Here is a 116,781-nt window from a genome sequence, read left to right on the forward strand (position 1 = left end):
AGTACTAAAGCCTATGCTCGTATTTTATTTTTTTATTTTAGTTCTGCATTTAATACAGTGCAGATACATTTGCTTTTAGAGAAGTTGCACAGCATGGGTGTTGGTACTCTTAATTAAATGGTTTCTTAAGTAATGGAACTTAGCAGGTCAGGGTCAATGGGACACTTTCTGAGATCAGATATAGTAATACAGGAGTGCCACAAGGTTGTGTTTCATCGCCTGTACTTTTTTCTTTGTATACAAATGATTGCAGGAGCACATATAATAATAATTATATCATTAAATATGCTGATGACTCTGTCATTCTAAGTCTCTTACATAAAGACATGGACTTAACATCTTACCACAGGGAAATAAATAGATATTTTCATCCAGTGGTGTGACAAGAACTGTCTTGTTTTAAATGTTAAAAAGACACAGGAAATGGTCCTTGACCTAAGAAGTGTATCTGAACATAAGCCTGTGATCATTAAAGACACAATGATAGAGCAAGTGACATCTTACAGATACCGTGGGTGTTATATGGATAGTGCTCTTTGCTGGAAGACACACGTTGATAGTCTGTGTACACGATTACAACAGAGACTCTATTTTTTAAGAAGGCTGAGACTGTATGGGGTGGGTAGCAATATCTTGCTTGTTTTTTACCGAGCCACGCTTGAAAGTCTCATTCGCTACGGAATCACAGTCTGGTTTGGAAATTTGTCTGTTCAACTAATATCTCATATCACAAAACAGCCATTAAAATCATTGGATTAAAACAATATGAGACTATACAGACTTTATATGAACAAGCAGTGATGAGAAGGGCAATAAGTATTAGCACTGATCCCAATCACCCTCTTTTTAGAGAATACCAGCCGCTGCCATCAGGAAAGAGACTGAGAGTGCCTGTGTGTAAAACTAATAGACTGAAGCTATCATTTGTTCCTGCCTCGATAAAAGTGTTGAATTCTAACAACGCACCTATAGCACTTTATATAGCACCTATAGCACAAAAACACACTTTACTGTGTTTTTGTATTTATATTACACATTGTTGTATTTTAATGTTTGCTCTTAATTGTCTTATTTTATGTTTGGTTTATTATTGTATGCATTACAACATTGTAGCACTTTGCCCGAGACAAATTTCATTTCGGGGACAAATAAAGTTTATCGTTTATATTTACCAATTCCTCTAAGTGGTTGATTGAAATGTATGATACAGACACATCAGATGAGCTGACCAGTTTCCAGAATGTTTTCAACCAGATAGGGCTCTTCGTAGTCAGTCTTACCTACTTGAACAGCTGCCTGAATCCCTTCTTGTACGTGTTCATGTGTGAAGAGTTTCAGAAAAAGCTCAAGCAATCTTTGGTGATGGCGTTCGAGAGAGCGTTCGCAGAGGAACAACTGGCTATCCTCTTGCAACATTCCCAATCGCAACGCAAATCTCATTCCCAGAGTGGAACGGGACCAAAGCTGACCCAGTCTTTGACACTTGAGGGTTAAACATTCATAATGCCACATGTGCATTTCAATTAAATAGCATATACAAAAAAGGAAAAGCACATGCAATTTAGCATAGAAGCTGTGTAGACAAAACATTAACAGTGTGTTTTTATTCTTTTTTTTTTTTAATTGTGAGATGGAAGCTGATGTGCCAAGCATTAGAAATTACAGATATACTGTGCCATAAATATAGAAGTAGCTGGAATGCATGCCTCATTCATTTGCATTGATGTCAAGAAATAGGTAATTGTATTGTGTATTTGTATCTCATTTTCACGAATCTCTGGTTTTATAATGAACTAAAATGTGTTTTTTTTGTTTTTGCTTGGCAACAAATCCCATATAAATGAAAGAAAATGCTAACTAAAATGTGATTTTTTTGTTTTTGCTTGGCAACAAATCCCATATAAATGAAAGAAAATGCTAACTAAAATGTGATTTTTTTTTCTTTGTAAGAAAAGCAACTACTTTATAAAAATAATTGAGTATTTCTATTTATTTTGTGTGTGTGCAGACATATTTTATAGATTGTCCAGACAACAAGAAAAATTAAGTATGATATAATTCATATTAGTAAGAAAAACTGTGGTTCTGTGGTAGAATGACAGCAGATTCAATGAATTACATTTTAAATATCCGCTAGCAATTCTCCGTATTGCTACTGAAATATCAAGATGAACAATAACACATACTTGTCTTTGTGCCTCTAGCCGTTAATGTTTGCGTTGTACTTCATATTGCCATCCAATGACAGTATCAAAACTCAAGAATATTAGTGTGGCAGGAAAGACTCTGCTATAGGTAGCCTACTATGGAGTCAAAACAATGCCGCAGTAAGCAATTGCAACAGAGTTGAAGTATTGTTAAAGAATATAAAGTTTTGCAAACGACAATGAATGTATTGAGAAAAAAAAAATAATGTGCTTTTTGTAAACAAAAATAAAGAATTGCAAAAGAGAATGAAGTATTGCAAGAAGAAAATAAGTGCAAAATATAAATGAAACAGAGCAAAAGCAATGATTTTGCAATACATATTTAACATGACCATATCTAATTGTTATAATTATATATATATAATTATTTGCAACGCTGCTTTTATTTAGTGTTTCAGTCAAGTTTGAGCTTGCAATACGGTTTTCCCCTTTGCGCTTCACGTTTCTGCGCGTCTCACTTTGTGGCACTGTTTTGACATGGGGGTGGAGTCAAGGGACGGGGGCACGCCTCCCTGGAAGTGACGTCATCGGCCTGAGACGCAGATCACAACTGATCCAGGCACTGTCATTGAGCAGAGGCATGGGGGTGGATCATTTCTTTTATTCACTAAGTTTAAAACACGCATGGTTTCATTTTATTAACAAATGTATGTGTATTAGCTGCATTTGCTCAAGTTAAAGAAGTTGTTAATATGAACATCTGCTGTTTATTTATCTCAATGTGCACACTTGTATAGCATTAAAATGTGTATTGTTTCATTTGGTTAACTAAATGTGCTTGTTTAAAATCTCTTCACCTGTGGGAGGACGCCAGCGCACAGCGTTCTGTGTTTACATTAGTTCAGAGTTACTGCTAATTTTAATGTAAAAGAATGCAATTAACTTAATAAACTATACATCATTAAAAAGGTCTAAGACTCATATCGATATCGACTTCGTTTTTCATTTACATAACTCCTGGCGTAAATTAAGAAATGACTCACTGGAAGATTAAAAAAACGAAGCTCGAGTCTTTTTGGTTTTAGTTTTGTTTTTTAATTTTGGATCTGTTTTTAGTTGTAATATAACAAATTGATTGCTTCTGTTGTCCTCATTTGTAAGTCGCTTTGTATAAAAGCATCTGCTAAATGACTATAATAATAAATAATATCTCCAATAAAGTCTTTAATTTGATCATATTTATAAAAGAAAGATATTTGACATTTGTTGTCTTTTTTTTTTATGACATTTTTTTTTTTTATGACATTTGTTTGTCATAACTTGTCATCATAACATCCAGTGAGCGTATGACGTTTGACATAATCGGGCGACATTTCACCGCTAATATTTTTATTTTTTTGTTTTGTTTTGCTATCACTTATATTATGGCAATTTGTGTTATAGCAACAGTGTATAACGTTACATTTATTTGTGGCGGCTTGTCACAATATCAAAACTGACCGCTACAAATAGATTTTCCAAAAGGCTTATACTTCGTTGAATAAAATGCTGCGCGGGTGTTTTTATATGAATGTATCTTTTAAAAGAACCGTCCGTTTTCTTCAGAAAAGCTTTGATGTCAATTTTCATTTGGTCTTTCCTGTAATGGCTGATAAAGTAGGCTTATTTGATTACAGTCGTTACCGGGGAAACAGCTATATATCACGCTTCAACAGCGCCTCCTGCTGGCAGAGAATCAACTTGCATTTGCTAGTCTGCGGGAAACGCTCTCGGTTACTCACGTAACCTCGGTTCCCCGAAATGAGGGAACGAGACATTGCTTTGGGAAATACATTTTCCTCGAATATTACTGAAGCCTTATTGAATCACGCCAGTGAAACTGGCCAATGGCTTTCAAGCGCGCGAAATATGAGGGGGCTCGTCACTATATAAAGCAGCGCTTGTACGTCATCCATTCAGAATCTTTGACTAAAGCAACTAAGCATTGTAAGATCCTGAGCTCGGTGACACGGCAATAAGAGCAATGTCTCGTTCCCTCATTTCGGGGAACCGAGGTTACGTGAGTAACCGAGAGCGTTCCCCTTCAATTCGGTCACTCAACATTGCTTTGGGAACGTATAAAATCCCGCCGTGTCACAGCGATGGAGCCAAGCTCGACTAAGTATGTCAAGTTTCACATTCGGAGCCGTAATGACAACGGCAATGATATTGGCGCTCTTAGTAAACACAGCTCAGGTCTACAGGACCTAGTCGAAACCATGTACAGTCAGGGGCGCGGCAGCTAGACGATGCCGCGTCACATCAGGGGCGGAGTTAACTCCGGTGAAACAAAGAATGTGAAATGGCGGCGGCTTCGGCGCTTTCACAAATAGATTAGTTGAAATTGTTTAATTTCAATGAAATCATGTTATAATGCACAGCCGTACCGGTATGATGGTGACCAAGTCCTAGAAGACGTGGTGAACTATATCATAATACTGTGATAAACTGATAGGGACAGCATTGAATTGGTGGTGCGTCTATACAGGGTGTATACGACCTAGTCGAAACCATTGGTACACATCTCAGATCATGGCTGAGTAAGCGCGTGCGCTGCTCGCACTGACAGCACATGCGAGGCAAGCGACGACACATCTAGGTTATAAAACCTCGCGAAAGTGCTGGGTGACGACCAGCCTGCCGCCGTACAAATGTCCTGAATAGATATGCCATTTGCCCAGGATGATGCGAGGCCACGGGTTGAGTGGGCACGAACCCCTATCGGACATTCCACACCTTTAGAGCTGTAAGCCAAAGCAATTGCGTCGACGATCCAGTGTGACAGCCTTTGCTTGGACACAGGCAGTCCTTTTGTACGTCCACCGAAACATACGAATAGCTGCTCCGAGAGTCTGAACTGTCTAGAGCGCTCGATATAAGTACGCACCGCTCGTACAGGGCACAGCAGTGTATTAAGCGGCTCTGTCCCGGTTGGTGTTTCGGGGCGGAAAGCAGATAGTGATATGACCTGCGCTTTAAATGGAGTCGAAAGCACTTTAGGCACATAACCTTTTCTAGGCTTCAAGGTGAGCCTGCAATCACCTGGCCCGAATTCAATACACGAGTCGTCAATTGAAAGCGCTTGTAGGTCTCCAACTCGCTTAACAGAGGCCAGCGCGAGCAGGAGCGCTGTCTTGAGAGAGAGCGCTCGCAAGCTCGCTGATTGTATGGGCTCGAACGGGTGTCCCGTGAGAGCGTCAAGCACTAGCGCCAAGTCCCAAGTGGGTAGAGTAGAAGGGCGAGGAGGGTTCAGCCTTCTTGCTCCTTTTAAAGACCGTATGATCAGGTCATTTCTGCCCAGCAAACATTGAGACGTGTAAAGACCGTTGAAAAGACGTCCCTTCGTCACGTCCCGTTATGGTTGAAAAATAGTTCCGAAATGAAAGTTGAACCGACGTCTTTGACGTCTTCTGGCCGTGAAATGCACGTCTTTTCTGGACGTCCACGGACGTCTAAATAGGTCATCTTCTGGATGTTTATAATATGTACTGCTGCATAATTTACGTGTGTACATTAATATATAAAATAAACACATACCATATTGTCTAACATCGTGAAATGCATTATGTCTCGAGGTTTACACATTTGCTGAACTTGACTAAGGTTCCAAAAAGGTCCAAAAGCGGTCCAGTCCGACCTGGACGTCTATAAAATGTTTTCCCCACGTGTACTTTACAACCAATAACACATTATTTGTGAGCTTAAATATTTTACTTTACCACAAGATACCATGAACTTAACATTTTTGAATAATATCTTCCAGTTATTAAACATTCAAACAAGACACAAGTATTGCAATTTAGTTAAATCTGCGGTAATTGTGTTTTCAGTATTTTTAAATTAATGTGTAGTTTTTAATCAAACAACATAAAAACACAGGATATAAGTATAAACACACCATTCTTTTCCAAAAAAAATCTATTTTATTTTTGTGCTCCACAACATAATTGCATATTTTGTGTGTGTATGTATATTTATTTATAAATTATAACAATAAACAGGTTAAACACTGATTCAGTAACTTTGCCATTGGGTTTACCACCATTTACTTCTTATAACCCCCACCCCCAGCTCTTCCTGGAGCATGTTTCAAGTGTTCCGCCATTGCTACGTAAATTTCCAAGTCAGTAGCATTTGGGCTCCACCTCTTCACAGCATCTGAGGGAAGAGAATATGAATGTAAAAAGCAAGAAGTTAAACAAGCACTCATTTAGAAAGTGTTTTTGTTAATCAAACTAATTGTACAATGCAGTCGAACAAGACTTCAAAATTCAAAATGAAGACTTAATTCATGACACAGGATGTTGATTTCATACATGTCCACATATGAGTAAACTGGGACTAAAAACATGTTTATTATGCGTTTGGACATTTCTGATAAAAATAGGTATTTTAAATAAATAAGACACAAGGAACATACAATGTGTGTCACAAATTACCTTGTATTATATTATATAAAGGTGTAGCCTTGAATGCCTTCTTTTCCAGCTGGCCACCACCCCTCATGTTGAATTTTGCCATTAAGGCATTTGACATGATTCTGAGAAATAAACAATTCAGGATTTACTTCATAATATTAAAATGCATTGCAAATTAGCAGTACTGTGCAGCTTGCCAGTTGCATGCAGTGTATGCAGTGTTAAAACATACACTTTCACAACCACTAGTCTATCATGTAATAAGTGCTCTGTCCCTATCCAAAGTTGTGACACGTAATGACTCATTAATTTCTTACACTAACATTATGGTTTTTATATCTTGTTTAAAGTCCTACGAACAGCCTGATTTAGCACAGACATTAAAACTTCAACACAAAAACTGGCAATTATATAAGTAGATATAATGTGTGACAGAATTATAGTATTATCAAAGGTTGAGGTCATTATTGTAGCTACTGTTATTATTGTAATTTTTTCTGAAATATGACAGCTAAACACACAAACACTGCTAGGTAAATACATACCTGTTCATGACTTTGTTTACACAGTCTCTGACTGACATTCCGCCAACTCTGGACAGTTGCTGAACCTAAAAGTGACACCACAATCAAAAGAAATGTAATATGATATTTAAATAACACTTAACTGTGTGTGCACGTACATATGCATTTATGTATATCTGGAAATATACCCAAAATCCTCATCACATTTTAAACTTACACAGATCCACTTCTTTTGGTCATCTTTCATGCACTCTTCAAAGGATTTCAGGTCACTTTCAGACTCTAGTCTCGTAAACGATGATGACGACTTTCCAGGGTCAAGAATGGCAGCAAGTTGCTGAAGTTCCTCTTTTAGGTCAAACAGCAGGCTAAACACTTTCCTTTGGAATCCTGATAGAGAAATCATTACATTAACATGTATTTTACACATATCTGGACACTTGAGTACTTAAAGCACAAAATTTTATATGAGACTTGCAGTCACACTGCGTCTCCACTTTATTTGATAGTCAGAGGACATGTTTAGCAAATCTAAAATGACAAAATACTTTTAAAGCACTTATTGTAGTCAGCCATGTTCTAATTAATTTACAGATTTCAGTGAATTATTCTTCAGATTCTACAGTTTTAACATTGCAGTGCCTTTCATTTCATTTATTTTCAGAAATAAACTGTCAGATTGCTACATCTGAGTAGCACTTTTTATTTTAATCTTTAAACATGTTTAATTAACCAATGTGCTCTTATGTGCTGCATGTCTTTGATATCAAAGTACATATCCATTTAACTACTGTTTTTTTCCTTTTATGCAAATTTTAGTTTTTACTGAATCAATTTACCACCAAGAGGTTTGCTTAAGCAAAGTAATCCCACATTTTTCTCAAGAAGTTATCCTAATAATAAAGAAATATATATATATATATATATATATATATACGTGTGTGTGTGTGTGTACTATACTGAATATATAATTTTTTATGTATCTCATAACACAAACACACTTTAACATTCTGTGAAAATATTCGAAAGGTGGTTACTTCAATTTTTAAGTTCCATAAACGTTTTATTTTGCCACAGATGAGTTTGTTTTTAGGGTTAAAAAAGGCCCTAGCATTAAACATTACCTTTTAGCATACTAGCTAACTTCAGCCAAACTTAATTTAACTTGACAGTGTGCTTATACTTGCTTTTGGATTTTTGTTCCGAGTAAAACAAGTAAAAATACAATACATTAATAAAATACCTCAAAATGTACTTACCCACCAGTAAATTTTTAATGATTCGTAAACTCTCCTCGTGTTGTAGAAATACGTTATCGCTCACTCATCTTCTTCTGGTGTTTTTGGCGGTTTTACAAACCAGCATAAAAAGATGCATTACCGCCACCTACTGATCTGGAATGTAGAGTATACAAAATGTCATATCGCGAGATTATCTGCTATAGGGATATCATATCGCGAGATTTGTTACAACATCTTGGCAGCAGTTTTTGCATCCAGCTCAGACTTTAAATTGTGACTTTATGAATAACGTATGAATAACTTATGAATATAGCCTATATATATTTAATAATTATATAAACAAAATAATGAAATCATATTGTAATGTATGGGAAACTGGTGGAATAATGAGTAAATGCAGTGATTTCACAATTACTTAACTACAGGGGCACTTTGTGAATAGAATTTGACATAAAACAAGATGTAAAACAAACTGAAGTTTTTTTTTTAATAAAGATTTCCGTGCTGGTTTGTATGGGTCTTACTAAACGTTTAAAGGACGTCAGTGGACGACTATTAACAACCTCTTAAGAAACTACTTGGGCACTTGAATAAATTACTGTAGTATGTGAATGTGAATGTGAATGTGTAAGCACAATGGCTTTTGCATATTTCATAAGGATTTTAAAGAGGTTGACGATGGACTATAAATGCACGTGTAGAAGACGTCACCTGCTGGACGTCCTTTCACAACTGAATCACAACAGGGTATATTTTGAACTACACGCAGCTAAAAGTCAAAGTAACAACTTTACATGCAACCACAGAGAATTGTAAACATGTACAAACGTATTTGAATGCATTTTTAAGAAATATTTTTTGTTACAATTTTTTGCATATTTTGTCGTCCTACCGCGACTATTTTTGGCCAGGGACAGGACGTCGCCGTCGGACCAATGTTTGCTGGGTGCCGATCGGGCGATTTTCGATGTGCGCGTGAAAGGCTGTTATAGCGGCCACATACACTTTCAATGTGGATGGCATACGACCGCTATCAAATCGCTCTTGAAGGAAGACAAGGATTATTGATATTGGGCAGCTGATTGGGTCTTCGCCCCGCGATACGCACCAACTTGAAAAAACTCTCCATTTATGTGCGTATATAGAGACGCCTTGTGGAGGGAGCCCTAGCCTCAGATATAGTGTTCAGCACGCGCTGAGGAAGCGCATCTGTTACTGGCAAGCTCCGTCGAGTGGCCAGACATGAAGGCTCCATGACTCCGGATTTGGGTGCCAAATCGTCCCTTGTGCTTGAGAGAGAAGGTCCCTCTTCAGTGGGATAGTCCACGGGGGGGCTACCAGCATCTCCACCAGCTCTGGGAACCACGGCTGATTGGGCCATTTCGGTGCCACTAGCAGAACAGATTCCTTTTCCTCTCTGATTTTGCAAAGCACGCGAGGCAGAAGTTTCACTGGAGGAAAGGCATACTTGCGTACTTTCGGCCAGCTGTGAGCTAGTGCATCCACTCCCAGGGGAGAGTGTGTCAGTGAATAAAACAGCGGGCAGTGAGTGTTCTCCGCTGATGCGAAGAGATCCACCTCCGCCCTGCCGAATACACTCCAAATCATTTTGACTGTCAAAGGGTGTAATCTCCACTCCCCGTGGATTATCCCGCCCCTCGACAGTAAATCCGCGCCGTAGTTCAGGCGTCCGGGGACATGTACTGCCCGGATGGAGAGGAGGTGTCCATCTGCCCACAGAAGGAGGTCTCTCGCCAGTTGCAGCAGTGGTCGTGAGTTCACACCGCCTTGGTGATTTATAAACGCTACCACTGTCATGCTGTCCGTCCTGATGAGAATGTGACGGTGAAGAATGTCTGGGAGAAAGCACTCGAGCGCTAGGTGTACAGCACGGAGCTCCAGACAGTTTATGTGCCATGACTTCTCCGTTTCTGACCACGTCCCGAAGGCTGGTCTGCCATCGCATACGGCTCCCCAACCCGTTCTCGATGCATCTGTCGTGACATTCTTTCTCCTGATCACTTGGCCAATACGAACACCCCGGCGATATAGAGTCATATCGCGCCAAGGGTTCAGCGTATGCAAACAGTCGCGCGTCACTTTGATGCGCAAGGTGCCCGTGCGCCATGCGTTCTGTGGCACCCGGCTCTTTAACCAGAGCTGAAGCGGACGCATATGTAGGAGCCCTAGATTGCACACTGTCGAGGCGGCAGCCATCTGGCCGAGCGTCCTCTGAAAGCATTTCAGCGGGGGAGAACGCCCTAGTTTGAAGACTGCGAGAGAACTGATCAGTTTTCGTGAGCGCTCCTCCGACAGACGCGCTCGCATTTTGATTGAGTTCAGCTCTACTCCTAAAAAGGAGATGTTCTGGCTCGGTACTAGCATGCTCTTTTGCATATTTACAGTCAGTCCTAAGCTCTGAACGTGAGCGAGGAGTCTGAGTTTGAGTTTGTCGCTGAGCAGCGCGCTCTCTGACTAGCCAGTCGTCGAGATAGCTTAGGATGCGCATTCCGCTCTGCTTCAGAGGAGAGAGAGCAGCATTCATGCATTTCGTAAACGTACGAGGGGCCAGACATAAGCCAAAGGGCAGGACCGTGAATTGGTACGCTATCCCTTCGAATGGAAATCTCAGGAAGCGCCTGTGACGGGGGGCTACCTGAATGTGAAAATAAGCATCCTTTAAATCCACGGAGATACACCAATCTCCCGTTCTGATATGTGAGAGGATTTGTCTCAGCGTAATCATTTTGAACGAGCGCTTTGAAAGCGCGCGATTCAGCGGTCTCAGGTCCAAGATTGGGCGGAGCCCGCCGTCTTTCTTTGGCACCAGAAAATAACGACTGTAGAAGCCGCTCTCGCGGTCTGTGAGGGGGACTGCCTCTACAGCGCGCTTTGCGAGAAGGTTGTGAATTTCCTCTCGCAGAACTGAGACATTCTGCTCCCGTACAGTGGACATTAACACACCGTTGAAACGGGGCGGTCTGCGGAAGAACTGAAGCGTGTAGCCGTTCTTGATTGATTTCATAACCCACTCTGATACCCCTGGCAGTGCCTGCCACGCTTCTGTGAACTGTGACAGCGGGCGAGGCGGACTGCACACCGTGAGGGATAACTCGCCGTTGGGGGGCGGGGAGTTTAATACCACACGAGTGTGAGAGTGAGTGATGGGGGAGAGGGGAGTGAGAGGAGGAAAATTGCCCTGATATTGAGGTGATTTTTGTATTTTTTGACTTTATTGCACTGCACTGTGGAACAGTCAAAACACAAACATGACAATCGTTCTTGCCGCCCGCCACAGGCAAGGGGGCGTGGTGAACACACACAGCGGAGCGAGCAGACTTTCTCAGTGGCTCGTCTTCGGCGCTGAGTGTAGCTTTCCTCCTCCGAGAGACAACATCAGGAACGCGGCTTTAATTCCGTAGCCGGTGGCCTGCTGTTTCTGTCAGGACGGGGTCTCTGGCCCTTCGAGCCCTGGCGGCGCTTCGGCCAAGGTTGTCTCGGCCTCACCGCCGGCTCATGCTCGCGCCGAACCGCAGTAGGAGGGGCGAACGGTCTTCCCGCGCGCTGCGCTGAGGATGAGCGGGAACGCGCAGGAGGGATCGCGCCAGCGCGCTTTGGTAAGAAGTGGCTAACTGTGCGTTCACACCGCCGGCGGCGAGAGCGTCAAAGCGGCCGGAAGTCATTCATTTTCAATGAGAGCCGGCGGCGAGCTCCGGCGAGAGCGGCGCGGCGAGTCTTGGGCGGTGAGAGCGTCGAGGAGAGTTGAAATCAGGTCAACTTTATGGTAATGAGCTATGACGCGGTTGGGCGGCAACCAATCGGAATGTAGAAGTCCTCCGCTTGAGAGGGTTCCAGAGAACGCAATTCTGTAAACTTTGGTTCCGACCACATTAGTTCCCATGCAAAATGGAAGAGAGATTAGTTATTGCTGTGGCGGGTTTCCCGATAATATTTGACGTGTCCCTGTTTGTGTACAGGGAGATAAATAAATAAAAATTATAGGGTACATTTTCCCGCTACAACGTTTGTTTTTCAGCGGGAATGCAATTTATTTGCTCAAAACAACACCGATTTGACCAATTACATTAAGGCTACACTTCAATCTGGACAGTTTGTAATGTAGGCTGCACACAAATTAATGTTAATTAAAGACCAAGGCTAGTAAATGTCTCCTATAATGTTGAAATTAGACTAGCACTTAACCATGAACACAAATCCACACCACACAAATGGCTTTTCATTGGCTCAACCTACTTGTTTCTTTTGCGGCTCCTTTAAATACAAGACGAGCATACGATCTACGTCAGAGCGTCAGCGCGTCCACGAATCTTTTCTACAGCGTCTCAGTCAGGGCGGCCAGGGCGAATTTTGACGCTCTCGACGCCGGCGGTGTGAACGCACAGTAATGGCCTTCGATTGCTTCTGCGCTTCAACGAAGCGCTCCGTGAACGTCTCCACCGCCGCTCCAAAGAGACCTGAGGGATTCACGGGAGCGTCCAGGAGAGCCGTCTTCTCTGACTCTTTCAACTCGGTCAGAGTCAGCCACAGGTGACGATCCAGCGCCACAAGGTTCCCCATATTGCGGCCGATCGCTCGAGCTGTCACCTTCGTCGCTCTGAGGGCCAGATCTGTGGCGCGTCGGAGCTCTTTGAAGACTTCAGGGTCCGGACTCCGGGCCACCTTCATCCAGGGACCCACGACTTCGCTATCTCGTCGTGCACCTCCGGGAAAAAGGGGCCGGGTCTCCGCGGGGTGTCCTTTCGGCCGCGGTCCGACTGGAGGAACCGCTCGTCCAGACGGCTTCTGGCCGGCTCGGTAGGAGGCGCCCACTCCAGACCGAGCTCATCAACCGCCTTGGTCAGGACGCGTAGGAGCTCAACATCACTGTGATGGAGGTCCCCAGCGTCACTGCCGGGCGCAGTGTAATCCAGTGGGCTGTTGCACCACTCCTCTCTCGCAGACGCTGCCACCGAGATGGCATCATCCTCCTCCATGGCTCCGAAAGACACCACATCTTGCGCGCTGGGGGAGGGGCGGAGATCAGCGGCCATGAAGCGCACTGGGAGGGGACCTGCAGCAGGGGGGTGAAAAGCGTGTGGGCACTGAGCCGGCACGGTCTCGTCACCCGACCCGGACAGATCCGCATTAGAAACTCGCGGCACTTTACTCCTTGGCTCAGAGGAAGAGCGCGGCAGAGCTAGTTGGGCGAGTTCGTCGCCTTGGACGATGGCCACACGGAGCCTGAGAGTCCGGAGACTCATATCTCCGCAGTGGGGGCAGTCCGACCCCCCAAGCGCCGCCTCTGCGTGGGCGCGACCCAGGCAGAAGACGCACGATTCGTGGCCATCAGAGGGTTCGATTGGCTCTACACAGGAGAGGCAATCGCGAGAGGTCATCATTGTTCGTCCGAAGCTCACTTACCGGAACACAGCAGGGGAAGAAGGCGTGTCCGCTGCAGCGTGTAGATCACGGTGAGTGGTAGATTCTTTGACAGGCTTCTTGCTGAAGGAAAAAATTCTGAATGGATGACGTACAAGCGCTGCTTTATATAGTGACGAGCCCCCTCATATTTCGCGCGCTTGAACGCCATTGGCCAGTTTCACTGGCGTGATTCAATAAGGCTTCAGTAATATTCGAGGAAAATGTATTTCCCAAAGCAATGTTGAGTGACCGAATTGAAGGGGAACACTGGTGTCTGTCAGCAAACATAAACAAAAAAGCATGCTTCAGAACTGTTTTGAGAAGGTACTTAAGTTTTGAGCCATGTATTATTACTATGAATTAGGCTACTACTACTACTATTACTATCTTGTGCCCTGCAATAACCATTTACGCAAACTCTCTTTTGATATAAAGGGAAAAAAAGAGAAAATCGGCCCAAAAAATCAGCATCATATATCGGCCATAGGCTGCCCTGATTTCTAAATGTCGGCATTGGCCAGAGAAAAAACATTATAGGTCGGTAATTGTTTTGCCACTTTTGCACTTGTTATTAAAGTATTTTGAATGCAAAGGAAACCTTTTTTTTAAAATGAGTGTTTTGTTATGTATGTTTATTAAAAACACGTTTTGCTTGTCTTGCCTCCATATTGACATGAAAAAATATTTAAAAACGTGTATTATAGCAGTAAATTTAAACTGGAGAAAGTTTTGAAGCGCTATATGTGCTTGATGGTTAAGGGACCGTCTGACAATTCCACCGACTGAGTAAAAACATCCGATGTATTTTTAATTAAAATTACTTTTAAAATAACACATTGTCAAACTGTAAAGCTTGTATTACATATATATGTGATTTACAGTGATTTTTTTTTCCAATACATCCTTTGTACACAATTATTTAAATAATAAATGTAGCCTAAGTCCAATTTTTCATGTAAACTTCTTGTGTGCTGTACGTACAGTAAGGGGAATATTACAAGTATTGTCGAAGGCGAGATATTGGCACAATATATTCCAATATATTCAGTCAGTGTGCCTACTAGGCAAATCTCCAGATGCAGGTAACATTGTGGCTTTATGCATTAAAACTATGAGGCGCTACATAGGATTTAAATCAAACTTCGCTTATCAATACATACATAAAATACATGCATATACACCTATAAAATACTCTCACATATATATATATTTTGAACATCCAATAGTGTGTGTGTAATATATATATATATATTATATTTGAAATACACGTGCACACTAATATGAAATACATACCAATACATAGCCTATGTTAGTAATGAATGCATATACACTTATGAATAACTTGCGTATACATATAAACTTGACGCATACATACACCTATAGACACTCGCTAATACATATAAACATGATCCATGCATATACACCCACAACAACACACGCACATACATAAACTCAATGTGTGCATACACACCCATAAAACACTCGCGCAAACATACACAATAAAATTCACAAACGTATACAATTCAGATAAGAAAGACGCATGCTTTAGTTGTGTATATATGTATATGCAAGTGATTTCATATGTGGATGTGCTTGAACTTTTCAGTGTAAACGGAAGGCATTTCAGTGTAAAAGGAAGCAGCGGCACTTCCGGCATGACACTTGAAAATGCTTAATGTGGCTTAATGCATTAAAACAGTGTTTTTAAAAGACCAAACTCAAACACATTATTAATAAAGCATATGATGTATAGACAAGCAGATGAGTCCAGAATAAGAACGTAACGCGTTTAATTACGCATAAAGCGTTTTCCTCCCATAAACGCTTAACCTGGCTTAATGCGTTAAGACAGTGTTTTTAAAATGCCAAACTCAGTAAACACATTATTAATAAAATGCAACTATGTACAGTATAGTATGATTTATTAATAATGTGTTCATTGAGTTTGGCGGTTTTGGGGAAAAGTGCCGGGACATTTTAAAACACTGTGGCTTATTGCATTAAATCAGTGTTTAAAAAAAAAAAAAAAACGCAATAAACACGTTATTAATAAACCATGCTATACTGTGCATAGTTTGTTTAGTTAATAATGTGTATATGGGCGTCGGAACCATTGTATGTTGGTGGTACAGGACCCACCCACTTTGAAGACCAATGATATTGGCCCCACCCACTTTTGCGTCTCTAATTCAGTGAATATGTCTGTGCACTTTTAGTAAATTACCTACTAAACTCTCAAATTTTCATAAACAAGCCCTAGAATCCTGGAAGATTGCCTTTAAACATAATTTCTCCCCGCACTCGTGTATATTTGGAACAATGAAAATATATTGTCTGGTAACAAATCACTTTTTTTCATTGAATGGGTGAGTCAAAATATTTTTTTTGTTTCAGATTTATTTAATGCTCAGGGAGACCTTCTTTCTTTTCCTGATTTTGTGTCTTTAAAATGTGCAACAATCTCACTAAGAGATTATAATAAAGTGATTAAAAGTATCCCTGTTAGTTTAAAAACTTTGTTTAAAGCACATTTATGTTATGGCTGTGTAAACAACCATTTTCCTACACTTGCATTTAATGGAGTTTATGTATTAGATAAAAAATGCAATAACGTCTTTATCAGAAATGTCCTATCTTCAACTCCAGGATGCCCCTCTAAAGCACAGTCTAAATGGAGGATCTGTTATCCGGACTCTGACTTAAATAATTTATGGACCTCTCCTCATAGATTTATTATTCCAAGTAAAATTAAAGAACTCCATTTTAAAATTGTTCACAGATACTACCCTTGTAATTTATTCTTAAATAGGTTTTTTGAGAATATAGCTTCATTGTGTTCATTTTGTAATACTGATGAAGAATCTATTCTACATCTATTTTGTCATTGCCCATTCTCTAAATCTTTTTGGTCAGAAGTTACCGTGTTAATTTCTCTCTGTTGTAACAAAACAATCGCAATTACAGAAGCTATCATCTTCCTGTCAGATTTTCACTCTAAAAACTCCATTCTTGAACATACTATATTATTGCTTTGTCTTCTGGGTAAATTTCACATTCATAAAGCCAGATCTATTCAATGTAAACCTAATTTTAGAATGTTTTCTTCTGATGTAAAAGCTCTTTTTACTTCTGTTAAGAATGTGTCCAAACCTTTGAATTCCAAAGCTTCTAAAACATTTAACATTCTTGAATCCGTTGTAAGATATATGTAATTATTATTATTATTAATTCTTTTTTTTTTTTTGTATTTATTTATTTTTTATTATTATTTATTTATTTTTTTATTTTTTTTTATTTTTTTTGTAGTTCTTATGATGATATTCCATGCTGATTTATGTTGCCCTTATTTCGACATGTGATATTGTACGTATCCCCCTTGTTACATTTCGCATATTGTAATGTAATATGTTTTGATTTGCATAAAAAAAAATAAAAATAAAAATGTCTGTGCACTTTTCAGAGCGCCGTCAGTCAAATCCATTCCACATGACCAATGCGCTAATAAATTAAACTTCATTTAGCTACAGCCTTGCATTCCACACTGCTGCTTCCTCAAATATATTGCACTTTGCTCATTCAGAGTCCACATGTGAAACTTTGTGTTTTCATTAGTTACTAGCTCCTGCTGCACTCCCGAGACACAGCAAAGTAAAGCATCTGAGCGTACCTGCTGCTCAGATACACCTCCTACCCGATACTTTATTTAAACTTTAATTATTTCCTCTATTTTAAAAAGTTTTAAAAATGCGAAATTATTTTCAGATAAAAATGAGACAAATAATTACATAATAATGTAGTCCTGATTTAAGCAAATGAATAAAAATAAATAAATAAATAAATAATTCCATCCAGGTAACAGCTGCAGAACTGTCAAAAAAGACTAATAATAATTAATAATAATAATCAATTGTAAAATAATAATATCAATGTGTTCTGTTGCAAGTTTACATAGCCTACTTGAGCATGTTTCTCATGGTTTATTGAGAAAACTGATTGAGTTTACTGATTGTGTCCTTGTTTTTTTTGGGGTGGGGGTGGGAGGGTAATGAATGGATGTCCCTTATTTTGCCTCACTAAAGGTGGCAACCCTTCATGTTGCCATTATCATACTGGGTATCATTGGAAATGGGCTTGTCATATTTGTGTCTGGTTATAAAATGAAGCCGTCAGTCAACTCCTTTTGGTTTCTCAATTTGGCGATTGCAGACATCATCTTCATCGTTTCTCCAGTCCTACACATCATCCCTTACTTTGGAGGACACCACATCAGTGACTTCATTTGCAGGGTTCTCTGCTTTGTGTTGAGGCTAAATATGTTTGCCTTTTTATTTTTCTTTGACCGTTATCAGTTTGGACCGATGACTGTGCACATGATTGATTGTGTGGATTAAAAATAAAAGAACTCTAGCCAAAGCCAAGATCATCTGTATATGCTTGTGTGGATTTTATCCATTTGTGGCAATCTTCCTTTTGCCTTAATAACCCTTGAGGTTAATTTGAACAGAAAGCTCCTGAAGCTTCTGGTCATATTTGCATCCCCTTTGTAATCATTGCATCTTCATATATAGCTATTGCATATTGGGCTTTTTGGGTCATTGCTGTAATCCTGACTTTTTTGTATGCTGGCTTCCATTGCACGTTTCTCAATGTTGTTTAAGAATAAGTGATTTGAAAGTGTTTCATTAGTATTTTTAGCCAGAGCAGCAATAGCTGGATGCCTGATTATGATGAACAGCTGTCGGAACCCCATTCTCTATATGTTCATGTGAGGAATATAAATAAGCAAAGGGTTAAACAGTCCCTGCTGCTGGTGCTGGAAACGGCGTTCACTTAAGATCAACTGACCTCCAGTCAAAAAGATGCAGCTTCTCCACACCTAACAGATGTCAGGACAAAACAAGACTTTAAGATAATCTGAATTTGCCTTGCAACATACTGCTTATAATTCACCTTTGTTCATTTTGCCTGAACTTTATTCAAAATAAAAATGTCAAAAAGCTTGAACAGGATCCTTTGGTGTTAAAGTGTGGCTTGGAATTACATGCATTTAATAAATACTCACTGCATTTAACCATAAATGTTTCTCACTGGATGTGCAGTTCCACCATGTGTTGTATGCAAAAAGGTAGATGCTAGACAAATATTGAGTGTTGCAAGTTGAAAAGGGCCGAGAGCTATCATAAAGAATTCATTAATGCAGTTTTATTGAATAAACACATCAAATTAATTTTCAGTACTGTAAGATTTATTTGAAGTTCTCGTAACTTTGTATTTAAAGAGAAAAATAAAGACATTACAAAATCATTTAGTTTAACTCTCAATTCAAAATTTTGGTTTAATTATTTCACTCTCTGTAGGCTTCATGCCTGGACATCTTTGTTTAACCGCCTTCACAGAATTTCTTCAGATGCACTAGTGATGTATGTGAACTAACGTTCATACATTTCCTTAAGGATTTTTATGCTCTCGCTGTATCTCAGCTGGTTCTTACTGGAAGCCTCCTTCCACCTATAACATAAAAAAAATTCTAAACAGCATATATGTGATTTCATTTGTAAATATCCCTCTCCCCCTGTAAATGTAGTAGAAATGATAAAATGACGAGAATACTTCTGTCTAATTTTCTTCCAGCGTTTGATGTGATTGAAGATAAGAGGTGAGGTGCCTGCTGCAGCATCTACAGACTGAGAAACAAAAAGAACTTGCAAGAACTAATTGGATACATCCACATGAAGCACATAATTTACCAACATTAGTATTGCAAACTTAATTTAAAAGATGACAAGACCAATTCAGTCTGCAAACAGGTTTACCCATCCAGTTTGCGTAAATGCAGATCTTTAAAGAAAGATTAGTGCTTCCTGTAGACTGTGTGGCACAGCAGTTGCCACGGCTCACCTGGCTCTCTGTAGTTTTTTCTACAGGTGGAATTCTGAGATTGACAGGTTCACCAGCTGAACCTGCTGGACAGGAAACAGGTGGAGGAAGCCTGTACACGTTCTGTCCTTTGCCATTCAGCATGTCAGTCATCTGAAAGAGTAAGAATTAAAGAGTGGTTTCCCCCAATTGTAAAGCTTGTTTTGGCATAAATCACTCGTTTTATATATATACTTTTTTTGTTTGTTTGTTTTTCAAGAGAAGCCAAGGTCATTTCTCAGTGGTCTTAGGCAAATTCAAAGGAAAGAGATTAATTTCTCTCTCCACTGGGTCACTGAATTCAGATGGTAAAATGTAGCCGGATGTAGCAGTATTATTAACAGCAACAACTGATAACAGCTTTACTATTAAAGTTACTGGAGAGTTATATAATATTTTATACTACAGTGCCAAAACACAAGTTTTTATTCTTCTTTTGATTCAAGGTCAAACTACGACTAGAGAAAAATGAGGTGAGCCAACTACACCTTAAATGAGCATTTATACATTTAAAAAAGTTTTATAAAATCTTTTCTAAAAATCTTTTATGTTAATACGTTTTTTTATGGTTTTACTTTGGTTTACTATGTTTTTTTTTTAATAACTTGGTCTATAGTGCAACAAGTATGGGAATAAACATTAAAATAAACAAATATGTAAAGGGTTCTTGACATAACTATCTGTTTACATCAGGGGTCCCATATTGACTTTTCATTTTCAAGTCATTTGATCCAATGAGAATTCATAAAAAAATATTTTATAGATCATTATTAGTATTATTTTGTAATTATTAAATGACTATTCCAAGTTTGGGAAAAATTCCCTGGTATTTCTAGGACTGTGGGAACTCTGTGGAGTTCCATGTAATGCCAGACTTATATAACCAGCAGTTCATCCACCAACAAAAACAGTCCCACTTCCACAATATTGTAAACATTTTAAATAAACAAAATTTTAGTGCACAATGTATATGCTCTAATAAAATAGAACAGTGGGCCTACTGAGTTCCACATTAAGTACGTTACTGGAAGCATGTTTTTTTTTTGTGTCATTCAATTGTCATTATTTGTGGCAAATGGCAATAAAAGAGAGATTTTAGCTTGTATTTAACCTGGAACTCATCCATCTTGGAAAATCAACATTATTTCCAAGTGCAGTTATATAGACTGCAAAACAACTGTGTTATTCTGAGTAGTTCAATGATCTGAAGGGGATGAGTATTTCAAATTATTGCAAAGCGAATGCTGGGTGTGACCTCGTCCTCCCCAGAGCTGTGAGGGGGGCTGGGCGCTGTACTCTCTCTCATAGATGGGTTGTTTCTCATCCACGCTCGACAAATGGGATAGAGTGGTGTAGTGGTGCTGAACTGAGCCAAGTCCACACTGCGGTCAAATAACTTGATAATATAAGCATCTGATGGAGAAGACAAGATGTGGAGCATGTAAGAAAACAGGAAATGGGTCTTACGAGATCAAGACAGAAAAACAAAAACCCTTCCATTTAATTCTCTAAACCTTGGCTTGAAATAAAACTCCCTCAACCACCACATTGTTGACTGATATGAAAACCCAATGGTGTTTCTCAGAAATTATAAAACATTTGACTTATCTTTAATATACTAAATTGCCTATATACATTGGGAGAATTCAAATTCTGCACTTATTGACATTCATTTCAAATTGACCTTTTTTCAACCTACACACCGTCACTATTTGCTCCTTCAGTGGTCTTACTTTGTTTGTGCTGGTTGGTTTCCGCCAGACTATCATCCATCTCTTTACGCTTCTTCCTTCTGTGTTGTGGGAATCGTGAAGATGGTCTGTGAAAGGCAAAAGGGGTCTGTTAAAGCAAACTCTACCAAACCATTAAGGAATGAATATTGGCTGTTCTGTTAATATCACTATTGTAAATATTTACAAGCACACTTCGAATGTTGAAGAACCCTAAGAAGTGTACACACAGCTGGGCAGTAAGGCTAGTTGACATTGAATATTTATGATATATTTACAATGGTTTTTCAGATTTGGATAAATTTAGCATTACATCACTTGCTCACCAATGGATGCTCTGCAGTAAATGGGTACCGTCAGAACACATCACAATAATCCACACGACTCCAGTCCATCAGTTAAAGTCATGTGAAGTGAAAAGCTGTGCATTTATAATAAACAAATCCACCATTTAGACGTTTTAACTATAAAGCGTCACTTCTGGCCAAAATATCTATTAATCCATTATAAATACAAGAGAATCCATCAAAATCTACCAGAATATTTGTCTAGTGTTGATTTGTGCATAGTTCCCACCTGATTCAGACTTTTCTCTGGAGAAAACAATATTACGGGTAGAGAACTTTTTGGAGTTAAAAAAAAAAGATGACGAATTTGTTTCTTACAAAAACGCAGCATTTCATGTCACGAGACGATAATTAATGGGTTGTGCCTATTACTTGTGGTGCTTTTATCAGCTGTTTGGACTCTCACTCTGACGGCACCCACTCACTCCATTGGATCCATTGTTGAGCAAGTGGCGTAATAAAAAATTTCCAAAATTTCTCCAAATTTGTTCTGATGAAGAAACAAACACGTCTACATCTTGGGTGGCCTGAGGGTGAGTAAATTTTCAGCAACTGTTTATTTGTGGGTAAACTATTCCTTTAAAGTAAAGGTCAGATAAAATTCTGCTTGCCTTTTCCCTGCAGAAGAAGGTGACAAATCCCTGTATAAAAGAAAGGAATAAAACATTTAATGTGCATTACATATGACTGTTAAATAAATCTTTAACCATTTTACATCTTAAAGGGGTCATATGAAGCAATTTCCCGTTTTCCTTTCTCTTTGGAGTGTTACAAGCTGATTGTGTGCATAGATGAGATCCCTGATGTTGCAAAGACTAAAGTCTCAAAACCAAAGAGATATTCTTTATCAAAGTTAAGACTCTGCCACGCCCCCCTAAAACGGCTCATTCAAACACACCCCCACATGTCTACGTCACGATGTGGATATATTTGCGTAATGCCACCCAAATGTTCATGCAAAGATGAGGGCTTGGTTTCAGTAACCACAGTAGTGTTGAAGCAGCTATGTCAGGAGATGCTGTGTGTTTCTAGGAGAAAGCAAAAGCACTTTATTTGGCCTTCCGAAAGCAGATGCATTTAGGAATCATTAAGATTATTTACAACAGAACAACAACGCATTTTAAACCAACGACCGTTTCGTGAACCTAGGAGAGGAGGTAATTCTGACTTTGCTATGACAATCTGGAGCTTCTGACTGTATGTTTTGTTATTAGTTTAAGTATTTGCTATTGACTGTTCAAATGCGGAGTTTTGAGCGGTGTGTGTGTGTGTAAATGTGTGTGTGTGTGTGTGTGTGTGAGGGAGAGAGACAGGGTCACATCTTTCTTAATCGCGGCTTGTGTGCAAACACATACAAGCTTTCATCACTGTGTCTGTCACACGACTCACGGACATTATTACATTTTTCTTTACATTTATTTTGAAAGATGAAGTTCGCGATTATGGAAAGGGACATTACATTTCCGACGAGTGCTTGCGGTGCTCTGACAATCACAATGCACTGTGCCAGTTGGCCAATCAGAGCAGACTGCACTTGTCGGAAGGAGGGACTTTGTAGAAAACGACACGTTTGAGAGAGGCGGGGCATAGAGGACCTATAATAATGTACAGTATTTGAAAAATAATTGAACATTAAAGCATGTCAACATATTCTGTTACAACAAATACACAAAATAATGATCTTTAAAAAAAGCATCATATGACCCCTTTAAACACCTTTTTGGTCAAGAGAAGAAAATGTTTATATCAGTCAAACAAAAACAATGTATGTGCATACTTGCTCAAAGAGTCTGCCACTATTTTCCCAGAATCCTCTTCATTCTGCTCTCTGCAGGAAAAGGAAGAAAGAGCACAATGGATTATACAAATGCCAATTTTCCCCAAACAACTACTCTCTACTTTATAAAAGTTATGCATTGCCAGTATTCCTTTCCTGAATTGTTACAATTCCGGATACTCTGAAAGGTTTCCAGGAAACAAATTAAAGCATTACTGTTGATGATCACTGATTTGATTTCCCTTTAAAAAAAAAGAAAACAAGAGAAACAAGAGAAGCAAGAGAGTATTTCCACAAACATAATTATAGCAGTAAACAACCTCAGACCATCAGGTTGGCAATTATTCAGACAGCTGAAATGTAAATGGATTCTAACAAGAAAGCCATTAATCAACACTAAATATTGTTCTGAGCTCAGTGGGAACCAAATCTCTGGGATGCCATAAATGGCCTTTATTTACAGAGAATCCAGTTGCTCAGATTTCTTAATAACTTCCTGTTGTCCTAGATATCTGGTTCTCCAATTCTGTGGAAAATTAAAAAAACACAAGGTTCCAAATACTTTAGGGATGCAGGTGGCGGACGTGACATTCGTGTTTTCTCAGGATACAGAACGGGAGTAAAATATGTTATTGATAGGCGATTCTTTGCCAAGTTAAATTATATTGGCTATATAAAATTATATTTTTAACATTAGAAAATGTTAAAAATATAATTTTATTAAAATAGATTACACAAGTTTTATATTTAAACTGTAAAGTCAATTCGGTTTTACTTCTATAGTGCTTTTCACAATACAAAGCAGCATTACAAAAATGTAAATTTTAATAATATCTCCATGTCTTATAGTCACATTTGGAAGAGTAGAGCTGGGTGATAATTAACATTTTGTGACAATATAAAACAAGTGAGTGTACAGTATGTATGCGAGTAAAGTCAGCTGTGCAATAATATAGGTTACATTTCGTGACAATATGTCGAAGCAGGGGTGTGCGATATATATTGTCTGCGATAATATCGTAATTGTTGTTTTAGCGATATATAATTTGACATTATCGAGTATTTTACAAAAACCAAACTAAACGCCTACGGAGTGCACGCTTACATTAAGTGATGAAGTCCAGACTAGAGCACGTGCACATTTAGAGTATTCACTGCATGATTCAGTCTAATAAAATGCACTAAGAATGATCACAAAATTCTATAATTTCATATAGTTAAGATCACATGAAGAGTGCTGATTTTTCTTCAAAAATAAGCATGATTATAAATGTGATTTTGATTTTATACAACAGATACGTTTTAGACTTTGCTAACAAAAAAAAAAAAAATTACTCCAAACAGCCACAGCACTGTTTTGTGTCTCTGAGCAACATGACGGTGTTTCGTTTCTGAATGAATGAACCATTTAAATGATTCGGTTCAGTAGCAATGACTTATTAACAGTGACTTGGTGACACCTACTGGCGATTTTAATTTCACATTCAAAGTATCTTTTCATTTTAAAATAATTGCAAATATCAGTATTCAATGTATTATGTTTAAAATATCACAACATTATACATTAGTAACTGCAGGTTAAAGCATTCCATGTCCCTCTGAGCTGCATTAAACAGTGTGTAAATACATCTAAAAGCCACTTCAGATGCAACTTCTGCAAAGATTCATTTTGTTGATACTGGTTTCATTTGTTTGGTAACAGGCTAAATGTCTTATTCTAATTGACTGATAAAATGTAACAATTTGACTCAAAAGATGCACACTTTTAGAAAAAATTGCTTTATTAAAGGTAAAAAAAAGTATGGGAAGTCGTGGCCTAATGGTTAGAGAGTCAGACTCCAAAGGTTGCGGGTTCGAGTCTCGGGCCGGCGGGGATTGTAGGTGGGGGGGAGTGAATGTCCAGCGCTCTCTCCGCCCTCAATACCACGACTGAGGTGCCCTTGAGCAAGGCACCGAACTGCTTCCCAGGCGCCGCAGCATAAATGGCTGCCCACTGCTCCAGGTGTGTGTGAGTGTGTGTGGGTGCACTTTGGATGGGTTAAATGCAGAGCACAAATTCCGAGTATGGTCACCATACTTGGCCATATGTCACTTCACTTTCACTTAAAATTGCCCATAAAAGGCTATGAAAAGATGTGAACTGACCACACAGAGTATGAAGTATATCAAAAACTGCAGCTGTCCACGGTAGTCAGATATCAGCACAGTAACACACTCAGCAAAATATTGTCTGATTATCGTTATCGAAAAATCCAAAAAAAATTGAGAAATGTTGAAGTGAATCGCTGTCACTACCATTGTATACCATACATTAATTTTGTTCTGACGAACTGTTATGTTACATCTTGCAGCACTTTCACTTTTAGTGACAAATTTTTGCAGTAAGATATTACACTGAGACACTCTTCTAAAGTGGACCCATCACTAATGAGCTTTAATTGCATCAATTTGTAGCTTCACTGTTACCATCTGAAGCTTTTAAAGCTCAAGGCACATTAATGCACTAACCTCTCATTGTCACTCCTCTCAACAAGACCTTGCAATACTGCATCAAGGCGGTTTCGAGCCCCAGCATCTAGAAAAGAAACTTTTTTTTTACCACACAAAACACTCCACATACAAAAATAGAAATGTAAAAAGAAGCTTATGTTTGTAACCTCACCTGTTTTCTCAGTCTTGATTTTACAGTGAAGCATTGTACCTCCTGTTTTGTTTCCTGTAATTTTATTCAGATGAGGATTTAGTGATGTGTTAATTACTATGTGACTAATATAAAAGAAACCGGTTACACAAAATTAATGTAAAATTAAGTTAATTTGTTGCAGTTTGATATACTTTATAAGGGTGTGAGTGTGTATACACACACTGCATTTACAATTCTAATTACTACTACATCCATCCACACTACTATTACTAGTGTGTGTTTATATACAGTTTTTTCCCCCAAGTTTTGTTATATTGCAGCCTTATGTTAAGCTGCTTTAAATTACCCCATAATGAAAAGCAAAAACAGAACTGTCAAAACTTTGTAAATTTATAAAATAATCTGAAATAAGTACATTGCATAAGTATTTAAACCCTTAAGGCAGTACTTAGCTGAAGCACCTTTACAGCCTCAAGTATTTTTGTGAATGATGCGACAAGCTTTGCACATCATAATTTGGCCATTCTTCACCTCACCTCTTCACGTCTCAAGCTCTGTCAGGTTGGATGGGGGCAGACACACATTTTCAGGTTCCTCCAGAAATATTTGATTGGGTTCAAGCCCAGGCTCTGGCTAGGCAACTCAAGGACATTCACAGAGTTGTCTATAAGCCACTCTTGCTGTGTGATTAGGGGTCATTGTCCTGTTGGATGGTGAACCTTCTGCCCAGTCTGAGGTTCTGAATTCTCTGGGTTTTCATTAAGGCTATCTATACATTTTGGTCCATTGAGCTTTTCTTCTACTCTGATGTGTCCCTCAGTCCCTGCCACTGAAAAACAGCCCTGCGGCATGAGGCTGCTACCAGCACACTTTACTTTTGGGATGGTACTCTGCAGGTGATGAGAAGTGCCTGCTTTCCTTCAAACATGATGCTTGGAATTGAGGTTCCCCAGACCAGAGAATCTTATTTCTCACAGTCTGAGCTTTTTTTTTCAAATTCCAAGTGTGTTTCATGTGTCTTCACTGATGAGAGGATTGAGTTTGGACACACCGGCATAAAGCACAAATTGGTGAAGTGATGCAGCGATGTTTGTCCTTCTGTAGGTTTCTCCTATCTCCACATATGTTCATGGAGCTCAACTAGCGTGTCAGCTTCTTGGTCACCACTCTAACCAAAGCCATTCTCCATCAATTGCTCAGTTTGGCCAGGAGGCCAGTTCTAGAAAGAGTCCTGGTTGTTCCAAATGTCTTCCATTATGGATAATGGAGGCTACATGTTTCTATGAACCTTCAATGCAACAGATTTTTTTTCTGAACTCTTCCCCAGATTTATGGTTTGCAGTCCTGTCTCTGAACTCTACAGGCAGTTTGTTTTTTGTTTTTTTACCTCAGGGCTTGGTCTTTGCTCTAATATGCATTTTCAGCTGTTAAACCTTTTAAGACACGTTAAGACGTGTGCCTTTCCAAATCATACCCATTCAATTGAATTTGTCACAGGTTAGCTTCACTCAAAGTGTGGTAACATTTACAAGCAAAATGAATACTCCTGAGATAAATTTCAACTGTCCCAGAAAAGTGTATGAATACTTATGCAATGGAATAATTTTTTATCTTTAATAAATTTGCAAAAATGTTAAAAACCTGTGATTTGCTTTGTCATTATGATGTTTGTAGTGTAACGTAACGTTAGATTGTTGTGGGAAAAAAAACAAAACAATTTAAAGCAGTTTAACATAAGGCTGCAACATAATAAATCGTGAAAAAATGAAGGGGTTTGAATACTACATATATATATTCGGAAAATCAGTACAAACGTTTGCAAAAGAGAAACATGATATTATTATTTTGCTAATCAGCTACAATGATATAACGTCAGGCAGCTGACGTTAGCTAGCTAGAAAACCACTTAAATTCCTGATTAAGGTATTTAAACTCTTCGCCGAATCCCTTAACCATACCACAAAACTTTAAATAACATCATTTGGGAACGTAAAAATACTTCATAAATACAAAACAACACACTATTCACCTTCCAATCCTTAGCTGAGAGACTGACGACGAGCCGCTTCTGTTACAATCCGACATTCCTCTTCCGCGCGCAATGAGATTCCCGGCTCGTCATTGGCTGCAGCAAATGAGAGCCCAGCGCTCTTATTGGTTAAAATTGCTGTCGATCACAAAATACGAAACCCTATTGGTTGGTCAACAGTCTTCGACAACAATGTAAACAACAGTTCTCGGACTACAAATCCCATACAACACAGTCACACAATTCGAAAAGTAAGCGGAAATCTTTTTTTGAGAAACATCAAACTATACAACATGTTTGCAATGAGTTTATGGTTATATTCGGATCTAGTTTGTTTTTGAGAGTTTAAATAGCGTATAGCTTGTTAAATAGTGAGCTAAAAGACCGTTTAATCCCATAGTAACGTAATGAAGCGACGGTTAAGATACTCTCATGCAACACAGGAACACTGTCATTCGGAGCATAATGCAGTTTCGTTAAACTGTCGTGTCTTTATTTAGACATTCATGGATGCTACAGTATAATTAAGCAGAATTATTTTTTATTTACTTTGTTTTTATTAAGCAGAACAGGTTTATACGAACACTATGAGATCAAGGTGGGTTGGATGTCAAATCCTGTCAGATTAAACTTGTTTACATTGTGTTTACACTATGTCACTTTTCTTAGCGGCGCAGCTGTTTTCACAAGACAAAATCCATTTCCTCCGGATCCCCCTTTGTCCAGGAGCCACTACAGTCCATCTAGAGCCAGAAAAATCCCAAAGCCACAAAAAAGATTGGTGAGAGAACTGCCTTTTGTGTGACTCTTTTCTGGTTTGCCTTGGATAAATTCTACATTTCCCGCACGATGTTTACATAACAAATAGATTTTAGAGAACAAAAACTGCAACGTAGGAAGTATTCCTACTTGAAACATTCGCCATTGCGTAGTGCATTTTATTCTCTACAGTATGCACTGCCCACTATTTAGTAAACTAGTGTCTAGTCTAGCTCTTATTGGAACTGCCTTGACAAATGATTGGTGTATCAATGCAATTATAACTTGCAAGTGCTGAGATGAGAAAAACAAAGTTTGAACTTGCATAAACTCATGGTGATGTTGTTTTTTGGATTGCACATTGCAGGCCTTGAGTCATGTCCGGTTTACTGAGCCACCCAGTCCTTCAGATCCTCCTACTCCGGCATTACCTTTGATGACGGAGGACCAGATCTTCCATGAAAGATCACGTAGTGTCCTGCTCTGTCCTCCTTCTGCTGAATGCCAGCTGAGCTACTCCGAGTCTTGGCCTTCTACTGACCTGAGTTGCTCTACAGACAACATTAACACTTCGGCCTGCTCTGAAGCTCAGATACAAGCGATGAGAAACATGGTTGCACCAACAATAATTGAGGCAAAGGAACCCTCAGTTCTTGCAAAGTAAGGGAAATCATTGTGCTCTAATGGCAATATCACTTGATTATAAATAAACCTTTGATACAAACCAACAGAATGTTTTAAAATTGGAAAACAAGGCGTATCTGAACTACTCACCCCATGAAGCAACAATGGTATGATATCCAACTATTGGCTATATTTAGAGATATACTGCTAGTTTCACAGACAGGGTTTAGCCTAAACCAGGATTAGGCCATAGTTCAATTAGGACATTTAAGTCATTTTTTATAAACATGCCTTAGAAAAAATCTTTACTGGTGTGCATCTTAAGACAAAACAAAGGCACTGATGTGTTTTAAGATCAGTCAGTGCAAGTTTCTTTTAGTTGAAACAGCTCAGATTTGCATTTTAGTCTAGGACTAGGTTTAGGCCTTGTCTGTGAAACCGGGGGATAAATTACTGTTTAAATGTTTCAGGTTAGTGAGTTTTTTTAAAGGAAGTTATTACTTTTATTTAGCAAGGATGCATTCAATTGACTAAAAATGATGGAAAAGACATTTATAATGTTACAAGATGTTTATATTTGAAACAAATGCTGTTCTTTTGAACGTTCTGTTTGCAACATTGATAAAAAATATGAAATGTCTCCTAAGCAGCAAATCAGCATATTAAAATTTTTTCTGAAGGATCTTGTGACACTGAAGACTTGAGTAATTATGCTATAAATTAGCTTCAAAATAAATTACATATTGAAATTTCAAATAGAAAACAATTATTTTCAATTCTAATCATATTACTGTTTTTAATGTATTTTAAATAAGTACATTAAAATATATTAAAGATCTTGGTCATGGTAGGTCTGTTGTAAAAACATTTTTACATCTGGAAGTGCACTTTTATAATAGAGTAATTTCACTCACCATTTGCTACGCAGTGAACCATTCATTTCAAATATAAACGGTATCTTCCTTTCTTTTTAAAGGAAAGCTGAAGTAATGTTGGCACATGTGGTGACACATTATTCTCAGACGAGCATACCCGGGGTGTTTAATGCAAACGTTATGTTTACCTTGAAAGGGTATGTTGTTGCTTGTTAATTTTTTGACATCCTTTTGCAATTAAATCCTTCAAGGTACATTGAACGCTTCCGTTTCGGAAAGCCACAGAGTCGAGAAGAAAGACGCCTTCAGGCAACTGATGCAGAAGATGACCAGCCGTTTTGGTGGATGTCCACATCCCCTCCATCCAGTTCAACACCAACACACCCATCAGAGAAATATATCAGAGGTGTGCTTTGAAGAATTCATCTGTTATTAATAATACGTTTTCGGTGGGTTGATAATGTAAATTATTTCAGTGCACAAATCTCACTCTTCCTTTGTACTTGGAGTCTTACTTATGCATATCCTGTTTATAGCACCACTTGACCTCATGAACGATGGCCCCCCCAGCACCCAGAGCCCAATCTCAAGGCCACTGCATGAGGAAACCACACTGTCTCCAGCTAGACACATGCTTGACCTTAGTATGCTGGTGAGTTTTGCATAAATTGAACAACTGATTTGCCTAGAAGAGCTGAAGGCATTTTGACCATATGTTAAAGAGGATGACAAATATTGTACAGTTTGTTATATTGCTGTAGGGCTTTTATATGTTGCAGATGCAGCTGAATTTTGTTCATGACATAAAAAAATAAAAGAAGACAGTATATTTTCACAAGTTGCCAGATGCTGTACTGTAGCATTGTGGATGACTGTCGCTGTCTAGTGGTAGTTTCTGGAAAATCTTCCACCATGAGGTTCTTTATTTAGAGAAGAAGTTTATATACACACTACCTTTAAAAGTTTGAGGTCAGTAAGGTTTATTTATTTTGCACCAAATCAACATATTAGAATAATCTCTGAAGGATCATGTGACACTGAAGTAATAGCTACTGAAAACTCAGCTTAGCATCACAGGAATAAATTACATTTTAAAATATCTTAAGCTGTTATTTTAAACTAACAATATTTCACAATATTGCTGTTTTCACTGTATTTATTTCACAGCATCGGTGGGCATAAGCAACTTCTTTCAAAAAAAAAAAAAAAAATCTAACTTTCACCCCAAACATTTGTATATCACTTTATAAATGGATAAATTCACTAAATGAATTGTTAATTTTATTTGACCCTATTTTATCATGTTACTATGTTGCACAGATCAGCTGGGGCAATATTGTAATGCTTTGCTTAACTTTCTGTCTTATATGTTAATGAAAACGGCTCTAAAATACCTCAGCATTAAAGGAATAGTTCACCCAAAAATGAAAATTTTGTCATTTACTCACCCTCATGTCGTTCCAAACTTATACAGTGAGTAAATGATGACAATTTTCATTTTTGGGTGAACTATCCCTTTAAAGGAAGAAGAACTCTGAATATAATCAGATCACTGTTGAGCATCAAATGTTATGTATTTATAAATTTCGCACAACAGAGAGCTGTTATGCAACCCTTGGCCCAGATTCCCTCTTTTGAATTGCAGGATGCCACTCGTGGTTCTCTCCTCAGGATGATTTAATGTGCCTGATGGAAAATATCTCAGTCTGTCCTTAAACGTCAGTGCCTGGTCATAAAGCGCTGCATGTATACAGTGACTGTTATTGCTAGTGACAGTATTATTGTTGTTGATAAATCTCATGGATGTCCACCACACATTTCCTTTCTAGACATTATCTGAATCATCCCACTGTGCTCAGGAAGAACCAGAGATACTGCAGCTACAGGAGCGAGCCAGCCGTTTACTGCAGAGGAGGTGAGAGATACTGTAAACTCACACTCACTCAAGACGGGGACGGGTGGGGGTCTGAATACCAGGACTGAATGTTCAAGTGTGAAAGTCTATATGGGAGTTTCACAATCAAACAAGATTTAGTACTTTTATTCAGCAAGGACCTTAAATTGATTAAAAGTGACAGAAAAGACATTTACAGTGTTTAAAAAAACATTTATATTTCAAATGAATGCTGTTCTTTTAAAAAAAAAATAATAATTTTCCACAAAAATATTGAGCAGCACAATTATTTTCAACATTAATAATAAGAATAATACGAAATATTTAATGCACAGCAAATCGACATATTAGAATGATTTACTAAAGTAATGATTACTAGAGTAATGTTGCTGAAAATTCAGCTTTGAATCGCAGGAATAAGTGTCATTTCAAAATACAGTAAAACACTTATTTTAAATTGTAGTAATATTTTACAAAATTACTGTTTTTACTGTATTTTTCATCAAATAAATGCAACTTTGGCAACAATTATATTATATTTAGTGCTGTCAAACGATTAATCGCATCCAAAATAAAAGATTTTGTTTACATAATATATGTGTGTATGTACTGTGTATATTTATTATGTGTATATACACACACATGCATGTATATATTTAGGAAAAATGTTATGTTTATATATTAAATATATTTATATATAATAGAAATGATATACTGTATGTGTGTGTATTTATATATGCATAATATATAAATACCTCCGCCAGCTAAGGAAGTTCAACCTGCCTCAGGAGCTGCTGAAACAGTTCTACTCTGCAATCATCGAGTCTGTCCTATGTTCTTCTATAACTGTTTGGTTTGGTTCAGCTACCAAAACAGACATCAGAAGACTACAACGGACAGTTAGGACTGCTGAGAGAATTATCGGTGCCCCTCTGCCCAGCCTCCAAGAGCTTTACACCTCCAGAGTGAGGAAAAGGGCTAAGAAAGTCACTCTGGACCCCTCACACCCAGCTCACTCTCTCTTTGTACTGTTGCCCTCTGGCCGGCGCTACAGATCACTGAGCACCAGAACAGCCAGACACAAGAACAGTTTTTTCCCCCAGGCCGTATCCCACCTGAACAACACATAACACACCCCGGTACTGTACATCTGTAAATAACCCATCAAACCTTCATCTGTACATAGGACACATGCACATTCACAGTTCTGTCTATGGTCATGTCTCTTTTCTGTATATTTTTATTTTTATTACTATTGTTATCCTTAATTATTGTATATTCTCTTCATTAGTGTTCTTTATCACCTTAATTATATGTTGTCTGCACTATGTTGTACTTTCTGTACTGGAAGCTCATAACACCAAGACAAATTCCTTGTGTGTGCAAACACACTTGGCAATAAAGTCCTTTCTGATTCTGATTCTGATTCTGATTCTGATTCTGATAATAAATATACACAGTACACACACACACATACTACGTAAGCAAACTTTTATTTTGGAATGCGATTAATCGTTTGACAGCACTATTTATATTATATATTATCATGTTCTCAAACAATTAACTTGTGTACATATTAATCAAAATAAATTTATTTTTAATAAATTCAATTTTATTTTATGTTTTTTTTTTTTTATTATTATTTTTAAATAGTTTAATTATTTTTATTGGTTGCTTTATAAAAAAGTTCAAACTCCTAACTTAATAATTAATCTTAGAAGGAATTTAAGTCACTTTATAACATGGTTAAATTCCTGATTGTTTAATAAAGGTTCCTAGGTGTTGATGAATTTTCTTTAACTTCATGGTTTGTGACTGCATTATGACTGCATATTCCATCTTGGGATTTCATTAGGTTTGAACAGTTTAGATGATTTGTATGTGTTTTCAGTGAGCATTCGCTCAGCAGTGGCTCAGTGCTTATCAGCTCTGAGGGTCTGGGCTCCTCTGATCTCTCCTCCCCCGTAAGCACGGATGTGCCGGTCCAAAGACCACTCGTGTCCACCTTAATGAGCTCAACCAACAGTAAGTAACAGCTGTAACACAGAAACATCATCTTGTTACCTGCCACACACACACACAATTTATCTCTTACTGAACATGTTTGTGTTTCGGATTTTAAAAACACACCCTTATCAGATTAAAATACACCCACACCTCTAACCACAAATGCAGTGAAAAGCAGAAATGGTTGTGTAAACGCACTCAGTTCACTAAAAACAAACAGAAACGGATATAAGTGTCATTTTGGTGTGCTAGGTATATTTATATTAGTGCAATAAAAGTGCATGAGAGCATTGTTTTGTTTGTTTCTGTCTCTTTAAGTGATTGTAGAGCCCAGTCTCTGTGAGGGAACGTCTTTTCCTCCTCCTGCGGTTTGTTCAGAGAGGTCAGGTGTCCGCCGTGAAGATGACATCCTGTTTCAGTGGCGACTAAGGAGGAAGATGGAACAGGCCAGACAATGGAGTCAGGAGGCCCCTTCCCACAATTCTGTTCTCCATATACCTCTATCACCAAACCAGGTGAACCAACACCACAGAACATATCAGGATATCTCTTTTTCAGTCATTTGTACCCAACAGTTAAATCTTTCAGAATATATATCAACATAGCCTATTCCTGTGATGGCAAATCTGAATTTTCAGCATCATTACTCCAGTCGTCAGTGTCGCATGATCCTTCAGAAATCATTGTAATATACTGATTTGCTGCTCGGGAAGCATTTCTTATAATTAACAGTGTTGAAAAAGTTGTGATGTTTTATATTTTGCAGAAACTGTGGTACATTGTAAGGATTATTAATTAAAAGTTTAAAATATTTATTTTAAATATAAATCTTTTGTCACTTTTGATCAGTTTTATGTGTCCTTGCTAAATAAAAGTATTAATTTATTTAATAAAACCTTACTGGCTCCAAACATTTAAACTATAATACAATAAATTCTATAGGTGGCATTTTTAATTATTAATATCTTTTAAAAATATTGTGCATAATGTCATTCATTCTGAAAATATTGAAAATAAGTGTTTTTTAAAATTATATCCATCAGATGAATTTGTGCCATAATGATATTTAATCAACAATAAAACATGGAAATAGTTTTAAATGTTGATTACTTGTATTACTGTCATAAATGCATTGTTATAAAGTTAGTTGTGTATTTTACATTTAACATAGTTTTATTTCTCCTGAACTGGACACAATTAGAAAGTGACTAGATTTTCACTTTTACTTTATGCAAAGAAAATCGTATGCTAACATTTCTAATCTAATCTTCTTCTTTTGTTTGCTTTCAGAAGGCACACTGTAGCACTTTAAACAGCACGTCTCATCAGAGAGCAAACCTCTCATTCACACCGGTCACCCTCGCTAGCCTCGATTCTCCAGTCCCTGAGTCTGCTCTCCCAGTTTCAAGCCCCAGCGTCTCCAGACTCCAGCCCGATGAGCAACCAGACCCCGATATCCAACCCAAACCCCTTCCGCAGCAGAGAATGTCCTCCAGGAAATCTGTCACACCGAGTCTGGAAACCCCTTCTGCCCAACCACAACATCACAAGCCAATCAGAACACAAGTCAGCATCCCAGACACCACAGCAGATCACCGCAGAACGCAGACGTCCTCTTCTCCATCTCTGCAGACTTCTGATAGCACAGAGGAGCGGTGGCCAGCCCCTTACCACAAGAGAGACAAAGAAAAGACTCAAAATGAGAGACATGAGAAGAAGATTGCACCTTCAAGCCGAAAGAAAAAATCTGAAAGGTAATTTGTTTTGCATAATTGTCCAAATCAGACTGTGACCAAACCAGGCAAAACATGACAGATGTTTAATGACAAGTAATTGTAATATTAATGTTTTAATATTAAACATTTGCACATTCTTTTCTTCATGTCCGTGTAGAGATGGTGATGAGCGAGGCAGCAGTGCAGTGAGGGTCAGGCATGCTAGGGGTCATGAAGGGGTCAGTTGCAAACCGGAGGAGCCGAGTGGAAAAAGCAGGTGGCAGGAAGAGGGTCAAAGTTCGGCACGAGGAGGACAGTCTGGAAATCGAGCTCCACCACCTTCACCTATACATAATGCTCTGGGACAGGTTTGTGAGTTTGTTTTATGATGCACTATAAGTGTCTGAAGCTGTTGAACCCTAAGCTATTAATTTAATTAAATTATTAATCATTTAAAATGGCACCTATATTATTATATTATATGAATATGTTATATCGCTTTAAGAAATCAATGCTTTTATTCAGCAATGACGCATTAAATTGATCAAAAGTGACAGAAAAGGCTTCTACATTCCAACATTTTTTTATTACAAATAAATTAAATGACAAACAAACCATTATTTTTAAACTTCCCATTCATTAAATTCTGTTTCATGGTTTTCACAAAAATATTAAGCAACACAACTGCTTCCAACATTGATAATAATAAGACATGTTTCTTGAGCAGCAAATTGGCATATTAGAATGATTTCTGAGAGGTCATGTGACACTGAAGAGTGTTCAGCTTTGCATCACAGGAATAAATTATATTTTAAAATATATTCAAATAAAAACAGGAATTTTAAAATGTAATATTTCACGATATTGCTGTTGTCAGTGTATTGATCAAATAAATGCAGCCTTAAGACTTGTAAAAACATTGAAAAGTTTTACAATGCTTTATTTCGTTTCTACTTGTGAATCAAAACGGAAGAAAGTAAACACCATCCTTGACATTGACAGGTTGTCTCTGAGGTGCTTTTTGCTGGGACAGATTCTCCAAGCCAGTGCAAGACTCCAAGTTCTTCAGATTCCCCAGTATATACACCACCTCCACCACCACAGTCCCCTGTTGCCTCTTGTTCCGGTGTACAGCAACCCTTGGAGGTCATAGGTCAACTCATGCAGGATGCAGACGGTAGGAAGGCCTCATGCATTCCCTTTAAACTAGCCGTAAAACTGCACGATGTGTGTTTAACAGGTCACGCAAGGGTGGAGTGTTTTAGCCTGAACCTGTTATAAATAGCAGGATTGACCCTTCGGAGTGTGCTTAGAACAACAGATTCAACCCTTTAAAAATAGACTACTGTTAAAAAGTTTGGGTTTGGTTTGGAATGTTTTTATAATTAGTCTCTTATGCTTACTAAGGGGCTGCATTTATGTGGTCAGTAAAAACAGTATTATTGTGAAATATTATTACAATTTTAATAACTTTTCTATTTGAATAAAATGTAAAATATAATTTGTTTCTGTGATGTCAAAGTTGAATTCTGAATTCCTGATTTTTGATTAATAGAATGTTCAGAAGAATATTTATTTGTAATAAAAAATGTAACAATGTAAAAATCTTTACTGTCTCTTCTGGTCAATTTAATGCAGTGTTGCATTAAAAAAATGATATTTTAAATGCAAAATTAATTTATTTAAAAAACAGCAACAAAAAAAACTACTTTCTGACCACAAACTTTTGAAGGGTAGTCTATGTAAATAAGGTAAGAAGTTTTTCTTTATTTTTTCCCCACTTATCCTGATATCACAATCTTAAATACAGACTCAGATGGGCAGGAGTTTGAAGACGATCCTTTGTTGCAAGTCCTCAGACAGCAGAGGAAATGGGTGAAGGAACAACTTTGGTGAGAATATCTATATTTTATCTGTTAACGACATATAAGTTTTTGCTTGATCAGTTTTTAATTTTTTTATTTTCCAGTGAGGTTGATAAGATGCTCCAGCAGCTCTGACGCACCGGTTTATCAGTGATGCAATATGTTTCACGTTATCATGGTTTTTTTTAATTATTGTTTTATATTGTGGATTCGAACGTATTTCTAAATAAAGACCTTTGCAAATAAACAAGGGTGGTACATTATATTTATTGATATTCAAACTGTACATCACACAAATATTAGAACTAAATTAACACTTACATAATTATTTTATTTTTTAAAAATTTTGTACAATCTCAACATAGCCTATCAAGATTAACTGACCAGTCCGTGACTTTTTGTTTGAATAAGCAGGCCATCTCTGAATGGTTCCCATACTAAATGTGGGTTTTTGGGTTTGGATGTGGAGAGACCCTGCTAACTTGAGGACAAATTTGTTGCTCTTACCGGCTGTGTGCTAAACCGACAGCAAGTGTGAAGAAAATGTGATACGATCTTGTTGGCTTGAAATCAAGGATGTTTGGAATTGGCATTTGAGATGAGCAGTCCACCGCCACAAGGGGGAGTGAGAGGAAGCAAGTCTGTTTTGGTCTTTACCATTGCATTAGGTGAGAAACCCAGAAGATGGGAGCTTTAAGTGTCTTGCATTAACACATTAAGAACTAAAACAGTGAAAAAAATCCAAACATGAGTGTGGAGGAAACTGCGTGTGTGTGCACATCATGGTCCGGTGTGATTTAATATTCTGGAATTGTCTCCTTGTGTCAGAGGTGCTGAGATTACTAGCATGCCTTCCGGTGACATGGCTGATTCCAGTGCCGTGACGTCCACTCCGTTCGGGATCCGGTATCGCCTGTTAAACTGACGAGTCACCAGTCCTGAACCATCCTAGGATTGAACACACATGTATAATGCTCTTAAACGTCATATCTCAGATATCCATTATAAAGTGTTTTATAGCAGGTTTAACATCTGATAGTCCTAATGCATGTTAATACAGAAGTCAGAGTTAGAAAAGAAAAGAAAAAAGCCACTGGGTATCTTACCTTTTTTTGTTCATGTTTTCCCTCGACCACAACATAATCTCCAACCACTTTTACCAGCAGCTCCTCGGGACTGAAGTGTTTCACATCAACCTGCACAGTGAATCCCTTCTGATCACAGGTCACCTGTAGAGAAAGTGAATTTAATTAATTGCCAGAACACAATCCATTTCTAACTCTACTACAGAGAAAATTAAAGATTTCATTATTTATTTATTTTATAGTAGGCCTATATATATATTTTTTTAAATTCTAGATCTAAAATTATGATTTTATTTATTAAAAATAGCTTTATTTTTTCATTATTACCACTAGTTCTTTTGCACTTGCTACTATATAATTCTTTATATCATGCAATTATAATATATATATATTATTACCTTAAATGGAGTTCAGGAAGAGCAACATACATTTAATATAGGCTAAATTTATTTTGATAAATTCACTGTAAAAGTCGAAATATGAGAACTAAGATAGACTTTTCGTAATTAAATTTCATAAAATAATAATAAAATTTTAGTTTTATTTATAATTAATATATTCTATAGGCTAGTGTTTCATACAGTGACAAGTTGCCACAGAGAATGTTTATAATAACACGTATTACTCCACCTGTGCTGCTCCGGTGTGCTCAGAAACCGGGATTAGAAGTTCGGTCGGGGTCCATGAAGAAGATTCGATTTTCCCATTCCACCGAGGGAATACCGGTGGGAGAACCCTTTCCCATGGGATACCGCTCACCGGAAGAGAAGGAGGCAAGTCGAAGTCCATTCTTCTGGGATGAATGTGAAAAAATAACCACCGAATAGACTAATACTGCTTCAGAAAATTCGGAGTGAATGACTAGTTGGTTATATTGAAGTGTCTGTCCTGTTACCCAACAGAAAGCAGGAAAACTGTTGCTCTCCAGGTTAGTAGGCGGTTTAAATAGCTTGAGGAAAACACCGCCCCTTTACATGAGATCTTTCAAACAAATGCCATAAATAAGTGGATTGATGGTGCTGTCAGAGATCTCGGAGATGGTTAATAATGGAGCACGATGCCAAAAGTGTTAGTAAAGCTGCATTGGTTGTTGTTGAATGCCAGTGACAGGAAAGGGGATTCAACCCCTCCTTTTATTCCCATGATGAAAGCATCCCTTTATGTAATAATTCAATGGGGGGCCATTCAAATGGCCCCTATCCCTGTCACCGCTGTTTTATATTAAGCCAAGAGTGACATTCAGAAACCGAATGTGCTACTATTCAATGTCAAAGGGTCGTTATGTGTAATATGGAGTGGCTATAAATAAATTGGAAAGTGCAAACTGCTCTAGTCATATTTATCCACATGACACAGCACGTGCGGACATTGAAAGCAAATTAAGTAGCCTATTCTTTTTTCTTTTGCCAGATTACTATATGTATATATATATATGTGTGTGTGTGTGTGTGTGTGTGTGCTGTCTAAAGATTAATCGCATCCAAAATAAAAGTTTGTTTACATAATGTGTGTGCTGTGTATATTTATTATTGTATTATATGTATAGTCTATATATAAACACAAATATACTGTATATATTTTGAAAATATTTACATGTAAATACATGCATATAATTTATATTATATTATATAAAAATATATTTAATAGATAAAACACATTTTTCCTAAATATATTCATGCATGTGTGTGTATTGTAAAATATAAAACAAAAACTTATTTTGGATGCGATTAATCGTGATTAATCCTTTGACAACACACACATATACAAATAAACAAACAATGCATTTGCTTGAGGAGTAACCATAGCAGCACGGTGGGAACCTCATGGGGAACCTGCTTACTCGCGTTCCTCTACAAGGTTCTGTTTCGGATTGTACCAGGGGCGTAGCCATCATTTCAAAAGTGGGGGGGACGGAATGTCTAGTGTTATACCTGTTTTTTTTGTTGTTGTTTTTTTTTTCAGTTAACCCTTGTCTAATTGACAGGTTTTATTTTTAATCATACCTTTTTGCTTAATATGCTTTATGATTATATTATTATATATGATTATAAAATAGAAGGAAAGAAAGATAGAAAAAAGAAAAAGAAAGAAATACAACAGCTTGTCACTGGGACAGTACCATTAAAAGCACATCTTTGTACCTTATTTACCCCAAAAAGTTTCATAGTTGTACATTACGGTACATATTGGTACTCTAATGTACTAATGTGCACCTTTTTGAGTATAAGTTACAAAGATGTGCTTATAAGGGTACTATTGTTTACATATTTCAGATTGTATTTTGTGAGTGTTGTATAGAGTACATGGCACACAGTAATGGATACTTGCACATTCACATACTTCTTTATTCTGTTCTGTTCTGTTATACATTCGTCTGATTAGTCTATGTTAAAAGAAATATCTTATCATAGACAATGCTGTAAATAATCTTACCTCTGAAGCCTCACTGAAACTTTCTGCCTCATTCACTCTCAACTCTGAATGCACTTCTTCTGCCTCTGTCTACAGCAAATAAAGTAGTGTTTGAAACATGTACATACAGGGAATAGTGACATACAGAAGAAAATAACACATTAAGTACACTGCTGGACAATAACCAATCATTTATATCCTAGATTATTTTTTAACACTTTAGAATGGGGAACACATATTCACTATTAACTATGACTTTTACTTCAATACACTCTTCGTTTACTGCTTATTAATAGCTTGTAAGGTAGTCGTTGTAGTTGTTAAGTTTAGGATTATGGGATGCAGAATATGGTCATGCAGAATACAGAATTAATATGTGCTTAAGTGCTAATAAACAACCAATATGCAAGCTAATAATTACCTACTGTAGTTAAAAATGATAGCTGAGAAGTTGTTCATCATACTAATGTTATTTTTTATTTTTCTATATTTGACTAATTATGTGTTTTCTATGATTGGTCCATATATAATCCTACAAACGATCGTGTATTAATAGATTTTATACAATGTAAAAACAGCCAGGTGTTAAAAGCCACTCTATCAGTTCTTCTCAGCTGTGAAGTGTGTTTTCTTGCGTGTCGTCATGATTCTGCTCTAACAAACCTAGGCTGACTGTTTCTTGTTCATTCTTGACAACACATAAAAACGTAAAATGAGTGCACTAATGACAGAGCACCCCTAAATGAAGATCGGTCCTGTATCAGATCAGTGCTTGCATACTTGATTGAAATACATCATGTATAGAATTGGCAGTTAAACATGTCACAATGCTGCAAACGCTGTAAAATCTCAGTTCAACATTATCTTTATTCTTATTTGAAGGGTTCTGATAACATACATACGTGTTAAAATAAAAGACGTTACAAAAGAGTTACGGAAAAAATACACTGAAAATAAATAAGTGCATGTTTGTCCAGGCAGCTTTTTTTTCTCCATATAATGAACATCAAAACTTGCTATTTATTCAACAAGAGCAATAGGCAGTCACTCAACATTGTGCAACACTATTCGGATCCCACATGACAACTTACGCTGCTTGACTTCTTCGTAAAAAGGGAGTGAAGAGTTTCTTGCCGCTTTGAACTCATCTCGACCTCTGAATGATGGAGACAGCGCGGGACCGCGGGCGCGAGTCTGGGCATGTCGCGACGTCACAAACTGAGTGACTGATTGCCATGGAAACGTAAACGTCATGTATAAATTATCTTGTCTCTTTGAATTTTAAATCATTCTGCATTTATATACATTGCTCCATTAAAACCTCAACATGTCGAGAACACAACTGTCCAATGAAAAAGTGCGGGGGACGAATTTACTTTTTATAAAAAGTGGGGGGGACATGTCCCCCGCGTCCCCCGCGTAATCTACGCCCCTGGATTGTACAGCAATAAAAGAGAAGTATCGATTGTTATATCGTTCACTTTATTGGACATTTTATTTAGCAAATATATCACCAAAAAAAATTATTTTAGATATTTTTTTTAAATGCCGTTTGTCTGATAATGGTGCCAAGACAATTTGGTCACGCGGCGACAAATTCTTGAGAAAAAAATATTTAAAAGATGTAGAAAATCGTAGAGGTTTTGACTCAAATTTATATAACGTTAGTTCCTGGCATATAGGCCTATCCCTTGTGAAAACTGGTTCATCTTTGGCTTATTGTCTGCTGCTTGTTGCAAGAGAAGTAATTTTTTTTTCGCATATGCACCCGCACAAGCTACATGGTAGGGTTTTTATTGAAATGAAACATGCAATTATATTGTATTTAATATTATCTTTATTAATTTAACATGAGAATCATGTCTGTGTCAGAATCTGAAATTGTAGTATTTTGCAATATTGTGCAGGCACACCCGCTGCCAGTCATTGGCATTTTCTATCTTAGTGTTAATGAGAAATGTGGTTGGCAGGCATTAAGAAATGCATGATGCCATATCGCTTTTGGTCTGTTTATCAAGTAACATGTTTAATGCTATTGCATAATATGAAACCAAGACCATAAACAGTCCCGAGCTAATGATGGAAATAGATTTGGGCCTGATACAGTACAGGAGATGTCTTCCAGTAAGAAGGTGGCAAAATCTACACATTCTGACGTGTCTGTTCGAAGGTTTTAAATCAGGGAAATATCCTGTCAAAGGAATGATGGGATTCGTAATGACGTTTTTATATCACACCAAACACATTGTCCTATACCACTGACCTCCAACAACAGAATAATTCAAAACTCATGTCTAAAGACATCTAACGTAGCTAAGCTCAGAAAATACAGGTATCCTCTGGCCTTTGGATTTAAATCATGACCAATGTATTGGCAGAACTGCAAGTCATTGGGGCTGAGGATATCATGTCCTTCTGCTGTTGCCATCCGCTGGGAACAGAAGCAGAACTTTCTGTCCATGCACTGGCTATAGTCGACTAAAAACAGCACCCATGAAGATCCACGAGGAGCTTAGCGTGCGCTCAAAAGTTGGATCGAATTTCATAATAGGCGCCTGTAAGGGTTTACACATGAGACAGAGGCTTCATGCGTCGATATTACAGAGTCTGGTATGCAGCAGCTTTAAAATGATTGCAAGCTGTTGATTAGTAAGCAACAGAACAAGGGAACTCGTCAATCATGTGGATTTTTCTAGAACCCTGTTGACTTTTCGATGCTTTTGTTTTCCATTCACAACAAGCTCTAAAAATAGTGACAAATGAACATGGATTACGCTCTTAGTTTAGAAAATATACATTTGTATAAAAGTATGCATCTGTATTTTTTTTTTCGCACAGATTTCTTACTGTGACGTACATTTTTTAAGTTCAAATATCCATGTAGTTTCTGAATTAATGGGGTACTGAAAGCTGCATGCACGATAATCATAATATTATAATGTCACAACCCAGGACATAGACAAGGTAAAAATTGACACATTTTTTTTTCCTTCCAGTTATATTCCTATATGTTGCATCTACAAAAATAAGTACATTAAGTAAAAATGTATTTTTGCTTGCCAAAAATTTCACTTTTCTATTATTCAAATAAATAGACATGATGATAAACATAAACAAATCATAAACATATTAATATATATATTTTTAACAGTTAAAATGCACAAAATCTCCATTTTCTATTACACCACTGGACTAAATAAATATATAGATATAAATAAATATAAAAGTCAACTTTTTTAATATATATATTTAAAATAATTATATTTATTGAAATAATAAATTTCCATATGTTTCTGTATTTCACAGTTCATGATAAAGACAATGGCACAGCAGAACATTTTCTGATTTTATTTTAAATTGTGCAAAACACAATTTTATATTTATGGACAAATATGTGGATTTTACTGTCCATCCAAATGATTTATAGCAGAAAAAAATGAATGGCCTTTTTCTTTGAGAACAATAATATTACATGTCATATCAACAGCCAAAATACAATTCAAAGACTTTATTTTGATTGGACCTGCCTGGTCCGGAGATCATTTTTGTAATATTCTTTTCAATGCATTGACAGAGGTCAGAGTTAATAATATGAATGTGTGATCTCAAATATAACATAATAAACATCTCAGCTAAAACTAAAGAAAGAAGGAACAGGAAATAAGTAGTAGTGCTGGAAATGAACGCTTGCGCTTTAGCATGGTGCATCCGTGTCCATATTATCTCACTCAGTCAACAAATGATTTCATCAATTCTCAAAATACCACAACTCCCAGACAGATCCAGTTTATCTTCTACACCACGACACTGGTAAAATTAGCCAAGGAGCATCTTATCGATGAGAGGAGAAAAATAGCGAGAATAAAAAAACAAATTGGTATTGTAATGCAGCAGATGTGATCAGGCTGTGCCGAGGGGAATGGTGAAGGAGAGGTAATCTCCCACCTCACCCCACCGTGCTCTGAAATGCTGGAATATGGTGATCCACGTCGTCAGCACGGCCACCCACACTATGAGCCCCAGAGCCGACTTCTTTAAATCTGTGGAGGCCAGAAGAAACATCCTAGACGTCACAAACTGTAACTAACATACATCACGGACAGCACAGTGAACTGTTAAACCTATGAAGTCTATTGTGTCATATTTGATATGCAAATTTCTAAGTTATGAGCATGATCAAAACTTAAAAGATGAAAAACCTGTTTTACACAGCCTACTACATACCTACTGTCATCTGATTGATAGTTCATACTATTTTAGCAAATAAAAGGCCTTTTAGTGTAATTATAAAAATGTCCACTGTCAGATTGTGGTCATTTTTATGGAGTAAACTTAATAACTTATATATCGGCAGTAACATTTTAATTTTACATGGTTTTCCATTCACTATTTCTTAGTAAAATCAATAAAAACTACAGAGCTTTGATCATAAAAATAAAGGTAGGTATATTTTTTTATTTTATGCATGTAGTTTGCAATACTGTTATAAAGATCGCATTTACAAGCTATGAGAATTTCATCGTACTTTTTGGCCATATAAATATCAGAAACTGCACCAATTGTTTTTTTTTTCAGTTTTAGTCTGTGAATAAAATTGAGGCACTTTTTTTCTCCAAGTGTGAGATTCATATTCTCACTTTATTATAAAATGTGACCCATAAAAGCCTAATGTATCAAAAATGATACTCAAGAAAAATAAATTGACAAAGTTTTCAGATTTTTTATTTTTTTTGGATTTTGTCTAAAAAAATTCAATGACATTTAATTAAAAAAAAAAATATATAAATTTTTTATTTTTTTTAATTAAGATATTTCTGACTATTATTTCAAATATCAGACTTTATAGGGCTAACTAACCACAAAGCACAAATACAATATATAATAAAAAAATTATTAAAATTAATCCGTGTAATACATTAGAAACCACCCATTGATGCCAACTATTAATCTTAGTTTACAGATTAAGAATTTTATTTATAGCAGAATAACAGTACTTATTGTTTTGACTTAAAGTTAATTATTTTGTTTTTACATTTATATACATTTATGCATTTTCCATACACTTTTATCCAAAGTTGCTTAAATGACATTTTACAAGTATGTAGTAGCAGTTCTGAAAAAGCAACAATGCTCACCATAATGCAGAGCAATATCCACAATAAGACAACCTTACGATTTAAATAAAGCATTGTATTTAATACAGCTGACTGATAAACACATGTAACTCCAGAAAGTGCTTCTTGCCCTTAAAAGTATTATGAGCCTTGCACATAAACACACTTTAGTTTACACAAACCCGGCTCAAGAATTCCAGCGAGGGAACACTGTTTGGAGCTGCTATGTAAATATACTCTGAACATTTCTGCACGGTAAACAGCAATGAAGTTCCCTCCAGACTTTATTATCTGAATATCGGCGTACACTGACACCGACATAGAGTTCAGTCTGTGTAGGCAGATCCTTTTCACATTTTAAACCCGATTGTGGAAAGAGTTGCATGGAGGAATATCACCCACAACAATGTGGTAGAACAGAGATCACATGTCACATACTCACATGATTTTATTTGGGGTTGCTCGGTGTAATTTGGTTTTAAAAACGCCTCTCTGAAAAACCACAGAACATTCACCAACCAGAGGAAGGGGAGAAAAGCGAAGCCACCTGAGGAGCAAATCAGCACAATGAAAACAACAACAACAACAACAACAAGAACAACACATCCTGTTATGATACCCCACTCTCACAACATACCCAAGTAGTATCTTCTACAGAGGCTAAGCTTCTCCTCATTCGGCATCCGTTCGAGGTTCATAATGTTTCCTATAAAGAAAACACTTAATAAATCCATGCAACTGAATTGATCAATATGCTGCAACATTGCTGCCATCTGCCAACATAAAACAGTACTGCCATAATACATGATTGCTATTACTGCAGAACATCATGCATTAAAACCACCATCACAGCTTTGTCACATAATCAAATCATCTAGCCGAAAAAAATGAGAACAGTGTAAACGATTAAAGCATTAAGATGAAAATCATTCTAATCTACACCTCGTTACTGGACCGCGAGCGAATAATAGCTGGTTGCTGACGGCAGACCGTCTGTTCTAAAACCTCACACGGATCGTTTGTTTTAATAAAGGAGGGTGAATACCTTAAAAGACGAGCTCAAGCGAGAAAACGGAGGGTTTAACACAACAAAGGCGAGGGGGAAACAACTTCTATGGTTCCGCTTCCTGATGAAAACTATGGCGTGACGTCACTCCACCGTGGTGCATGATGGGTAATGGAGTTTTCAGGGACGTGAGACTCAGAGGTTGTAGTTAACCCTTTGGGCTATTAGCGTAATGCGTGAAAGTCACAAAAAAAAAAAAAAAAAAATGCGTAAAAGCTATTATTTTCATTACAATTCACCACTAAATATCTTCGCAGATGTTTAATTTTAATTGCCTTTATGTTTGCAATATTTTTTTGACAGTTTTGCTGTAAAAATACATTTAAATTCAAGATTTTTTTATTTTATTTGTCACATACACAATTATACAGAGTATAACTAGCAGTGAAATGTAATTAATAATCAGCATAAATTAAAGTCAATACGCCAAATACTGCCATCATATAAATAAAAAGCTAATAATAATGTGATATTTAATAAATAGTATTTAAAAGCTAAATTAAATATAATTTATGATATTATAATTACTTACATGTGCAGGAACAATGTGCTAAATGGTCACGAAAATACTCAAAATCCATTAAAATAAATATTTTACTAAATGTTAAAAGAATAAATTTACATTAGGAGGGAAATATTCTAATATAATACGGAGATGCAACTATGAGATTTGTTTTTTCATTTTGTCTATTGAAAGGGTTTAAATTATTGAAATGACTGATTTATAATGAAATTATTATAACGCCTTACTGCTGACCTCTAGAACCATAAATATTTTTCCACATTTCCAGTTTTATTTGATTTAAATAATTATAAACAATAAATCATTTTAGTAATTATAAATATAGTGCATATTTAAATAAGTAAATTAATAAATAAATTAAGTGGTCATGCATGACACTTCATTTTTTATTGTATTATATATTTTGAAAATTATATAAAAAAAATAATATAATAAAAATATTATCAGCAAAAAAAAAAAAAAGCACTATATTCAATCTTTGTCTAGAAGTTGAGTTGTGGAAGCACACTTCAATCTCAGCCTACACGTCCCATAGTGCACCGGGCGTCCACCCTCCTCCCATTCAGCGCTTTCCCTCTTCTCGCAGCCTGAGTTTCTGTCTATCGGGGTTGTTGTTGATGCGATGATGGCGGCAGCGGGATGCGGATCAGCAACCGCGGCTGCCGTTATGGGCGCAGGCGGTATAGGCGCGGCGCGGGGTCGCTTCCCCGGTCGGCCTTGGTCGTCGCGGAGCCGTTTGCGTTCGGAGAAGCGATGGCAGCTCGGCCGCTCTGGGACAGATCTAGACGAGATCTCCTCCAACGGAGGCCCGAGGCCCACCTGCCTGGTGCTCGCGCTGAACGAGGACCAGTCTCACTTGCGCCTTCTCGGGCTTGAGGCGAGCTACAAGAGCCTGGTAGAGGCTGGATACAGCTCGAGTGGGAGCGAAGAGGTGAGTGCATGGGCCGAAGTGTCGTTTTTCACGACAGTATTCAAATGCACCAGAGTGCACTTGTTTTACGTGGCTGTGTTTCGTAGGAAGGAGTAAGAATACAAGTAGCGCGAGCGCAGTGTCTGCCGTATAGCGTTACATTAAAACACGGAGGAGGAGGAGGGGGGCAATTACTGTTGCATTGTAGCTTACAGCAGAATGAGGGTCAGAGATCATGCAGTTTGATTTTTTTTGTTTAATTCATACAGTTAAAAGTTGCGTATAAACGTTATCTGATTCTTTTTGAACATGCATATTGTTTTTATTTCTATGCATGCACCAGTTGCAACACCCAGTTTGCTGGACTTGATTCTTCTGACAGATTGCTGATAAGAGCATGCAGTGCTGGATCACCTGCAGTGAAGAACAATGATATTAGTTTGATGCTTAGAGAGAATAGGCTTGAGCCAATGAATATGTATATGAAAACAGTGACTTTATCAATGCAAAGCTGACACTAACTTTTACTGTGTTACTTAGGTTTTATCCTAACAAGTCAGCCTAAATCCAGTGAATTTGTTTTATTTTTTGATGTAATATGCCTCATGGTGATGCATATTAATCTGTCCCTTGTCAGTGTTTCTAAATTCCCTTGTGTGTTAGCAACCAATGGTGTAAATGCATATTTATATTGCAAAAATATGTGGAAATAAAAGCCAGCATGCTTATTTTGTCTGTTTCTATATATTTAGATTTTAGTAAGCGCAATATTTTATCAAAAATACTTTTCAGGTTATTCATCAGTCTAGTTACAACCATCATAAACTGCTTATATTCACAACTTTATCATGTATATTTTGGTAAGTTTGTCTCTAGGCGATAACTTCAAATGGTCAGCCCTGTTATTATGGTTTTGTATTATGGTCTTTATAGCATTATTGGCATCTTTCTTCTAGCATCATGACCTTGAGCACAAAACTTCTAAAGAACGATGAAGTTGTCATGTTACATTTATAAAGGCATAGCTAGCTACTATATAATATTATTTAGCCTATTAAATGTTGAGATTTTAGTGTGAGATTTTTCCAAATGTTTAAAGTTAGTGTGAACCATTCGTGGTTGTATATAATGTGGTAACTGTTTTAGTTTAGTGATTAAATTGGACTGATATATTTGTGTCTATGCTGGTCAGTGTTATGCCTGGAAGTACTAGGGTTTTTGAGATTTCCACAACATTTAAAGTCATGGAAATGTGTGGTTTTAGAGTTTCGTTTGGATTTAAACTATTTAATTAGCTTCATGAGTGTTCTGTGTAAAACAATTTATTAAAATTCTCTAATTGGAAATGTGCTAGGGTTACTTTGTGTTGTGTTCTCTGAGCAGAAACGTACCAAAAAAAGAATGATCAAGGTAAAAGTTTTGTGGACTTTGAAGGCTTGAAGACATGCTCTGACACTTGCCTCATATAAAAATAGATACAGGGCCATCGTCTGTGTATTAGCTTCTATGAAGTTTACAGTTTCGGTTAACAACTTCTGTACACTCGATTTGTGCGGCCATTACAAGTTTACCAGGTCAAGCTCTACCAACATGCTGTCTGTTTTAATATTGTGTATAGGACGTTATATCGACCAGTGTTTGATTTGTTTTAAACTTATAAAAATGATATCATTTTTAATGTTTTAAAACATTATTAAAGTAGCAGAAAATGTATTGGTGAACTGTGTTTTACCTCATAATACTAAATAATTAATCAGTTATTTCAGGGTCACTAGGGTGGTTAACAGCAGAGCTGTTCCAGTTGTGTTGTTTCACACAACCGACTAGATGAGTTGTTTCAGTTCAGTTCTTACTTTGTCTTTGAGCATGAAGTGCAGAACAAGAATAAGGGAGTTATGTTTTCTACAATTCAGTGTTTTACCACCTTTAAGGCCTAATTTAGCCTACATCCAAAATCCTTGTCAATACAGAAATGTATTACTCGATGAATCTCGAACAAGACGTTCATCTACTCTGCAGCCCTTTATGCAGAAAAATGTCACACAACTTTTATGAATGATAACCTATTTATAAATGTACAGTGGTCTCTTAAAACACGTGCTGTCTGTTTTTAAAGGTTCAGCAACATTTTTGAAAAATATGCAAATTTATTCATTTCAATTTTCCTTTTTTTAACTGACTTTTTCCTTTTGTGTTGACAGTTTATGTAAGATCCAAAGGTTTGGCGTCTACAAGCTTGTTTTAATGTTTTTGAGAGAAGTTTCTTTGGTCACCAAACTGTATTTCTGGTTATTTAGCGGTTATTTATTGTATTGCAGCGCTTTGAGTGTGATGGAGTTTTATAAATAAAATGTATTAAATCAGAAGAATCAGAATGAGCTTTATTGGCCAGGTATGTTTACACATACGAGGAATTTGTTATAGTGAAGCTCCACAGTGCAACAAAAAGACAGCGACAGGACACAGATAATAAAATAATAATATACAAATATATAAACAAGCAATGTACAAAATAGCACTATATATAATTTAGACAATTATATAATATTACTATTATTTATTTATTTGATAAATACAGCAAATGCAGTAATATTGTAAAATATTATTCAATTTGAAAATAACTGTTTCTATTGTAATATATTTTATTTATGTGGTGCAAAGCTGAATTTTGTCAGCATCATTACTACAGTCTTTAGTGTCATATGATCCTTCAGAAATCATTCTAATATACCAATTTGCTGCACATGGAACATTTCTTCTTATTATAAGTGTTGAAAACAGTTGTGCTGCTTAATATGTTAATAATAAGCATTAATATTAATATAAGCATTAATATAAACTTAATATTTTTAAAGGATTCTTGAAGAAATTAAAGTTTATAAGAACAGTGTTTATTTGAAATGGATATGTCTTTACTGTCACTTTTGATCAATTTATCATTTTTTTGCTGAATAAAAACAGAAGTATTTAAAAATATATATATATATATATATATTTTACTGACCTCAGAACTTTTGAACGATGGTTTATGTAATGTGTACCATGTTACAGCAAGTAGTGATGTGAACTCATACTTTATCAAGCATGAAGGCAACAAACAAATCAAATGTGCACTTGAAACATTTTACACTTAAATTTAAATGTGTTAAAGCTTGCTTCTGTTTTTAACTTTCAGGGAGCTGAATTCAAAGGCTTTGAAGTTCAAGATGAAAATAGCAGTGCCCCGGTTCGCGCTGGACGAAATGCATATAAACGTAAGTGTGTCTTCAGATGCAAATTGTCCTGAGAATCTTGTTCAATCTTGAATCAAAAAAGTCTGTCGTTTCATTGTTTGTATGGCTTTTTATCTTAAATTCATTTCATACAATTTCATAACATATTACAATCTTGTGCAACATCACTTCAAGCACTCCAAAATAATGTTGGCGTAGTTAGTTTAAAAGATAGCCTACTTATTATTTCAGTCTCTGTTTGATAGTCACTGTAGCCTGTGGTGTAAATGTTTGAATCACTTGATTATATTTAACCACAGTGGAATGAATATAATTGAATTGTAATTGAACTCATTCTGTCTCAGGTAATCGTGTTTCAGCAAAGTCGTCAAAGAGGATACGTCAAAGGCGGTCTCTTCCAGTGTCCCCTTTAGTAGAAAGCACAGGTTCACAAGATTCTCACAATGATTCAGGTTCTGTTCAGCAAATTCACAGTCAAGAGTCTCTAAAGGACACATCTGTAGATGATGGTGGTGGTGGTGATGCTGATGGAGGTTTGGAGAAGCGCAGCAGGAGAAAAAGAGGGTTGACAAAACAGGAGACCCAGTCAACTCCGAGAATCACTATCAAGTTGGTGGCTAAAAAGAAAGTGGTTACAGTTCCATCAGCGCAACGTAAATCTGGTAAAAAGCAGAAGGAAATCAAATCTGAAGTTACCGAGAGTCAATGTGCCCAAATCTCAAGTGCTCACGTGAAATTAAAGACAAATGTACCAGCCAGTGAATGCAGTGCTGGTGAGGCAAAGGAGGAGGTTGTTACTAGAAGGCGAGGAAGATCTGCTGACAAGAAATCAGAATCCACTCCACAAACAAATCCTGAAAAAGAGGCCAATGAACAAAAACTAAAGCTGAGGAAATCAACTCGAAGGTCTCAAAATCCACTGCCCAGTGAAAGTATAGAGCCAAAACCTGATGAAAATTCAGCACAAGAAGCATCAGAGGTGAATAAGCTTGTGATTAGGAGACAACGTAGAAGGTCCTCAAATGTTCCACAGGAATCTGGTGACCCGAGTTTAGCAGAGTCGCTGTTAGAGGTCTCCACAATTGATGAGTCCAAGCCACCTTCAAAGAAGAAAAAAGACAAAAAGAAAAAGAAGAAAAATCGCAAAGAATCCGAAAGGAAAAAGGAGCCTCATTCACCATCTGCAAAAGATCTTGGCCCTTCATCTGATGATCCGCAAAAGCTCGCTTTCGACAATGACATTGTCGGAATTCCAGGTCTGAGACTAACCAGGATACGAAACCCAAAAGCCAGGTCTCGCAAGAAACGCTGCAAGTTTGTGTGGACTCTCACACTGGTGAAAAGCAAAAGCAAAGATTCCCAAGTTCAAGAGAATCTAAGTAAAACCCAAGAAATCAAAAGCCAAGATTCTCAAGTCCAAGAGAGTCCAAGCAAAGCAGACGAAAGCCCCAGCACAGAGGCAGAAGTTCCTGCTAAATGTGATGAGGAAGTAGATGTTTCTACAGAAGCAGAATCCACATCCGCTCCTTCCGACATTTTGGAAACCAGTTCTTCACAGGAGTCACAAAATGTAGAGAACACTGCCAGTGCCGTAATTCCCGAAAGCCCAGAGAACCCCGTGGCCGTTGAGGAGACCCCAGAAAAGGAGAACAAGGAGGTTCTTGAAAGGTCAGAAATTGCAACAGAAGCACATCCAGAAGAGGCCACTCAGACGGACCCAGAAGATCCGATCAGTAAGGATACCGTTCCACCACTTCAAATCAAAGTTATGTCCTCACCAGGTAAAAACAGCAGTCTAAAGCAGTCCTTTTTAATTCAGCAAGTCACAACTTCACCTGAAATAAAAGAACCCGCAAAAGTCGAAGACCATCAGCATTCAGAGAAGAGTGAGAATGTGTTGGAAATGACTGCTACCACTCCAGCCCCTAAAGTAAGGAAAAGACTACGTCAAAACCCTGCTCGGAAGAAGCGTGCAAAACATAAACACTGGACAATTTATAGGCGAAAATGTAAATTGAATGCATCTCAAGAAAAAAACCCTTCTGAAATTGCAACTGAAACCGAATCTCAGGTGGAGGAATCGCCAGTATCACCAACAGCAGCGGCACCGCCTGTAGAATCCAAACCAAAAAGGCATTCTAGTAAAGTTACGCATAAAAAAGGTAAAAGGTCCGTTCCACCAACTACAGAACCAATACCTGAAGCAGCCGAAACTCAGGTCATTGAACAAACTGTTGAATCACCTCCAATCAAACCATTTCTCGAAACAGAACCCCAGCTGGAGATAAAGCTTGAGACACCATCATTCGAAACTGAAGAGGTTCTAGTATTAGAGCCTTCCACAAAGGATCAGCCACAGTTACCTCGTCCTTCACGCAGACGAATAAAGCAGGTCAAACGAAGACGAAAATCTCTGATTGGACGGCGGATTAAAAATTCAAAATTGCTAAAGAAGGAGTTGGTTGAGGTTAGTGAAGATCATCCACCGATGACGAGCTCTGAAGTAGAGGAGCCTAAACTAGTTGGTATATTCTCAACAAAGTATAAGAGGAAACGAATTTCGAGTCTTCAGTCATTAGAGGGTAGATGGAAAAAGGCCAGGCTCTTATCAAAGCAACTGGAGAACACCACCGGAGATCAACTTTCCGATCAGGCAGAAAAGGATTCTATGATTGTGAAAACGGACGGAGAACAAGACATCCAACACAGCAAAACAAAATTCATGAAAACCATCAGACATTTCATAATGCCAGTCGTGAGTGCCCGATCCTCTCGGGTTATCAAAACGCCAAAGAGGTTCATGGATGATCTTGGTATGTCAGACCTTCCTCGCAAGAACTCCCAAAAGAAGCTTGGTCTACCACCAAAATCAAAGAAACGTGATTCTAATGAAAAAGGTGAACCTGGGTCCCTTCAGTCTCAGGATGAAGATACTGTTTTGAGTGAAGCTGATCTTGATTTGTCTTCCACTTGGGAATCAAAACCTAAATCACCAGACGACGCTGAGATCTTCAATGAGGAGAAGCAACCTGGGAAAAGACGATCGCTACTCAGAGATCCCAGTTTCAAATGGGGAGTGCTGGAGCCTGCCAGTGACGACGTGTATACCTTCGATGATGATCTTGACAAGGAATTGGAGACCTTGCTATCTGCCAAAGATTTTACAGTGGACTCGTTTCTTGATCCCATCCAAAAGAAGAAGAAATCCACAAAATTCAAAGTGCAATCATCAAAATTTAGGTTATACAAAAAGCTTAAATTCAAACAGAATCTCGCTAGGCGTAAAAAGACCCCAAAGGAAAAAATGGGTAAAGTTGTATCATCCCCTGCAAAGACAGAGAAGAAGGAGTTGGAAGAAGGGGCCAGTCTAATAAAGTCTCTCAGACACATGAAGAAAGAAAAAGCAAAACTCAAGATTGAGGATCTCAACACCCCTGGGGTTGTTCGCAAAGTCTCCATCTGTGTACGAGCTCTGAGTGCCAAGTTGCTGGCGCAACACCAGGCAAAAGACATCCAAGAGGATGACCTGCCAGATGAGTTCTCCATTCATACAGACATCTCACTTCCCAATAAATGCAAAGGTAGGTCAAGATTTTATTTATCTAAACATTTAACTACAAATGAACACTAACTGCCTTAAACTCAAAGTTGATTTTCGAAATCCATGTTCCTAGATCTTCTAATTGTTTTCTAAAATTGTCATGTTAGTAAACAGTTAATCTAATGCTGGTTAAATGTTTTCATCAACTGTATTTTATTGCAAATGCCATTTCTCTTTGACTTCAAGGTTTGTCAAGTACTTCTTGCCTCATTGACAGTCTCTTGGTCTTAAAGTTCAGCTATGCTTCTTTTCTTTCTCAGACTTTGATGAGATGCATCTCAAAGAATCAGAAGCACTGGTTTCTGAGGACACTCAGAAAACTGCCGTTGACGTTGAGGAGAAAACCGCCAACCAGCGCCCTCGCCTTTCAGGAGCTAACAAGCGCATGTTCAACCTGCTCAAGAAAGCCAAGGTTCAGCTCATCAAAATAGACCAGCAGAAACAGCTGAAATCATCTGGGGTGAGTCCATGAAACTGAATGCGTGCCTTTCTATTCAAACTAACTGTTTTTCCAAATACTGTGGGCCCAAAGTGGACATAGGTGTCCTTTGTATTATTAGCCTACTTTTATTGAGCAAGAATGCATTAAATTAAAGACATTTATGAATGTTTCAATTTCAAATAAATGCTGTTCATCAAAGAATCCAGAAATAGGGTTTCCATAGATATGTTAAACATCACAACTGTTAGAAATGTTTCCTGAGCAGCAAATCAGCATGTAAGAAGGATTTCTTAAGGATCATGTGACACTGAAGAAGTAATGTTGCTGAAACCTCAGCTTTGCCATCACAAATTTTGAAATATATTAAAATAGAAAAAATGTAATTCAATTTTTTTTTTTTTTTTTTTTACTGTACTCTTAATCAAATAAATGCAGCCTTGGTGAGCACTTCTTACAGACATCATAGACACCTTTTGAACAGTAGTGTTCGCTTCTTACTTGGTCATTAGATGCTTGTTGCACATATTTATAATTGAAGTGCTATTAATATTATTTGAATCTGTTTTCACTTTTTGTTTTTGGTAGCTCTTGCCAGAGGGTAGAATCACTGCAACAAAGAGACAGAGACGAAAACCGAAAGAGCGGCTTGAAACTGCCTGTCCCAACAAGACAGAAGCTTCTCCAGAGCCGGTAGTATGTTTTTTTTGTTTCTTTTTTGTAATATAAAACAAGAACACAGAATTCGACAGTAATCTTAAAGTGCTGTTGTGTTAATCCTTCACTTTACAATTCCCTCCATAAGGTACCTGCTAGAGGAGGGCCTCGCATTAAGCATGTATGCAGAGCTGCAGCTGTGGTTTTGGGTCAGCCTCGTGCCATGGTCCCTGATGACATCCCTCGACTCAGTGCACTACCCCTACATGAGAGATCAGATATATCCCCTTCACCTGCAGAAAAAGGTACCAGCACTTACTCCTCAAACTGCAAAGATTACCAATAAACCTAAGAATGGATCTGATAATAGACCTAAAGCCAATGTGTTGATAGTGTCTGTTACCTTTAGTTAATTATGTATAAAGCCTGTTTTAATGCTTTCTGTCACTTTTTATCAGGAGTTGAGTCTCACTCTGACCCAGAAAGCCCTGTGTTACAAGAACACAGGGCACCCAAGTTTCGCCGCGGTAGAGCTCATTTGTTTGGGAACCGGTCTCGGCGGTGTGGGGAGTGTAAAGGTTGTCTGCATGAGGAGGACTGTGGCAGGTGCATAAACTGCTTGGACAAACCCAAGTTTGGCGGCCCAAACACAAAACGGCAGTGCTGCGTGTAAGTATGCTAGTTTTATTTTTGTATGCTGGTATTTTACTGCTATGACTGCTTAATACTCGGTTTATAGTTTAGTCCTGTAGTTACTGGGAGTAACCAACTTTTTCTGACTTCACATTTTACATTAGTGGTAAACTTTAGATATTTTTTTTAAATGAATGAATGAATTAATACAATATTACAGTTCATAAGGAAAAATGAGCTACTTTGCTGAAAAACCAGTGTTATTTATAAACTACTAATAACTATTAACTATTTATAAACTATTAATATTTTGAAATAGCTTATTTGTTTTAATTTTAGTTGTGCTTTGGAAATTTAGTGTTTTTTTGTTTATTTTTTAATATTAGATCTTTTTAGATTAAACTTATTTCAGTTTCAGTAATTTTGGTATTTAAACATATTTATTTCTAAGGTATTTAGTTACCAAGGCAACATTTCTGGTAGTTTGTTACCCATTTATGTCCATAAAATAAATGTTTTTTTTTTTATATCTATCCCTGAAAAGTTAAGTTCAATGTTGTGCAACGGTTTTCTTGCTTTTGTCCGATTCAAGGCCCTCATATTTTTCAAACAGTTCAGTGTGGTCCTGTTCAATTTAAACAGCTTTTTTTCTTTCTTTTTTAAAAGATACAAGAGATGTGATCAGGTTGAGGAAAGGAAGGCCTTGAGGCTAAGTGGCAAGCTTCAAAAAGGTAAGAACATGTTTTAGAACGAATGCAGCACTATTTATTCTCTGTGCATCTGCCATAAACCTTTTCACCATTTTCAGGGCACATGAAAAAGCGACGCTCGTCAATAAGTGTGGGTCACTCGAGTAATGAGGAAGGTGAGGGTGGCGATGGAATCGGGCGAATGTTTCCAGCCTCTCTGGGGGACAGTCCATCTGTGCGGAAACAGCCACGGCGACACGTTAAACCACGTTCCTACTGCGACCTGTTGGATTACGACTCTGACTTTGACTGGATAGGAGGATCAAATTCCACCTCCCCAGCCCGCAGAAGAACCCCTGGCCTTCGCAACTTAGGTTAGACCATAGTATGAAGCTTATTTCCACCAGAGAATTTTAAAAAAATGCAATTCTGAATTTATCTGTCACAATTCAGACTTTTTTTCGTGAGTTTGAGTAGGGCTGGGCAGAACAAAATCGTTTTTTCGATCAATCGAAAATTTTTAAAAATAACGTAGATTCGTTATCGATTCTCAAAAGCTGCGAATTGATCTTTTCCGGTATTTATTTCAGCAAACATTTAACACAAGATCTGATTAATGTGAATCTTATCATTAATCTTCTCCACTAGATGTCACCCTCTTATTTACCTTGTGCAATGTTACAAGTTACAGAAAGCCTGTCATTCATTCAGTGCTTATGGCGGAGATACCGTTGGCAAGAACAAAGCAATATGCGTGATATGCTATGCTTAGGTGAAATGCTATAGTAATACTACAGATCTGCGGAAGCATTTGATATCATGCATAAGGCGCTATGATTTCCGTAATGAATGAATGGTGGATGGTGCGACGCACTGTTTTGTTTACTACACACATACTAAAGCGCGAACGACGCTCACAGTGTTTACAGCTTTTGCCGTCTCACTATATGATGATATGAACACACAAATATCATCTCCAACTGCTCTGAGAGTCATTAGCATTTTACCGTTTAATTTGAGAAAACTACTGTACAGCATTGAGTATGCTAGTTTTATATGCTGATATTTCACTGCTTATGACTGCTTAATACTCGGTTTATAGTTTAGTCCTGTAGTTACTGGGAGTAACCAACTTTTTCTGACTTCACATTTTACATTAGTGGTAAACTTTAGATATTTTTTTTAATGAATGAATTAATAAAATATTACAGTTCATAAGGAAAAATGAGCTACTTTGCTGAAAAACCAGTGTTATTTATAAACTACTAATAACTATTAACTATTTATAAACTATTAATATTTTGAAATAGCTTATTTGTTTTAATTTTAGTTGTGCTTTGGAAATTTAGTGTTTTTTTGTTTATTTTTTAATATTAGATCTTTTTAGATTAAACTTATTTCAGTTTCAGTAATTTTGGTATTTAAACATATTTATTTCTAAGGTATTTAGTTACCAAGGCAACATTTCTGGTAGTTTGTTACCCATTTATGTTCATAAAATAAATGTTAAATAAATATCAATGATATATTAGTTAGTTGTGAGTTATAAACTTGCAATTGCAAAAAAATTGAGGAGAAAAAAAAGTTTTTTTTTATTTTTTATTCCTTGACAGCAGTTATTCCTTGTTACAGCTCTTTTTTCATCTTGCACTTCTGAATGTTATAGTTTATATCTCACAATTATGAGTTTATATTTTGCAATCAGAATTGCAAGGAGAAAAGTCAGAATTGTGAGATTAAAAAAATCAAAATTACTTTTTTTATGGCGGAAACAAGCTACCATACCACAGTGATTGGAAACGTAGAACTGGTTTTATTAAAACTTTTTTTTGTTTTGTTTTTTTGATACAATTGAAACCAGAATCTTGTTTGTTTCACAAGTAGTTTACATGAATCATTCCTTTCAAAGTCACAATTCTGTTTGTATTAAATGCACCACAGATTTTCTGTCATTTGATGACTTCGTCGGCGACGCCTTTGACGAGGGAGTGCGCCATCGCAGACCTAGCTTCCACAAGGGTCCACCCATCAAACGGAAAGTTGAGAAGGTATTATGATTGTTGATATCTCTTGGCTCTCTCAAAACTGTCCTCATTCAGCCAAAATGTCATCGAAGCAGCAAAAACAACTTCCATTGTTACTTTGTCTGCAGAGCCCCCAGGAACAGACGCCTCCCAGCGTCCTTGCAGCCCTCGCCAATGGTTTTGCAGAGAGAGAACAGGAGCCCGCAGAACCCACACATAAGATCCGTGTGGATTTTAAGGTAAATGGCTATATTGTATTACAAAACTGAGCATGAAAGTCAAGTGGCTCTCCAAAGATGTCTTAATGCTGAGGGACTACACTGATGCAGTGGCTTGCCACATGATGGCAGCACCTGATTCTGTTATGGAAAGATCAGGGTTACTCAGTAAAATACTCTTGATACATTAAGATATTTTTAATGTTTTTGAAAGAAGTCTCTTATGCTTGGCAAGATTGCATTTATTTGATCAGTAATAGAGTAAAATATTGTGAAATATTATCATTTAATCTCACTGTTTTCTATTTTAATACGTTTTAAAATGTAATTTATTCCTGTGATGCAAAGCTGAATTTTCAGCATCATTATTCCAGTCTACAGTGTCACGTGATCCTTCAGAAATCATTCTAATATGCTGCTTAAAAAGCATTTCTTATTATAATTAGTGTTGAAAATAGTTGTTCTACTCAATATTTCGTGAAAATCATGATAACTTTGTTTCAGTATTCTTTGATGAATAGAAAAGCACAGCATTTATTTGAAATCTAAACCTTTTTAACATACGTGTCTTTACTGTCACTTTAAATTAATTTAATGCATCCTTGCTGAATAAAAGTATTAATAAAAAAAGGGGAAAAAATCATCATCAAGTCTGATCTCTGTACACATCTACATACAGGTACATCTACAAAAATTAGAATATCATGAAAAAGGTCAATATTTTTGTCACTCATTTCAGAAAGTGAAACTCATATATTATATAGATTCATTGCACATAGAGTGAAATATTTCAAGCCTTTATTTCTTGACATTTTGATGATTATGGCTTACAGATAATGAAAACCCAAAATTCAGTGTCTCAGAAAATTTTAATATTACATAAGATCAACAAAAAAAGGATATTTTAAACAGAAATGTCAGACTTCTGAAAAGTGTGTTCATTTCTATGTACTCAATACTTGGTTGGGCCTCCTTTTGCATGAATTACTGCATCAATGCGGCGTGGCATGGAGGCAATCAGCCTGTGGCACTGCTCAGGTGTAATGGAAGCCCAGGTTGCTTTGATAGCGGCCTTCAGCTCATCTGCATTGTTGGGTCTGGTGTCTCTCATCTTCCTCTTGACAATACCCCATAGATTCTCTATGGGGTTCAGGTCAGGCGAGTTTGAAATACCTGGAAAATGAAATCAGCATCTCCATAAAGCTTGTCAGCAAAAGGAAGCATGAAGTGCACTAAAATTTCCTGGTAGATGGCTGCGTTGACTGTGGACTTCAGAAAACACAGTGGACCAACACCAGCAGATGATATGGCAGCCCAAATCATCACTGACTGTGGAAACTTCACACTGGACTTCAAAGCAACGTGACTCTTGATGCACTGACTCCAGCTTCAGTCCACTCCTTCGCCCAGCTTCTCAAGTGTTTGAATCAGCTTTGCTTGACAGTATTCTCAAGCTTGCGGCCATCCCTGTTGCTTGTGCACCTTTTCCTACCCAAATTCTTCCTTCCAGTCAACTTTGCATTTAATATGCTTTGATACAGCACTCTGTAAACAACCACACCTTTCAGTAATGACCCTCTGTGACTTACCCTCTTTGTGGAGGGCGTCAATGTTCGTCTTCTGGATCATTGCCAAGTCAACCGTCTTCTCCATTATTGCGGTTTCAAAGAACAAGAGATACCCGGAATTTATACTGTAGAGATGGTTGTTTAATGAAACTCAAATATAAATATTCTAATATTTTGAGATACTGATTTTTGACTTTCATGAGCTGTAATTTCTTCAAAATTAAAACAAAAAAACTTTTGAAATGTTTTACTTTACATGTAATGAATCTAAAATATATGAAAGTTTCACTTTTTGAAATAAGTTACAGATAAATAAGTTACCTGTATAATGCATATTAATCTTGAAGATGCAATGTATTTATAAAAAAAAAAAAAATCTTAACACGTTTATCTTCCAGGATTAAATTAGATTTTGACTCCAATGTGTTCTGTGTGTTCAGACTTTTGGACTCGTTGTGTATTTGGTGTTAAACGTTTAGATTTTTATTTTTGTGTACGTAGCTTTCATGTTTTTCATGTATTTGTATTCAAACAGAGTTATTTGTACTCCTTTATCTTGAGGTGAAAGCATGCAGCTAAAATGTTCCTTACTTCTGTCTGTCTCCCTCCACAGGAGGACTGTAGTGTCCAGAGCGTATGGGCGACAGGAGGTCTGAGCATCCTCACTTCTGTACCCCTCGTGCCCCAGTATGTCTGCCTGCTGTGTGCCAGTAAAGGCCAACATGAGGTACTTCCTGACTACTCTTCATTCCAGCATTGCCTTAAAAACATGTTAGGCCAAAAAAAAGTAAATGAAAATAAATGTTAGGTTTTCGGAAATGGTTATAATAATGGGGAAGTTTCACTGGTGTTGTTTGTCAAATAGAATTTTTTTTTTTCATCATGAATACCTTATGTTGTGCAGATGCTGTATTGTCAAGTCTGCTGTGAGCCTTTCCATCGCTTCTGCTTGGACCCTTCAGAGCGCCCTGTGGATGAGAACAAGGAGAACTGGTGCTGTCGTCGCTGCAAGTTCTGCCGAGTTTGTGGACGCAAGGATAAAGAATCCAAGGTAGTTTGTGATGCTTCAAAACATGGTTTTGATGCCTAACTCTAATCTAAATGTATTAACCTAACAATAAGAAGCTGGGATTATCTGAAGTAGGGATGTCAATTTTCGATCAGTTCCACAATCGATCGTCGTTTAAATTAACGATCACTTAATTGTTAACCTTAATACTGCATAATGCGTCTAATGCAGTAGCATATAGTCACCGGCATGACAGGATGTGCAAATGCCACTCAAAACATCAGCTTCCTCACCCGAATGAAAAGGGTTTTTAGTCTAAATAAAAGGCTAGTACCAGGATCGTAAAATGAATGGATGTGATTTTGATCATTTGATAAAATGAAGAGAGCGCTCCGTAGTTATGCACGGGATCATTATACTTTGTGGGCTGTTTCATATTCTGTCACGGAGACCGCTGAATGCGGCTTTTTAAATGGTTTCATGGTGCTCGTTTTATTTTAAAACAGCGTCGCAATGTTTGCAATTGACATTGCATTTCAATACAAAAGAACAGCATTTATTTGAAACAGAAAGATTTTGTAACATAGATGTCTTTTACTATCACCTTTGGTTAGTTTAAAGTTTATTTGTTTAATAAAAGTATTTATATATTTTAGGAAAAGATCTTACTGACTTTACATTTTTGAACGGCAGTGTGTGTATTTTTTCTTGTCATTGTTGGTTTAAGGGAAATATTTGTTATTATTTAAAGGAAACATGTTCTTTTACAGCTTTGGCACTGTTCAAATTTTGTTTGTGTGTGTGCTTTTTCTCTGTGTAGCCACTGTTGGAGTGTGAAAGGTGTCAAAATTGTTATCATCCTGCCTGTCTGGGTCCTAACTACCCCAAACCCAACAAACGTAAGAAGCCTTGGGTAAGTTAACCACAGTGGTACTTTCCTCAACGTGCAAAACCTAAAAGACGTTTCTGTATGCTTTGCTGTCTCAGCTGCCATGGTATGTTAAAATATATAAACAAAAAAATGCACAAGGGGAACATCTGTTAGGATCAGGCAAAACCAAGACATTAAAGCTGCAAAATGGTTAATTCGTGTTTGTGTTGTAACTTCAGTTAAGCCACATATTAAATCATTTTTTTCAGGTCTGTATGACATGCATCCGGTGCAAGAGTTGTGGTGTGACCCCAGGAAAGAGCTGGGACACCGAGTGGAATCATGACAAGGGGCTGTGTCCTGACTGCACTAGGCTGTTTGATCAAGGTGAGAATTAGAGGGTCTGATTATCTGACAGACCTATAATTAATCAAATGCATTTCCAGGGGTTCCAGTGTTCTTCACCAATGTTAGATAAAGAGGATGTTATATAAGAGTACCTCAAGATCAAGATCAAGCTCCATCAGTGAAAACCCAACTAATACTTTGCTGTTCAGAAATACCGTTTTTTTTTTTTTTGGCATAAGAAAATGCCATTAGTTGGCATTTGCCTACGCTCTGCAGCTGTTTCAACAGGGATGAAGTTTGTCATTCCATGCATAACAATTTTGTATGTGTGTGTAGGTAACTTCTGCACTATGTGCTTCAAGTGTTATGAAGATAATGATTATGATAGCCAGATGATGCAGTGCTCCACATGTAACCACTGGGTCCATGCTAAATGTGAAGGTCTGACAGGTGAGTGACAGAATGTTATGGCCAGAAGATTTTATTTATTTAGGTCTTTTTATCTTCTTTTATCCATCAAATACAATAATACATTTTAACATGCCATTTACATATATCATGCTCTCGTTTTGGCTTTCATTTCAATGACACTTTGAAACAAATTCCCCAAAAAGAAAGTTGCATATACCATTGATTTTGTAAAAAATTTTTTTTTTTGTCTGTAATATGAAACCATTCCTTTGTATCCACATAGAAAGCATGACTTTTTCCTTCCACCGTTTTAGTAATTTTTAAACTACTGTATTCACAGGTTTGACATTTTGCAAGCATCTTATTTCCCAATACATACAAGACATTTACACTGGAACTTTCTCACTGATTGCACATTTTTTCATGTTATATAATGGAGATTCAGACAGTCCCATGATTGTCCAAAATGTCATCCCCATGATGTTTGTTTAATTGAGCATTCTCCTTATATTAAAAGATGACTCTGTCAATTTAATGCAGAAGTAATTGAGAAATAATAGGATTTTTTTTTAACCGTCACATGCTGAATCAGCAGTAGGAAATCTACCGCTTGTGTCTGCAGCTGACTCCTTAAATTTGTGTTTTCTCCCAGATGACTTGTATGAAATCTTGTCGAGTCTGCCTGAGAGCGTGGTGTACTCCTGTCAGCCGTGCTTACAAGAGCAGCCCAATGGAGAGGACGTGAATGGAGCAGGTTGGAGGGAACTGCTGGACCAGGAGCTGAAGACTGGCTTAGATAGGGTGCTGTCTTGCCTGCTGAGCTCCACCTTCACTAAGCACCTGGTCACCTGCAAGAAGGTGGGCATCTGATCTCTCCTAAACCTAGTTTGCTGTATTTTGAAGTTGCAGCAGCCCATTGCTTGTTCAGAAAGCAGTTAAAGGGATAGTTCACCCAAAAATGCTGTCATTAATTATTCACCCTCATGTCGTTCCAAACCCGTAAGACCTTCGTTCATCTTCGGAACACAATTTAAGATATTTTTCATGCACGGTCAAGGCTCAGAAACATAGCAAGGAGATTGTTAAAATAATCCATGTGACATCAGTGGTTCAACCGTAACGTTATAAAGCTACGAGAATACTTTTTGTGTGCAAATAAAACAAAAATAACGACTTCATTCAACAATTCGTCATCTCCGTGTCACCCTATAGCGCCATTTTGGAGAGTTTCACATACATAAACAACGTATGCTGTTCTGTGTCAGCAGCACCATACGCAGATACGCTGTTTACGTCGTTTAAACTTTGATCTGAACGTAAACAACGTATTCTCGTACATATGCTGCATACGTTGTTTACTATGTCATACTCTCCAAAATGGCGCTATAGGGTGATGCGGAGGAGACAAATTGTTGAATAAAGTCGTTATTTTTGTTTTCTTTGCGTACAAAAAGTATTCTCTTAGCTTTATAACATTACGGTTGATCCACTGATGTCACATGGATTGTTTTAACGATCTCCTTGCTACATTTCTAAGCCTTGATCCGTGTAAGGATCCTTGCTGTCTATGGGAGAGTCAGAGAGCTCTCGGATTTCATCAAAAATATCTTAATTTGTGTTCCGAAAATGAACGAAGGTCTTACAGGTTTGGAACGACATGAGGGTGAGTAATTAATGACATTTTTGGGTGAACTATTCCTTTATGCTGTAGTGTCACATAAACATTTTCAAGATCGTCATCATCAGTCGTCAAGAGTCTGGGCTGTGAACTTCACATGCTTTAGAAAATCCAGCATTTGCAATAAAATCACGAGAAACCTCTTTTGACTTTAAACGGGTCATGTGATGCGATTTCATGTTTTCCTTTGTCTTTGGAGTGTTATAAGGTTTTTGTGCATATATAAGATCTATAAAGTTGCAAACACTAAAGTCTCAAACCAAAAGAGATATTGTTTATAAAAGTTAAGACTCGTCCACACCCTCCTAAAACAGCTCATTCAAACATGCCCCCACAGTGTGGGAGGATTTGCATAACACACCGCCCAAATGTATACGCAATGGAAAAAAAGCGGAACTGTTATTCTTGCTGAAGGTAGTATTGTTGTTGCTGCCGCCATGTCGTGGAGACGCTGTGTGTTTCGTTGTGAAAGCGAAAGTACTTTCTTTGGCCTTCCAAATCAGTACACAACTAAAAATCAGTGGTTAAGTTGTATTTAAACACTGTTCCAGAACAGTACAGCGCAAATATTAGAGTGTGTGCAGCGCATTTTACGGAGGACTGTTTCCTGATCCTGGGAGAGAGTAGCCTACAATATGAACGCTATGAATGGCTGTGAACACTATAAAGTGGGGCAATTCCAACACCGCAAGGACAGTCTGGTGCTTCTGACTCACAGCCTGTAAGTATGTTTTGATATTCAAAGAATTTGCTTCCGACTATTCAAACGTGAGTTTTGAGCAGTGTAGAGTAGTGCTTGTTTGGCGTTTCTACAAACACAAATGCAGACATGGTGTTATGTTTACACGGCGCGGGGCAACGCATACAAATACCATATGAGTTATTATAATCAGTAATTACAAATGCCTCGTTTATAGTGGGTTTTATTGTTTTAGTCTTATCGCATCACAGCATGGTAAGGGGCTTAACATTTCCGTCACACGCTTGAGGTATCCGGCCAATCACAACGCACTGGATAGCTGGCCAATCAGAGCACACCTCGCTTCTCAGAACAATGAGCTTTGTAAAAATCGACCCGTTTCAGAAAGGTGGAGCATAGAGGAGCAACATTAATGTACAGTATGTGGAAAATAATGTGTTTTTTGAACCTCGAACCACGTAAACGCATTGCATTACACTAAATAATGTTCTTTTTAGCAACATCATATGAACCCTTTAAAACCTCTCTTAAAGAAAGCTGCAGCAGTCTGTTGCTGTTGATTGTTCAAAAAGCAGTTAGAATGATTTAGTTTTACGTAAACATTTTCAAAATACATTTTTAGAATTTTCATTGTGACTAGCATGAGACTTTCCTTGTGCGTGGTTTCCATGATCCTAAAAAAGTCACTGGGATTAATAGTCAGCATTTAGTTGAAGTTATCTTTGTCACATTTGTAAACACAACGGTTTTCCTCTTCCATGAGGGAGTTTATCATCACACAGCTTTGTTGATATAAATCCCCATGAGGGGGTTTGGCGTCACGGCGTGCGTCTCCCTGATATCCTGTAGAATTCAACCAATCAAATGACAACTTCAAAACTCCTCACGTGTTTCTCATTTTGTGGACCTTATGCATTCAGCCACCGTTCTGAGAGTAGGTTTGTAATGACTAGATAAGGAATGGTAAGAATAATCTTAGAGAACATGCTCATTATGAGTAAATTCCAGCTAAATTAAGGAATAATTGAGGATAACTCCTAATCTGCTGCTTATTAATAGTCAGTAAGGTAGTTGTTAAGTTTAGGTGTGGAGTAGGATTAAGGGACTTAAAATATGGTCATGCAGAATAGGGCATTAAAATGAGCTTTATAATCACTCGTAAACAGCTAATATGCTAGTAATATGCATGCTAATAAGCTTGTTATTTGTGAGAATTGATTTTTTTTAAAATAGAGTTACTGAAAAAAAAAGTATATAGGGTTATGGGAATTATGACATTTCTTTAGCCATATTCGGACAGTAATTGTTTCTCGTGGTAAATCTCAAGGATTCTGATTTTATTCACATTGGAGAAGAGTTCTGTGATCCTGTGTGGCCAGTCACGTGATTGTCTGCTTTAAATTAAATGGCATATGCTTACAATAATAAGAATAAATTCATATTTAACTATATCTTATTTATTGTTTAAATCTCCTGTTTAAAAACAGGAAATAGAAGCACTAGTTGAAATGGGTTTTCTGTCTCTCCGAATGATGGATGTCAGTAAAAATGTGGAGATTTACATTAGGTAAACATAAAGCTGCCTGGTGTGCATTTTTCTGTGTGTAATTATTTATAATACATATTTTAAAATTGCATTGCATACCTGTGGCTGCCATAATATTGACTCATTTCAAAAAACAAAGTTTATGTACTACTTCTTTGTTTTCGCTGTGGTGAAGCAGTTATGAAATATAGTCGTAAATACTTTTTCTGCATCTCAGTAATAAATATACATGCAAGTTACAGGAAAGTGCAGCAGTTCCCATACAGTGTTTGGCAGCAGTCAATAAATATTTAAACAGTCAATTTCCTTGTAAACTCAGATATGTGGATTCGGACTGCAAATAAATTACCACACAATCAAGACCAGCGGGTGGTGAGAAAAAACAGTGACATTCTGGATTTGGACAGCAATGAAATGACAGATCGTCCCCTATAAATGTTGAAAATACATCCCCATGATAAACAATTACCATCCAAATCAAGCTTTTGACTTCTCTTAAACCTATGCTGTACGTTTAACGCTGCAGCAGTCCGTTGCCGATGATTGTTCACAAATTAGTTAGAAACCTGTAGTTTCACATAAACATTCTCAAATACATTTTTAGTATGTTCATTGAGACCAGCACGAGCCTTTCCAGGTTCGGGGTTTCCATGATCCTAAAAAAGCCATTGGAATTAGTAGTCCGAAAACAGTTAAAGAAAGGTCATGATTCAATCCTAGGTCAATATTTATTTTCCAATTCACTGGGAAAAACCATTAGTCAGAATGTGCTGGATCTCTGTGGTTGGTGATCTTACCAGTCCTGCCCTACAAAGCCCAATCAAGAGGAAGTGTTTGTAAATAGGTGTTTTCTGTTTAAACATTGAGAACAGATGTTTAAACATTCATCTTCAAAATTAGCATTTACAGAATGCATGTAAAAAGGAACATTGCATTTTTCTGAGATTTGTCTTCTTTTGTAGTGCACTGCAATGGGTTCCCCGAACACTGTGGTTGAAGATTTGCCTGTCTGCGACTTCCGTGCTATTGGAAAGAAGTTTGATGAAGGCCTGTACACATCCTTGGTCAGTGTCTCTACACAGACTCATCGTCTATGCTTGTCTAAGATCTGAACGCAACATAAGTGAAACGTTTTTAAGCACTTTGCTTTCTGAGACATAAAACCGTTAAAAGAACAGGATTGTTCTACTCGAACGGGATTGTACATTTGAAAAGGACCTTACTAATTGGTCCACATTCCTTGGTTCAGTTTGGCTGTGCAGTTTCACAATGCTTTTAGAGCGTTTAGCATTCCATAAAGCTCATAAACTAGGGCTTTATGTGTAATTACTGTTGGATGTTATTTATGTGTTTTCGAGACAACTAAATTAAAAGCATATTATTTTTCACACTAGCATCTCTGTTGGCACTTGTCTTAGCTAGCCAATCTCAAACGCAATTCTGGAATTACCCTAATCATTGTTAAACTGTTGTTTTGGCTACATAATGAACAGAAAAACAAAACTAGAGATGTTGATTTAATTTGTGACTTTGTCAAGCAGAAATCCTTTCACGAGGATGTGGTGAAAATAATTCACAATCACTTGGAAGATGAGGAAATTCTACCAGAGGACCAAAGACCCACTGCCTTCGCCCGCTCGTATTACCTGAAGGTCAGATTCTTGTGTATTTTTTAATTGTTGTACGTTTACCCAACCAGTCAGAGTAGCTTAGGTCATTCTGTGAAAACTATACAAATGATGCACTGCTTAAAAATACAAGTCTGGAATTTTTTTTGTCAGTATGTGTCATCCAGTTGCTATTTGACTGTTAGTTTAAGCAGAAGTATGATTACATTTTTGTCAGTACAATCACATAATGAGACAAAATAAAGTAGTATGCTAGCAAGCTTTTCCAAATACAGTCTAGGGAGCCTATGAAATCCAATTCATTTTTTCACAAATCCGTTTTTCTTTTCTGTTTAAATTTTTCTAGATTCCGTTTTTTGTTTTAATTTTTCTAGACTGTTTTAATGATTAAATTACATTTGTATTAATCAAAAAGCATGTCTAATTAATTTAAATTATGTAATTTGCCATTTGCACTGCGCTCTTCCGCCACTTAATATTATGTTTTAGTGCGTTGATCTATTAAATTACTTTGCACATGAGACCATTAGCCCATATATATTCCATTTTTATGAGTGGATTCTGAGATTCCGTCTGCGTTTTCTGGGAAAACGAAAATCATAGAGCCCTAATAGCCTTAGGAGAGCTCTTATGATACCTTGTTTTCAATCTTTTTTCTAGCTCTTAGAGGAAGTTTATGGTTGGTTTAACAGTCAGGACCCTAAAATATGGGATCCACGCTCTGAACATCTGCCAGCGTAAGGACCATTAAATTCTTTCCAGTTGAAATTAACATTGACATGAGCAGAAATATTGTATCTTTTGGCAATGACACATGCTTTCTTTCCTGCAGTGGAATGCTTTCACATGCTGTGATGCCGCCAAATTATGAACATGTTTATGCGCAATGGCGTGAGAGAGATGGCTGTAGTAAGGCTTTGGATGGCGCCACAATGATGACTGGAAGACACATGGATGTTAAAATGGGAAAAGAAGAGGATCTGTCCACACCTTTAGCACATAACCCTAAAGGACACTTTATGGACACGACGCCGTTAGGAATGAGTCTGAAAGGTAAATAAACACGCAAGTATAGAATGACATTAGTAACCATTGTTTGTGATCAAATGGAAAGCAGTGCAAATCATCCTAACTTGGCATTTTGATTCTATCTCCCAGGGAAGAAGGGTCAACCAGTTAAATCTGACTTTGACACAGGTTGGTCAAAAGATGACGAGAGACAGTGTGCTCTGTGCCAAAAATACGGTGATGCAAAGGCCAGTGTAAGTACTTTTAATACTGTAAATTCACCAGTATATTGCATCTTTTAATATAGCTTTTTACTACAAGGACTTAACATACATTTTTAGGAAGGGTGCCATGGTAATACCATGTTTTTAAGATGTATACCATGAGAATATTACCTTATTTTTGCAGTACCATGTAAACACTATATGTATGTAAATGTATGAATGTAGTAATCATTATAACTATCAACACTATGGAATTACCATCTGATAATATCTTTATACCAGTACTTTGCAGTCATTTTTTGCAAGGGTGCTAAAAAAGTTATAATTTTCAGATGCCTTGTCATTAAATTACAGCATGCAAGTTTTACTCTATGAGAAAGATATTATTAGTGTCACCAAAACTGAAATTACAGTCCTTTGTACTAAACATTTCTCTTCCCAGGATGCAGGGAGGTTGCTCTATCTAGGGCAAAATGAATGGGCTCATGTAAACTGCACCATGTGGTCTGCAGAGGTGTTCGAGGAGGATAATGGCTCACTTCTGCATGTTCACAGTGCTGTTGCACGAGGCCGTCTGATGGTATGTCATTAATCTCATATAATTCTGGTTCAACTGAGCCATTGGTGGCACTTTATACTGCCTTGAGTTAATAACATTAACAAACATGATGCTTAATATGTTGTTAATGTATATGCAAATAGTTTGAAATTTCATAATTTAGTATTTAACCATGAACAGTTTACTTGCATCAGGTAAAAACAATATAGTGTTCTGACTTTCCTTCCGTAGCGCTGTGAACGGTGTAACCGAACCGGGGCAACTGTAGGTTGCTGCCTTACTTCGTGCCAGAGCAACTACCACTTCATGTGCGCCCGCTATCGCAACTGTGTCTTCCAGGATGATAAAAGAGTATTCTGTCACAAGCATCGTGACCTTATAAGTGGAAAAGTGAGCTTTCAGTTTAATAGCATTTAATTTAGTCATTGCTGCTTATTTTGTTGTGGTTTGATATAGTTACTGAAAAAAATCTGCCAAATAGAGACTTAATGTTGGCTTTATATGACTGGTTTGAGAGAGAACTTTTTTTCTGTAATTTACCAGATCATCACTGGTCAAGGGTTTGAAGTACTTCGGAGGGTTTATGTGGATTTTGAAGGGATAAGTCTTCGCAGAAAGTTTTTGACTGGATTGGAGCCGGAGTCAATCAATTTAATGATAGGTTGGTTTTTTTTAATTGTTGAATGATATATAAATAACACAATTTAATGCACATAAATATACATGTTATGTTTTGTTGTATAAAATGTTTGTACAATAATTGCCCTGTTGTTTTATAATAATTGCACAATGTATTAAACCAAATTTTTCACCGGTTAGGGTCTTTGCTAGTAAAAAAGCTGGGAAAGCTGAGTGAATTATCTGCCTGTCATGGAAAACTTTTCCCTGTCCGTTACGAGTAAGTGGCTTTAATTTGTTTATTTTATTTATTTTTAGGAGTTTGCTCCTGATGAAATGGACATGCTAGACGTGTAGTATTGCCACTCGTTTGCACATCAATATAATTTTTGTTTCTTCTGCTGTTTAGATGCTCTCGCTGGTATTGGAGTACTGTAAACCCCCTTCGTCGATGCAAATACACATTTCGTGTTAGAGAGGTCCGGCCACCTGTTCAGGAAAAACCAGTGGAAGAGTCGCTCGATCAGGGAGAAAATTGCACAATTGCCCATAGCCCATGCCCCCAGTCAGGTGAGTACTATGTAATATTACTACTTGCAAAGTGATGGTTTGGCGTTTTTGAATATGATTAATTTCAATATATATTTTCATTAGAAACTGAAGCCCTGGGAGTGGATTTGTCTTCAACAAATTCTTCCACTGAAACAAATTCCACCTCGGTATCTGTCTTTGCCAAACCGGACCTTGGTGCCCGCCCCAAAATCCCTTCATACCCCCAGAACAGAAGACCTGCCGGAGGACTATACAGACCACTGCCTTCTCCAGGTAGTTATCAATTCAATTCAATGAAGTTGCATGTATGGTCTTCACAAAGTTCATATGAAGCATTTTCATCATTGATTGTTTTTTTTGTTTTTTGTTTACCCAGGAGCTGCTCCATCCAAACCTCACCACATCTTGACTATAAGTGATTTGGAAGACACTCGAAGGCCACGACGGCATAGCCCACACACCCAGAATAGCGGTACCCGCAGTCACATGACCTCCCCTACTCTTGGATCCCCTGCAGGCCCAATTGCATCTAGAGCAGGTGGTTCCCACCACCCTAAAACCTCTCAGCCTACCTCCCCAGGTTTCCCCCTTGGTGCTACTGAAAACCTGCTGACCTCTTCATCAGCTCGTCCTGTCGGTCGAAGTGCTTCCTCTGTCCGGGGTTCTGGAATATTGACGCCCCATTCTACCTCAGGACTGTTTTCACAGTCCACAAGGCAAGGTGGCATTGGCAACACCCCTTGTACCAACCGATCTCTCACCTCTCCCACCCACCTCTCCACAAGACCAAGGCCTTTTGATTTTAATCAGATAGACTCCGTTGAACTTCCACACAATTTTATAGCATCACCACAGGAGCATCCAGGAGAAAATGGTGCCTTGCCATTAGGAGACCCTTTGGGTACACAAAAAGGTAATCATCTAAGCAGTGACAGGGATTTCGCTTACACATCCTTCCACTTAGAGGCAGACCTGACTGTGGCACCTGAGCTGAGAACTGAGCTTGAAATTGAAGAAACTGAGCTGAATGAAGGCGTAGCTATGAACTGCAGTGCGCAAATTGTAGTTGGTGAAGACAACCAGGAAGACTTCTGGGAGCCAGATGAAGAGAAGTCCAAAATGTCTACCCAGAGATTGTCTTGTACTGTTGATCCTTGTAGGGAAGACTGGGGTAATAGTTCTTCTGATGAGGACATGGAAAACTACTTCAACTTCACTCGCACAGTGGTTAATTGCAAGGCTCAAAGGGATGCCTCTCAGACATCTCCATCTTTAAGGGAGATTTCACAACTTGATGGTGTGGATGATGGGACAGAGAGTGATACAAGTGTGGCTAATAATGAAAACCAGGGTGTGAAATTGTCAAATCAAGGCCAAAAGCCACACAAACCGTTCAACGCTGTGCCTCATGAACAGACAGCTAGCAATGGTCTGTGTTTGGCATTTCCTAGTCTTGTTTCTGATATTTCTTCAATTCGGTTAGAACCTGTGTCCAACTTGGAGACTGTTGCTGATCAAGATTGTTTTGGTGTAACCCAATCATTGCAATCAAACCAAGACCCTTTGAATAATTTTGTTTATCCAAAGCTTTCAAACACTGTATTTTCTACATATGGTAATGATTACCAAACCCCTCATTTAATTGTTGAACCAGAGACACCCTTAATTCTTGAGAGATGTGATCCTCTTTCACCCAATGCACATTTCACAGAGTTGGTCCCAGTCCAGGATTCTCCAAATGACCCACAAGACTCCAAAGAATTGTACTTGGATCCTAGTAGTGGCCACTTTGTGTCGTCAATGGATGGCTCTACAGTTTACCAAAACAACCACTTGCAAGACGATTTAATGGAAGTTAATGGAATTCAGAGTCCACTGCAACAAAATCCTGTTCCTTCCACGGTGTTAGCCAAATCTGCATCATCTTCTGATTCCTCTGCACAAGTTTCTTTTGCAACATTCCCAAATCAGGCACCATCTGCAAATGTTTCCTTGTACCCTGTCCAAACTCCTGAGGGTAAGACAGTCTTGCCACCCATGGAGAGCTTCAGAACTAAATTGCACCCACCTGCTGAACCAAGGCATCCTGCCCCTTCAGTTCCTGGAGGGGCAATGCCATGTGTTCCCACAAATTTACCACAGAAACCAGAGTCAATGCTGTCTGTGCCATCAGCCACTGGTGTACCTCTTGGGACTTATGGGCCAGTTTCGGGTACAGTGTCTGTCCCATTGCATCCCACTCACTCGCAACCAATCGGCTCTACAACTGTTGGCATGATCTCCTCCTCTGTAATTTCTCAACCATCAGCTCAGTGCCAAGCAATGCCTTCTGCCATTCAGCCAGTCTCTGCTCCAGGTGTCATCAATGGGTACAACACCACACCTATGCAAAGAGAAACTGCTCCAGGTCGAACAATTTCCATCAATTTTTCAACCCCCAGATCAGCAATTGAACCTCAACAACAGTTGGTTACCCAAGCATTGCCAGGTCATGCTATTCTTACCGTAAAGGAGGTTGGTGGACCCAATGTGGATCCTACACCACATGTTTTACTTGTTAATCGTCTTGGTCAAATATTTGTCAAAAACCCCAAAAGCAACACCTTCCAGCTGCCGACTCCAAATTCCCCCTCATATAACTGTGTTACTCAAATCGCCAGCCTCTTGCAAAGCAATGCCTTGTCTGCAACACTTGCAGCAGCTGGGAACTTTCCCCCAGTTGCCGGTGCCACCATTCCTACCCAAGTCTCCCAAATTGTAACTCCATTGGTACAGACCTCCAACACCATTACCCAGCTACTTGCCACTAGTACTAACGCAGCAGCTTCACTACCAGCAGATGTTAAGAAGCCACGTAGGAATGCCAAAGCTTCTGGAGATAGAGTGAAAAAACCACGGAATAAGAAGGAGTCTTCCACACCTAGAAGGTCAAAGTCTGCAAGCACACATGGCCCCTCTAGCAAACAATCTACGAGTCAAATAACAACCTCCTCAGATACATCAAATCAAGCAGAAAGTGCCCAAGCTATCATCAACCAAGCTATGGCTGGATATTATGATCCCAACAAGACTGTTTCCCTAATTCCCTCATCACCTCGTAACAGTACTGTTGTTGGGCAAACTCCGACAACAAGTTCAGTAGTTTTACCGGAAGGACTCCTTGATCAATCAGAGATAAAGGCTTCCCCACCAGCAACACCAGAAGCAGCTCCTCGACCAAAACAGGTTAGAATGAAAAGAGTGTCCTCTTTATCTGACCGTATCGCCACCAAGAAATCAAAATCGGACTTTTTAGACCTGGACCGCCCTAGTGAATTGGAAGAACCACGGAAGTCAAACTTGGTATCAGCAAGGTAAATGGAACCAGTAAGAGCTGACTCAAATTTCTGGATGTTTTTCTTTGCTTTCAAACTCTGCATGGATTATTCATTTGGCTGTTCCTTTTTCCATTGCAGGTATGGAGTTCGCATTAAAACCCCAACCGTCAAGGCAATTCTAGACTTAGACAAGCTGAATGAAGAGCGAAGTAGTGACTCTGAGAGTGCAAGGTGAGCCTTTAAACGGAAAAGGGGAATTCTTGGGTGATTTCACTAAAGGCATTTAAGTATCAGTATAATTTTTGCCTTTTAAACAATTTTGAAATTAAGTAATAATACATAAATGTCTCCTTCAAGATGTCTTATCAAGTTATTGATTATTCACACTGCATGACTGTCACTCATGTGAACGAGCAGAGATTTGCCTCCGATTTCGGACATTTGTCTGCGATTTCGCAAAACCTGTCGGCGAGTGAAAATCAGGGCTAAAATCGTGCAGTGTGAACTTTGCATTACTGGCAGCATTTTGAGTCATGTACTGCTTTTTTTTTGTCAAACTTGAGTAGGACCTACCTGTATATTTTGATGGTCAAACAGTAAATTCAATACACACATGCAGTAGACCAGGGGTCGGCAAGTAAGTTTGGAATCAGGCCAAAAAACATTTTGCCACTAGATGGCGGGCCAGAACATAGTCAAAGGATAATTTTACTCGGTTTTAAATCCTGTGGTAGGACAGTCATTAACAAAAAGCCACATTTGTGTGGCGGTGTCCGGCAGAGTAGCCTATGTGAGCGGAGTGGCGTGTCAACGATATTCCCTCTGCGCTCCGAGCATTTAGTAATCGCTCCGCTCCGGGTTCACCATTTTCCACTCCCGCTCCACTCCTCGCACGCTGATATCAGAAACACCGCTCTGCCTTCGCTATCTAATGAAAAGTATTTCAGTACGTTTGAAATATGACAGTTCTGTTCATAACGAATATAAAAAAATTAAATAACAGGAGAGTTTCAATGTGGCTTATTGGAACACTAGTGTGCAAACTTTTTTTCCTACAACATGAGCTAATAACATGTCAGCATTAAAAGGTATAAGTGCTGCTTTTTGCAGTGCAAATTTGGTTTGTGATGAAAATAACAGTACGTTTTCGTCAGTTATTTTACCTACGGATCGATGCATTTCTTACAGATTTCTGCTCATTCGAAATCGGATACAGATGAAGTAGCACTGTCTGATTACATTTGTTTGAATGCATTATTGAGAAAGCGATTGTGTGTGAATAAGTGTTGTAGTACTTGTTTAAATCATGCCTTCAGCTGAAAATATTCAGTATAGGAAAAAACTAAATCCTTGAGAACTGCCTTCACATTCTTTCTGATATGAATGATCCTTTTCTATCAAGCTAGCTAAATATGTTTAACGTGTGAATTCTTGCTAAATATGTAGTTATATTACGGGCTGTTGGCATGAATTGTACTCGGGATGGAGCGGTGGTGGAGCTAATGAAAACCAAGATGCACCGACTTGTAAAAAAAATCCGCTCCTCTCTCCATTCAAATTCACACCGCTCCGCTCACGTACTCTGATTGTGAGGAACTGTTGCTGTCATGACAAATCTATTTCAGAACCAGCCTCTATCAAAATAATCAATGGTAATCAAATAATAATAATCAATCTCTATCAATGGGCGCGGGACAGATATTATTGCTGGCGGAACAGTTTTGGGCTGCCTGTTGCCAACCACTGCAGTAGACCATGCCAAATATCTGTTTAACATGTCAAAGATAGAATATATCTGAATGCTTTCATATTAATAATAACAAAAACCACAGTATTTTTGTGTGGGTAGTTTGTTCCACCTTTTCCACTTAAGTATGTAATTTGAGTAAGTAGTGACGTTATGGCTAGAGGAGAATGACACTATTTCGACAAGCTATTTCCCCGTCTAAATACTGTAAAGCTGATATAAAGCCACCCAGCTTTATATCAAGCTGATGCAAAGCTGCTTTGACACAATTTGCATGGTTAAAAGCGCTATATTGACTTGACGTTATAGTATTGTAATGGAAAGAATATGTCATGCATGCAATGGGGTGACTAAACCACTGATACTGTGTGGCCTTTTTTTTTCATTTTTTTTATTTTAGGCCTGGACCTTGGGATCGTCTTTCATTGCCTCGTGGTGGAGACAGCAACAAGCCAGCAACCTGGGATCCTGCTAACCGTAATGCACTGTCTGACTGGAACAAATACTCAGGTATTATTTTTTTAATGTTATTTTGCTCACTTTAAGGTGTTTCAATGGATTAAACAATAAGACTTCCTTTTAGGGATGTTGTCCTGTTCAGATGATGAGATGCCTCTATCAGATGGGGAAGAGCATAGTCCTCCCAGCCGAGACCAACCCCACCTACGCTTTGAGATCATTAGTGATGACGGCTTCAGTGTAGAAGCAGACAGTATTGAGGGTAGGAGACTGTGGTTGGAAAATATATGATGAGTGATCTACTTTCAGTATGAATGTAAATGTGTGTGTGTGTATGTGTGTATATATATATATATATATATATATATATATATATATATATATATATAATGTATGTGTATGTATGTGTGTGTGTGTATGTATATATGTATGTTTGTGTGAAACCAGTCATAAGGCTCAATTTTTCAAAATTGAAATTTATACATCCTCTGAAAGCCGAATAAATAAGCTTTCCATTGATGTATGGTTTGTAATTGAAAATCTGGAGTCTGTTTTATGGATTTACAGTATATTTACAAAATATCTTCATGGAACATGATATTTACTTAATATCCTAATGATTTTTGGCATAAAAGAAAAATCAATAATTTTGAACCATGCAATGTATTTTTGGCAATTGTTACAAATATACCCCAGCGACCCTTAAGACTGGTTTTGTGCTCCAGGGTCACACATACAGATTTTTACATTTTTAAATGTATTTACGAACCAAAAAATGATCACGTTCATTCTTCACATTCACAGTTGCTTGGACCGCTGTTATCGAGGGAGTCCAGGAGGCCCGTGCTGTTGCTGGACTGAGGCAGCTCACTTTTTCTGGGATGAGCGGGGCGCGTGTGATGGGAATGCTGCATGATGCTGTAGTCTACCTGGTGGAACAGCTCCAGGGGGCCAATCGCTGCCAGCGCCACACCTTCCGCTTCCACAAGCAGGCCAGTCAGGAGGAAGATCTGCCTGTTAACCCAAGTGGCTGTGCCCGCTCTGAAGTCTACCTGAGGTCAGTTCACTTGTTTTTCTCAATTAATCAAAATAAGTAATAAGTGATGGTAACACAGTGATAGAAATAAATATATGTACTTTCTCTTATATGTATACTGCTACTAAATATATATATATATATATATATATATATATATATATATATATATATATATATAATTTAATTTTTTTAAGACCCAGCTAATTTATATGTGATTATTTGCTGTTCATATGATTCATTTATGGCCTTACTGTGTAATTAATTCAGTTGTGTTTATTAATTGTTTGACAGTCCTTGTTCACAGCCTTGAACCAGTTACTGGGAACATTGTGTTCTTAAATAAGGAAATTAATAGAAGGTCACTTTTAGGGGAATGTCCCTATATGATTCGCTTTTATAGAAAGAGGCCAAATGACTAATACCTAGCTACAAGAAAGTAGGTGTTTTAAAGAGAAGAAAATGTTTTGCACTGTGTATCGTAGTTACCCTGTAGTCATGGGGAAGGGGGTTCAAATGTATACTTGTCTTGGAGATCAAGAAGAGATGTTATCTAGGAGGACAAGTTTTGTGATGCAAGTTTGCGTGCCTAAAAAAACCCAACTTTTCTGAGTATAGTTCACACCTACTCTTTTATCTGATTTGCAGGAAGTCTACCTTTGATATGTTCAACTTCCTGGCGTCACAGCACAGACAGCTTCCTGACACCAACCTGTATGATGAGGAAGAGGATGAGGTTCTTCTCAAACCCACCAGGTCAAATAAGAGTTGAAATTTTACTGACGCTTTGTTTCTCTCATATGTGCGTACATAAGAGTTCTGAGGAAAAAATGGAGTTTCACAGTGAAATCTCAGTATTGTTTCATTATTAATTATGTATTTTTATTATTAATTATTTCATTATTAATTAAAGGTGCAATAGGAGATCTCGAAAAAAAAAAAAAAAAAGGCCTGATAGCACTGAAAGCGAACGTCCCACTCCCTTCAATCACCCTTTCAAAGCCACGCCCCCTGAACGCACATATGCTCAAAGAGAAGAATACCAGAGACAACATTAAATTTTATTGAAATTAAATTTTATAGCACATTTAGTATAAGTACTACAATGCCGTGAAGGCTGATGATGTTGATGACTTATGTCTGCGCGAACAGGGTGCGCAGAGGTATGCAAATACATACGTTGACAGGCAGGTAGGAAAGCCAATTAAAACGCTCGGACCGAGCATATTGATTGGACGAACATTTCTTGGTCCTACACCTTCCACAGACTATATAAATACAGATAAATACATTTAGACCACTTAACTCAATGATTGCTATCAGGATGTGAAGAGACTTTCAACCAGAATAACACAAAATGTTTCTGAAGACAATCACCTATGGCACCTTTTAAGGGTTTTTAATTTTATTTTTTATAATAATTGTTTTAAAAATATTTTAATAGGAGTTATTATGAGAAATACCGACGGTAATATTTTTGCAGAAAAAAAAACCTGGTACTGATTCTTATTTTATCGTGACATTTTAAGTTTGTTTTTTGTCATGACAACGTGCTCTTCATATTCCTTTCCGCTTTTTAATCTTTCGCTGTTCCTATTTCCTCTTTCTTGAATAATTTCCTCAGTATTGCCGTTTTTGATGATTAGTCATCTGTGGTTTGGTTTACATGACGAACAAACTCAATTGTATTTTATAGGCGTGCAACAAGTTTGGAGCTTCCAATGGCGATGCGATTTAGACATCTAGAGAAGACATCCAAGGAAGCAGTTGGTGTCTACAGGTAAGTTGACTGTTTTTAACCTCTAAATAAGGAAGGCTCCCACATTTAAGCAGCATCAGTAGAAACAATGGGTTTGATTCTGTTCATTTTTAGAGAAGCATCCCCTAAGATCTGCTAAGAATATTTATCTATTTCTTTAGCCCTATAATGTCTTAGACACAGTGTTTGAAGTCTGAAGTTCACACAGGTGGTCTTTGAATGTGTTTTTGTCAGACAAGATGTAATCTTTGGAATCCATTCTGCAACCCCTTTCCAGTTTCTTCTCTTCAGCTCTGTTTGTTCTCATGAGCAGATGTTTTCATTTCATGGCTTTCCTGTAATTCATTCTTGTCTTAGATCTGCGATTCATGGAAGAGGCCTTTTCTGCAAGCGAAACATCGAGGCAGGAGAGATGGTCATTGAGTATTCAGGCATTGTAATTCGTTCTGTTCTTACAGACAAACGTGAGAAGTATTACGATGGCAAGGTGAGTGGAAATGTGCTTTTTTTTGTGTATTTGTGATCTCACAGCCAATTACCACCAGGTTTAACAACAGGAATGCATTTTGGGTAGTCATGGCCCTCTGGTTTTACCCATTTTCCGTGTTGTATTTAGTTTAAATATTAATATAATTCAATACTAAAACACCATCCCCGACATTAAAAGAAAAATAAGAACTCATATTTTGCCTAGAAACATTTTACTTTTATTACCAGAGTGCAAAATGTCTCTAATGCTCACCGAAGCTGCATTTATATGATCAAAAATGGCGTAACATACAGTGAGATTTGGTTACAGTTTCAAATAATTTCAGTATATTTTAAGATATACTTTGTTCCTGTGGTGCAAAGCTGAATTACTCCAGTTACTTCAGAAATCATTCTGATTTCTTAACATTATTGTGATAACTGTGATGCATTTTTTTATTCAGAATTGTTTTATAAATAGAAAGTTAAAAAACGACAGCATTTATTTGAAAGATGATTCATTTGTAAGACTAAAAAATAAAGTCTTTACTGTAACATTTGATCGATCTAATAACCTTGCTGAATATGAGTATTCATTTCTATAAAAATCTCTCTCTCTGTATGCATGTATGTATGCATGTATGTATATATGTATATATGTGTATATATATATATATATATATATATATATATATATATATATATATATATATATATATATATATATATTTCGCGCAAGATTTGGGTCATAGTTTGAATATCACTTATACCACTTCTTTCTACTGCTCTTTCTTCCAGGGCATTGGATGCTATATGTTCCGCATCGATGACTTTGACGTGGTAGATGCCACGATGCATGGTAACGCGGCACGGTTCATCAACCACTCCTGTGAGCCAAACTGCTACTCTCGAGTCATCAATATAGAGGGTCAGAAGCACATAGTTATTTTCGCCTTGCGGAAGATCTACCGTGGAGAGGAGCTGACCTATGACTACAAGTTCCCTATAGAAGATGCCAGCAACAAGCTCGGCTGCAACTGTGGCGCTAAGCGCTGTCGGCGCTTCTTAAACTGAAAAGGAGCTTGGAGAACTTGCAGTGCAACTGCACGACAGTGGACTTAGACGGGTAAAAGCGGTAGATTAAGGCTTGATGGGTAAAGGGGTCCAAGCTGACGGTTTCAAAGAGTAACACAGTCACCATTTCAATTCAAAGTCCTTCAACTGGCAGATACAAGGACCACCATTGCTGTTTGGAGCCATTCATGTTTTTCAACCTGTATTCCTGCCAATGAGTCAACATTCAATCCAGTAGAGCAGATGGGGCTGGGCGCATGAGTAATGTGTGGTAACATGGCAAGGCCTTTTCAAGAACATTTCCCACCATGCTGCCTGCTCTGTGCTTCATTGAAAGCTTTATTGGAATATTAGCGGTTTTGAAATGAGTCTCGGTTTCAAAGCAGCGGTTTTAAACCAGTTCATAAGCAGCAAAGTACGAGGAAAAAAAGCGACACAAATATTGAACTGTAGGCAGTCGTTGTATATTTTGCAGCAAAATTGTGACTACTTTTAAATTATTCCCGCAGGTTTTTATCCTTTCCAAACCTGGAATGCGCTGCCAAGAGTTTGGAGTGTTCTGTTCCCATAAATGACATTTAAATTAACAAACGACCTCCCTCGTGCCGACCTTAAAGTGCTGTATTTTCACAATATGAACAGAATCGACTCTGTGCTTGAGAAAGCATTTTATAGTACAGACCAGGTAGTGTGCGAAAGCTTAGCGGCAGCGAGGAGACTCTGTAAAAACATGCATATTACTAATGAAATGATGTGAACGTATTCAGATCTGTATCTATCGATTTTAGTTTAGATCACACTTTGGTGTTTAGCTGAGAAAGACTCACACTGCTCAGGACAACACTGTAAACCCCTCAGCATGACCCATGGATCCACTCCTTGCGCATGGCGGTCAGTAACAGACTCGCTCTGTTGCATTTCACTCTCTCTGACAGTTTTTTCGCCTGAAAACACGTTTAATCTTCTCAAAGGCTTTATTTTTAACAATTTATTTATTTTCGTTGCATTTTTACAGGCAGGTCTAACTCTTCATACTGTTTTGCGGGCTTGTTCTGTGGTGTAAGTGTATAAGCGTTTTTTAAACTTGACGACCTCCATGGTGCTAAGCCTAACATGAGTCCTAAAGGGGATAAAAACAATACTGTTTCATGTCGCGTTAGAGAACCGATGCGAGCTGTAGTTGCTGCAACCGGTACTAAAATAGCATAGCAAATCAGACACGCTTTCCAACAATGTGCCCATAAATGTCAGTGGTGTTTTGAAACCTCGTTCCAAGTACTCAAATGGCAGTGTTTTAGCATGTTTGTGCTTTTATACCTCTTGAGAGCCTTGTGTCGGAACAAAATCATGCCTGGAGATTGGATATTTGAGTTTCTATTCGTCGTGTAGTAGAGGACACTACTTAAGCTAATCATGACTAAATGCATCCTCATTGCGTCAAGGTGTGATGACGTTCTGGATTGTTCCTGCAATAAATAATTTTTTGCCACAATTGCACATACAATTGGAGCTCTACATATTTCTAGGGAGTTAGAAACTGCTTAAAGTGTCCTAGAGACATAGGATCGTGAAGGCGATGTATACAAGATCTATATATATTTATAGAAGAGTTATTGAAACATTTTTTCAGTAGACGGTGGCACTCGGCACCTTAATTTTCCTTGAAAGATTTGGGAGTTGGTTCTCTTCTTCATGCAGGAAAAAAATTAACAAGCTGATGCCATTGTTCATCTAAGATCGTTCGGACTGTAAGAGCGTTCTATTTATTTCTGTTTGTCTTTATGGGAGTTTTTACCCACAGGTCTGTGCATTTTGTATGTGACCAAGGTCTTATCAGAGTTTTCTTCAGGGTTTTTTTCCCCCGTTCTTTTAAACCGTTTTCCCCATTTTTCTTTAACTTGAACATTGAGGATGAGTTCTTGCAACGTGGCCTTTTTACGAGGTGATGTGTTGAGCCAGCTGTTTGTTTTAAATGTCTTAGTTGTCTGATTTTATTTGACGTTCTCAAAGGGGAAGTTTCCTCCCACTAAATCACGTTGTTGTCTCCTGCTTTTTCCTTACTTTGTGTGTTTGTGTGGAGGGAGAATCTCCATCCAGAACCTGAAATTTAGCGGATCTCAGATTTTAATCAAACCACCCCAGACTTGCAAGGATTCTACCTCAAGCTGTTCAGACAACATCAAGTAATACTAATGCAAAACCAGATTTGCTTGGTCTGTTCTGTCATGCAGAGTTGGCTCGTGTGCAATGAAGGATGCAAAGCACTAGTCAGGACCCTCCTGTGATAATGCGTCTCCCAGAGGTTCTTGGGAAAAGAAAATCTTTCTGGTCCTGTGTAGGTTATTTTAAAAGGTTGTTGAAAAAGACTTCAAATGAAAAAAACGTGTCTTTGCTACCTTGTACAAATGACCCCTAAGTTTGTAAATAGTTGTATACATATTTCTAAACCTGTTTAATTTTTCTATGCACTTTTTTATTTATAATGTTTTTGCTTAATAAAGATGTACAATGTTTGAACAAAGTTCAAGATTTATTGTGATCTTTGTGCTGATTATACATTGTGCTACTAAAAACTAATGATACACTGCTTTCCGAAATGGTTTGTGGCCAAATCCTGTCAAGAAATTGAAAACTTGGAATATTGGATTGCCAATAATTCTATATTTCCAAGATTTATGATACTTACAAAAACAGAAGAAAAAGCCACTTCTGTTTCATGAATTCTAGTCATTTAACAAAAATCTAAATTGTGAAATATTAGTGTTACATTTCATATACTATATAAAACTAAATAGGTTACATGTAAGGATGAACCGGAGGTTATGGAACAGTTAGGGGAAACCCCAAAAAAGTGTCTTGTCTTTGATTCTAAATGCTTCTATATGGATTCGAGACATACATCTGTTGTCCATTGTTAACTGTATGAAGTGTGTTGTTTTCATCCTAGATGGTCAATCAGTACATTTTTCAAGCCTTGCGTGCTTCCACAACTGTCACTGAATACTGAACTCCCATATAGGGGGAAATTCCCAACTTGGCGATTTTGTATAATTGTGCACTACGATTAATGATTTTTTGAACAAATACTAAGCATTAACCCACAGAGAGGCGTAAGCAGATCGTACAAATTCTTATGCGATTGTGTTCAACAATAAAGTATAATAAGTAAATTACTGGTTTGTGTTCTAAAAATGTCTATAAATTATTCTTCTACACCTGCAGGAAGCTTTGCCAAAATCTCCACTGCATCGTTACGGCCGATAGCGGTTAGCAGCTCAGCGAGGTGGCCAACGGTCCAGTGAGGGCTCTTGGTGACAACACCCTCCAAAACGGCAACAAGAGGGCTTTTGTGGTCCTTCATGGAATAGGCATAATTTATCCAGGCAAAGGAAAAGGAGCACTGGGAAGCAAGGTGACGTGTGTTCTTGGCACCAGAAATGTCTGGGTCTAATACCAACACAAGCTCCTCAAGAACATCCAAGTTGTTCAGCACCGTTTTCAGAGATGCATTCTGGACCTCAGGTGCTGTGAAAAATATTTAGAGAAAATCACCAGTTTTTCACTTGGAAAATTACTGCAAAGGAGTTATGTGGAACAGCTTTTCGTATACCCACCTAACAGATGTGACAATTCAGTCATTTGATCGTTATTACCATCGCTGATTATGTTGTATGAGATGGCCTGTTCATATCTGGCAATGCCATTTTTGGACAGGCTTTCATGACTTGCTCCATTACAACATTTTTTAAATTCTGGCATTTAAAAAAAAACAAGAGAAATGCACGTTGTTTTGTTAATCTTGTGAGAATCATAGCACTCAAAACTCTTATGTAGCAATAGGAATTGTGTAATATTACAAAATATATGTAAAGTTTGTCACTTCGGGTTCACTAGCATTGACAAATAGGGTTGCAGGAAATATGAGTGTCCAGAACTCACTCTTGCATTGGTCAAAAAAACAAAAAACTGTCACTGTAGTCAGTGTGTTGTAATGCTCAAACAAACAGAGCAAAGTTTGTTGAGAAAGTCAGTGTTTACATAGAACAGTCTATTTATGAAAGATTATTTGTCATCATGTTAAACTACGAATCAACCATTTCTTGATGTCATTTAGCAATGAGATGAAAGTCTTTAAAGTGCTCATTTTAAAATGTTAGATCAGCCTCACTCGTTCATAACCTGCAGGATTTCCTTCTTATTTTTCTTTTTTTTACTGACCTTTCTTGAAAGGTTTAGTCCTCCTCCTAATGAAAAAGAAGAGACACACCAGGGCGAGAGTTGATAAAATCCCCAGACATACATAGATCCCTAAAAAATGAACAAGTAAAGAAATCACATTTGCTTTTGATCAGCATCAAAGCCAACATATTAGGTCTCTCTCTTACTTAAATATGTACATTACCATTCAAAAGTTTGGGGTCAGTAAGATTTATGCTTTAATTCAGCAGGCATGCATTAAATTGATCAAAAGTAACAGTAAAGTCTTTTCCATTGTTACAAAAAAAGTATTTTAAATAAACGCTGTTCCTTTAAAGAACATCCTAAAAATGTATCAGGATTTCCACAAAACAATTAATCGGTTTTCACCATTGTTTTGCAATATGAAATGTTTCGCAAATCGGCATATACGAATGATTTCTGAAGGATCGTGCGGCATTGCCATCATGAAAAATAAATGACATTTTAAAATCTATTCAAAACTAGATTTAAATTGTAGTTATGTTTTCACAATGCTACTGTTTTAACTGTACTTTTGTTACAGGATAGGAGACTTACGCACAAAAAACTTACAGACTTCAAACTTTTTAATATGGTAAACCGATGTAGAGATAAACATTAAGAATAATGAAATTCAAAACAATACTTATGAAATGTGAATGAGCCACTTCGTTTGAACTGCTTGGAGAGGGGCCTGGAAAGTTTTGAGGGCTCTGAGAGGGATCTGGAAATTTTTGAGTGCTCTGAGAGGGGTCTGGAAATTTTTGAGTGCTCGGAGAGTGGCTTGAGCTGGCAACAGAGCTAGTGGTACTCGCAGTCTAAAAAACAGTTTGCACGGTTAAAATAATATATCAAGCTTTCTTTAGCATTAAAATGCATTTTGGAATAGTTTAAGCGAATATCTCTCTGTCTTGGATGAGAAAACATTAAAAATAGCTGACTCAAGTTAGAACAATTGTTATTACTGTTATCCTTGTGGTCTGCGACGGTTGAGGGATACATTTTCCATTAAAAAACTGCTCTCTGCAAAAAAAATAAAAATATCAAGTAACATTTCCAGTTATATCCACACATCGGAATAAAAGAGACAATATTTTTGAGGGGAGTAGGGGTGGTTGAGGTGCGCTTGGTTTCAAGTAAATGCTCAAAATCATTATGTGGTTACACTTTAATACATTAACTAATGGAACCTTATTGTAAAATGTTACAGTTATTTGTTATTAAAGCATATGTTCACAAAAACACTTAAATTAAACAGAAAAGCAAGCAGGTGCATGATTTAGCATGGCAGCCAATACAAATATATAACCGTTTCCTTGCCTAAATCCTGCATTTGGACCAGGCTCGTTAGCAGAATCACATCACTCTATGCTTCTGAAATTATTATCTTCATCTATATAGTGTAGTTAGCTATCTCTGAGTTATGGGCAGCTTTTCCATCTAAAAGCAATCAGCCTATTTTGCACCACGGGTTAGACTATTATACACACTCCGGCCGTCTGGTGTGTCCTATGGCTGTCTAATCAAATTGAATAAACACAAACAGCGAAAAATGGTCTATCAGATGTTGCTTCCAGTATGATATTAATGTGATGAGGCTTTATTAAAAAATACAGTGTTGGCAGCATTATTTGTTAGAACACTGGCTTTCAGAATTTACATTAGCAATGTATTCTATACTCTTTAAAAATGAATAGCAAATCAAATGTAAAGTTAAACGTACCCTTGATTACAGCAGATGGTATCCGAGGAGTTTTTGCACGCATACGCAATAACCTGTGGCGGTGTGCATGAGCGACAGTCTCGGCATTTGGCTTGAGATCCATCATTAAATGTCCCATCTCTGCATGCTCTGTAAGGATCATCGATCTGCTGTTGCTCGTCGGACCACCCGCAGTTTTCAGTAAATTCGTGACCTGTCCTCAGAACAGAATAATGATGAGTAAACGTGCATTTGAGGATCGATGTCTAACATAGATGTATCACTTTAGTATACATTTGTACATCACAAATATAAAATCTGTATGTTTTTTTTTTTTTTGAAATGACATTGCGACACGGAAATTACTAATTCTAGGCTAATTCATTTTTAGTCATTACTTGAATTCACCCTATAGCCTATAATTCGCATTCAAGTTACTAGGCTACATGAGGCGGTTTAGCGAATACAGAATTGAAAACTTACCTTGTTTGATTTCATATTTAGTCTCACATGGCTTACATTTGTACAGCTCATTCCTGAATTTCCCTTCTGTGCACAGCTTTGAAGTCATTGAGGCTGGTTCTTCTGTGTGTGACAGCAGACTGAGACTGAGTGGATGTTGAGAAGAAGACGAAGGAGTTGTTGGGTGGGTTGTGAATTGCAATGACGACATGGTTATCATTAAACATTTGAAACACAGTGGTTACTCTGAGAAGCACTCTTCTCAGAGAATTAATGACTAACGACTAAAATGAGACATCAGTTATATTTCTTTTATCAAATTAACATGAAGTTCATGCTTTTGAGTTTGTTGTTATCGTCTCCTTTACCTCAAAACGGTGTAATCCGAATCGGATAGAGAGCTAATCGATGCCAAGGGCGATATGACATTACTGATCTGTCCTTTCTGCTGTAGTCTGTTGAGACACCTGGATAATTATAAGCTGATTATGATGAACTTTGATGTCCAGAGTCGACACATATATGTTCTCATGAGACCAGCTGCCCAGTGCTCTTGCTGGAATCAAACTATAGGTAAGACTACTTCTTATTTCTTCATGTTTTTGAGGAACAAGTAAAAGTTATACATATAAATGCTCTATTTCAATTGGTCAAAATATCTAGTAGTCCCATAAAGTCTTCACTTGATCAAGAGCTTTGCTCTCTTTTATTTAGTTAGTTGATGCCAAGGTACAACACATATATTTGATTAAGTCATCTTTACAAAGACAAGTTAAGGCTGCTCTGTGCCTGCTCAAAATTCAGTGTAAACAAAAAAATGCATTTAGATGGCAATTACAATTGTATACTTTGATAATAGGGGCTGAAGCAGGCATAATTTAGTCTGGCTTTTATGTGGCATTGTGCCTTTACACTGCATTTATATGCAGGCACACAGCACCTTTAACTTGGCTGTTTAAGACACCTTTAGTTTTACTTCAGAATAATGCAGCATTGGATAAATATGCTGATAAACCAATGAACCTAAGCAAGCAATCACGAGTTAAACCTTTATAATGCCTTTGTCATCAGAGTAAAGTTTATTGGAAGACTCAATCCTGCTGAGCCAGCGGATGAAGAAGCTTAGAGCAGGCTGTCTGACTCCTTTATTTAAGACCGTCCTTCCTTTGTTCACCTCCAGTTCATAAATTGTCACTTGTTATTGAAAAAATACAAACACATTTTGTACATTGAAGTGCTTCAAATTGCACTTAAACGGTAATGTTGTACACGTGTTTTCATTATTTAATACTACAAAAAAAGACTATCTTCTCTTTAGCAGGTTTTTGGATCCAGCTTCACCTGACTAGTGTAAAGTAGTGCCATATTCTCAATCATGCTGAGTGGGGTCAGAAGTGCACCTGGTGAAGAAGGCAGAGGCAACACAAGACGATGCCAGGACCAAACCAGCCACAATCAACAATCTAAAGCCCAAATCTAGCTGTGCTGTGTTGTGTAAACCCGGATATGGAGTGCGCCATCAGATATATATTCCTACAGTGGGTAGATTTTATCAACACACCCCATTTCGAAACATTGCTTTTATTTGTTGTCATCATTTTTACTCATTCTTCAGAAGCAATTCTGTCATCATTTACCCTCATGTCTTTCCAAACCAGTATGACTTGACTTCTGTGAAAGAAAGAGTAACCGTTTCGTTAGAATCACTCATAAATGATAAATGATAATTTTATCATAAATGATAAAAACATTCACAGCCAATCCTCCCAAATGTAAAGATCATGAGCATTTAAACCGGAGGACAACAAAAATGCAGTCTATGCTTATAATGAACAGAATGTTAGTGTTGCTATATATAGTTATCATTAAGTATAGCCTACTTCAGATTTTGCCACAGAATAAAAAAAATGCTAATTGTGACTTCTCACAATTCTGACTTTTTTCTTGTAATTTTCAGTTTATATCATATAATTCTGTCTTTTCTTCTCAGAATTGTGGATTTATATCTTGCAGTGCGAAGAAACATCTTGCAATTGTGTTTATATCGCAATTCTGTGAAAAAGTCAGAATAGTTTGATGTGATTTGATCAATTCAAATGTTTTGTAATATTCCTTGTGTCATTCAAACAAAATAGCAAGGTGTCCAAGGCTTGACTGAACCTTGAGTCCTCATGATAAAAGTTACTACAGTGACATTTCCCTACAGTGAAAATTTATGTCATCATCTTTCTACATGTTCATTTCCAGATTCTCTCTCAAAGCGATAATCAACCTGATTCAACAGGTGGAAACTCCCTTCCTTTGCCAGACATTATGTCAAACCAGACCTCCAAATTTAGTTGTGTATAGGTTTATAGTGTTTTTTACTTCATTGTTATATGCCTGTATTTATGTAGCACCGTGGTCCTGCGAGGCACGACATTTCGTTCCACTGTATGTCCCCACATGTAGCGGAATGACAATAAAGCTCAACTTGAATTGAAACCGAGTGTGTCCATTCGGCGCCACAAGAGCACCACAGATTTGCCCTACAGCACTCAGCGTGGTTACATGCGTGGCCAGAGACCCAGTACCTGCGCCCCTACCGAGGCTGAGTTGGCGCTGGCGTTGCTCTTTACGTGAGCCGAATGTTCATCCATGTTGCCGCCATGCTCTTAGCATTCCCAACATGACAAGTCCATGCCCAAGCCCTCTGTGCAGCACCCCATCCCGCAGTGCTCACTGCACACCTGTAAGGGATGTAGAGTGCAATGTTAAAGCACGCAAGAAGCTAATAGAGAGCGAGAACGCACAGACTCCAACTTGCCCACCAGAGCTTTGCGAACAATGCCGTTACGTCTCCAAAGATGGAAAGTGTAGGGCAGACTTGGCACATATGGCTGAGAGAGAACGATTCCTGGCTGACATCTTCACTTCTTTTGTGGGCCTTCAGTATAGATGGTTTCTTTTCGTGTTTATGATGTGCTACTCAGTCACCTGGTTTATTATATACACTAAATGTATTCTTGCGTGGAGATCTTGAAGTTCCTGGTGATGCTGATGTGTGCTATCCTAATATAGATGGATTTGTGTCTGCTTTGCTCTTCTCGGTAGAAACTCAGAGGACTATTGGTTATGGTGCTCGCACGGTGTCGCCACGCTGCTACGAAGGTGTTTTTTTGGTCATGGCACAGTGCATTGTGGGATCCATGATTGACGCCCTTGTGGTGGGCTGCATGTTCGTCAAAATTTCACATCCCAAGAAGCGCGCAGAAATGCTGCTTTTCAGCCGGACTTGTGTTGTGGCCAACTGTGATGACCGTCTTTGCCTTATGTTCCGTCTCGGGGATCTGCGTGACAGCCACATGGTGGATGCAAAAGTATGTGCTAAACTCATCAAGTCTCGGCAGACGTCGGAGGGGGAATTTCTCCCGCTGGAGCAGTCTGAGATCGACTTGGGCTATGAGAGCGGCTCTGACCGTCTGTTCCTGGTGGAGCCACAGGTCATTCAACACACCATCGATTCTAGCAGTCCTTTCTAGGAGCTTGGGCCAGAGCAGCTGCGGAATCAACAGTTTGAGGTTATTGTCATCTTGGAGGGAATTGTGGAAGCAACAGGTGTGTTCACAATCTTTACTCACTTTATCTGTTGACCCAGTGACCCAAATGTCTTGCCATCACAAGCCAATATGGCATTTGAAGAACAATGATCGCATGAACACACACACACTTTTATTAATTTGATTAATTTTTATTCGCAGCACACAGACGTGTTTAAACCATATATTGTAGAATTAAAACAATTTATAACCAAATGTCAAAACATTTACTCGAATCAATGCACAGCACTAATAAAGACAGATCATTAACTCAAAAAAGTTGTTTTAGGGTTTAGTTACCCTTTAACAGATTGATGCACCAAAATAAAAAGATCAAGTAACTGAAGAGTGCGGTGCCATTAACAAGACATAATGCTTTCAAGTTTTTGACAGGAATGATGTGCCAAGCGAAGACCTCCTGAATGGGGAGCCCGTTTTGAGCCGTGCTTGACACTGGAGAGAGGGGCATTTCGAGTCGACCTGAGACGCTTCCACAGCACATATCCGGTGCCTCTTCCGCCCTGCAGCGCACAAGAGCAACACCTACAGACCCTGCAAGTGGGACTGGAGCTCCAGGAATCTCTGAAAGGCAGTGTTAACTGGACATTGGGTGGGGACGACCAAGAAGAAGACATAGTGAAACCACCAGGAGCACGTATCACTATCCACAACATCCAGGAGGAGCGAGTGTCAGAGGTCAACGAATGCAAATATCTTTAGTTGTTGCCCTTTCTCATCGGTTCAGCTTCCGGGAATATAGTTCCCATATATTTTCTCTTTAAGCATTTTCCAAAGATCTTAAGTAACTTTAGCCTAAAGAATTATGACGGGATCAGTTATGATCATTTCAAAACATAATACATTTAAAACTTGGATGGATACAGAGAACTAAACACGAGACACTAAACCTCGTTGTTCAGAGGCATGACAAATTGAAAACAATATGTCATCTACAATCGGTTCAAAATACCAAAAATGTAATATCCTCTGACTTTATGGAATCATGATCTGAAGTTAAGAGTAGGCTATTCCTGCTATACGTATATATATATGTGTATATATATATTAGTGCTGTCAAACGCATCCAAAAGAAAAGTTTTTCTATATATGTGTGTGTGTAGCCTACATATAAATACAAACACATGCATATATATATATATATATGCATGTGTTTGTATTTATATGTATATATATATATATATGTTTTTTATGTATTAAATATATTTATATATAATATAAACATATATTATATATAAACATGTAAATATTTTCAAAATATATACTGCATGTGTGTATTTATATATACACAGTACATATGCAATGTAAAGAAAAACATTTATTTTGGATATGATTAATCATTTGACAACACTAATATATATATATATATATATATTATATGCGCTGTCTTATACAAAAGCAATACATATATTTTACACGAAAACAATTGTTCCAATCCATTTTATTACCCTTGAAAGAATATCTATATATTGTTGATGGCCTATTATTGCTCAAGTTAGGGTATCTTTACCAGTCTGTTGCACAATCTTTGTTTACTCTTTATTCATATAAGTTCAGTAAACTATAAAAGCATCAATGCAGTGTTGTAATGTTAAAGCATCTGCTTGAATCACACATTCAACCCCAGTGTCATACTTCCTGCAAATCATGGGTGCAACCATACGACCAGTTTTGCCAGACTGAGAAAGATGAAAACTCTCCTTCATGTTTTATTTGACCTGCATGGCCTCTGCTGGTAGATGCTGGAACTTACACCATTAAGCATCTTTGTTTAATTTGTTTTACTCTTAAAACCTTCTGTAATAATAGCTGTAAATGGAAATGTTTTGACAAAAATAAGTCATAAATACATATCTCTACACTTGCTGCCTTAAAAGCTACAACTTATCCATTTATTCAGAATATACTGTCACATACTGAAGCTACTTGCTGTTCTATATGCTGCATTATTCTGCATTAAAACACACTGACAGAGTCTTACTATTTTAATCATAATGCTTTTATTAAAAGATTATATACAGTGCGTAAATAGATCACATAGTGAGTGCTTAGAGAAATGGTACAGATTTGACCTGCTCAATAAATAAGCAAACATATATTTTATGCTATTGTGATATTTCACAGAGTAAGTTATGAGCATTGGCAAATTACAGTCTACTTCATCTTAATTGGTGAGTGGTGTTCACCCAACTAGACGTCTTGAAAGAAAATAAAAATCAACTTGCATAACTGTCCTTTGAATGCATTTTAAATATATTATCATATTTGTATAATGGAAAATAAATGTATTAAAAATATCAAATCTGTATTCAATTTTCTATATGTACATGTTTTATCGCGCAGGGCTCAGGTGTGGCAGTTGTACAGGTACGTGCTGCTCAGGCTCCAGTCTGGAGGGAAGTCCTGCGTGGTGTGATTCTTCAGGTGTTTCTGCATGGCTGCCAGGCTGCTACAGAACTCCAGACACAGGGTGCATTTGTAAGGAGTAGCACCGCCGTGAGTACGCAGATGCTTGATCATAGCCGAATAGTCACGTGAACGCTGGCCACACAGCCGACACTCGAATGGTTTTTCACCTGGAAGAGAGACGAGGAGAAAGAACTGAGCTGGTTTCAACATGATTTGCTAGAATCCCTAACCAAATTTGTAAGCAGTGTTGTTATTGTTAACTAAAACTATTACAAAGAAATTGGAATATAGATATATCAAATATAAAGTAAATATAATAAAATACAAAATCAAAATGTTTAAAATATAAATATTAAACTTAAAACGCACACACACACATAATTGAAATATATAAAATAAATAACAAGATATAAAATAAAACTAAAATATAAACACTACACTTAAAAAAAAAAAACATTTTCAACAAACTAGTTAAAGTATTATGAGTAAAACTGGAATGATATAAAAAAATAAAAAATTGTATAATTAAATTAAATATAAAATAAAGCTAGAAAAAATATAAGAGTTAAAAAAACTTAATCTTTAAAAAATAAAGCCTTTTTTCAGAGAAGGCTGTCAGCATCAATACAGTTGATATTTATAATTCATGGAGATCACATAAAAAAAATAGATATATATAACTATATATATATAGTTTCTGTAAATAAAATATAACATTTATTTTATTTCAGCTAGTTGCCAAAGCAACATTTCTCATTTTTCTTTACTTTATTATCAACTTAATGTACTAAAATATATAAATCTGAAATAAAATTTAATAAAAACTATGTAAACATTTAAAAAACAATTACTTAAAAAAAAAAAAAAACTTTAACTAAACATAAAAAAGAAAGCAGAAAAAACAAAACAAATTCAAAATATAAAAAAATAAATCAAATACAATAGTATCTCAGTGATACTAAAGTAACGCTAATTCAGATTACAGATCTAAGCTTGATGCAGTGAAATACAATGCACAGTTTCTTAGAAAGTGAAATCTTTATCTAAATGAGTGGTGTCTGGTCCTGCTTCTATAGCGCCACCTCTCTGCAGAGTTCAGCTCCAGCCCTAATTGAACAGACCTGAACCAGGTCTTCATGATCACTAGAAACGTCCAGGCTGGATTTAAACACTGGAGGAAGGTGGCTCATGGGTATAAAGGTTAGTTGTACCTGTGTGCACCCGGTGATGTGTGTCCAGCTGGTGTTTAAGGCTGAACCTCTTGCTACACTGTTTGCACTGGTAAGGCTTCTCTCCTCCGACACCCCTCCTGAGTGAGCGCAAAGACCGCCTGTCCCGTCCGCCTCGGCCGCAGAACTTACACCTGAGTGCCATTTCCCCAGAACCTGCCAGCGGAAGATGAGAGAACAGTAAGTGACAAACGGATGGACTGTAAATAGACATATTCTCTGTTATCACTGGATCTTTCTAATGCAGTTTCATTTCAGAATAAAACCACAGACAAAGAGGTTTGAACAGCCAAATGAGCTCTATTGCTCAGTTTACGTATAATGTTCAGAGTCCATTTCATCCAAAAAAGAACAATTTGAAAACTCCAGTGAAAAAGTTGTCCTCTCACATCAAAATTCGCCAACATATTTGTTGCTCTGGATGGTTTTCGCTTGATCTGTACACATTTCTCTCTTGATTCACTTGACTTTAATTAGCAATATATTTACATTTACATTTATTCATTTAGCTGACGCTTTTATCCAAAGCGACTTACAATTGCTATATATGTCAGAGGTCGCACGCCTCTGGAGCAACTAGGGGTTAAGTGTCTTAGGGACACATTGGTGTCTCACAGTGGATTCGAACCCGGGTCTCTCACACCAAAGGCATGTGTCTTATCCACTGCGCCATCACCACCCCAATATATGAATAGAGGACTTGTATTTCAGCACAAAGATGTTAAAAGTTTCTTAATGATGAATGTATCATACAAATGTAGCTTTTTGCTTAGTCATTTGAATTACTTGTGGATTGTTTTGGTGTTTTTATCAGCTGTTTGGACTCTCATTCTGATGGCACCCATTCACTGCAGAGGATCCTTTGCTGAGCAAGTGATGTAATGCTATAAATTTCTCCAAATCTGTTCAGACGAAGAAATACAAACTCATCTACAACTTGGATGGCCTGAGGGTGAGCACATTTTCTGGTGAACTATTCTTTTAAATATGCTTTTTCTTGTTTGAAGAGTTGTGAATTCACAGATATATTTTTCAATTCCTTTTAGCACTTACTTAAAGATATACATGCTTTTTAAATAAGTTGTTTATTACGTTATAACAATAAGCTCTCAAATAACCTTAAATGGTATCTCTTGCAATGAACATGTGACGTAAATAGTGACTTTTCGACTAAAACTCTAAATACATCATCTGGGTCACTGAGCTTCAGGCCAAAAGTGTAGCAGCGCTTCACAAGAACGCAGGGATATTTTTGGTGTGATGCTGGGCAGCTCTTTGGCCCCTCATATCTGCTCAAATGTGTTTAAATTTGTCTAAGTGTTGTCTAATGCGCTGCTGGTGACAATTGTTCCATTCGCTAAAACACCAGTTAACCAAGCGTGAAAGGAAACTTATAGTGTTATCTAATTATTAATCTAAAAAACACAGTACGGTTTCATTTGTTAACAGAAGTTAACTACATTTTGTTAACATGAACTAACAATGAAAAATGCATTTGTTGGTTTACTAATACATTATTAAATCAAAAGTTGTATCCATTTATATGTAACAGTTGTATTATTAACTAACATTAACAAAATCGTTGTTAATGTGGGACCAAAATAATTTAGCTGGTTTATTACAGAAAACACAAAAGTGCACCTAAAAATATTTGTGATAATAAAAATATAAACCTAAAGTCTAAAAGCACTAGTAAAACTGATTTAGTACAATATTTAATAATGATAATATTTTTTACTTTGCTTTAATGACAGCAGCTTTTGAGCACGTTGAGCGTCTTGTGTGTTTCACTGCATGAATGCAAGGAAATTTGTCTTTTATACAAATTTATTTTTTATACAAAGTTAATTTTCCTTTGCACCACTTTCAAATGACACGAGAAGGAGACCACATCTTTATCATTGAATGCGTATCTAAACGTGGTCATTTTCAGCCAATGTAGATGTGTGCATGATGTTCGGCAGACGCTGATAAAAAAAAAAACGCTGCACAATTTTCTTACAAAAAAAATAAAAATTGTCTAAAGATGAAATTATAAAGAATAATGTATGGCCTTTAGGGCTTTTTGTATTTATTATTCACATCATGAATTATTTGTTTAAAATGTTTAACATCATAACATTTCTATTAATTTCCTAATTAAATACAACTGATTTTAAATGTGGATCTAATTATACACGATTCTAGTTGCTAACATCCTTATATAGTTAAACAGTGTCCATCAAAATGTGCATCAATGTAATAAACTGAATAAATGAGGGTTGAGGGACACAAAATATGTTGTCTGACATTGTGATGTCTGCCTTGAGGAGACTAGTTAAGAAGTTTTCCGAGAAATGACTGCATGTTAAAGAATTCTAATCAGAAAGATCAAAAGTCTTGCTGGGAAATATCCAGTTCTGTTAAAATAATAAAGCAAACAAATGTTTATTTTCTATCAACTCTATGTGAAAGGGGCTAGATTAAAAGTGATTTATGGTCAAAAATAAAGTGACATCTGAGCTTTGGTAGTGCACAGCCGAGGGGCCCAATTTTAGATAAACACATCCTGTGGCAACTCTCTCTTGGTGTGCGGCCTAGTTTATAGCTCTCCCTGTCCACACACACATACATATACACCACATCCTCTCCTGTACAGCTAAAAATGTAAAAAAAGCATGGTTAACACTTTCTGTCTTTATATTTGCGGAGACCTCGCTTGTGACAATCATATGGACACTTGCAAGGTTGTGTAAGCTTATACTTCTGAGCTCGCTGAAACACAAGCAAAGGCAAAAGTCATGTGTGAAACAAAAGCAAACATACGTGCCCAAGTTTGACATCGTATTCACACATATATAAACGCCCACACATTCCCACATACCCCACGATCTCTCTCTCTCTCTCACACACACACACACACACACACACACACACACACACACACACACACACACACACACACATACACTAACTCAGGATGCAGCACAGTAACATAAAACTTCTGCAGAAACCTGCGCCTTTAGAGCACAAGTTTGTTGTTCAAAAAGGTGCCGTCGAACATTCTTAAAACTGAGGATTTAAGTTGTTTGATGCATTTTTTTTATATAACCAAAATCTATAAAAAGCTAAAACTGTGCAGCTGGTAACCTAAAACGACTTTAAAAATGACTTTAGTTGGCGTAACCTATATGAAGCTAATGCTGTCATGTTGAATGAGTCATATGCCACAGCACTTTTAGATTGTCGCAAATATTTTCATTAAAGTTAAAGAAAATATGCATCTTATATTTCAGAATGTAATACACATGCTGTTAATGCTATTATACAACACTTCTATTTGTTTTATAATTATAGACATGCAATTGTATGACCTTATGAAATACATGATATATGCTTACTGCACCACTCAAAAATGAACATTTGCTTAAAATGTACTCATCATCAGGCCATACAAGATGTACATGACTTTGTTTCTTCATCTGAACAGATTTGGAGAAATTTAGCATTACATAACTTGCTCACCAATGGATCCTCTGCAGTGAATGGGTGCCACTAGTATTTGTAACAAAAGTCCAAAATCCATATTATAACACTTTCTCCAGTAAAACAGTCTACCCCATGTTGTCTTCTGACATTAAAATCCACTAACATGTTTTTTAGACTGTTTTCACTCATGAACAGTGCTTGATCTATGCACATTTCTGTCCTGATTAGGATTTTTCACTGGAGAAACAGTATTATAGATAAAGGACTTGTACTTTAGCAATGATTTTAAAGTTGAAAATGCCTTAATGATGGATTTGTTTCTTACAAACGAGCATCTTTTTGGATTATAAGATTACTTGTGCATTATTGTAATGTTTTTATCAGCTGTTTGGACTCTCATTCTGACGGCACCCATTCACTGCAGAGGATCCATTGTTGAGCAAGTGATGCAATGCTATATTTCTCAATTTGTTATAATGAAGAAACAAACTCATCTGCATGTTGGATGGCATGAGGGTGAGCTAATTTTAATTTTTGCGTGATTTAAGCCTTTAATAAAAATAAAAAAAACTACTTACATGTATGTGATATAACACATACAGTCTAAATTACATAGTCTCTTAAAGATAACATCTCATAAAAATGTGTTACTATCATTCTCACCCCAAAATGCTCTGTCGCGCATATGCTCACACACACACAAAAAGCGCTCTAACCCCAATTTGGATGAAAAAAGAACAAGTCAACACTTCTCTTTTGGTACTGTATACAAACCACCATGAAGCACAGAACTGATCGACCGCAGGACTGTGCTGATGCACCACGATTCAGAAGCCACAGTTTTCTCTCGCGCAGAGCTTTACACCCCAGTTTAGCAGGTAAGGGGTCATTCACTTTTGTCTTTGTGCCCTGAGAACATTATGTAAACTAGGACAAAGCACAACCACTATTGGGACTACGCAGTAACCCCTAAAAAGTATTTGGACACTAGATTAACTTACAATGTTCAAATGTTTTTGTATTAGAGGCCAAGCGGCATCTGCAGTGCTGGAGCGTTTCTCAGAACTAACTTCACTTTCGTTAACTGGTGTCAACATGAGTTTTTTTTTTTATCTGAAGTATGAAGTCATTTCCTTCAGGTTCATGCAGATGCCCTAGAACAATATTCACAGGTATAGTTCGCTGCATTAATCTGTGGCAATCAGAAAGCATCTGAATACTTTGTAGGTGTACATTTAATTTTGAATATTATATCAATTTGAAGAGTGCACATGTGGTGCCGCCTTGTAAATAAATGCATCAGAATTAAATACATTATCAAAGTGGCAATGACATTCACATTTAAGTTATTTATAATGCTGGGTGCAAGCAATATCCAAAGCAACTTTAAACTGCATTGAAAGTATAGATTTAAAAGTCATGCATTCCCTGGGATTCAAAATCATGACCTTGGTCGACTGTTTGAGCTATAGGACTGATAAAAAGGATCATAAAAAATGAAGAAAGAGATTTAAAATATAGAAATAATTTTTATTTTTCCTTTGCATTTTAACTCAGGCTTGTTCGCTAGTCTTTCTAATAAACATAGAGTTGTGAATATCATTGGCTTTGTAACAGATTGCCTGTGTTCCTCTATTGTAAGTCACTTTGGATAAAAGCGTCTGCTAAATGCATATATTCACTGTGTAAAAATAAATGTAAAGTAAAAATGATTTTAATGGGAAATTTTGGCTTGGTATTGTTTTGGAAAGATTTCAAAGGAATCAAACTGATAAACTGAACTTTCATTGATGTATGAATGAATTTTGCTAAGTTTTTCCACTGTCTACAATCCTTTTTTTTTTTTACCGCTGGCAGCGGAAGAGAGGCAACGGCCACCATCTTTTAGCTCTTTGAGAGATACACAACATTTACATCCTGTTGCGTGCATCCATTCCTCTGATCTATGTAAAAAGTAGGTGCATCCCAGAACAAATCTGCAACTCTGCCGTGCATTTTGTGTTTCTGCAAGCTTCTGTATGATTTTCTATATGCCTTCTTTATACTGGGCAGATAAGAGTGTCTAGATTCATTTTTGTGTATTTGCACAACATATTACCTGAGGTTGATGATCCAGTCGTTGGCCTCCAGGGGTTTTCCAGGGCCGGTTTACCGCAGTGTCTGCAGCATATCTCCCTCTCCTCTTGAACCTTTGGCTTCCTGTGGAACATTTCATCATGTTAGCACCCATTCAAAGATGCCCATATTTTCCATGCGTAATTAGTGTAGACGGTCACATTTAGGACTCATCATCAACAATTATCTTCAAACTGAGTCACTGCGTTTTCCGCTGGTGTTTTTTAAACCACTTGTTGATCTGGTCAGCTAACACCTGCAGGTTGCACTTCTAGAGCTGCATTTCCACACATTCTAGTGTGTTGCTAGACCACAGCTAATTTGGACCAGCAGGTAAAGGTCCGTGAGAAACTCACATGCTCTTAGGTGTTGCTGCTGATAACCTCTGTTAGACTCAGTGTGTTATCACAGTTGTGTCATTATTTAGGAGACTTCACAGAATTTTCGAATATACAATCTTGCAAACCTTTTAATGTAAATGCTTCAGCCTAAATAATTTGATAAATGCACATATGCCTAGGTATGACTTTCCGCACACACTTTTTAATCCACTTTTTTGGACCGTATTGTGAAGGAGAAGCAGTCTACAAATATTTATAGGAACTTCTTAAATGCTTTAAAATGCATCCCAGGATGCACCTGACGGTTCAGCGTTTAGAAATACTGTGAAATTAGTAGGTGTGAAGTATATGTAGAGAAAATATACGAACAAACATCGATCTACAGCATAGCCCAACGCAAGGCAACACACTGCCATTCAAACTTGTCACATCTATTTAATCAAATGATTAAGAAAATCAATTTAGACTTACATCACCTCCTTCTGTCTACGACCAAAAACTGTAGGAACAAAGGTTTTGTGTTCAGGTAGCAGGAAACTATGCAAGCAGACAATGGTTTCCTCTGCCGGAGTCAAGCAACCTGCAGCACATCTACAGTGTGAAGGAGAGCTCATGCGATTCAAGTGTTTAGAATCAAAATAATATTAATATGCTCTCATAAATTTCACATTATTTGGGATGTTTAACCATGTGATATAATTGAGTCTAAAATGGTGTGTGGGCAGCTTGTACTGTTTCCCTGTGCGTGTATAGATAAAGAAATACTGCGTTTGCTCTCAAATGTTTCGTTTCAGCATGGATTGAGCAAAAGAAGCATAAAGATCTCTGCCTCAATCGGGCACCTGTTTTTGTGTGTGGCAAATTAGGGAGTGGAACAGACTTTGGCTAAAAATGAGACTGAAATAGAACATCCTCCTCTGAGGGTGGAGATGACTGACTTTCATGTTTACTGTTTGTAAAGTTGGGGACAAATGGGGGGGGGTCCCCTCAGTTTCGGCCTTGATAGTAAGTGTTGTGTTCCAAAACACTCCTCCAACATATCCAGTATTTAGTGCACATGGTGCTTCTGTGCTTTTATACTGCCTCAAACAGTATAAAAGCATAAGCATAAGTCATACAAATCAAATTTGAATTATATTTATTTTTCATGCCCCAAAATGTTTCATTACAATGATAACATAATTGTCTTTATTGCATAAATACTGTTATTCCACTGCAGTGGAACCACAGACAGTTATTAGTTCCCCTCATTTTAATGGAGCCTGTAGAAAGATAATTCTTGTAGGTGGAAAATGTGTCTGTTGGAAAGTACAGAAAGAGTAGAGTATCACCTAAGTCACATTCATAGACACACACACACACACATACAAATGCAAGCATATACGCTACCCGGCAAAAGTTCGACATGCATGACTGAATTTGTTTCTCAACTTAAAAATGACGTTATAAAATAATTTTGTAGATGAATGCAATGCTTGCATATGGTTTTTTGTACAAAACTGTTTGTACAACTATTTTTGGTTTTTATTATGGATAGGTTGAAGCGGATAGTGAAGGTAAAGCAGTAAACACGTGTGAAATCCTTCAATGCAGTTTAAAAAAGCTTTTCAGGATTTACTACTATTTAAAGAAGGAAAAGAAAAGAAGTGAAATAGTAAAAAAAAAAAACTTGCTGGGCACTACAGTAGCTATATTACACAAAGATTATTTTATATTCTTTTATATATTTTAAAATATTTTAGAGAACATGGCTTTTCATTTTAAACTTCAAATCAGGATAAAAGTCCATTTCAAGCAACTGTAAGGTTTTCTAAGACTGCATGACCTCAGTTCCAAAATCTAAAAATTTAAATAAGTTAAGCCTTACTATCTTGGTCTGTACAGACAAAGCCGAAAGTTTGAGAATATTTTTTTAAATCTAAAATATAAAACACTTAAAAGAATGATTCAAAACTTTGCATAGTTGCAAACCATTCCTTTGTTTGCACTTTTAAATATTAACAATATTAAATATTTAGCGAGAGGCTATATTAACTGATACAAAAAAACTTCAAAGGTAAGCAAGGTCAGATTTTGCGGTGGTTGCTCTTGGTGGTGTTGCATTCGTTAAAAAACAAGTTTACCAGGCTAATGGTGTTCTGTTGAAATTAGCTGACTATGATGTGGCTTCCTGTCGAAAATATCACGAAAAAAAAGACGAGATTTCTTTCACCATGCTTACAACACCCAGATGTCTTATAACCTTGGTCTTCTCCCTGAAAAAGATGGACGAGTGGCTTTTGAAGCTCTGTTTAAAAAATAAATAATTTGTTTTATTGAATATTCAATGTTTAATGTTTAGGTATACAGAGGGCCCAAAACGTATTTGAACACTTAAAAGCAATTCACTTCCTTTTTTTGTCACCTTCATGTTGTTGCAAACCTGAATTACTTCATTCTGCAGAAGATATTTTGAAGAATGTTCACCAAACAGTTTTGGTTATGAATGATTTCCTTTGTATTGACATAAAAACATAGAGACATTTGTCAAAATATCTGCTATGATGTTCCACTGAAATAATTATTTTGGGCAAACTATGCCCTTAAGCCACACATAAGATGTATGAGGTGTATGAATAATAAAATGTTCAAAATCCTTTTAAATTGTGCTTTTGCTGTCTGTCTTTAAAATCAATTCCACACGATTTGATAAACTATCTAATCCAATAACATTCATTCATTGTAAGTGTCACCTGTGTGTCGTTTCTTACCTCTCTTGATCATCTGACACGGACTCCGTTAAAGCTGCACTGATAGAGAAGTTCTTTCCTTTCAGACCAGGAACGAAGGGACTGTCTTGAGTCACCGGAGGAGAGTGTATGAGAGGGTGATAGGGGTGAAGCAACCCTGTGTAACCCATAAGTGAAGAGGAGACCTGTGGCTGGAGCGAGTGGTGGAGGATGGGGTACATGGGTGTGGGGTAGGGATATGCTCGAAGGGAGTGGAAGGTCATAATTTCTCTACAGTTTAACACCATGCTCCTAGACGGGCTGACTGGCGGCCAGCAGAGGCGAGGGCTTGGAGACGGAGAGCTGGAGATGATGGTCTCTCTGGAGAACATGGGAGGCAGAGGAGACACAGGAGAACAGCTCTTCTTATGTGCGTCATGGACCGATCTCTTGGTGGAAGAACGTTCTTCTTTTAAAGAACAATCAAGGAGGTCTTCATCCACATTGTGGCTAGTTTTAGACAACTGAGTGTCCTTGTGTGCTTTGTCATCTTGGAGGGAATTTACCACTTTTGTGTCTGTCTTAGTTGGGGATTCTGGATCTCTAAGTTGTGCTTGACATTGTTCTACCAAAGACTCCACTTCTAGGTACTCAGCGCCCCTCAGCAGCTCCTCAAGATCATCTTTGGGCACCTCCAGCGATTCGTTGTACACATAGTCTAGAATTTGCTTGAAGGTGTGGGAAGAGACTCTGTCTATAACGCAGCAGTACCCTGAACTTGGGCCGTGCTGGGTTGTTAGCTGACGCTTGAGACGTTTGCTCGCCAGAGCTAGTATCAGAGCGTGGGCTTTAAATGAAAGGCCCTCCACGGTGAGAAGCGTGTCACAAAGGGTTCCGGCCTGGCGGAGCTTCTCCGTCTGATGCAGAAATGGCACGTGGTGAGGGTTATGAATGCGGATCATCTTCAAAGAGTGAAGGGTGCGGCTGAAGTGAGATGATCGGGTTTGATGTCGAGATGAGAAATCTCATGTCAGCCTTTAGATGGGGGAAAAACAGAGGTTAGTTTGTCGTGGGACAATGAGGAATAATAGTCGACATGAAAGAGATGATGAAGAGAGAGAAAAAACTACTTGTATAAATCTTAAATTAATCTCCCAGGAAAAGATTGACATTTTATGCATTTAGCAGACGTTTTTATACAAACGCGACTTTACATTTTATCAGCTCTTTAAAAAAATGTAAAATAATTGCATTACATGAATTATACATTTTTGTCTAATATGATATATTATTTAAAAACCATTAAACCGCTAATATATACTACACATGTATTACATATCCCAAACAAAAATGTTAAAATAATTTAAAAACACTGAAAAATTAATAAATACATTACAGTTATATTTATTGGTAATTAAGTACAATCGATAAAGCACAAATTGTAATATTGTTTTTTTTTTTTTATGTAGACAATATTACCCATTTCTCTGATTAATTAAAAATATATATTTTAACTGTTTATCTTTTTATTTTAATTGACTTGTCAGGTTGATTGGCTATTGTTTATTCATTCTTCAATTTATGTATGCATCTGGCTTAGGTATTGTTTGGATATAAAAAAAAAATAGATCATTAATAGCCCCCCCCCAAAAAAAAGAAGAAAAAAAAAATCAATATCATCAATAAGCCAAAAGATTTATAGGCCTATAATTTTAACTGAACTCAGATAAACTATTCTTGTCTGCTCATTTGATGACATATATGTTGAGATATCAATCTTTAGACGTCTATCATGATTAAGATGATCAATCTTAATCAGACTTTTTACATGCATCCGAGGACTGATCAAACCTTTCGTTGTTCAGCTGTTAACTAAAAGAGATTGCGTAGCTTTCAGACAGATAGACCGAAAGAAAGACTGAAACATAGATAAGCCCGAAGGGGTAAATAGGCTGCACTTAGCAATATAAGCCATTTGACTTAATTTCAGAGATTGCAAAAGACATATTCAGAAGAATTGAGCAGGGTTTCTCATCAGTGTCACAACACCTCTAACCTACTTTCATACATCAGGCAGACAATCTAATTCACAAAATGAATCTCTAAGCAATGTTTAATCATTTCTATCTCACAATACATTCAACCGTGAACTGGAATTGCGTTGTCTGTGTATGGCACAAAGCAGAGGCGGACATGTCTGGTCATGTTAGGCGGCAAAGGGCCTTTCGCATTTTGCATCATCTTTGAAATTTTGCTGTGGAGCTTTTGCGATGAAGCCACAGACCTCTTCAGAATGTGAAACTCTGACTAATGCCGGTACGCTGAGACTCGTAAGAGTTCAAGTTTGTTTGATCAACAACAACAGTATCAAAGCCATACAGTAGGTCGGTTTAGATATGCATCTACTGTAGTAGCAGTGTGATGTGGTGTCTGGTGAAGCGTTTGATTACAGTACATCTCAGCTGCCTTCTAATTCCTCACAATTGCGCAGAAGTGATGCGGACTATGTGGGGAATAAACGATACTCGATCTGGAAATGCGTGCAAAGAATGACACTCCAAATAAGAAACATGACCATCCTGTAATATGAAATTGCCGCCTTTGGACAGTAACGAGATGTGCAAGATTCAAGACGTAAGGATCTCAATCGGCGCTGTATGGTCCATTGTCTTTCAAACAAGAAAGTCGTAGCGTATTGAACGCCTGCAAAAACTTATGCTGATACGATCACTCCCCCTCAGCGAGGACGCAACGGTGACGGATTGTGTGGAACACACTGTACTGAGATGACGGTGCTCGATGTTCTAATTACTAGAATTGATGCTAAACTGGTTAAAAGTGAGACACACACACACACACATCACGCACATACACTCAGCAAAGCATGAAAAGCAACCGAAACAACTCAACGTTAATATTGTGAGGCATTATAGGCCTACCAAACAGGTGTGTGTAGATACTTTCATAACTGCCCAAATGAACTGTTGAGAGTTTACGCACTAATATAGTTTACATTTCTGGCAAACACGGCTTATGTGATCTGGAACTAAGAAACATAATAGAATGGTTTACCCCAAAATTAAAATGCTGTCGTCATTTACTCACGATCATGCCGTTATGCATCTGTACAAATGAAGATTGTTGAAGAACACTGGTGTCCAAACACATTGAACTACATTGGCTTTCATTGTGCGGATGTACAAAGCACAAGACATTTTTATTTTTATTTATTTTTTTATTTTAGGTGAACTATCTGTTTAAAACTGAATATAGTCAGCTGCCAACAAAATAGATGACTTCTCCTTTGCACCTTTGTTTGTAGCATTAGCTTGTGTGTGTGTACCTTTTTTCTGAAAAAAGCCAGATGAGTCATGTATTATACTGTAATATTAAAGTCTAGTGTGTCATAAATATAAGTGAGTCATATTACTGTACTTAATCTATACCAAAGATTAAGCTTAGAATACAGTATGTGTCATTAATTAGTCCTTAGACATGCAAAAATTAATATCATATTGCCAAAGCTACCAACCGTAATGCATCTTTTGCTCTTGTTTTTGCTTTACAGAAGTCACTCGAAATTATGAATCAAAGCTGATTAAAAAAAATAAAAATCTAGTTATGTACAGAACGTAAAGCATATTGTATAGCCTATGCTAAACATATTCTAAATTCTCAGTCTAAAATAGCCTAAAAAACAATAAAATATTAATTAACCGTTTCATGCATTACTGCATTTGCTATATTTTCTCCAGCAATCATAATCACAGTCACTCCAGCAACTAAAAAAAAAAAAACAAACAGTGCTCTGTTGTTGTTCTGTTTATGATAACGGTAAAATTAACTGCGCAAAATGAAATGCAAATTTTAACACCAAGAAATTACTAAAAGCGTTGCAAATATTTTGAAGTTTAACAGTACGCCAAACAAAGCACGTCGCAGTGAACGATACCTCACCAGTTCCTATTCTTTCTTCACCCATTTCTTTTAAATCCCTGGTGCAGTTGAATTCTCATTTGAGCGTGAGAATAAGAAGAATGAAACGGAAGATGTGCTGTATTTACGATGCAATTTTGACTCAAATGACTGCAAATTCTGCAATAGTGCAGTGAGCAACTGACTTACCTGCCATGCAGACCTGTGAATGTCTGAATCTGAAATGTAGGTTACCCTCTGTCCCATTACCAAACCGAACCCTTTCCTTCATAGTACGAAACTATAGTACGTCAGATGTCAAAACAAATAGGCCTATCCAACAAAAGGCATTACCCCTGGTCACAACAACCTGTAAGCGCTATCAACAAAAATCTCACCCACTAGTGAAGAAGGAACCTATAGACTATGTAACAGACACTCAAATGCAGGTGATAACTTTAGAAATCTGCAAAAGTGCGACGGTCAGGCCCACATAAAGAGAGACAGTGCGAGAAAGAGGCCCATGAGTAACAGGGGAAAACCTGTCTGCAATGACACATCCTCTCCGGGCCTGCAGTTAGAGAAGACCTCAACACACACAATCAGACACTTGCACGGATGCTTTTGTAATCAAAAGATGTTTTTCCAGATATAGAAAGCACGGTACTTAGTAATGGGGGAGGGGGAGAGGTATAGAGACAGCAGAGGAGAAATGGCAAGATGACACTAGAAGAGAGAGAAGTGCCTGACTGACAGAAACTTTCAAAGACGTACCTATGCGATCAAGGTAGAGGCTGCGTCCTGCTGCGAGCAAGTCAACAGAGATGCATTAACACGCATCGCGACCTCAACCAGAGGTGTCATCGACCAGTGGAAGCCTACATGTGGGTGAGATCTAGCAAGGCCACCTCTAAACTCAAACCAGGCCCTCCCCTTACACCTCAGGCATCTGTGATTGGTCTTCTTTTGCTTCCTTTCACCATTTTTTTTCTAGAAATCAAATGCATCTGTACTGTTGACTTGTTTGTCCATTGAAACCTTTCCTGAGCAGCAGAAATACGAACTGGTCAAGCTCAGAAAGTTCACTGATTATGATATTTATAAGAAAACAATTTTTTTCAAAACCATTTTGATAAGAGAAATAAACAGTAGAAAGCACCTGTGAACATGACAAAAATTACTATACATGTTCACTTATAAGTGATATTGTGATAAAATGAGTAAGATTTCAATATTCCTAAACTGTGAGTTTTATATTTTATCAGATACAAAAAGACGTATGATGGGGACATGAAAATGTACTGCAACTAATATTCAGCTACCTTGATACTAATTAAGTCTTTGTACTTCAAAATTTCACATTTAATTCAGTGTAACTTGATATATATTCTAAATTTGAAATTTCTTAGTGAAAATTGTAGCAAAGTAAATCCTATACTATTTTTTTTTCAAAGTAATATTCACAAGTTCACATGTCCATCTAATTTCTTAATTTATAATGGGAGTGAGGTAAGCAACTATTTTTTTTTTGTGCCAGTTTTTTATGCAACTGCCCACACTTGTTCCCATATCACAAAATATCATGTTATGGAAAGCAGCCAGTTTAACACGAAAAAAAAAGGTGAAATTAAGAGAACTGTCACTCTGGCCACAAGCGAAACACTGAAAAAAACATTGAAGATTCGCCTCTTCTATCAACTCATCTCTCTGAACAAACATCAATTCACATATGCATCTCTCTGTACCCACACTGATGATATAATCATATTTTGCAAAATTGATGGCATTGGTTAATGTGCAACTCAACCCACCAGATAAAAACAATTCCATGAAGAAAATGAAGGCGAAGGTGTGCAAATTATTATTTGAGATCCTCTTATCAGTCATTGCAGTGGAGGCTGGAGATCTTTATCAAATTATAATGTGCAATACTTTAAACTATCATGGAAACTAATATGAAATGCGGCACTTCCTTTAAACCTTTAAACCAAACTAATTAAAGGCCTGCTTTGTCATAAGTATATATATATATATATATACATAGAGAGAGAGAGAGTGAGAGAGAGAGAGAGAGAGAGAGAGAGAGAGACCTATACCTGTGGCCTTAGGAACCCCATAATGCCATTGGTAAAATAGAGAGTCTCAAGACTTATGAGCAGGCCTTTAATTAGGCTGGTTTAAAGGAAGTGCCACATTTCATGATGGTTTCCGTGTTAGTTTAGAGTATTGCACACCACACACACGCATATATATAGATAGAGAGAGAGATAGAGCTATAATAATTAATTAAATTACATAAAAACTTTTATTTTAAATATGAATCAAAATAAAATGAAGTTATAAACGTAATTTCGGGAGGAGTACACCCATCTAATCTTCCAATTAATATCCGAGTATAAAAATAGCCTCTTACCACTTCTGTTGTTAGTTATTTCGGCATCCCTCCACCTCCCCATCTCCTCCTTTATGCATATTTATTTCATTTATCCTACTGTCTATAGGGGGGCTATCGGAGCTCGAGAAGAATAGTCTCTCTGAGCCCTCCATTGCAGACATCAAGCCAAATCCGTTTACAACTAATGCTAAGATTATATGGGCACACAAACTCGTGAAATTCTTATTGAAAAAAATAAATATTTTATTTGTTTACCTGCATGCCATATGACCATAACCAACGTCAGAGAGACATTAAAATACAAATATTACACTTCATTATTAAAATATTTACTTTAAAAGCTCAGGGGTAATTTATATGAACATATATTAGGTGAAAGAGGAACAGATGACAAAAAAGTTGGTGAATTTGTGAATGTGCATTTTAATGTGTTTGACACACGCCTTCCAAAGGCTACATGGTACAATAACTGATAATTAAGTGATAATTCAAATAAAAATGAATATTTTCGATATTGAAATGTTGAAACGTTTCTTAAACCTGAAAACCACAAAAATGGAATACTTTCTGAATAAGTGGTAGCCTATCTAAGCTATTTTAGAAAGAAAAATTTAAAAGATGAAAAAGAGGAATTAGAGAGAGTCAATAAATTATGAAGAAATTATTGCTATTGTGTAAATAATATGTAATCATGTAATCCATAAAAAGTAACTAGCCTATATAAGACGCACCAGGTTGCGATCGATCATGTGACACAAGAACCAATTTCGTTTGGCATCATGCGGGAGGCGGCCGAGCATGGCATTTTTTTATCAACAATACCCGCAAATGAAACTTGAGAGTAACGACAAATATGCTCTTAGTAGATATCTTATAAAAATGTGTTGCTTCAGAACATCGTTTCCAAGTTATGACTACTAAGTGGCAGTCCACATTCATTGGATGGAAGCTCCCTCGGGACATTTCTGTCAAAGACCTGTTTTCTGTGAAATTAATATTAATGGTTTGGCATGTCAAACAAGTGAGTAAATAATATCAGAACTGTTATTTGCTTGAACTTTCCCTTTAGCAGCTTTTGTGTTACATTGTTTTTATTAGTGGAAACTGAATAACATTTCTTTCTTAAGAAGTCATATTTGTAAAAGTAAACAGAGCATCAGATTAAGTTTGATTGCTTTAAAGCCTGAAGATGATTGCTTTAAAGCCAAAAAGATGTTTGCAGGCTGGATTTTAGTTGGGTTTTGACCGCTTTTTTAGCCAACTGTCTCAGCTGGTCATGCTGGGAGTCCTGCTGACCAACCAGCTAAAACCAGCTTGGCCAGGCTGGGAGACCGGCTAAAACCAGCCCTCTTCTATCTTAAAGCAGCTAAGACCAGTCATCCTGCTTAGGCTGGTGTTAGCTGTTTTTTCTTTCTTTTTTCAGCAGGGCGTTTACACCAACGGCAATTACTAATAAGATAAAAGTTATAATAATCATTCTTATTATGTGAGAACAGGGAAGTCTACATCACATCTATAATGATATAATGACACAAAAGAAATCACTTCAAAAAAATGTTTTTCTAGCCAATGAACAATTAGTGTGAATGTCAAACGGCCCTTTATTCCCCTCCTCGCCCACTCATTCTACACCAATGAGAACACCCGAGTACTGGTTATTCACTGTTGCATTGGTGCAGATGAGGTTTTAAAGCTCTTGTAGTAGATATGCTTTTGGGTTCACTGTATATTCTGTTATTTGCAAACGTTAAATTCGCCCAGTTATACACTTAGTAACATACTAAAATAGACATTCCACTTTCATTTTACATCTGGTTTCTCTTGGGTTCTGGAAACACCTACTTGACGAAACCACATCTGAGAGGAGTAGCTTTTAAGCCAACAACAGGCGTAGAACTCATCACAAACAATATACTTTGTGCACGTGTTTAGGCTACGTTTTGTAAGTTAAATTTACAAATTTTACGTGCACAATGCCAACTGTTTGGTGTGTATTTGTTGTGGGCTTTGCTGGTAGATCGTTTAACAGTTGCAGCTTTAATGCTCCAGTAATTTCCAGACTGCCCCCCCCCCCCCGCACCTTTTGAAAGAAATGTCAAGTTTTGCATACTGTACGCAACGGTTCTCACAGCCACATGAAAATGGCGATGCACAGTGTAACTGTACTACAACGACTGAAACCCCTCAGGGAACCCAAATCATCTTGAAGACGCCCTCTGCTCCTCTCGTCCTCTGATGTTTTTTTTTTTTTGAAAGAAGGGTATCCCCACCACTAAGGTTACACATTTTAGATGTGTTTGCAATGGGGGTCTGCCTATGTCTCTGTGAGCATTATATGTATTCATCAGGCTCAATGTGGGTTAATTTACAATGAGCTATTCAAGATGAAACAGTTGAAAATCTGTCATCCTTTGCTAGCAGGTATTAAATATCTCTGGCTTCACAAGCACAGTTTGTGCTTTAAAGCAACACTGTGCTGGTGTACAGTACTTATTGAAACAGGGATTTGAGCAAATCCATATAAAATGTCATATTTACTTAAGGACAGATGGATGGATGGATTATTTATTTAATTAGCAATAGCATGGAGTTTATCACAGCCATGGACCAGGATTTTCTGCTTGCTATTACTAGCTGGTGACAACGGACAGGGGTCAGGTTAGCATGAGCAGTTAACTAATGCTGTAACTACACCTTTGTCAAGATAAAAGCAATATTTGTCCATTGATGGTCATTTAAAAGTAGTTTAGTATTCTGACGATTTATTTATTTATTTTGTCAAGCAACATATAAATTGCAAATATATTTCTTTATTTTATACCACATGTTGACTGGCTGAGTAAGTAATTTCCACAGATCCAGAATTTATCTTTAGTTAAACTGACCAAAAATAAAAAAAAGCCCAAACCTGAAGTCTCTATGATAGTCTTGTCTCTCTGTACAGTAAGCTTGAGGGTTTTATTTTCCAATAAGATCTGATCTCAACTTTAAGCATGAGAATTTTAAACATGGTGATACACGACCGGGAAGGCTGACTGTTCTGAGACTATAGCTTACCAAAACCACTGCCAGCACATAACTTGATATGGAAACGTTGATGAGTGTATAATATGTTTAAATGTCAAATGTCATACTACAAGATGGTGCCACTGATGGCAGCTATTGTGCATTGCTCTCCAGTATTTGTACTGTTTTTGTTAGTTTTTCCTGTTTTTGTTTTTCAAATAAGATCAGTTTTACCAGGGATGACCTGCTGAACATTCGGCAGAACACACCACAAAATCTTTTACCGGATTTAGATTTTTCGGACGTTTTGCTGGACATTGTAGTTGGCGGAGCCGTAGCTGTGGTCAAACGCTACAGGAGGCACAGGCGGGGAAAGAGAGCTGGCACGCTTGTGAAGCTCAGACAGCGTGGATTTCGAATGCCGTTGCCTAGCATCCTTCTGGGGAATCTCCGCTCTCTACCCAACAAAACGGACAAATTCCTTCTGCTCTCCCGGACAAACAAGGATTTTTCTAACTCTGCTGCTCTGTGCTTCACGGAAACCTGGCTAAATGGCGACATACCAGACAGCGCGATTCATCTGCCTAATTTCACGCTGATCAGAGCAGATCACGATGCAGAATCAACAGGGAAATCGCACGGCGGTGGGACGTGCTTTTACATCAGTGAGAGGTGGTGTACATATGTAACTGTGTTAAAGAAGATGCGCTGTTCAGATCTAGAAACGCTCTTCATTAACTGCAAGCCATTCTATTCGCCGCAGGAGTTCTGCTCGTTCATTCCACCGCAAGCGCACGTGAGCACAGTTTTAGAGAAACTCGCTGATCTGATCACAGAGAGTGAGCAACAACACCCGGACTCTGTTTTAATCATTCTCGGGGACTTTAATAAAGCAAATCTCTCCCGCGAACTGCCAAAATACAGACAGCACATCACATGTCCCACCAGAGACAGTAATATATTGGAATACTGTTATACAGCAATAAAGGATGCATATCACTCGGTTCCACGAGCAGCTTTAGGACTCTCTGATCACTGTTTGGTTCTTCTTATTCCGACCTACAGGCAGAAACTTAAATCTGCAAAGCCTGTATTAAGATCTGTTAAAAGATGGACTAATGAAACAGAGCGGGATTTACAAGCCTGTTTCTCTCTCACTGATTGGTCTGTTTTTGAAGCCGCTGCCATCGATCTGGACGAGCTCACAGAGACTGTAACATCTTATATCAGTTTCTGTGAGGATATGTGCATTCCTAACAGGACTCGTCTAATCTACAACAATGACAAACCATGGTTCACTGCTAAACTCAGACAGCTCCGTCAGGCCAAAGAAGATGCTTACAGAAAGGGGGATAAAGTCTTGTACAAACAGGCCAAATACACACTGGAAAAGGAGATCAGAGTGGCAAAGAGGAATTATTCTGACAAGCTAAGGAAAAAATTATCTTCCAGTGATCTTGCTTCAGTGTGGAAAGGCATGAAGGATATCACCAGTTACAAGACACCATCCCCCAGCACTCTGAAGAATCAACAACTAACAGACGACTTGAACAAGTTTTATTGTCGTTTTGAAAAAACACCCCACACCCGCCCTGAACACCTCTCCACACAACCATTAACACCTCCAGCAACCCTCCTCTCCCCCACATCTACAATTCAAATCAGCGAAGAAGATGTGTGCCAAGTCATCAGAAAGAACAAAAGAAGGAAAGCACCAGGCCCAGACGGTATGTCACCAGCCTGTCTGAAATCCTGTGCTGTCTGAAATCCTGGCCCCCATCTTCACACAGATCTTCAACAGATCACTGGAGCTGTGTGAAGTCCCCTCATGCTTCAAACGCTCCACCATCATCCCCGTCCCAAAGAAACCCAAAATTACTGGTCTTAATGACTACAGACCTGTGGCTCTAACGTCTGTAGCCATGAAATCATTTGAAAGACTGGTTTTGGCTTATCTGAAGGACATCACTGGTCCCTTGTCTACAGAGCAAACAGGTATGTGGATGATGCAGTCAACATGGGACTGCACTTCATCCTGAAGCATCTGGACAGACCAGGGAC

At 37.6% G+C, this 116,781-nt stretch overlaps 10 protein-coding genes and 1 pseudogene across 19 annotated transcripts in view; 4 read left to right on the forward strand and 7 right to left on the reverse strand.

The window, feature by feature from the left end:
- LOC306853783 (C3a anaphylatoxin chemotactic receptor-like) overlaps positions 1 to 1,494 on the forward strand; it is a gene marked incomplete at both ends in the record, with an annotated part of 3,714 nt that extends 2,220 nt beyond the window's left edge. Inside the window, one exon of the mRNA XM_079391431.1 lies at positions 1,211 to 1,494. Within this exon, the coding sequence (XP_079247557.1) occupies positions 1,211 to 1,494 (284 nt within the window). The remainder of the gene's footprint in view (positions 1 to 1,210) is intronic.
- Positions 1,495 to 6,086: 4,592 nt separating this feature from the next.
- Positions 6,087 to 8,493, reverse strand: LOC306854231 (uncharacterized protein). Of its 2 annotated transcripts, none has more exons than XM_079392070.1 (5): positions 8,392 to 8,493; positions 7,346 to 7,518; positions 7,150 to 7,214; positions 6,626 to 6,726; positions 6,087 to 6,344 (listed from the first exon to the last, which is right to left on the reverse strand). In XM_079392070.1, exons 2-5 carry the CDS (start codon positions 7,373 to 7,375, stop codon positions 6,232 to 6,234), a joined length of 309 nt encoding a protein of 102 aa, XP_079248196.1. In that variant the 5' UTR covers positions 7,376 to 7,518; positions 8,392 to 8,493; the 3' UTR covers positions 6,087 to 6,231. The 2 variants fall into 2 exon arrangements, with proteins under 2 accessions (XP_079248196.1, XP_079248195.1); XM_079392069.1 differs by having other exon boundaries at positions 8,388 to 8,481.
- A 3,104-nt stretch (positions 8,494 to 11,597) lies between these two features.
- Positions 11,598 to 14,379, reverse strand: LOC306853954 (uncharacterized protein). The gene is made up of 2 exons (XM_079391676.1): positions 12,771 to 14,379; positions 11,598 to 11,997 (listed from the first exon to the last, which is right to left on the reverse strand). The coding sequence occupies exon 1, from the start codon at positions 13,766 to 13,768 to the stop codon at positions 13,052 to 13,054; it is 717 nt and encodes a 238-aa protein (XP_079247802.1). The 5' UTR covers positions 13,769 to 14,379; the 3' UTR covers positions 11,598 to 11,997; positions 12,771 to 13,051.
- A 4,593-nt stretch (positions 14,380 to 18,972) lies between these two features.
- On the reverse strand, positions 18,973 to 28,307 carry LOC306853877 (protein lin-37 homolog). Of its 2 annotated transcripts, XM_079391542.1 has the most exons (10): positions 28,234 to 28,307; positions 26,223 to 26,276; positions 26,069 to 26,135; positions 23,561 to 23,611; positions 22,395 to 22,424; positions 21,440 to 21,525; positions 20,962 to 21,119; positions 19,689 to 19,820; positions 19,401 to 19,474; positions 18,973 to 19,298 (listed from the first exon to the last, which is right to left on the reverse strand). In XM_079391542.1, the coding sequence occupies exons 2-10, from the start codon at positions 26,254 to 26,256 to the stop codon at positions 19,220 to 19,222; spliced, it is 711 nt and encodes a 236-aa protein (XP_079247668.1). In that variant the 5' UTR covers positions 26,257 to 26,276; positions 28,234 to 28,307; the 3' UTR covers positions 18,973 to 19,219. The 2 variants fall into 2 exon arrangements, with proteins under 2 accessions (XP_079247668.1, XP_079247667.1); XM_079391541.1 differs by having other exon boundaries at positions 18,973 to 19,474; positions 28,234 to 28,304.
- A 136-nt stretch (positions 28,308 to 28,443) lies between these two features.
- Positions 28,444 to 38,212, forward strand: LOC306854558 (uncharacterized protein). 3 transcript variants are annotated; one of them, XM_079392687.1, is made up of 14 exons: positions 28,444 to 28,484; positions 28,801 to 28,831; positions 28,911 to 29,014; positions 29,360 to 29,652; positions 30,743 to 30,897; positions 31,028 to 31,143; positions 32,321 to 32,406; positions 34,277 to 34,410; positions 34,711 to 34,907; positions 35,683 to 36,146; positions 36,286 to 36,475; positions 37,110 to 37,284; positions 37,918 to 37,999; positions 38,077 to 38,212. In XM_079392687.1, exons 4-14 carry the CDS (start codon positions 29,429 to 29,431, stop codon positions 38,105 to 38,107), a joined length of 1,854 nt encoding a protein of 617 aa, XP_079248813.1. In that variant the 5' UTR covers positions 28,444 to 28,484; positions 28,801 to 28,831; positions 28,911 to 29,014; positions 29,360 to 29,428; the 3' UTR covers positions 38,108 to 38,212. The 3 variants fall into 3 exon arrangements, with proteins under 3 accessions (XP_079248813.1, XP_079248811.1, XP_079248812.1); XM_079392685.1 differs by having other exon boundaries at positions 28,450 to 28,484; positions 28,903 to 29,014; XM_079392686.1 differs by having other exon boundaries at positions 28,464 to 28,484; positions 28,798 to 28,831; positions 28,903 to 29,014; positions 37,918 to 37,982.
- Positions 38,166 to 40,314, reverse strand: LOC306854559 (alpha-crystallin A chain-like). The gene is made up of 3 exons (XM_079392688.1): positions 39,688 to 40,314; positions 39,079 to 39,201; positions 38,166 to 38,920 (listed from the first exon to the last, which is right to left on the reverse strand). The coding sequence occupies exons 1-3, from the start codon at positions 39,844 to 39,846 to the stop codon at positions 38,753 to 38,755; spliced, it is 450 nt and encodes a 149-aa protein (XP_079248814.1). The 5' UTR covers positions 39,847 to 40,314; the 3' UTR covers positions 38,166 to 38,752.
- A 4,484-nt stretch (positions 40,315 to 44,798) lies between these two features.
- Positions 44,799 to 47,735, reverse strand: LOC306854545 (gamma-secretase subunit PEN-2-like). Its single transcript, XM_079392671.1, has 4 exons — positions 47,629 to 47,735; positions 47,221 to 47,289; positions 47,026 to 47,130; positions 44,799 to 45,509 (listed from the first exon to the last, which is right to left on the reverse strand). The coding sequence occupies exons 2-4, from the start codon at positions 47,279 to 47,281 to the stop codon at positions 45,370 to 45,372; spliced, it is 306 nt and encodes a 101-aa protein (XP_079248797.1). The 5' UTR covers positions 47,282 to 47,289; positions 47,629 to 47,735; the 3' UTR covers positions 44,799 to 45,369.
- A 1,003-nt stretch (positions 47,736 to 48,738) lies between these two features.
- On the forward strand, positions 48,739 to 85,671 carry kmt2bb (lysine (K)-specific methyltransferase 2Bb). 3 transcript variants are annotated; one of them, XM_079392446.1, is made up of 37 exons: positions 48,739 to 49,103; positions 52,258 to 52,336; positions 52,660 to 55,896; positions 56,177 to 56,376; positions 56,944 to 57,051; positions 57,161 to 57,317; positions 57,471 to 57,681; positions 58,312 to 58,376; positions 58,454 to 58,708; positions 60,276 to 60,382; positions 60,487 to 60,597; positions 62,758 to 62,871; positions 63,049 to 63,195; positions 63,974 to 64,066; positions 64,294 to 64,411; positions 64,709 to 64,822; positions 65,436 to 65,641; positions 69,670 to 69,771; positions 70,249 to 70,359; positions 70,996 to 71,072; positions 71,168 to 71,388; positions 71,494 to 71,597; positions 72,010 to 72,147; positions 72,358 to 72,516; positions 72,670 to 72,787; positions 72,946 to 73,024; positions 73,154 to 73,314; positions 73,399 to 73,569; positions 73,673 to 76,649; positions 76,752 to 76,844; positions 78,761 to 78,870; positions 78,944 to 79,081; positions 79,624 to 79,876; positions 80,504 to 80,611; positions 81,552 to 81,635; positions 81,972 to 82,101; positions 82,881 to 85,671. In XM_079392446.1, exons 1-37 carry the CDS (start codon positions 48,795 to 48,797, stop codon positions 83,154 to 83,156), a joined length of 11,241 nt encoding a protein of 3,746 aa, XP_079248572.1. In that variant the 5' UTR covers positions 48,739 to 48,794; the 3' UTR covers positions 83,157 to 85,671. The 3 variants fall into 3 exon arrangements, with proteins under 3 accessions (XP_079248572.1, XP_079248573.1, XP_079248574.1); XM_079392447.1 differs by having other exon boundaries at positions 56,944 to 57,048; XM_079392448.1 differs by lacking the exons at positions 78,761 to 78,870; positions 78,944 to 79,081; positions 79,624 to 79,876; ... (2 more) ...; positions 81,972 to 82,101; positions 82,881 to 85,671 and having other exon boundaries at positions 73,673 to 76,662; positions 76,752 to 76,833.
- Positions 85,618 to 90,134, reverse strand: LOC306854453 (IGF-like family receptor 1). 2 transcript variants are annotated; one of them, XM_079392450.1, is made up of 8 exons: positions 89,907 to 90,134; positions 89,596 to 89,661; positions 89,098 to 89,290; positions 88,340 to 88,397; positions 88,021 to 88,192; positions 87,375 to 87,464; positions 86,771 to 86,908; positions 85,671 to 86,681 (listed from the first exon to the last, which is right to left on the reverse strand). In XM_079392450.1, exons 2-8 carry the CDS (start codon positions 89,645 to 89,647, stop codon positions 86,359 to 86,361), a joined length of 1,026 nt encoding a protein of 341 aa, XP_079248576.1. In that variant the 5' UTR covers positions 89,648 to 89,661; positions 89,907 to 90,134; the 3' UTR covers positions 85,671 to 86,358. The 2 variants fall into 2 exon arrangements, with proteins under 2 accessions (XP_079248575.1, XP_079248576.1); XM_079392449.1 differs by lacking the exon at positions 89,907 to 90,134 and having other exon boundaries at positions 85,618 to 86,681; positions 89,560 to 89,684.
- Positions 89,961 to 93,836, forward strand: LOC306853784 (G protein-activated inward rectifier potassium channel 3-like; annotated as a pseudogene). Its single transcript has 5 exons — positions 89,961 to 90,111; positions 90,931 to 91,076; positions 91,786 to 91,881; positions 91,990 to 93,135; positions 93,510 to 93,836. The product of its transcript is annotated as a G protein-activated inward rectifier potassium channel 3-like (transcript).
- A 1,277-nt stretch (positions 93,837 to 95,113) lies between these two features.
- LOC306853930 (uncharacterized protein) lies at positions 95,114 to 110,203 on the reverse strand. Of its 2 annotated transcripts, none has more exons than XM_079391642.1 (5): positions 110,094 to 110,203; positions 105,447 to 106,439; positions 102,339 to 102,439; positions 96,755 to 96,928; positions 95,114 to 95,710 (listed from the first exon to the last, which is right to left on the reverse strand). In XM_079391642.1, exons 2-5 carry the CDS (start codon positions 106,364 to 106,366, stop codon positions 95,481 to 95,483), a joined length of 1,425 nt encoding a protein of 474 aa, XP_079247768.1. In that variant the 5' UTR covers positions 106,367 to 106,439; positions 110,094 to 110,203; the 3' UTR covers positions 95,114 to 95,480. The 2 variants fall into 2 exon arrangements, with proteins under 2 accessions (XP_079247768.1, XP_079247769.1); XM_079391643.1 differs by lacking the exon at positions 110,094 to 110,203 and adding an exon at positions 109,530 to 109,582.
- Between the last annotated feature and the right edge of the window lie 6,578 nt (positions 110,204 to 116,781).

The sequence above is a fragment of the Barbus barbus genome, assembly GCF_936440315.1.
Source record: "Barbus barbus genome assembly, chromosome: 34".
Taxonomy (NCBI): domain Eukaryota; kingdom Metazoa; phylum Chordata; class Actinopteri; order Cypriniformes; family Cyprinidae; genus Barbus; species Barbus barbus.

Bases quoted from the DNA above. Each gene is read 5' to 3' on its own strand.
- LOC306853954 (XM_079391676.1), bottom strand. From the start codon at position 13,768: ATGATGACCTCTCGCGATTGCCTCTCCTGTGTAGAGCCAATCGAACCC.
- LOC306854559 (XM_079392688.1), bottom strand. From the start codon at position 39,846: ATGGACTTCGACTTGCCTCCTTCTCTTCCGGTGAGCGGTATCCCATGG. The intron at 39,202-39,687 runs GTGGAGTAATAC...CTTTCTCTACAG, and splicing joins AGCACACCGGAGCAGCACAG to GTGACCTGTGATCAGAAGGG. The intron at 38,921-39,078 runs GTAAGATACCCA...GTTCAATCCTAG, and splicing joins GAAAACATGAACAAAAAAAG to GATGGTTCAGGACTGGTGAC.
- LOC306854545 (XM_079392671.1), bottom strand. From the start codon at position 47,281: ATGAACCTCGAACGGATGCCGAATGAGGAGAAGCTTAGCCTCTGTAGA. The intron at 47,131-47,220 runs GTATGTTGTGAG...TTTGCTCCTCAG, and splicing joins CTGTAGAAGATACTACTTGG to GTGGCTTCGCTTTTCTCCCC. The intron at 45,510-47,025 runs GTGAGTATGTGA...TGGCCTCCACAG, and splicing joins GCAACCCCAAATAAAATCAT to ATTTAAAGAAGTCGGCTCTG.
- LOC306854453 (XM_079392449.1), bottom strand. From the start codon at position 89,647: ATGACTTCAAAGCTGTGCACAGAAGGGAAATTCAGGAATGAGCTGTAC. The intron at 88,193-88,339 runs GTAATAACAATT...ACTGTTTTTTAG, and splicing joins CGCAGACCACAAGGATAACA to ACTGCGAGTACCACTAGCTC. The intron at 86,909-87,374 runs GTCAGTAAAAAA...TTTAAATGCCAG, and splicing joins GACTAAACCTTTCAAGAAAG to AATTTAAAAAATGTTGTAAT.
- LOC306854558 (XM_079392685.1), top strand. The intron at 36,476-37,109 runs GTTTGTGAGTTT...TGACATTGACAG, and splicing joins TACATAATGCTCTGGGACAG to GTTGTCTCTGAGGTGCTTTT. The intron at 38,000-38,076 runs GTGAGAATATCT...TTTATTTTCCAG, and splicing joins TGGGTGAAGGAACAACTTTG to TGAGGTTGATAAGATGCTCC.
- LOC306854231 (XM_079392070.1), bottom strand. From the start codon at position 7,375: ATGAAAGATGACCAAAAGAAGTGGATCTGT. The intron at 7,215-7,345 runs GTAAGTTTAAAA...TGTCACTTTTAG, and splicing joins ACCAAAAGAAGTGGATCTGT to GTTCAGCAACTGTCCAGAGT. The intron at 6,727-7,149 runs GTATGTATTTAC...TTTATTTCTCAG, and splicing joins GTAAACAAAGTCATGAACAG to AATCATGTCAAATGCCTTAA.
- LOC306853930 (XM_079391642.1), bottom strand. From the start codon at position 106,366: ATGATCCGCATTCATAACCCTCACCACGTGCCATTTCTGCATCAGACG. The intron at 96,929-102,338 runs GTAATATGTTGT...TTCCGCTGGCAG, and splicing joins GACTGGATCATCAACCTCAG to GTTCTGGGGAAATGGCACTC. The intron at 95,711-96,754 runs GTACAACTAACC...TCTCTCTTCCAG, and splicing joins ACATCACCGGGTGCACACAG to GTGAAAAACCATTCGAGTGT.
- LOC306853877 (XM_079391541.1), bottom strand. From the start codon at position 26,256: ATGCTTCACTGTAAAATCAAGACTGAGAAAACAG. The intron at 23,612-26,068 runs GTTAGTGCATTA...CTTTTCCTGCAG, and splicing joins GAGAGGAGTGACAATGAGAG to AGAGCAGAATGAAGAGGATT. The intron at 19,821-20,961 runs GTCACACCCAGC...TTACTCTTTCAG, and splicing joins ACAGCTCTGGGGAGGACGAG to ATGACTGACATGCTGAATGG.
- kmt2bb (XM_079392446.1), top strand. From the start codon at position 48,795: ATGATGGCGGCAGCGGGATGCGGATCAGCAACCGCGGCTGCCGTTATG. The intron at 56,377-56,943 runs GTGAGTCCATGA...TGTTTTTGGTAG, and splicing joins AACAGCTGAAATCATCTGGG to CTCTTGCCAGAGGGTAGAAT. The intron at 58,377-58,453 runs GTAAGAACATGT...CACCATTTTCAG, and splicing joins AAGTGGCAAGCTTCAAAAAG to GGCACATGAAAAAGCGACGC.